Source organism: Brassica napus, chromosome A4 (assembly GCF_020379485.1).
Source record: "Brassica napus cultivar Da-Ae chromosome A4, Da-Ae, whole genome shotgun sequence".
Lineage (NCBI taxonomy): Eukaryota > Viridiplantae > Streptophyta > Magnoliopsida > Brassicales > Brassicaceae > Brassica > Brassica napus.
Window position 1 is genome coordinate 2238652 of NC_063437.1, and position 140602 is coordinate 2379253.

Consider the following 140602-nt stretch of genomic DNA (forward strand, 5'->3'; position numbering starts at 1 on the left):
AAATTATTTCGCATGTTCCATCCATCTCAATGGAATGTACTTTGCAGAGTCATATAGTATTTACCTAATTGAGTAAAAGAAATAATTTTTTTTAACACTGGTTAATTAAGCTATTCAAACTATGAAAAACGCTACAATGTCTATACTACAGCCGACAATTCTACCTGCCTTATAAAAATTTCCGTCTGACTACATCACTCGAGCCATGCTTCGAGATCCATTCCTGACGGTACATTTTGCACCATGCCGAAGATCTCTTGTATACTTTTTCTCTAATATTCTGCATAATACACTTTTTCCGGGAATTGAAACCCAGACCTCCTGGTATAGAAGCATTAAAGAATCTTTGGTCAAACCACTGGACCAAAAGGGCTTTCACGAGTAAAAAAAATCAATAATATGGATATTTAAATAAGTAGTGTGAAATAATGATGCCAGAAGAGAGGAGACATGCGTGACGTCAAAGAGACTCCAAAACGACACACATTTGGAATAATAAATGTATCAATAAAAAACAGATCAGATCGGATCCAGAGACATATATATAATAATAAAAAAGACGTTAAAGAGCAATATAAACCCTGCATCACTCCACCTTAATGCAGTCAACGTGCTCCGACATGGTTACTAAATCTCCCCACGCGCGCTTTATGGCGCGTTAAGTATTCCCTCCTTTCCATGCACTGGATTGAAATCCACGCGCTGATGTGGGCGTAGATGGAGAGCAACGTCCACTCGCTCTTTAAAACCTCCGTCGTCGTTCCTTCAAACGGTACTATAAAGCCATAACCTCTCTCTCTTCTTCTTCTTCCCAAATTAGTAACCTTAAAACCTTAAACATTACAACAATGGCGGAACCTGCTGTAGACAGTTTCTACAATTCTAGCTTCGAGATTGAGAACTCGTTCTCCGATCTCGACGTTGACTTCGAGTTGACTTTCGACGACCTCTACTTCCCTTCTGAGAACGAATCCTTCTTCATCCCTGTTGAGGTGGAGGAGGAAGCTACTACTACGTGTAAGACGTCCATGACGAAGAGGAAGAAGGAGATTGAAGAAGATGATGAGAAGAGGGACGCGAGACTTGTTAGAAACCGTGAAAGCGCTCTGCTTTCGAGGCAGAGGAGGAAGCATTACGTAGAGGAGCTAGAAGACAAAGTCAAGAGCTTGCAATCCGTTATAACGGATTTAAACAGTAAAGTCTCTTACTTTATGTCTGAGAACGCTTCTCTGAGGCTGACGGTGGGTCCCGGAAAGGGCATGTGCTGGCCACCGCTTGTTCCGTGGATGCCGTATCTAGGTTCTCATCAAGTAGTGCCTTTGCTTCCTATTCCTCGGTTGAAACCGCAACGACCCGTGGCTAAGGTGAAGAAGACCAAGAAGGTTGCTAGTGTTAGTGTTCTTGGTCTTTTGTTTTGTTTGTTTTTGTTTGGTGCATTGGTTCCTATTATTGTGAACGTTAGCTACGGAGGAAGAGTTTTAGATGTGTCAGTTAATAGTAGTAGTGGGAGAGGTAACTTATCTGCAACAGAGAACTATGTGCCTCTTGGTAATGGTAGTGAGCTACTAGGTGCATCACTATTTGTTCCGAGGAATGAGAAGCTTGTGAAGCTCGATGGAAACTTGATTATTCATTCTATTTTAGCTAGCGAGGAAGACACAGCTTCTGACTCCACAAGGACTAGGGATATGTCTAAGTACCTAAACACCGAAAAGCGGAAAACTGATGATTCGAAAGAGAAACTCAACTCAACAAGAACCAATGGTGAAGTGCAGCAATGGTTTCGCGAAGGCGTTGCAGGTAATCACATAAATAAGTAGAATTAGTCTTGGTAAATGCAGCTCCTAGAGATTGAGTTAGAGTATACAGTTTTTCTGCTTCAATTATATTACATCTTTAGAAGCTAGACCCTTGAAGAGCAGTCTTTTAGTTAAAATAGTAAGTTGAAGTGTTTGCATTTGCATATCATAACACCCATTTTTTGTTAAATGTATCCATTACTAGGACCAATGTTCAGTTCAGGGATGTGCACCGAAGTGTTTCAGTTTGATGTCTCCTCAACCTCTGGAGCCACCTTTCCTACTTCTCCAGCTACTCAGCAGCACAAGGGAAACAATAACAGAAGAATCCTCCGTGATGGTCATCCTCTATCTAATCTTAACCTAAGCAAAGATCAAAACAGCTCTAACAAAGAGAACTCCAGCACAAACAAGTCATTCCCATCAATGGTTGTATCTGTCCTTATTGATCCCAGAGAAGAAGGCAGTGATGGAGTTTTCATAGTGGTTCTTGTTGATAATGTGAAGTATGTAACCTACTCCTGCGTCCTTCCACGACCAGAAGAAGTCCCTCATCTTGTAACCACTTGACTTTCTCTGTATATTAAAAAACCACAAGAAGAAGTTCTCACACAATGAAGGTTATACCATCAGGTCTGTTCAGTGTCTCATGTTTGAACTATTAGTGTAGAGACAAGAAGATGAAGAAATGGCCTCGTTATATTGTACTACACACAAACAATCACACACAAACCGTTTGCTCTATAGTTTCTTTTAGAGTCATAACAATAACTCTGATTTTACAGTTGAAAAGAATCAAGAATGGCTTGAAGAGTCTTCTGTGAGCTCTGCCATTGCTTCTCAGTAGCACTCACCACAAACAGAACCACAGTGTTCCCTTTCGCTGTCGCTTTTGCAAGGTTATGACTTCCCGTTAGCGCAAACGGCGTCTCCAACACATACTTATAGTACTGTCACAACAACAACAACAACAAGATCAATAAACTTTCCTCAATGATTGATATTATTCAATCATTCATTCATCATTATTTACCGTTTGATCACCGATCTTTTCGATTGATGTATCCACAAGCTCATCAGAATCATAAGAGTTTCCAGTGACAAAGGGGCCAAGAGAAGCAATCACTCTCTCAGGCTCACCAAGATCTTCAATAGTTGCGTTTGGCTTGTTGGTTAAACGAATCAGAGGAGATGCAACTACTTGAACTTTGCCTTGCTTCTCGTTCTCGAACTTCACTTCTATCCATGGCTCTGCGCATTTCGGTTGGCAGTAGTTGCCTGACAAGATGTTGGCTATTCTCAGCTGTTTCCAGTTCGGTGGTAGAACAAACTGATACGGCTGCACGTTCCCTGCAACCAGACTAGATTTCAAAGATCATTAACTCAAAAGCTAACACAAAACCAACTCCATACTCATTACAGAACCAAGACCAGTTTAAAGTATGTCTTAAGTGTCAAACGGTAATATTAAGCATGTGCACATTTATCCGGAATGGAAGAACCGAACCGAAATATACCAAACCAGAACCAATATCACTGAAACCGAAAAATCGAAACCGAACTAAAAAATAAATGTATATCCAAAATTTTGAAAATACAGGCTATATACCTAAAAATCTCAATTATATTTAGATTTTAAATAACCAAATATCCTAAAAGAACTAGTTGTAAAACGAATGATTCAAAGACCAGTTTACCCAAATACTTAATACCAAAAATATTTAAGATTATCCAACATTTTTATCCGAGATATTTAACCTGAAAAATCCAAATTATCTAAAATTTTATCCATATTATCCGAAATTACCCAAAAGATGGAACCCAATTGGATATAAACTAAACGCCCAAGCCTAGGTAATACTTTGAACAGACTAAAACCATTTCTTGATGAATGTCACAAGTTAATGAGCAATGCAAGAACACGAAGGATAAGAGTGGGAATAAGCATCACCTGCGCGGAGAGCAGGAGTATCAGAAGGTTTGGCTTTGAAGAGGACGAAGGAAGGGTCAGACTCAGAAGGTGGTAAGAACGATCCCACTTCCACCTCACGCGCCTCAGAGATAGGAGCTTCCTTCAAGTTCAAAATCGCAGGAATAGCCACCGCTGTTTTCAGCAGTAAGTCTCTCCTTCTTGGTTGTTGTTGATGAGATGATGCAACAATGACGCTAGCTCTTGTTCTAACTGACGGAGAGACATGGAAGATGTTTGATGTCGGGACGAGAGACGCGGTCGCCATTTTTTTTTTGTTATGAGAGGTTGAAAGTTTCAGGGTTTGTGTTAATATCACATTTGGATAAGGCAACTTTTAAGACAAAAGAGTCTTTAGGTCCACACAATCTATCTATTGCATAACTCATTACTTGGATCATATGTTTTGATCAACGTAATAAAAAAAATCAACCAATAAGAAGTCTCCAGCTGTTCTAATCAATTGATCCTCCACGATGAAGTATCCTGCAATCTGAGCTAGAAAAGTTTGGTATGATTCCATTCCATAAGAGATCTGAATCAAGCTGTAGTTGCCGGTTACTGTAGTAATAGTCACGGAAACGTTCAGGAACTCTAAGAATAATGTGGATGTTATATGATGCTCTGTACAGAGGTGTCAGATCAAACTTCAAAACATAATCTTGTTTTTTAAGTCTTCAACATTTAACACAAAGGTTCAGTGATTGAACACAGATCTTTTATTGAAATCAAAGACTCGAACTCAAATCAATGAACTCACAAATAAGAAACTCTCTTATTAATCTCTTGAGGAAACTAACTCAAAACCTCAAGCTCTCAAACTCATAAGTTATGCAACACCATTGCATCTCCTTATATATAACTCAAACTTCCTAAAACTCATTAGGTTTAATCATATTAGAATATTTCCTAAACACAACTCACTTTCCTATTCCATAACTCGGTAAGAAAGTATTAACTTGTTCTCCAAGCTATTTCAAGTTTACTTCAACATTCACCCCCTTAAACTTGAAATCTTCATTTGACACATCTTGAACTCCAATCAGATCTCTCATCTCCTTGAACTTGATTCTCCCAAGTGCTTTAGTTAGTATGTCAGCCTTTTGTTTCACCCCAGCAACATGCTCCACGCTCACAAGACCCTTCTCGACGCACTCTCGAATGAAATGGAACCTTGTATGAATATGCTTACTACGTCCATGAAACACTGGATTCTTGGACAAAGCTATTGCCGACTTATTATCAATACGTATCACCACTTTCTCCCTTGAATGGCCGAATATCTCATTAAGAAGATCTTGCAACCATATTGCTTGCTTAGCTGTTTCTGTTGCAGCCATAAACTCAGCTTCACATGAAGATAATGCGACTATCTCTTGCTTCTGAGAACACCACGTGATTGGATTGCCACCGAGGTAGAAGATATGACCGGTCGTACTCTTGCCATCGTCTGGATCAACATTGTAGCTACTGTCACTGTAACCAACCAAGCCTTCCTGCGGCTTTGATTCAAACTTCAATCCATATGATAGTGTTCCCTGTAGATATCTCAGTACTTGTTTTAACGCGGCTTTATGGGACTCCTTCGGATTATGCATATAACGACTTAGGATACCCACACTACAAGCAAGGTCAGGTCTCGTGTGTATTAAGTAGCGCAAGCAACCAATGTTCTTTCGGTAATCCCTTTCATCCACACTGTTCTCTTCATCGGCTTTGCCCAACTTCAGACCTGCATCCATAGGTATGTGTGTCGGGTTGCATCCTTTCATCCCGGCTTCCTCGATAATCTTCGCAGCATATTTCTCTTGACTTAACACTATGCTTCCCTTTCTCTGTGTAACTTCTATCCCAAGGTAATAACTTAACCTACCAAGATCAGACATATCAAACTTTGATGCCATACCTTTCTTGAAATCGACGATCATATCCAAGCTAGATCCTGTTACGAGCAAATCATCTACATAAACTGCTACTACCAATAGATCTTCTTGTTCTTTCTTTTGATAAAGGGACGGCTCCTTAAGACATCGCACAAACTTTAACTCGTGAAGCACGGCGTTGAGATTTTCGTTCCAAGCCCTCGGGGCTTGACGTAGCCCGTAGAGAGCCTTCTTTAACTTATAGACCTTTGTCTCCTTCCCTTTGATGACGAACCCCTCTGGCTGTGACACAAAAACTTCTTCCTTTAGATCACCGTGAAGAAAAGCGGTCTTTACATCAAGATGATGTAATTCCCAACCGTGTGAGGCTGCCATTCCAATTATTAGACGAACTGTCTCTATTCTCGCAACAGGCGCAAAAACTTCATCAAAGTCCACTCCATGCTTCTGTATATAACCCTTCGCAACCAGCCTTGCCTTGTACTTATTGATACTGCCATCAGAGTTCCTCTTAACTTTGAAGACCCACTTCAAACCAATCGCTTTACAATGAGATGGAAGATCAACCAGAACCCAAGTATCATTCTTTACTATCGATTTTATTTCATCCTCACACGCATCTCTCCAAACTTTTAACTCCTTTGCCTCTTCATAGTTCCATGGTTCTTCATTCACAAGCATCAGGAGATGTTCGCATTCTATCTCACAAAGCATCTCATACATCTCGTCTTCTTCACACAAAAGCTCGTAGTCGTCGAGATAGCTCGGTTTGTTGATCGTACGAGAAGATCGTCGTAATATCACTGGTGATTCTTCTTGACTACTATCTTCTTCTTGACTATTATCCTCTTCCTGAAGCTCGGGAGAAGCTTCATCTTCACTCTTGCCGCTGACTCGTGGTACAACTTCAACTCCAAACTCTCTGTTACCGAAGTTGATTATACCAGAATCATTGTGATCTTCTTTCTCTAACTCTGACCACTTCCAGCTCTGTTCTTCATTAAAGACTACATCTCTGCTAACAATTATTCTTCGACTCGATGGATCAAGCAGCCGATAAGCTTTTGTCCCGGGTTCTGTTCCAAGATGAACCAAAGCTTTTGATCTATCATCCAGTTTTCTTAGATGTGGTGTAGTAACTTTCACATAACCAACACACCCAAAGACTCTTATATGCCCAATATTCGGTTTCCTTCCTCTGAAACTTTCGTATGGAGTCTGCAGTAGCAGAGTTCTCGTCACTATCCGGTTGATGAGATAGGTTGCATGTCTTACCGCTTCCCCCCATAAGAAGTTTGGAACGTCCATGTGTTTTAAAATGCTTCGTGTCATCTCTAGTAGCGTTCTGTTTCTCCTCTCGACAACTCCGTTCTGCTGCGGAGAATATGGAGCTGTAAGATGACGTTTGATACCCGAGATATCACAATACTCTTGGAATTCAAGTGATGTGAACTCTCCTCCTCTGTCAGTTCTAAGCGTTTTGATCCTTGCACTCGTCTCCTGCTCAACTAAGTCCTTAAATATTTTAAACTTAGTGAAAGCCTCGCTCTTCTCCTTCATGAGAATGGTCCACATATATCTTGAATAATCATCGATCAGTACAAAAACATATCTGTTTCCTCCAGCTGTAGGTGGTGTGATCGGACCGCATAAATCTCCGTGTACTAACTCTAGTACTTCTGTCGCACGGTATGAACTTGCTTGAGGAAAAGACTTTCGTATTTGTTTCCCACGCAAACATGCTGTGCATGTCTCTTTCTCAACTCCATAACGAGGCATACCAATCACCATACTTCTATCGACCATTAGCTTTAAATTGCTCAGACCCACATGACCTAAACGCGAGTGCCACTTTGAAGACTCCCTGTGATGAACCATTTGTAAACACTTTTTATTTTCCACCTCCATGATCACTTTGTATAGGCGATTTGGTGCTCGCTTTTCCTTTACAATCAGTCTTCTATCACGATCATACAGAAACAAGAAGTCTTCCTTCATGTTTACTTCACAGCCTGACTCTGTAGCCTGTCCGAGGGATATAATATTACTTCGAAGATCGGGGATATAGTACACATCAGAGAGTATCTTTCTTTCACCACTCTTGGTTATGATAACAATTGAGCCTTTTCCAGTTATATCTATACGAGAGTCATCTCCAAACCTCACTTTCCCAGTTACCCTTCTATCAATTTGTGAAAAATACTCGAGATTTCCTGTCATATGGTTGCTGGCTCCATTATCCAAGTACCATAAGTTCTCTCCAGCTGCAGTAGTATCAAGTTTATTTGGTATAACCTTCCGTTCATTGAGAAACACAATCTCATTCACCATCAATTCATCAGCTTCATGTGTAGTATCCGCTTCGCTTTCAAGTGTTTCTTGGAGTTTAAGCAAGCGATCGGGACAGTTCTGAGCGAAGTGCCCTATCTTATCACATCTAAAGCATACCACTCTGGATGCATCTCTTTCTTGTCGATAATAGCCTCCGTTCTGTTGATAACCATAGCGCCCGCGACCTCTTCCTCGATACCCATAACGACCACCTCTGCCTCTTCCTCTAGATGGGTCGTATCTCTCTTGATAAGATTGTTGTGGTTGTGCTTGTGAATCTGCATTCGTATACATAAGTTTATTTTGCCCTTGATCTTCTTGTTTCTCGTCGTCCTCCTCGGAGATTCTTTCTTCATAAGCCTTTAATCTCCCCACAATGTCTTCAAAGCCCGTATTGTTTAGATCAAGAACTTGTTCTAAGGCAGCTATGATGTGTATATATTTCTTTCTCGGCAAACTTTGGAGAAATTTCTTAACAATCTTTGACTCCTCAATAACCTCTCCCAAGGCTGCTGATTTTGTTGATAGTTCAGCGATCCTCCCGACAAAGCTATCAATAGAGTCGGTATCCTTCATCTTTAGTCTGTTGAAATCGGCTGTTAGGGTCTGCAGACGAGCCTCTCGCACGCGATCAGCACCCATATGTCTCATCTTGATCGCCTCCCAAATCTCCTTTGCGGTATCAAGGTTTCCCACCTGAAGTAGTAGCGATTCCGGTATTGATTGGAATAGTAATGCTCTTGCTACATCATTCTTTTCTCCAATCTTTTCTCCTGGATCAATGGCCTCCCAGACCTTATGAACCTTCAATGCCGCCTGCATCCTTATTGTCCATACTGTGTAGTTAGTATCATTCAGCAACGGACACTTGATGGACGAGGAGCCACTGCTCTTGTTGCTATTCACTGCAACTATATCTCCCATGTTTTCTTTGACTCAATATAATGCTCTGATACCAAATATTGAAATCAAAGACTCGAACTCAAATCAATGAACTCACAAATAAGAAACTCTCTTATTAATCTCTTGAGGAAACTAACTCAAAACCTCAAGCTCTCAAACTCATAAGTTATGCAACACCATTGCATCTCCTTATATATAACTCAAACTTCCTAAAACTCATTAGGTTTAATCATATTAGAATATTTCCTAAACACAACTCACTTTCCTATTCCATAACTCGGTAAGAAAGTATTAACTTGTTCTCCAAGCTATTTCAAGTTTACTTCAACATCTTTGACATTTTAATAGCTTCAGTCACTTGCAAGATCACTCTTTAGCTCTTCAGCATCAACAAGCACACCACGGAGCTCATCAACAGCAACAATGAATTCTTCGTAGTGCATACACCATTCTAACAATCATATCAATCAGGAATTCATCAAACAAATAGCAGTAATGTGAAACCATCTCCAAGAACCTAATGTTTGACATCTAATGTGAAACAATCAATCTGATGATCAAGCGTGAACCTTTACGCATACAAACTGTAACCATCTAAAACACACAAAACAACATGATCTAGAGAAATTGCGAGAAAACAAAACAGGCTGCGAGATTCAACTCTTGAAGTTTCCCAGTGAAGGAGATAGATACTTGAGTTACTATCTAAGAAGTCTCTCCCAGTGAAGGAGATAGGTACTTGAGTTACTACTATCCAAGTCACAGATTTGGACCAAGCCATCTTTTTACCCTCAAAAGAGAAAACATAACTCATTTAATACTTTCGGGCTTCTTTAACGCCCAAGATAAGAGGATTTGTTTGGGTTAAATTCAATATATTCTCCAAACCCAAATTCAATACCATGGCAAAGATGTTCTTAATCAAAATCTGTAATAAAAGATTGGCTTATAATCAGATGGAATGGATTATTGAACTGGTTGGTAATGAGAGGTTTGTAGCTGAGGTTCCTTAGGATTAGAGGAGGTTTGTACAAGAGAGATCTTGAGCTACTTGTAGTAGAAGCAACCTTATGTGTGCTTTTTCTGATGATTATTTAATGAATATGGGCTTATATTGAGTTACTTGTTCTAGTTTCAGATGACAAAGAAAACACAAGGTAGTGACTATCTATTCAAAACTAAATCAGAAAGAGCCCTACTCGGGAGTTCGAATCTCACAAATGTGAAAACAAATAGCTTGCCTGTCATTTTATCTTTTTAATAAAAATATACTAACATAGGCTTCGAATGGAGAACGCAGATCACAAAATGAAGATCAAACCGATAATGCAGATCAAACACAGATCAACATGATTATACATAATAAATGTTTTGAAAACCGGACTGAACATTGATTCAGCATGGTAATTGAGTCAATTCTTGGATGGGTCTAACCGGTTCAACCGGGATCTTTATTTTATTTTTAATTAATTAAAATATAAACTTATAATTATATAATTAATTTTTATACTTTTCACCTGCACTATAATCATAAAATATTATAATTATGTAACTATCGTAAACTAATGTGGATTTATAACAAATTATTGAAATTTTATTTTATTACTTTAATTTCTGAAAAAAAAGTTCAGATTTTGATATTGAACCGGTTCACCGGGTTTTACGAGTTTTACCGGTTTTTACGAGATTTGATGGTGTAATTCAAATTCAGTTTTTAGAGAAACCCGGAACATGAAGATGGATGAGTCACGGTTTGACCGGTCGATCCGGTCGGGTTTTCAAACACTGTACAAAACAATTGTAGCTTTATTTATAAATAAACTTACTAAATTATCATATTTTATTAAATGTTAGAAAATAATAATTTAAATTAAATATTTAAACCAAATATACAAATTCTTATTTATAAATAATGAGATTTAAATTACCAAACATCATAGATGTATTCATTGGAATAAGTTTTACAAAATATTAGAAAATAAAAATTTATAAACAAGTATTAATTATTTTAATTATATTACTTATTAATAAGAATAAAAATAAAATATACTATAATATATATGTTTTCTATCAATGTGAATATTATATATGATTTTTAGTGAGCAAAGAAAATAGATAATACACAAATAATATGTATATCTAGTTGTTGCAAACATAATATATATAAAAATATGAATATGTTGAATATATATACTTTTATGTAAATGTTTTATACAATTATTTATATTCTATAAAATAAATTCGTTTTAAAATAAATTATTTCAAAAACGAAAATATTAAATTTTACTTTAAAAGATGATAAATTCCCTTAGAGAGCCCTTTTTAGTTTATTTTCACAAAATTGACCTCAAAGAGGAAAATAACTAAAATAAGTTTTATTAATGGGTAAATATGCATTTATACCAAATGGTTAACTAATCTAGACTTAAGGTTTAGAGTTAAGAGGTAGAGTTTTGGGGATAGAGTTTCAAATTTTAAAAAATTAAAATTAAAATTTTCAAAACAAAAAGTGTTATTTTGGTCATTTTATTTTAAAGTGATATTTTGTGACAAAAACTTTAAAATGTCTATTTGAAAAAATTGCTCTTTAAAGATTTATCTATTTAGTTTCAAAGTGAATAACATGAATTAATAAAGTAGGCTATCTATTAATAATTAATAGCCAAAATAAGTAAATTTATATGAGCAAATTAGCTCAATATACTGAAAAAGATGGAATACCATAGAATGGGGGAGGGAAATGGTAATGATGGGGGGAAGAAAATTAAAGAGAAATAGGGTATGGAGTGCAAATATGAGAGGTTTGGTGTGTAGAGTTTAAATTCTCTTTATATTATTGGTATGCAAATGTACAGTCTTTTTTTCTCCGTATTTGCAGATCAAAAAATTTATGTGTAATTTAATATGCATGCAGATTTTTTTATTTTTTAATCATTTATTTTTGATCAGCAAAAATGTGCTAAATGGCAAACAAATTGCAATCCAATCTGCATAAAAAATGGTCTGCATTTATTATTCTGTGTTATATTCAAAGCCATAATATCTACTTCAATTATATGAAAGATATGAAAGCTCGACAAGATTGCCCAAATGATTGGACATTTTCTTTTCAATATTATTGGACACTTATGAGAGTCATAGATGTTTATGTTAGTCTTAGATATTTATGTTTTTCCATGGATTCTTTGACCAAACCACCTTTTGTCCTTTTTCCATTGATCATCTGCAGTAGTAAAGAAATTGATGTTACAGCCACGAAATGGACAAACTGGTTTCCATAATACATTTTTGTGAAGGATTGAGATTTTACTTTTTGAGGTGTTTTCTTAACTCACGCATGCATCTTTCTACTCGATAATCTCATAACCTTTACGTTACATGTCAATATCTCAATACATCCATTAGATATTTCTATCAAACTCGTGGATAATTCCAACATGATCAGAACTAAAGTTGACGATCCATATCCCACACCCCGATTGTAAAGAGCTTAATAATGGATCAGAGTTTGAGACTTGATTTCTCTAATTTCTACAAAGGGCGGTCGTTAAATGTACCACTAGACGTTTTTATCTTTTCTCAAAATCTTCTATATGAAAATATTAGGGTACTGGAAACGAGATGATATACTACAACTTGTTATGGGCAAAAACAAATATCAAAGATCTAATATATCTTCGATTCCTTTTCATCTAAAATTAAAGGATAATATTATATTATATTATAAAAGATGGAGAAAAAGCTCGAGAACATACATCTTTTCTATAATTTGGGAAGGTGTTTGCTAGCGAAACGCTACACATAAAATTGCAAAGGTATAAGTTGTTATATGTCTTGTTATCGTTAGAAAAGAGAAAAGGAGCACATACGACGAGAGAAGTAGGGTGCATAGTTGCTTTGATTGAAAAATAAAATTAGAAATGAAAACTTTTGATGATATAAATGTTTATGAATATTATCTATGATTAATCTACGTGCACTGTATTTGTATGTATCAGTCAAACTTCACTATTTGCAAAGCTATTCTTTTTTGAACACTTTTGAAAAAACAATATACTTGTTCCTTTTACCTTTCATTTAATTATATTTATTTAAAGTTATAATCTCGTTTTAGCTTAATCTTTGACCATCAATTCATCAACAGTTTGGGTTATGATATTTTGAACAGTGTCCTAATCTAATTATTTGGTATGTTTAATCATTACCATTTACAAGACTGATAGCTTTTTGTTGGTTTATTTTATACCTGATACCCAACAAAAAATGAACTAAACAAAATCAGATTATAAGTTTAATATACTTTCATTTCCGTTTTAATGTTTAGAAAATGAACTAACAGAATAAAAAAATGGAATATGTCAACGAAACTAATAAGTATTTTTTTTTTCTATTGAAATGATGTTTCTTAGAATGGATAGAAAAGTTGAAGTTGAAGCATACTCAAATAATTATAATATAGACAGCTGAATGTAATAGTTCAGAAAAGAAAACACATGTCCTGTAATTTTTTTTAACGCCGGATAATTATGCTATTACAACTATGAGAAATATTACAGACGATTCTACAGTCGACAATTATACATGTCGTATGAAGATTCACGCCTGATTGCATCACTTGAGCCGCCATATCGGATCCACGCTTGACGATATTCTTTGCGTCATGTTGTAGATCTCTTATAAGTATTTTCTCGTTTAATTCGCATAATTCCGCATTCTCCGAGAATTAAAACCCAGATCTCTTAGTGTAGAAGCATTAATAAATCATTGGTTAAACCATTGGTCAAACCACCCAGATGTCCTGTACTTAGGCATGGGTTTTCGATGTCCTACTCAGGTTCGATCAGATTAATTTGGATTTTTAGATTTTTTTTTTGTATATTATGTTCATAAGTCCCATTTAAATTTTAGTAGTTGGTTGGATTCAGTTCATTTTTCTGAGTTGGTTCAGATCGATTATAACCAATATATGAAACTGCCCAAAAAACTTTTTAAAGACTAAAGAAATTAATCAAAAATATTCAAAATAAATAAATTATTATAAAAATTTATCTGAAAATTAGTTGAATTACCTAAACTAAATTAAAATATCAAAATTATTTCAACATATGTAAATTTAACTAATTTCAGATATTTTTGATTCCTAATTCAAATTTTGGTTCAGTTCCTTAATTTGAAAGTACCTAGTTCTTAGATCTGTTCTTATATTTTTTTTTATAATAGTTCGGATTGGATTTTTATTTTTTTTGGTTTGGGTTTGGTTGGATTTTGGGTTGGGTTAAAAACACCCAAATCTAACAGTGATTCTGTAAATATGTAACGAGCTTGCAAATATGCATTGTGAACTTTTCTTGAATCATTTGTAGTATTGTTAATGTATAATATTGTTAAGATATAATGTTAACTTTCAGCTCAGGAATTGAGACAAAGGAAGGGGAATAACAGCAAAAAATGTAGAAGCAATATAAAGAGGCCATCTCGCTTTTCCAAGTTCCATAATTTTCTTGCGTTTTGTTCATTTACGTAGTCAATTCTTTATTATTTTTGTTTTTTCGCTTTTTTTTCTCTCTTTTAACGTACTCCATGCTTTTGGCCGGTGGAATCAAAACTATATTTTATGTTTTTTTTTTTTAACTTTATTTTTATCTTTAGTTTGTTTTTCCTCTATATTTTTACAAGCCTTTACCTTGTCAATCCACGTGAGAATCGTGTTAACAGAAATGATATATTCTATAAGATAGAGACTCGCACGGGGAAGATAAAAAAAATATAACACAAAGAACAAGGGAAGAGAACAATCTATGTTTCGGTTCAATTTTGGTTTAATTTTCTCCCCTTTTTATATTTAAATTATATTTATATACAAATCAACTTTATTATAGGTTGGTGATCTTTAAAAATCTGCATATATTTATAGTTTAAGAGAGATTTGTATATATAAATTTAGAATTGGAAAATGTGATGTTATTCGTTTGAATATCAAAATATATTGGTATAATTAATATTGGAGTATATATATTCTGACAATGTAAGAGGTTATATTGTATACTTTTAATTTGAAAAATACTATGAATTATGGAATATAATCGGTTGTATATGTGTTAATATGTCTACCACGAAGTCATTAAATAAATTGTCGGTCCAAAATACGAGTGGGAAGAGATAAATTACAATGCTGGAATATGATTAGATGCCCATTTTGATTTGTTTGCCTCTTTGTTTCCATTTCTCTTTGGTACCCAAACGCACCCACATTCTTCATCCCACTTTCATGCTTCTTGTCTATCTGTTATTGTATTTTTTATAATCAAATCTACTATATCAATTTTATATCGAGAATTTAGCATCTATATTGAATACCCATGTTTTATTCTCATCGGTCAGTTTATCTCGTGTGATCATTCCAATATAGAAGTGATTTATGAATCTATGTGAGCCATGAATTTGGAAGCATATCATCCCAATTCTCTGAGCCTAGAATATATTCGATTTTCGAATGATTATAGATATATTATCTAAGCATTTAGAAACAGTGGCACCAGAGCCGTGCCTGAGTACAAGCCCATCAAATATATGTTTCGGTACATGTATAATTAAATATATTTTAGGACCCAATTTGAAAAAAAAACTGATTGGTTCATTTGGCTTTGGACTAATCGTTTGTTCAAATTTGTTGATGTTTGATTCTTTCACCATACCAATTTTACTAAATATTATACTAAAAAGTCAAAAATAATTCTTTGCTTCCAAATTCAAAAAAGTCAGGTACGGTCCGATGTGATGTCGACACGTGCATACACGACAGATCCAGATAATAAATACATTACGATAAATATGAGTTTTTGTTGTCGCTAATGTCTAAATATCATATTCATATGGTACGCTGCATTAACAGAGCTCTAGTTGAGTCAGTCCCAAAGATATTATGTATGCCTCTGATACATATACGACGATCATTAAAGTTGTACAAACACAAAGATTATAAGAATTAGCACTTCTTATTAGATTTAAAAACTCTCTCAAAACTAAATTTTTCAATGTGTTTCTCTTGATGGAACATCTCTCCATGAGAACTCTTTATATAGGACAAAGCTACATATTTTCCTATTAATAATATGGAAACATTCTTAAGCTTGATATGTTTTTCTTTTTCCTTAACCCATCAAACTTCAGTTTAATGAGTTAACTTGCTCCTCAAATTAATTGGAATTATCCAACATTCTCTCCCTTAATTCCAACTTGAATCTTAGGTATGTTGATCTTCTGAACTCCGATGAACTTGCGCATTGCTTCGAACTTGAGGTATGCTTCACTGCTTCTCCATGACTCTCTCTCTTAAGCATCCTATGGTGCTTCGATATGATATTGCATCAATCTCAGATTCCTCCTCTGCCTTCAGAATTTTCAAACTCCTGTGCATTGGAACGTGAGTATAGTTACATGACTTCATCTTCGTCTTGACAAGTATACTTTGCGTGTATCCTCCTTGCTTGATTCGAATGCCATCAGCTCCTTGCGTTACTTCTATACCAAGATAGTATGTAAGCATCCTAAGGTCTGACATCTCAAATCTTCTTGACATATCATCTTTGAATTTCTTGATAACGTTGAGCGAAGTCCCTGTTAAAAACAAATCATCGACGTATATAGCTATGATGAGAAGGTACCCCTTCTCTTTCTTTTGATATACCGCATGTTCATTGGTGCACTTCGTGAACTCCATCTCCTTGAGAACACGGTCGAGTTTGATGTTCCAAGCTCTCAGAGCAACTGGTGCACCAGTCTATTTCACACCGTTCCATCTCCATTCCTCTTGATCTTATAGATCCACTTCAAACCTATCTATTTCACACCTGTCGGCTTCTTGACGATCTTCCAGGTCTTGTATTTGATGATAGATTTGATCTCTGTCATCATTGCATCGATCCATGCTTGTATCGATGCACCTTCGATGTAACTTTCTGGTTCACCATCGATGGTGAGTAAGAGTCTGCCACCTTCAACTTCAGCGAGTAGGATGTAATCATCAAACCGCTTTGGTTTTCTGATGTTGCGGCCATATCTCGATGTTACATGCTGGTCTTGGTTTGCATCGTTGTTCTCTGCTACTTGATCTTGTTCACTTGTGTCTACAACTTCTTCTTCTTCGTTATTGTTTTGCTCTTCGTGGTGTTGGTGATTTTGATGCTCATCACCATCTTCTTCTTCTATAACATCGATATGAGGAAGCTTGAATGATCTTGGTTCTTCGTCCACGTTTGTTGATAGTGTAGACCAATCCTAACTTTTCTTCTCGTCAAAGATTACATCTCTACTAACAACTACCTTCTTCATGACAGGATCATAGACCCTATAAGATTTTGAACCAGGCTGTGTCCCAAGATTGATCACCATCCTTGATCGATCATCGAGCTTTCTGAGATGTGGAGCATTGATTTTTGCGAAAGCTACACACCCAAAGACCCTTAGATGCTCAATGTTTGGTTTCTTAACATATAATATAAGCCTTCGTATGGAGTTTTGTTTTCCAAAGCCTTTGTAGGAATGCGGTTTATGAGATACGTTGAATGACGTCCTGCTTCTCCCCATAGCTAATTAGGAATCTTCATACCTTTCATCAAACTTCTAGTCATCTCCATTAGTGTTCTATTTCTTCTCTCGACCACACCGTTTTGTTGCGGTGTATACGGTGCGGTGAGATGTCTAGTTACACTGTTTTCTTCACAAAAATGAATGAACTCAGAAGATGTGAACTCTCCTCCTCTATCGGTGCGAAAAGTCTTGAGTTTTAGCTTCATTTGATTCTCCACATACTTATTGAACTTTTTGAACCGATCGAACGCTTCACTCTTCTCTCTAAGCAGCATCGTCCACATATATCTTGAGTAATCATCAATTAAGACGAATACATATCTATTATTTGCTGGTGTTGGTGGTGATATCGGACCGCACAAGTCACCATGTACCAACTCTAATGCGTGTGATGCTTGATACTTTGCTTTAGGTGGGAAATACTTCCGAGTTTTCTTTCCAACCAAGTAAGCGCTGCACACATCTTTCTCGTGTATTACCTAAGGCATCGCTACTACCATCTCCTTGTCTACCATATTCTTCATGACTCCAAAGTTCACATGTCCTACCCTTGCTTGCCACGTCCATGTAACACCAGTTTCTTGTATTTGAAGACACTTAGGATATTAACCTCATTGGCGTCTTGTACAATCGGTTTGGTTGCCTTGCGACTTGTACTAATAGCCTTCCACGGGGATCTTTCAGCATCAGTAAGTCTTCTTTCATATTAACCTCACAACCCATCTCGTTGCTTGTCCAAGACTTATTGTTATTGTGTTTTAGATTAGGAATGTAGTAGATGTGTTTAAGTGCTCTTCTCTCCCATGTTTTTCCGATGAACGTGATCGAACCTTTCCTAACAACCTCGACGTTTGATCCATCACCAAATTTGACTTTGCCTTTGATGCCCTCGTCTAGGTTTGATAAGAACTCTCTCTTGCTTGTCATATGGTTACTTGCACCATTGTCAAGGTACCATATACTTTTATTTCCATCGCATTCGTCAAACCTCTTAGGAAACACTCTCTCTTCGTTGACGAATACTGCTTCATGCATATATAATACATCTTCTTCTTGTGTTTCCGTTAGGTTAGCTTCTTCTCTTGGTCGTGTAGGACAATGTGACACGAAATGTCCCATCTTGTCGCATCTCCAACATTTAACTTTAGAGTAGTTCTTCTTGGTCTTGTCTGAAGCTTATCCTCCTTTGTTATGACCATCAGATACATTAGACCTTCCTCGTCCTCTTCCTCTTCCACCATAACCTCTTCCTCTGCCTCTTCCTCGCGAGTTGTTATGGCTTCCACGACATTGCGTATCATTCTTCACAAACATTAGCTTTGATTGATCATCTTGGGTTTCTTCTTTTACGCGTTCTTCGAAAGCTTCCAATCTCCCAACAATGTCTTCGAACCCCGTTGAATTTAGATCTAGCACTTGTTATAATGAAGCTACGATGTGAATGAACTTCGTTCTTGGAAGTCCCTTCAGAAACTTATTTACCATCTTCGATTCTTCCATTATCTCTCCTAACGCGGGTGCTCTCGATGCTAAGCCTGAAATTTTTCCTGCGTAGTCATCCACCGTGTTTATGTCTGCCATCTTCAGTTTGTCAAACTCAGACATCAAAGTTTGTAACTTCGCTTCTCTCACGCGATCAGCACCTAGGTTACGGGATCTGATAGCTTCCCAAATATTCTTCGATGTACCATGTTCTCCTATCTGAAGTATTAGCATTTCCGGGACTGATTGAAATATTAGAGCAATCGCCATATTGTTCTTCTTTGCATCATCGCTCCCTGGATCAATAGTATCCCAAACTTCGTATAAACGAAGCATCACTTTCATTCGCATCGACCATATGGTATATTTAGTTGATGATAGCATCGAACATCATATGTCCTTCTTCATCTCAAGACCTTTATCACGTCCTTGAGAATTGTTATTATCTCCCATGTTTTGATCGAGTTACAACTCCTCTTGTAAATGATCTTTGAAACCTGGAGCTCTGATACCAATTAAAGTTGCACAAACACAAAGATTATAAGAACTAGCACTTCTTATTAGATTTAGAAACTCTCTCAAAACTAAACCTTTCAATGTGTTTCTCTTGATGGAACATCTCTCAATGAGAACTCTTTATATAGGACGAAGCTATATTTTTTCAAACCTGGTTCTGATACCAACTAAAGTTGCACAAACACAAAGATTATAAGAACTAGCACTTCTTATTAGATTTAAAACTCTCTCAAAAATAAACCTTTCAATGTATTTCTCTTGATAAAACATCTCTCAATGAGAACTTTTTATATAGGACGAAGTTACATCTTTTCGTATTAATAATATGAAAACATTCGTAAGTTCGATATGTTTATCTTTTTTCTTAACCCATCAAACTTTACTTTAATGAATTAACTTGTTTGTCAATTTAATTGAAATTATCCAACAGATCATTTAAAGTTATTATTCATTAACCAACATATTTTTTTAACGAAAACAATGTTTGATTTTTGTTTTTTTTAAGAAAGACAATGTTTGATATTAATCTCACGGCACCTCGTCTCCATAATTCTCTAATCTACCAAGTTTTTCACGTTCGGATCCACTAAATTAGAGGATCGAGAACTCTATCATAAAAATCTATGATGTAGTAATTTTTAATACAACTCTAACACTCAGAAGACAATCATGTGGATATTATGTTTGGTTAAGAAAATAATATATACTATCCTTTTTCTCTTTCGCTTTCTTGTAAATATTATTTTCTATATGAATCATGTGGATACTTAATTTCTATATGTTCCAACTTCTTCTGATATATCCACAAATTACATATATAATATGAATGATTCACTCTTTCGCCGAATTGATTTGGAGAGATGAGTTTGGAAAAAATCTTCCCAACTTTGTATAGTATCCAATACTCTCACCTAAAGTGATATTACTAAATTACTAATGCATACTCTGGAGAAGGTAATGGATGATGCCCAACTTGCTTTTTTTATTTTAAATTTTAAAATATTAAATCGCTAGCAACATAAGGAAGCGCCCCGTAGCCCGTTTAAAAAATAAAATAAAACATATATATCACAATAAACAATAAACTGTTGAACAAAAAATTACTGAGATGTGCAGATCTTTTATTCAATATAGCTAACTATCTTTTAAAAAAGAATGTTAACTAATATATTTTATTCTTAAATGTTTTTGTTACAAGATGGTTGACAGAAAGATATTTTTTGTTAATATCTTGTGCTTTTTTGGAGAAAATGTTAATATCTTGTGTTCTACGAACACTTTATGTAACTGATGCGGTCCATGCAGATGAATGCATGCATTCATTAGTTAAATCCACTTTTTGTAAAAATCACATATAAGTTGTGTACCATTCATATGGTCTTGCGTATTAGTATATGTAAAATATATGGGTAGACCCATAATCCCATCAGTTAAATTATCATTTGAAAATTGTGTGTGTTTGTGTTAATTGCATCAGCATTCACGGGGCAACTTCGATGATCACATCTCTATCCCACAAAAAAAAAAAATCCATTCACTTCAAAGCAATTTGCAACATCACAGATATAATTTCATCTACAGAACCCACAAACAACGTAAGCTTGGGTCCTACTCTGTTTCTACTGCCACTTGTAATTCACTCCGTCCACTTGTGTGTTTTGTTTTGCTTTCCCTAAAATCCCAACGTCAGACTAATAATTATAATGTGATATTGGAGGCGATTGTGTGTGTACTACTGGTCATTACGTATGCATTTCTATTTCCGTAATTCATCTATTTATTTCAAGTTTTGATTAAAAAATTTTACTTTTAATTTTTTTTTTGATAATTTTTCTTATTACTTACATGTTAAAAAGATTAATTTCAAATCTTAAATTGTTATATGAATTTTCATTTGTTGTTTAAAAAGACTAATTTAAGATGACTTTTAGTTTATTGATTTATAGTAGCACGATTATTGTGTTACTATCTTAAAATGTTATCTCCATTTCATTTTTCCTTATCTTGAGAATAGTTTTGATGCAATTCCCCTGAATATTTTTATGAAGATAATTATAAGAAAAAGGAATAATAAAATGTGAACGTCACTAAAAAGAAACTGATAAATAGATGAATAAATAATTATAATTAGAAAAGAAACAAAAAGGCATTCGAACTCATCCGAATATGATGCTCTATATATACAAAGAACCTCACACCACTTTGTTCATAGGAAGAGCACAAGCCAACCCCCACAAGTGGTACTTCACCTCTATTCTTATAAAAAAAAAAATTAAAAGAGAGATATGGTGTTAAAGATGTCGGAATTAGCTAAGCCCTACTTTGCAATGGTATGCCTCCAATTCGGATACGCTGGCATGAACCTCGTTACCAAGGTTGTGCTCAACGGCGGCATGAACCATTTCGTCCTTGTGGCTTATCGTAATGCCTTTGCCACGGCCGCTATAGCGCCTTTTGCTCTTCTCTCGGAGAGGTAACATATTAGTTATATATATACTGAAATGTACAAAGATCGATTCCCTGATAGAAGTAATTTTTATTTGGATGCTTTAGGAAAGTGAGGCCAAAGATGACGTTCCCGATATTCATGCAAATATTTCTACTAGCGGTTCTTGGGTTAGTCCTCTTGATTTGTATCATTTTCTCGAAACATTCGCTTGACATGTATATGAATATATTAATATTTATCTTTTTGGTAAATTCCTTACTACAGGCCTGTGATCGATCAGAACATGTATTACGCTGGACTTAGACTCACCTCACCGACTTTTGCCGGCGCCGTTACCAGCATCGTGCCCGCTTTGACATTTATCATTTCCATAATTTTCAGGTATTTACATTTAAAGCATAACTTAAAAATTAGTTATATATAATGGTAGGTAAATACAATTAGTTATATCATACAATATGGTCCGTTGATAATGATGTATGATTTAAATGTTTTGGTGATATAAAAAAAGGATGGAGAAGGTGGAGCTGAGAAAAGTAAGATTCCAAGCAAAAGTGGTGGGGACATTAGTGATAGTGGTTGGAGCCATGTTGATGATTTTATTCAAAAGTCCTCTAATCAACTTTCTCCGGTCTCACCTCATCCGCGAAGCTTCGTCGTCCGCCGGCGAAGACTACCTCAGGGCCACCGTCTTCCTCCTCATCGCTTCGTTTTCTTGGGCTTCCTTCTTCGTTCTTCAGGTATAAATTGTCTAAATATTTTTGTTTAACATAAGATTAAATAAAAATTAAATTTGCAAATTAATTAACATTTAGTTCTGACGAGTTAGGAAAATATATACTTTATTTCTTCAGGCAGCTACGTTGAAGAGATACTCATCTCATCTTTCATTATCGACGATGGTTTGCTTCATGGGAACCTTACAATCCACAGCCCTAGCGTTTGTGATGGAACCAAACCTTTCTGCATGGAACATTGCCTTCGACATGAACCTTCTAGCTTCTGCTTATGCGGTTCGTCCTTATGGTTGCATATATAAATTTGTGTAATATATCGAATTTCAATATTCAATTATTTGATTTGTGAATGCATATTTTATAGGGTATAATGTCGTCGAGCATAGCGTACTACGTGCAAGGGATGATGACGAAGCAAAAGAGCGTTGTCTTTGTCACTGCCTTTAACCCTCTTATTGTCATAATTGTATCCATAATTAACTTCCTTATCCTCGGCCAGAGATTATACCTTGGCGGGTAAGCAACCAATGGATTTTGACTAATTAGGTCACTTGGCACCATCTTCATATTGTATCTAAACTTTTACTAATTTTGTTTTCTAATTATGATATCTTAGGATTCTTGGAATGATGATACTAATGGTGGGAGTCTGTGCGGTTCTGTGGGGAAAGGAAGGTGATGAAGAAGAAGAAGAGAATATTGAGGAGAAATTTGTAGACGTTATAAAATGTTGTAAAGATTGCGGAAACAATAGTCTCTCGATGCCAAGAATTGATGAGGAAGTAGATGTTGAAATGCAATCTACCAAGAAAGATAAGACGGTGGTGGATTTGTTGTAGTTCTCGTGAGTAGAAAAATGTTCACGAGCTTAATAGATGTTTTAAATCTTTTATTTTTGTTACATAGAGGAGCAACTTTCTCTGTTCTATATTCTGCTCCAACCTTTTGGTTTTAGGTTTTGTTTTATAATCTTCTTGTTTATAGTAGAGTAATTATGATTAAATAAATGTTTAAAACTTCTTTCTTTCTTTTTTAAATTTAGACCAATCGCATTATAATTCAAATGTGTACTCATAAGAATAAGGGTTATGAACATACAGTTATATGATGATGAGGTGATGAAAGGAACTATGATGTAGACTTGTAGTGGCGGTGGAGATCATGCCCAACTTGGCACGATGATTAACACTATTTAAGCGGTGGAAATCAACACTAGTTAAGCTAAAAGTATAAGGATCTAGTATCTAGAGATGATGCACAACATACTAATCGATACATTTTTTTTGAAAATATTTTGTGTAACTTCTAGACCTTTGTACAATTACTTTTTCTATTGTTGCAAAAAAAAAAAAACAACATAAACGTTGGCGTTTTGCTAGTAACTGAAATAAAACGCATCACCTTTAGTAAATACAAGTAAACAATAATGACAATGCATAAGAAACATACCTTTCATTAAAACAAAATTCAAACTGTTACAACATTTGCTTCTTACATATACTCTCCGGACTAAAATTCAAAAGACGAAGCAATTGAAGTTTTGAAGAATTCACAATACAAATACATTTTATATCATGGCCTTCAAACCAACTACCGTCATCAAATCCACGGCTGCAGCCATATTCACAATTATAGCAATGGCTGCATTCGCATCTGCATCCACTGGTTTAGTTCAATCTCCTGAACAAGACCGCTACCTCAACCAATGTCTTGGGAAGATATCTTCAAGGTGTGCAATGTATGCCACAGCCGAAATGTATCACCATGGGCCGCTGAAACAAAACGGATGTTGTCTAGAAATTTATCACATGGGACAAATTTGTCTTAACATTGTGACAAGGCATGTGATCGAGGCCCTTGTTCCCAAACTTGAGCCTACTAAGAAACAAGACCTTATTGACAAAGCCACACAAATATGGTATCTTTGTGTCCCGGTTTAATTTTTTATAAATGAATTACCATTTACCATTCGAGTTATACTAGTAGAGAGATGGTGTTCTTTAGCTACTTTTTTTAATTTCTTGATATTGAACATTGTAAACAATAAAAAGTCATTCCGAGTCAAGATTGGCAGCAATGTTATCTCAGTAATAATAATACTAATGGATCATCATCATCTTTTTCCAGTGGAGAATGGCATATGTGAAAAACACAAATTGGATGAAATTTTATATACAAAAACAGATATTATATAGAAGTTTTTTTTTTGTTTCTTTCTCGGATGTTAGGTGCAAAGACACACTTTTGTGTTGCAAACCTCAACAGCTCTTTTACAAAAACTCTCTTCATTTTCCATACATACATTTTTGTTGTTGTTGGCCTTGTGTTCATCTATACAATTACATTGATGTTGGGACCAGAGAAGTTCTGCTTTTGAGAACTGCTGCTTCTTTTTTTACAGCTTGAACGTTAAAAGCAGTTTCTTCCTGGCGCTTTTTTTCTCTTTTTCTTTTACAGACAGATTATTACAACGGCTACTATTACAAGCAGCTTCCATGACACCCATCTGAAGGTTGGACCAATGCTAGCCGAAGCTGTTTATGAACAGAATAAAGATTTGAGATGAATAAACAAATCTATGGATCCAAATGTTGAGAACAGAAGGAAGACTTACATGGAGTGGGAGAAGGTGCGGGTGTTTTTTCACCTGGGGACATTCTTGCTGGAGGTGGGATATGAGCAAATACTACATGGGGAAGTGGGCTAGAAACTGGAATAGCATGATGATGACTTGCCGGGGTATGGTTTGGTGCTGGTGCGTGTTGCTGAGACCGGTGTGGTGCAGGAGTTGGTCCTGCAGTGTGATGGTTCAGAGCATTGTTTCCTTTTGGTCTCCTCCTCTGCTCGTAAGGGCAAGGAGGTGGGCTTCTCCGGTGTAAATGCAAGTGTTTAATTGGCGCAGATGCAGGTGCAAGGCTCTGAGCTGCAGGTGAAGGTTCTGGAGCATGTTCCTGATGGTGGTGATGATGATGGTGGTGGTGTTTGTGGGTTTCAGGTTGAGGAGAAGGAGAAGGCGAAGGGGGTAACGGTTTGACTGGTGAATGTGGTAAGATTGAGGAGAGACGGACTTGCTTAACCTTACCAAACACGGTGTGGTTTAGGCCAAGGTTTTTAGAATGGGAGCTAGTGATAGTTTGAGCAAGCTGCTTCAGCCTTGATGATGTTCCGAACGTGAGAAGAACAGAAGAATGAACTATAGTAGGAGGCGCCAACGTTGAGCCTCTGGAGTTTGACAAGGTTATGTACAGGTTCTGCAATTCAAAACAAAGATACAACTCTGAGCTTCTGAATCATTACCAATAATAGGCTGATCTAGTTGAAATGATTATACCTCATAGGGAGCCAGGTTTATACCCTTCTTCAGCTGGCTACTGAGTTCCTCAAAGTTAGATTGAATTTGGTAAATAGAAAAGTTTAATGTGAAGTTGAAGAGAAGCTGAGCTTTCTGCAAGGGGAATACAGGCTGGGAAGGGATCACAGTGATGCCTCCTGGGAACTTTAACACCTCAAAGAAGAAAGGTTGGCCAAACAAGGATTCAGTTAACCGGAAAGACAACTGATCTGTTACCAAAGATACAAAAGCTGCCTTGATCAGACTCTCAATCTCTGTAGGTATCTTAGAAGTCTTCTTCTTGGGGTCGATTGCAAAGATAACCATTGTTCTGTTTAGATTCCTCCCCCAGTGTTCAAGAGCTAATATCACAACCTGGCTCAGAAAAAGGAAGCATAAGTTAGAGAATGATCAAACATTGTCTACAATAAAAATTTACAGCTTAGTTACTTTGGTCATGGGAAAGCTTATTTCATCAGTGATATCATTCTCAAGCTGCAACAAATTGTCTTCCAAGAACGAAACTGGTTTTTCAACATCAAAACTTGCCACTATTCTGTGATCTGCAATAGAAACAAAACACCAAAAAGGAGACATATCATGACCATATATTATAAAAGAAATTGCAAGGAGAAAGTTACATAATCCAAACTAAAACAGTCCTAAGTGTACCAAAGCAAATGAACTAGGTCTACCTCCTTAATTGATTCCACCAACCAACTAACCAGCTTTGAGAATAGACATAAATAGAAACAAATCATTGATTCTTTCATGAAAGATTTCTGAAACCAGATCAATATTTTAGATCACCAACACTGAGAAAACAGTAAAGTTAATTCTTTTAATCCCAGCCAAGCTTAGAAAAACAACATTCTAAGGAAACATTTATAGATTTAAACTCCACCCTTTTAAGCAGTGTTTGATTACAGTACTAGTTCATAATGTTTAGGACTACTCAACTCTTACATATAAGTTTTAACATAGATAGATTCATAAATAACTAATAAAGAAAAACACCTAAAAATAGCCAATTCTAAGTCCAAAGTCAATGTAAACATATACATTCCCCTACATCATCTCCTCAAAAACTGAAATAAAATCCATTAAAAAAATTCATCAAAGGGTTGTCATGTTACAGAAAAAAAGATTCGAGCTTTATGACTCAATTCACCAAGATGGAGATCGAAAGGTTTGATTTTTATATATATACCTTTAAACCTTGGATCGAGATCTAGATCATCACGATCTGATAAGCCGAGGAATGGAGGCAACCAAAACACGGCGGAGAGAAACACGGCGGCGGAGAAAGCAAGAATCAAAACGCATCTGAGACTAAAGCATCTTGAGATCCGAGCAGAACAGCAGCTAGAGCTAGAGCATCTGCTTCCTTCGTTGTTCTCTGGGAGGTTCTGCTCCTCGTCGCTGTTCTTCCCCATAAGAAACACAAAGATTCATTCACGAGATCCTCCTCTGATTGGTTTTAGAATCTGCCGCCGCACCCATCAAAAGGCCGGCTTGTTCTCTGTGAAGGGGAGATGCTTCAGAAGCGAGGAAGAGAGGGGTTCGTGTCGACGGAGAGGAGAATGTGGTGGGGCTCAGGGGAGACGGAGGAAGGAAGGAGTGAAGTAGCTTTCTCTCTCTCTCTCTCTCTGCAAATGACAATAGGAACCTCTTTGTCTTGTGTTCTGTCTGTAGCTTTATCTTTTAGCTTTCACATTTTAACATTTGTTTTAGTAATTTTTATGTTCCGAGAGCAGTTGTGTAGTACTAGTGGGAACCTCGTGTCAGTTTCAAATTCGAATTTTCATTCTTTATTATTATTATATATTTTTAGGCAAGCTAAATAAAACAATGAAATAAACAAAAGAAAGGTAGAAAATATAACGGCAGAAAGATATATAAATGGCATGAGCATATGCTATTTTATATGTAATTATGATAATGTTACTTAATTAGGACGAATGTTATTAAGGGTATATATCTTGAGTTTATGAATTTTATACTAGCTTTATCTTAAAGATTTAAGAAAAAAGGGTTTATTAATTGTCAGGAAATTGTATAATTATGCTATTTTTCTCTAGAAAAACAATGCACACAAATATATATGTCTATCAACTAATTGAATGTTTTTGTTGTTGTTGTTGTATACAAGTCTTACATACTTATTCACTTGAATTCAGATTAAAACACGATAATGGTACTAGTTTAGATCATTGTTTGAATATTTGAGTAGGTGAAAAGTAAAAACAAATATGAAAAGTAAGAGATAAATATTAAAGAACGATAATTTTTGATGATGGGAAACTGTGTAGAAAACTTGGAAGTAAACTTGTTCAGAAGAAAAAGTAGTTGTGAAACTTCGATCACGGAAGAGACAAACAAAAAGAAGTTTTTTATTTTATTTTTGAAAGCTAACAAAAAGAAGTTAGGTCAAAGACTTTTGTCACTTTCCCTCTACGGCAGAGATCTTGTGGCTTAAAAGCTTCTTCTTCGTCGGTGACAATGAGTTTTAAGATAGAGCTAGTTTTCACGACGTTTGTCAGTTGTCTTAATTTCTAAACCATGTGTGGCTGTAATGCTATTTACTGCTTAGTCAATTGCAAACCGTGTGTGTGATCTGGCTAATACCACTCATTATTCACTGCTTATTCGACCAAAATATCAGCCTTAAGGAAAAAAAAAAGAGAGGCCAAAACTCAAATTTCGATTGCGTCCTATATCCAACTTACATTTCTAAGAAGATATATCTGCCTTATAATTCTGGTGGAACATACATAGCTAGACATTAAAATCAGAAAAATACTTTTTTTTAAAGGAATCGAATCTACCATTGAACTAACCTTGTTTGGTTATCTAAGAACATCTCCAACTCTTCCCTATATTTGCCTCTAAATGCTATACTAGAGTAAAATTAGCTCCAACCCATCCTTATTTCTTCCCCTAAAATAGAGATTGCTATTTTTTCCTCTATATTTAGGGGAAAAAATAGCATTCCTCTATAATAGAGGCAAACTTTTTTATTTACAAAATAGTCCTCAAACATTTTATGATTGTAACTAAAATACTTGTGTATGAAGAAATACAATTCTTACAATATAAAATCACACCTTTTTGTTTACATACTAATTATTAATTTTTATAACTATAGTTATAATTAAAATAAAAAATTATTATTTATTTAAAAGTCAATTATAATTAAAATAAAATAAAAAAGTTATTATTTTATTTAAAAGTCAAAGACTTCTTATTTAAATATTAATCAATACAACATATTAAAACAACTTAATACTCCAAAGAAAAAATATTTGCAGCACAACAAAAAGCATGTAGAAAAGATGTAGAACATGCATTCGGAGTTTTACAATCACGTTTTGCGATTGTGAAAGGCATGTACGTTTTTGGAAAAAAAAGTACAACATGATATAATGACTACATGTATAATTTTACATAATGTGATTATTGAGGACGAGCGTGATCTCGATGCACCGATTGAAATTGGAAGAGAAGCTCCACCTCCGGATGTCCAAATACCAGATAATGAAAATAACCGATTCCAAGAGTTTCTAAGTCGATTCAGAAAAATCAAAGATAAAGAAGCTTATTTCTCACTTCGAAATGCATTAATTGATCATTATGAGAAACATTTAGTAATAATGATTGTTAGATAATGGTACTTTATTTTATTTTTTTTGTCTAATGTCTTTTGTAATAAAATGTTTAATTTAAATAATATTGCAATTTTATGAAAAAAATTCAAAAAATATAATGAATGGGTTAATTTTTAACATTTACAAGTTAGAGGTGTAAAATGTAAAATAAAAAAAAGAATCTTCCAAGAATATTCCTTTTTAGGGGGAAAAATAGAGGAATACATTGGAGAGAAACTCACCTCTATTATAGAGTTCCTCTATTATAGAGAAAAAAATAGAGAAATACATTGGAGATGGTCTAACTATCACTTTCGTCTAAACTGAGACAAAACCTAAAAAAAAATTAATGAGATGGAGAGATTCCAAGAATGGTCAAGCTTTGCTAGCTGCATGAGTCTGATAGAGTTTTACCTGTCACTTTTGGATTCGCTCCCTGGACCAAAGCTTCGCAACTGTTCTAAGCCTTTCTGAATTTCCGTATTGTACATTATATTCTCCGGATCTTCATCGCTTCCAAACCGTAACCACAAAGATTTCTTCAGTGCCTCCCAACTATTTAACAACCACAATGATTGTCTCCACTGGAACCACGATATATCTTCACCTTCCATGAAGCTTTGAGCGAAATTAAGTTTATCATCATCATCCGTGAAATCTTCTCGCACAAAGAACTTCTCCAACCACGAAATCCATGATCGCAAGTCAGCTCCTGTGAAAATTGGAATCCCTACACACTCTGTTGCCATTGATTCCGATCCAGACGCCACTTGATTCTTCGATCCTCTCACCGTCGGATTCAAAACTTCACACGAACGTCGGAATCAGCTAAAGCACCACCGCGATTCACAGGATCCGAACTCGCCGTCACCGAAGCGATCGAACGGCTCACCGCACCAATTGATAGAGTTTTACCTATCGATTCTCTTGTAACAACTCAATCACAACACTCCAAACACTTTATTGAATCAATGAGATAACGAACTACACTTTGGATCTCGAACCGTTGAGATGCGTCGGCTTAACCCGAGCACAATCTCCTCAAGAACACTGGCTTAACCCAGCTGCTCTCACTCAAGTCTCGTGACTCAATTCTAAATCCAAAGCTCCCTCTCCCAAAAGGACGATCATGTGCTTTTATACTTGATTCATGTTCAACTGCAAAGTCTCTGAAGCAGGTAGAGTATCTCCTCATGCCAGCTCAGCAGATGAAGACTTCACCAAGCTTATCAAAGGTCTACCATTAAATGAAAGACAGCAGAATAAGACAAAAGTTTTAAAACAAAATACAAAAGACCAAAATGAGATACAAAGCCTTAACAAAGAGTTAATAGTCAAAAGGCCATCCACTATAACCCATATTGGCTTGTTGTTGCTGATGTTGGTGATGATGCTGATAACGAGTATACTGGCCTTCTTCTGTATTGGCTGTGTTGTTTGTTTCTCTACGGTTTTGTGTAGAGCTTGAGCTAGACGATCGGAACGGCCAGACACTAGAGAAAAGGTTCCTTCTTCTATTGGTACTTCTGTTCTGTTCACTCTGTGCACTTAAAGACGATCCTCTTGACGGTAACTCTTTACGACAAACCGGGCATGTATTATGCTGAACCAGCCACGGGACAATGCAGTCAGAATGATATACATGTTTACACGGCATCTGTTTTGCTTCAGACTTCAACTCAAACTCCTCTTTGCAAACCGGACAGTGAGAGTCTGACGACTTGAGATGCTTCTGTATGATCTTGACCGTTGGTAATGCATCAATAGATGATTTCGCTGCAGGTGGTGGACCTCTATGGTGACTTGTCCCTGAAGAAAGCTGCTCCAATGAGATATAGAGGCTTTTCTTAGTTAATGGCTAGACTGCGGTGAACACTGAGTGAACAAATCGTTGTGGTTCTTTAGCTCTCGATGGTTTTATCGGAGTTAGTTGGATCAATGGCGGATGCAGCATGAATTTTTTGAGGGGGCAAATCACACATAAATATAAAAACTAGACTTAAAAATGTAATTTTTACTAGAATAAAACAGCTAAAATTTGGACATGTCCCAAAGAATTTTAAAATTTCATGGGGGCAAGTGCCACCAACTCAGTGCACCTAGGTTCGCCACTGAGTTGGATCAAGTTTGCTCAGGTTCTATCTTCACAAATTGGTATCAGAGCCAAGTTCTCTGGTCTGAGCTTGGTTAGATCAATAGAAGAAGAAGACGATTCAAGATGGCGACTCACCAGTTCGATGTTCGACGGATCGGGGGATTTCTCGATCTGGAAGAAGAGGATGTACGCAACTCTCAGCGTACCAGGACTCAAAGATGTTCTTTCGGAGACCTCCCAAGATTCCAAAACAATGGAGTCTAAAGAAGAAGACCCGGAAAAAAGAAGAAAGAAAGATGCAGACGATGTAGCAAGATCAGAGGGAGATGAGAAAGCCATGAATCTCATATTCATGAGCGTCAGTGATCAAGTTCTAAGAAAGATTGACAAGTGCACAACAACAGTTTTTATCTTCACATAAGTTTTAATGAAAAGCAGGAAAAACAAAAGAGGACATACATAGATAGTGTTGAAGTTTGCAAATCAAATTTGTCTCGTCTGACCGGTCCCGTCGCAATTCGAGTTATTTTTTTATTCAAAAATTATCAATGCATGGGCTACAACAAGAAATTATTAAATCTGCATCTGTCTTGCTTTAAATTAGCAGATAATTCACGATATTCGTGGATAATATTAATAATTATATATTTTATTAAAATATACCAGAAAAATATTTATAATTAATTTTTTATAAAATTTAGTATATTTATTAAGAAAATGTTTTCTTTTTAAAAAGGATAATTTAATTTTACGTATTGACAAGTATCCGCTATTTAAATTTGCCTAATCCTACATTCAATTCACATTGACGCCTGCAATATAAATATTTCAAATGGGTTAACCCGTATACTTACCCCGTCGTGGGGGAAAACCAAGCGGAGTCTGCAGGTAATAATAATTAAAATTTCTAGCTTTGCACATATGTATGCGAACTTCATTAAAGCTCTCCATTCAACTTTCTATCTTTGCTAAAAGGTGTTCCATCTTTTTTTAATAATATAAAACTGAAAACTATTAGTCCAGAACCAATAGTCAGGCAAAGAGTTTGTGACACTAACACGTTTCAAGTTCGATCAACCTGCTGCACAAAATTAAGTCACATTTAGACATCTACCCGTGTATGGATCTTTGCTTACGGCCTATTTGCAAACCCAGAGATATGATTTATCTATAAAATGCACCTCTTTTAGAAATTAGACGGGATTTTCAATAGGCCCGTCATGCCTCCAGATTAATCAAAAATAAATAAAAATCATTAGCGGTTCAATTTTGTAAAGAAAAATATGAATTTTCACTATGAACAGTAAAAACACTTCATTTAGGGAGTGTTCTACTTCAAATAAAAGAAGTTTCTTTTTTTTTCTTTTTTAATTAATTCAAAATATTACTGTTATAATAGCAATAGTAAACTATAAAACATTTTAAAAATTAACTAAAATTACATGCAAAAATAAAGAAATAAAATCTCAAAATTTATTTAAATGACTAATTATAAAATATAATAGAATTTATTGAAAGCACCCTAAGATAATACTAAAACATATTTTATTCAAAATAAGAGAAAAACTCAAAATGATAATATGTTATTTTCATCATTTTATTTGAAAGTTTTATAACATATATAGTCCTATTGTTTTGTTAATTTGAAAACTAAATAAAGAGATAAGACATAATGCAAGCACTTTACCTCAAACCATTCACATTGTAAAGATAACAATAACTTTTCTTAATATCAACTTGATAAAGTAGATATTTGCATCCAACTTTGAAAAGGTAAAGTAATCTCTATAATATTATTTGAGAAGTTTTTTTTTTATATGTCGTTCTTACGGTGGCTCTTAAAATGGTTAATTACAATAATTACCTTATTAAAATATCATTTTAGATACTTAACATTTTACCAAAAAAATAATAATATCATTTTAGTATCTTTTATGTAAAATTTTGTTAATATTTGTTTCCAAATCACCTTATTATCAAAAAGAGAGTATCTTTGATATAAATTTATAACAGTTTTAAAATTTTAAACGTGTTATTTAATGAAAACTATTTTCCTTTTATATAAATAAAAAGGAGTTAATTTAAAAAGGCAATATATTCATTTTAAATATATATATATATATATATATATTAAATTTTATATTGTAAATATGTAATTCAATAAAAACGAATTTCACATATATAAATCAAAAAGGAAAATAAAATAAAATAAAATATATTTCTTATAACAATAGAAACCTTTTTATATTTAAAAACTAGAGTTTAAGAGAAAGTATTATAATATTAAATAGGAAATATATTTTGAATAAAGATCTATATCAATATCTCTTTTATTTAAAACATATGGTTTTGGTAAGTAATTTATAATAATTAAAGAGGATGATAATTAAGAAAATTTAATTAATAATTATAGAAGAAAATACATATTTTTGGTAAGTAATTATAAAACAGAGACATTGAGTCAACTTAATTCTTTAAAACATTGTCATTTCTTACATTTATAAATATAAAAGACTAATGCCTATCGTTAAACAAATCAGTTAAACAAACTAACAGTAATAAATACAGTTTTTAAAATCATTATAGCAAGAACAAGAAAGATGGATCCTCCGCCTAAAGTAATAGGTAAGGCAAAGGTACATTACTCAACAATAATAGGTAAGGCACAGGTGCAGGAGCAGCAGCAACAAGAACAACAAGATCTTCCTCGTCCTTCTCCATTCGACGAGTTGTCTGCAATTTTTTATCCTCCAAAGCAAGAAACCTCAAGACTTGGTGGTGGTTCCACTGGAGATCCCTCTCTTAAGTCCAGTGTGTTTTCAGGAGGATCAATCAATACCGGTTTAATAGAAGAGATCGTGAAGGAAGGAATGAAAATAAAGAAAAACATTTGATTAACTATGTAATTTGAGTGGAATTTTCGTTTTTACCTTTTCATTATCCCTTATATACTAAATCACAAGTCACACAACCAATCCTATTTTGCCACATGTTTTAAGTTTCATTTATCAAAAAAAGTTAAAAAAAATTGAAACAAAGCAGTTTTTGACATCTATATTTCCAACGAAAAAAAAGAACAAAATTTTTGTATTCCTTGCCACGATCTCCACCTCCTCATCCTACATTAAAATCAGTTATTCAACAAATTTGTTTATTAAATGGTTTCAAACAGTTTAATTTCTTCCATGAGGTAACTGATGCTTTCATCTCTCCCATAATTTTATTTTGATATTGATAACATCCTATCCTCTTTCTTTTTCTTTTCTGGACGAATTTTCAATCTGATGGTGGCTGTATAGTAAATGAATAAGTGATAAAGTATCTTAATTCCAGCAATTAATTATGTTTTGTTGTACAGTTTGCATTCCTTATGTTTTTGTTTTTTATTTCTTTTTTTTTTCAGAGGAATCATCACTTTTCTCATTACTGTTTTCAATGTATAAAATGATTCTCAGCTTAAAACAAATAATTTAAATTGAAGTCGACAACGATTGAAGAAGAATTAAAGGGAAAGGAGATAACTTACGCGAAGACTCTCAACCCACATTCCTGTTCATGTTTTGATCAATAGGTCAGATGCAAAACCTTTTAATTATTCAAAGTAGGCATAGAACAAAACCTTGACCACTAAATTTGTTTCTTTTTAAACAATAGTTAGTGTTGTAAACATTGTATGGCTGACCAATTATTAAATATCGAATTGGTAAAACTCTTAAATGACTAATTTTGGACAGTAATTTATATAATAAATATCATAGGATTAACATATATAAATATATCTAGATATGATTGAGGTGAATTCGTTAAAACAAAAATAAAATATTATAAATAATTATTTAAGTATGCTTACATCTACAATAATATTGGTCAACCAAGTATACTATCTAAAGTATGCAATTTTTTAATATACTTAAATATCATGTTATCATAATTTATTTTCTTCCGATTATTCAAATTTACTTTTACTAAATTAAACTAAAAAAAGGTTTTTGTTATCAATTAAAGATAAGAAAAAAAGAACAATGAATTAAATACCCGAGCTTTGCTCGGATGAAATATACTAGTAAATAAATAAATGAGATGTCATTTGTAATATCATGATCTTTTGATTATCTACCGTAACAATGCTGTTTTTACCTTTTCATTATAACAAATTAAGATGATGTTTTTAATATCATGAGCTTTTGATTATCTATTTTAAAATTCCATCTTGAAACAATATTTAATCTAGTTTCGTTGATTAATTAATTAACATAGTTGAGAACCTCGTATATTTTTCCATGGAGGTTGGAATTCCGTTATGAAGGTTAAACAGCCACGTCGAGATCCTCAATTAGTAAGTAGTTTATCAACAACAAAGACAATGAGTCAACTTCATTATTAATACATTGCCATTTCTTACATTAATTAATACAACAGACTAAACCCTATCACTAACCAAATTGTTAAACAAACCAGCAGTAATGAATAAAAGTCTTTAAAATCATTATAGCAAAAAAACACAAGAACGATGAATACTTAGCCAAAGCAAACAACATGTTAAGGCGCAAGCCGCACCAGCAGCAGCACAAAACAACAAGATCTTCCTCGTCCCTCTCCATTTGATGAGTTGTCTGCAATTTTTCATCCTCCAAAGCAAGAATCATCAGGAGTTGGTGGTTGTTCCACTGGAGATCACTCTCTCATGTCCAATGTGTTCTCAGGAGGATCGAGCAATACGGTTTATTAGAAGATATCGTGAAGAAAGGGAAGAAAGAGAAGAAAAACATTTGATTATATATGTAATTTGGGTGGAATAATTTGTTTTTCCATTCATCATAAAGAAATAAGAAGACATTTGTAATATATCATGAGCTTTTGATTATCATTTTTTTAACTAAGCGATTTTGATTATCTATTATAAAAATGGTGTTAAAACAATATTTGATTCAGTTAATTAATTAACCTAGTTGAGAATCTTGTATATTTTGTCATCGAGGTTGGAATTCCATTAGAAGAGTTTTAAAAACTACGTTGAGATCCTCGATTATTATAAACGTTATTTATGCATTTTCACTTTTTGAGATATCTTTGCTTGAAATTAAAAGAGAGTTTTACAATAGTCTAAGAAGAAAAAATGCCAACGGAATAAGAAAATATCTTGAGAAACAAAGCCAGCATAAAATGTTTTTTTTGTACAACTAATTAATTTTCCCCAAAAGCAAAACCCTTTAAAAAATAAGTAGAGTCATAACCAAAATAGAACTAATTCAATATAACATAAAATGAAAGAATACCATATGGAATGCAATTTTTCGACACTTCCAGATCTTAGGAATGAGATTTTATTGTCTTCGCCTAAAAAGCCTCAAAAACAACATGGTTAAGCACATGTGCAGACAGTGCAGTGCAGGAGCAGCCGCAAAAACAACAGGATAAGGCACATGAGGGTTAAAATGCCACGTCGAGATCCTCGATTATTAAGTAGTTTAGCAAACAAAGACAATGCGTCAACTTAATTATTTAATACATTGCCATTTCTTACATTAATAAGTGCAAGACTAAGCCTATATATCATGAACCAAATTGTTCAACAAACCTGCAACAGTAATTAATAAAAGTTGAAGTAATCAGAATATCAAAGAACAAGAAAGATGAATCCTCAGCACAAACAAAACATGGTAAGGCGTACGAGCAGCAGAAAAGCAAGAACAAGATCTTCCTCGTCCTTCCCCATTCAATGAGTTGTGTAAAAATTTTCATTTTCATTCTCCAAGGGACGGAGTACGCGATCTTTTTTTTTTTGAAAAAAAAAGAACCTCAAGACTTGATGGTGGTTCCACTGGAGATCACTTTCTCAAGTCCAATGTATTCTCAGGAGGGTCGAGCAATACCGCTTTATTATAAGAGATCATGAAGGAAGGGAAGAAAAAAAAAAGAAAAACATTTGATTCTCTATGTAATTTGGGTTGGATTATTATTATTATTATTATTATTATTATTATTATTATTATTATTATTATTATTATTATTATTATTATTATTATTATTTTTGATAACTTTGGTGTGATCCCAAAGACTTTCTGATTTGAATTATTAATTTTACCTTTTCATTCTAAGTAAATAAGATGACATTTGTAACATAAATCATGAGATTTGATTATCTATTATCAAAATTGAGTTTTGAAACAAAATTTAATTCACTTTCAGTTAATTAATTAACCTAGTTGAGAAATTCGTATGTTTTGTCATCGTGGTTGGAATTTTGTTATAAGAGTAAAAAAAAGCTACATCGAAATCGTCGATTATTCTAAATGTTATTTATGCGTGTTTTTATGAGTTTTCACTTTTCTTGGACGTTTTTGATTGAGAATTTAAAGAGTTTTACAATAGTCTAAAAAGACAAGACCAACTGAATAATAAAAAAAATCTTTGGAAACAAAGCCGGTGTAAAAGTTTTTTTTTATATAACTGAATTTTCTCCAAAAACAAAACCCTTCAAAAAAATAGAGTCTCAACCTAAAACTGAATTAATACGAGATAACTTAAAATGAAAGAATACCATACTAAAATGCATTTTTCTACACTTCCGGATCATAAGAATGAGATTTATTGTTGTCACCTAAAACAAAGTGTTTTCATTTGTGCGGATTTTTTTTAATTTATCATATTTTCAATATATAAAATATTTTAAGTTTAGAAAGTATCCTTTTTACAAATTTCTAGTTTATATTCTTTTTTCTCAACAAAAATTTCGAGTTTATATATGCCAAAACCTAAAGGAATAATTTTGTTTTTTTTTTTCTGGTAGTTAGAACATGTATATGAATTTCCAGAAATAGACTATCTACAATGATTTTCTCGATTTTTAGAGTATTTTCACAAACCGAGTATAGTTTATTTCTAATGGTTTATTCTATAGTTTATGCTATTAATATTTTAAATATATTCTGTTTCTCGTTTATGACTAATATTTTTATTTATAAAATTTACAATCTAATCCCATATATTGTATTTTTGCAACATTTTCGCAAAATATGATAATTATACTAAAAAATTCAATATAATAAAATTACATTACATTATATATCAAATAAATTTTACTTAAACATCACCATTCGTGAAAACTTAAAAGTGATTGTTTATGTTATATATTATTATCATATTCATTTTAAACAAGAAAAAATTATATCACATTGCAAAATGTAATATGACATTAATTAAGTCATGTGCAATTTCCTTTATGAATATTTATATTGTTGGTAATATTTTTTAGTTAAGGTAACAACTAATAAATTAAATCCTATATCGCGAAGTAAATTTTCTTTATAAATTTTGTTTTTTGGCAAGAAATTTGAAATAGAGTATTGACTAATAATTTATGTATCGCATTTAAATTAATATATATTTATATACATATCACATTAATAAAAAATAAACTAAATATAATTACAATATAAAAATTTCTACATTAAGTTATATATCAAATTTTGGTGTATATATATAAGAAAAATGAATTATAATTAAGTGTGTCTTAATAATTACAAAACCAAAGTAATATTAGCCAAGTCAAAATTTTGTTGATTGTTAAATGATTGAAATTTTATAGAAGTGGTTTTATTATGTGTCATCAGCATATTCACTCAACATGGAAAATATGACATGACTGGTTAAATGTGACATGTCATCATTTAATTGTGGTACAATATAACATCTTTAAATTAATAATCTATAAATTAATATACACTAAAATTTTCTATAAAATAATATAATTTTATAGTCGCAAATTGAGTTTTTGGTTCAGTTAGTATATCGATAAATTAATATTTTTATAATTTAAAAAAAAAATATAGTTTTGGTGTAATCCCAACATTATTAATTTATAGAGGTTTCACTGTATATACAATTCTTAATAAATATTAATATTTGTGGAAGCTCCTTCAGTCCAGTGATTTGACTAAAGATTCATAAATGCTTTTACACGAGGAGGACTGGAGTTCAAACCCCAGAAAACGCAATTAATGCAGCTTATGGGAAAAAAAGTTACAAGAGATCTTCACCATGGTGCATGGCGTATCATCGAACATGAATTTCATAGGGCGGCTCGGAGTGATACAGTCAGATGTGCATTCTCATATGATGGTAGAATTGTCGGATATATATTTGTCTATGTAATATTTTTTATCGTTGTAATAGCATAATTAATCAGACATAAAAAAATATTCATATTTTGATAAGGCTTTTAAAATATGGCAATAACTAATAGCTATTACATTCCTATTAAAGTAAATAATATATATCTTATTAAAAATAAACTAAATATAATTACAAATCACGCTCCTCGGATTGTTGTTAGGTTGTAGTTATCAAGGTCTGTTCAAAGAAAGAGCTGAGCATTTTCAGATGATGAGTTCACATTTTTACCTAAGCGGCTAAGCCCCAACGTTAAGGGATGCATGGTGGATCTGTATGGACGAGCAGGTCAGCTTGATAAGGCTCTTGAGATAATACATGTGTCTTCCTGCCATGAAGATCCTGTATTGTGGAGAACCCTTCTTGGCTCTTGCAAAATCATCCGCAGGAATTTGGAACTAGAAGAAGTAGCTATATATGAAGAAACTGATGCAGCTCAAGGCTTTCAATGCAGGGGATCACGTGCGTATGACGTCAATATATTCTGCAGCGAATGATGCTCAAGGTGTTTGCTAGAATGTGAAAGCTAATAAGAAGCCATGATTTACGGACAGTTCCAGGCTGGAGTTGGATTGAGATTGATGATCAAGTTCACAAGTTTGTTGTATGACAAAATGCATCCGGAGTGAGCGCTAATTTAGGTCCTGTTTGTTTGTATATCTTCTGTGCATCCACATGGTCTATCTAGTTGTCTTATCCAGATGCTCCATTTGGGTATTGTTCGTTTATTTATTTCGTCCATGCATCCAGATGAATCATCTGAATGCAATTATCTTCGTTTGCTTTTCATTTTTTTAACTTGCATTTAGGTGGACTTGTTAATAAAATTACTAAAATATATTTTTTACGTTTCGGCGGAAAAATAACATTTTTACGGTTTTGGCGGAAAATATTTTTGCGGTTTTTGAGGAAAATTGTGTTTTTGAGGAAAAAATGCATTTTTGTGATTTTGGCGGAAAATACGTTTTTATGGGTTTGGCAAAAAATATGTTTTTGCGGTTTTGGCGGAAAAGCGCATTTTGCAGTTTTGGCGGAAAATGTATTTTTGGCGAAATAGTGCTTTTTTGCAGGTTTTGGCGGAAAAAGTTTTTTTTTTTTTTTGTCATCAACAAACAGACTCATATAGACTCTGCGAACCAAACTGGTAACTCCGCATCCATGTGAACGACGAAAGACAATTGTTTTCTGGCACATCGTGCTAGACTATCCGCCTTTTGATTTTCCGTCCGGGGTACATGAATGATCGTTGAGCTAGTAAAACATGTCTTCAGTAGCTTTATGTCGTGCAGGTAACTCTCAAACGCCGGTCATTCCTCTGGTTCCGAAACCATCTTCACCAATTGAGAACAATCCGTAGCAAAAGTAACCTGAAACTGATGTAAATTCCTCATGCATTCCATTACCCATATCAAAGTTTCCATCTCTGCATGAAGAAGTGAAAGACATGCCCTAGTATTCCTTGCACCCATCAATCCCTGAAAGCTCTCGAGTATGCTATACCATCCTTGACCTGAATAAGGTTCTTTATCTTTCCAGGAACCATCTATAAAACACCAACGACCAACTCTCAGCTGCCGATTCAAAACCTCATTCTGTGGTGGAGCCTGCTTAGTCTTAATCACCTAGGCCTCAGTCCAAAGTGTTGATTCAGTTTCTGCAAGCGTAAGTGTATCATTCTATGGCGGAAAAAGTTTTTTTCGCGATTTTGGCGGAAAATGGATTTTTGCGGTTTTGGTGGAAAATGTACATTTTTTTGCGTTTTCTTACGGAAAAAGTGCATTTTGCTTTTTTGGCGGTTTCGACAGGAAAATATGTTTTCCGGTTTTGGCGAAAAAATACGTTTTTCCAGTTTTGGCGGGAAAATGCGTTTTACAGTTTTGGCGAAAAATGTAGTTTCCGGTTTTGGTGGGAAATTGTGTGTTTTTGGGTTTTGGCTAGAAAATGCTTTTTGGAGTTTTGGCGGGAATATGCAATTTTGTTGGCGGGAAAATGCTTTTTCGATTTTAGCGGGAAAATGAATTTTCCCGGTTTTAGCCGAAAAGTGTGGTTTTACTGGCTTTGCCGAAAAGTGTGGTTTTATGGAAATGTGTGTTTTATGTTTTTGCGGAAAGACGTATTTTGCGGTTTTGGCAGAAAGTGTTTTTCAATTTTTGCGGGAAAATGCATTTTTTTTTTGGTTCTGGCAGAAATATGTATATGAAAAAAAAAAAGAATTTACGGTTTGAAAATTATATTTTGATTTCAAAATGTCATTTTTAGAGATGGGTTTTTAAAAATTCAAATAGGTGATCCATGCGGATGTAATATTATAATGCACAAAACGAATATCGATTTGTATCTTCACCTAGATGGATCACCTAGGTGAGCAAACGAACAGCACCTTCCACGGAACTAGAGGAAGTAACCCGTCACGCCATTCTAGCTGGTTACAAGGCGGAGGACTAAAAAATAACTGGTTGAGCTCTCTCTGAACTGTCAGTTGCTTACAAAATATGTGTCAAAAGAATTCAATCGGGAGATGATTTTTTTTTATTATTGTTAAAGATAGAGTTAGGTTTCATCACTTAAACGAGTGAGAGTGCTCTTTATCAGGTGTGATAAATAGTTTCAGGTTCCAAATTGTACATGGTTTGCTCTCTCTCTCTCTCTCTCTCTCTCTCTCTCTCTCTCTCTCTCTCTCTCTCTCTCTCTCTCTCTCTGACTGAAATATATAAGAGAACTGTTAAGGAAATTTTCCTTTCTTTTTACAACCGTCTCAAGAATATTATTTGCAAAAAAAATTATTTAGATGATAATGCACCAAAAACAATATAATTTCAATTTTAACAAAGAAAATCATATCCATAATCCATTCACACGTATTTAGCATCCATATAAATAACAAACTCACTAACCATTGAGATTAATCAAAGCTTTCGTTGATAAAAGTGAAAAAGTGAAGTTGCTACTCTAGACCACTCTCCGTGAAGATGACTCCTCAGAGAAGCAAGCGCAGTGAAACGCCACAACCCTCTCCACAACACGAACCCAACATGCAGTCTTCTTCTTCTTCTTCGGCCTCTTCGTCTTTAGCTTATCCACCGGGCTATAGGTTTGTACCAACCGACGCAGAAATCATCTATTATTACTTGAAACCCTTCTCACCAGACAACAAAAAATCATGGCCAAATCTTCCCATTCATCACGCAAACATCTACGAGTCGAATCCACAACAACTTACAGGTATGCCTCAATTAGTGGTGGTACACTTCTTTTAGATGCCCTAAAATATATTTTTTCTATATAATTTTACACAATATCATACTATAACTGGATAAAAGTAAACCCGTCAGTACTTGGCTTGACTCTTGTGAAGAACTTAATGACTACTGTCTAGACGAACATAAAAAGTTCATAATTATTATTTGAGAATATAGTTAGTCAATATATTCTTTGATAAAAGTGCATAAACAATTTTAGCAAAAAAAAAAAGTGCATAAACAATCATAAAAACTCTACAAAATAACTATTATAAATTATCGTTACGATATAAATAAATATTTATATGAAAAATTTAATGGAAAAAGACTATTTGTATTTAATGTTCTAATCCATAGTTGAATTATCTCTTTATTTACAAATTATAGTTGCTTTTGTTTCTTTGTATATGTGTGTGAATCAATCTTTCTTTTGATTTGAAACAGCGGAATACAAGAAGGGTAATCTTACGGAATGGTTCTTTATATCTGAGAGGACAAAGATTAAAACAAACGGCCAGAAACAAAAACGTGTTGATCACAATGGAGGATACTGGCATTCAAAAGCAGTTACCAAGAAGATTAAAGTTAAAAAAGATGTAGTTGGCTACAAAACCACACTAAATTATTTCGTTGGCAAACAACCAAACGGAGAAAGAACAAACTGGTTAATGCAAGAATACTGGCTTGAGTCTTCTGGCCATAACAATACGGTATGTATTGTGTCTTGTTTTCCAAGTTATTCAGATTGTGATAGTTTTGTATTATGTTAACCTTTTTTTGTTTGGTTTGTGTATGAAGGTGGATTATGCTTTGTGTAAGATTTATCTGAGTCCAACGGCACAAAAGAACATGAAAGAAGAAGACGTTGAAGAAGTAGAAGAGGAGGCTATGCAGCCACGTACTGTTGAAATTCAGCAACCGCAACCACCGCAGTTTTATCCAACCCCGTTGGTTTCACACCAACCGCAGCCGCTGCCGCAGTTTTGGCCTACCGAACTGGATTCATATCAACCGCAACGTCAAGATAATGAGTATCAAGAACCGCTCCAAGCACAGCCTCTTAATACTATCTATCAACATCAATCGCAATGTCCTAATAATGAGTCTGAGTATCAAGAACCGCACCAACCACAGCCTCTTAATACTATCTATCAACATCAATCGCAACGTCATAATACCGAGTCTCAGTATCAAGAACCGCACCAACCACAGCCTCTTGATACTATAGATCATCATCAACCACAATGTCATGATAGTGCCTATCAAAATCCGCCCCAACCACAGCCTCTTGATACTATCCATTATCATCAATCACAACTTCATGATATTGAGTATCAAGAACCGCACCAACCACAGCCTCTTGATTCTATAGATCATCATCAACCACAATGTCATGATAGTGCCTATCAAAATCCACCCCAACCACAGCCTCTTGATACTATCCATTATCATCAATCACAACTTCATGATATTGAGTATCAAGAACCGCACCAGTCACAGCCTTTTGATGATATCATTCATCATCAATCGCATCAGGTGCAGTTTTGGCAAGCAACATCTGGGTCACATCAAAGGCAGCTTCAGGATCAGCTCCCACAGTCTTGGGCAGCCCCTTTGGATTCATACCCACCGCATTGTCACAATATTCAGTACCCACAACCGCAGCCTCTTGATGCTATTGAGTATCAATACCTATATCAATCAGGTCCATTAACAACGTATAAAAACGTGATTGAGTCTTGTACTCAAGACAAGTCAAATGGTGATATCAAAAAGGTATGTATGTTTAAATAGGGTTTGCAAAGTTGTTAAGATTGTAGAGTCCTGTATTTAACTTCTTGTGTTTCTGTGTAATAGGTGGATCATGCTCTCAAGATTCATTTGACGCCACGGGGAATAAAGAGAGAAGTAGAGGAAGAAGAGGATGAGAAGAGGAAGAGGAAGAAGAAAGAAGGAGCCGTTGAAGCACCAAAACAAGAGCTTGAGCAGCTGATCAACTCTCATCAGAACTCAAGCGATAATGATTCTTTTTTCACTGGCTTCGTTGATACACACCTACTACATATAGACATAGAGTCGTCCATCAGTAACTGTTGTTTGAAGAAATCTCCAGACGAGAATTGAAGAACATTACACACTCATCTCATCTGTCTATGGAGATCTGCTCAGTTCTTTCTTTCTGTTTCTGTTAGCTCTCTATCAAGCTTTTTGGATAACAATGGTTTATTTATGGCTTTTGTTATCAGTTAATCTTTGTTTCCTTCATTACACATTCTCTAAATCCAAGAGATGTGTACTCTTCCCATCTCTGTTGCCTTTCTAAACTTGATATTACACTAACTACACTAGTCATGACACGTGATAAAATATTAGCTTTCACTGTCATTAATTCGGCAGCAAAATATATAAAATCGCATTTTACATTATCAAGTTGGCAAAAATATGTATTTTAAATCTTCGAGTTTAACATATAACACTTTAAACAATGAAAGTAGTTGTAATAACATACAATACAAACTATATAAATTAATACTCGATAAATTAATAAATACTATGAGTTAATAAATTTCCCGGTGCCCGAGTTGGAGCCAATTCAAAATATGATAGAAATCGATAAAATAAAAAGATAATACTCTCTGTTTCATTTTAAGTGTTGTTTTGAGTTTGTGCACACAGATTAAGGAAACAATTAATTTTGTATATTTTCTATATACCTATATACCTAACAATATTTCAACCAATACAAAAATTAATTTCTGAATAAAATTAATAAATTTTTCATTGAAAGTTGAAAACGACACTTATTTTGTAATAAATAAAAATTTCTACAACGACACTTAATATTAAACGGATGGAGAAATATTTTAGTGAACCCTATATAAATATATGGTCCCATTAAAATCATAAATTAATAATGTTTGAATATACATTTTACAGAAGTACAAACAAACAATTATATCATTTTTTATTTCACAATAGAATTACCTTTATATTTTCTTAACACTTCAATATACTTTACTAGTATATAGTACAATAATATCTAAACCTCATTTAAATTTTATAAAACATATGTTATATACACAATATAGTATAATAAAAATAACGTGAAATTTGAGTTTCAGAATTTAATTCATTTATATACGATAAAACAATTATTTGCATATTTTATAAAAATTAAAAAAAATTAAAAAAAATCCAGAGAAGAATTTTTTTTTCTAAATTAATAACTTTGTATATTAATAAAATATCTCAGTTCCAACATTACTAATTTAGAGAAGTTTTACTATATTAAACACTAATATGTGTTCGTCTAATCATGAGTTACTGTTCATTATACGGTAATAATGGATGACACTGGATTTACAATTTTTTGAAAATTGTTACTTTAACTAACTAAATATTAAAATAAAATAATTAGATAAAAACAAATATAAGTAACAGAAAATAAATAAAAAATCATTTAACATTTTACAAATTCCAAATTCAATTATTATTTATTTAAAAATTAAAAATATTATTTTAGAAAAGAAATTATAAATTTTTAAAAAGAAATCAAAATATTATTTAAAACAAAACTTTTATAAAATTTTCATATGCTTCAATTTTCTTATAATCTTTTTAAGTTTGTAGATTTCTTAAAAAAAATTATATGAATCTAATTTTACAAAAACTTCCAAAAATAAAATTTTGGACAATTTATATAGGAAAATTAAAGCATACAACAAATTTGTTTTTCTAATAGTTAATGAAAATTTCAATATTTTACTATTTAAAACTATATTTTTAAAGTTTTGAATAAAAATAGTTTCAATTTAAAAAAAAATAGATTTTTATTTTGAATTTTGAAAACATTTCATATAGTTTTAAATTGTAGATAATTTTACTTATTTTTATAACTTATATTACTTTATAAATTTTTATGTAATTATTATTACTTTTATTGTTATTGTTAATTAAAATAATAAAAGTTTTTTAAAAATCAAGTTTTTACCGGCCAATGCATATAGCTAGTTATAATTTCGACGTGGAAAACAAGTAAGTTAATTTTAATTACAATTTAATATTATACTGAAATGATTTGGAGAAATTGCTTGAAATATCATATTGGATACCACATTTCAAATATACACTCAATCAAAAATATTCTAACATTTGGTTTATGGTTTATTGATTATTGGTTAGGATTCAGTATTTATAAGGCGAGATTGAGTTTAAATTTTCTATAAATAAAATTTTAGACATTTATAAATAGTTACAATAATTTAGTCTTTTAAAAAGGTATGTATGTTTAAATAGGGTTTGCAAAGTTGTTAAGATTGTAGAGTAATGTATTTAACTTCTTGTTTTTATTCTTGTTTTTATGTGTAATAGGTGGTTCATGCTCTCAAGATTCTTTTGACGCCAAGGGGAATACAGAGAGAAGTACGGAAGAAGAGGATGATAAGACGAAGAGGAAGAAGAAAGAAGGAGACGTACGTTGAAGCATCAAAAGAAGAGCTTGAACAGCTGATCAACTCTCATCAGAACTCAGATGATGATGATTCGTTTTTTACTGGCTTCATTGATACACACCTACTACATATAGACATAGAGTCGTCCATCAATAACTGTTGTCCATCTCCCTTTTATTGATGGACGACTCTATGTCTATATGTAGTAGGTGTGTATCAATGAAGCCAGTAAAAAACGAATCATCATTATCTGAGTTCTGATGAGAGTTGATCAGCTCTTCAAGCTCTTTTGATGCTTCAACGTACGTCTCCTTCTTTCTTCTTCCTCTTCCTCTTCTCATCCTCTTCTTGGGGAAGCAATTTTGTGACGTTGAGTCGCAAAGAGACATTAAGGTTAATCATGATTAGTGATCAAGATAATCTAACAAACACAAAGAAAATAGATTCAAGATTCAATCTTTCACCCAAAATATCAATATGTTTTAAGAGAAAACAAGATATATCCAAATTAAGGTCTAAAAAATATTTATAGAAGGCTAAAACTCGAGTTGGGTCAATCCAACAAGCATGGATTGACCAATAAAAAGTTCGGTCTTTTCGTTTGTAGTGACCTGATAAAGTCGCTATGGTCGTAGCGACTTATCTTGGTCGCTACAATGGTGGTGCTGCAACACTTGGAAAGTTTCATAAATCTTGATTCTATAGCAACCACTCAATGTCGCTATGGGTGGCCGCTATAGAAGGTGCTCCAAAATTAGCGACTCATGAAGGCCGCTACGTAAAGCCGCTATGTTATTTGGCTTCCGTCTCTCTCCTTCGTAGTGACCACCACAGGCCGCTACGCTTGACCGCTAGGATCCTTCAATGACTCATCTACACTCTTAGGACACCAAAACACTCTTTTGGCCACAAAGTTCATCATGAAGCTCTCTCCAACACCTGATAAGGACTAATCCATGACAATGCAACCTAAATATGTGTAAATGCTATTCTAAAGGATCAAAATGTACAATAATGGATGGTTAAAACAATGTAAATATGCAAGATATCAACTCCCCCAAACTAAAATTTTACTTGTCCACAAGTAAACTTTCAAGATTAAGAAGGAGATGAAGTTTGAAGGAGGGAGCATATAACCAAAAGAAACCCTTCAAAGCCATCAATGTGTTATCCTTACATAATCATACTAAATAGCAAGAGCAAAACATCCTATTAAACTCTAACTTTTTTTGACCTATCTCAACTCCTTGATCTTTACAAACAAGCCAATCAACCAACTCTCACATTCATTAGACAATAATCATAAGTGCATTCTTGCAAATGGGCAATTGGTCCTAATCGTTTGGCTTGGTGAGAAAAAAGGCTTGAAGTTATAGTGAAGTAAGAGGGTTATCAAGTTCTTTTCATGGTGGTTTACTCTCAAGAACAAGTAGCTTGACATTATGCATGATATACCTAAGAAAGATAACAACTTATACATACAATGTTCAATCCTCATTGTTATACCCATTTCCTATTCAAAAGCAATTTCTACCATTGAAGTGGTATACACATGCATTTTACACCTTCAACTTATTTGACTAACACTTTTAACGTTCAAAGTGACACATAGCATTTTTATGATGACATGTCATTTTTCTAAAAAAAATATTTAATAAATATATAATAAAATACATAATATTATGAAAAAAAAATCTAAAAATCTAAAAATTCAAAAAATAAAAATTATAAATTTAAATCTCAAACTTAAAAAATTTTAAAATTAATACAATATAAAATGGATAAAAATATATTACAAAATAAAAAAATTCATTTTGAAATTTAAAAAAACTAAAGTTATTTTTATTTTTTTAAATTCAAAATTAAATCTAAAAATTAAATTCTTACACTTTTAAAAATAAAAATTCAAAAGTAATAAAATATATTTTTAAACCTAAAATACAAGATATAACAAAATTTATAAAATTAATTTTAAATTTTATAAAATATTTAAAAAGAATTACCACATATATTACCAATGATGATGAAAGTTTCCGTCATATCATCGATGGCGGTTTATAACATATCGTCTTTAATAATATTAATGTGTGTTGATGTGTTCTGATAAATCGTTTCTGACGGTAACAATTTTTGACGTTGTAACAAATTTTAATATTCAATTTTAAAAATTGACACCGCCAGAAATGATTTATCCATAAGCAAATATTATCATTATTAAAGGCGATAATAAACCGTCATCGATGATATGTCGGAAACTATCATCATCATTGGAAATATGTCGCTAATTCTTTTTAAGATTTAAAGCTAACTTTAAAAAAAAATTGTATCTTTTAATTTTATGATTTTTTTAAATATTTTATTAATTGTTAATTTTATAAAAAACGTAAAACTAATTTTTTTTTAAATTCAAAATGATTTTTTGAATTTTGTAATATCTACTTATTATTTTAATATTTTATTAATTTGAAAATAGTTTTAAGTTTGAAATTTAAAGTTTTTAGAGGTTTTTTTTGAGATTTAGTTATTTTTTCAAAATGTTTATGTATTTAATTATATATTTTTTAATATTTTTAATAAAAAATAAAAACCCGACATGTCATCATTTCAACCTACAAAATGAATAGTACCGATCACTTATTTGACTTGAAGAACAAGTAAACCTCGTTGGAGGGTTTTAAAAGTGCTAGTCAAATAAGTTCAAGGTTTAAAGTGTTTGTGAGTGCCACTTTGAATGTCTTTTATGCGATTTTCCAAATTTTTATTATATGCTTTGTGAATGTTTAATTTATTTAATTAGTATAAAATCCACTAAGATTGTAGAGGATACACATTTTTTTATCAAATCTTTGTTATTTAAAATCGTTAGTTGTCATATATATTTTGATCACTTTAGTTAATTTTGAAGATTTTATTTAAGAAAATAGGGAATAATCTTTTTGGTATATTACTAATTAATTTTATGATTACTTTAAAAATATAATATATGTTTAGATGGACCAACAAGTTTTTCTAAAGATTCTAAAAGTTAGTCTTGTGATGACACGTGACTTCTCAATTTATATATAAGAGTTAGAAGAGAATGCATATGATTTTGGTAAGGAATTATGAAACAAAGACATTGAGTCGATTTAATTCTTTAAAACATTGCCAATTCTTACATTTATAAATACAACATACTATATTGCTAAATAAATCAGTTAAACAAATTATCAGTAATACATAAATTCTTTAAATTCATTATAGCATCATACGAAACCTCAATTTCCCTAATTCATCAGTAATACAACCTCAATTTCCTTAATTCATAACCAATCACAATTATCTATTGCCACCATGTACAGAAACCTCAACTATGGCTAAGTTCGGCAAGATACGAAACTATCGATTTTTAAAACATTCTCGATAAACATTTGTTTATAAAATGTGTGTCAAAAGCATTTAATCTGGAGATTAGTGTCATCATTTCAACCTACAAAATGAATAGTACCGATCACTTATTTGACTTGAAGAACAAGTAAACCTCGTTGGAGGGTTTTAAAAGTGCTAGTCAAATAAGTTCAAGGTTTAAAGTGTTTGTGAGTGCCACTTTGAATGTCTTTTATGCGATTTTCCAAATTTTTATTATATGCTTTGTGAATGTTTAATTTATTTAATTAGTATAAAATCCACTAAGATTGTAGAGGATACACATTTTTTTATCAAATCTTTGTTATTTAAAATCGTTAGTTGTCATATATATTTTGATCACTTTAGTTAATTTTGAAGATTTTATTTAAGAAAATAGGGAATAATCTTTTTGGTATATTACTAATTAATTTTATGATTACTTTAAAAATATAATATATGTTTAGATGGACCAACAAGTTTTTCTAAAGATTCTAAAAGTTAGTCTTGTGATGACACGTGACTTCTCAATTTATATATAAGAGTTAGAAGAGAATGCATATGATTTTGGTAAGGAATTATGAAACAAAGACATTGAGTCGATTTAATTCTTTAAAACATTGCCAATTCTTACATTTATAAATACAACATACTATATTGCTAAATAAATCAGTTAAACAAATTATCAGTAATACATAAATTCTTTAAATTCATTATAGCATCATACGAAACCTCAATTTCCCTAATTCATCAGTAATACAACCTCAATTTCCTTAATTCATAACCAATCACAATTATCTATTGCCACCATGTACAGAAACCTCAACTATGGCTAAGTTCGGCAAGATACGAAACTATCGATTTTTAAAACATTCTCGATAAACATTTGTTTATAAAATGTGTGTCAAAAGCATTTAATCAGGAGATTAGTGTTACACATGGTTTGCTCTCTCTCTCTCTCTCTCTCTCTCTCTCTCTCTCTCTCTCTCTCTCTCTCTCTCTCTCTCTCTCTCTCTCTCTCTCTCTCTCTCTCTCTCTCTCTCTCTCTCTCTCTCTCTCTCTCTCTCTCTCTCTCTCTCTCTCTCTCTCTCTCTCTCTCTCTCTCTCTCTCTCTCTCTCTCTCTGACTAAATTATATATTTTGAGCTTCAATTTAGATAATAAGAGAACTGTTAAGAAAAATTTCCTTTCTTTCTTTTTACAACCGTCTCAAGAATATTATTTGCAAAAAACATTATTCAGATGATAATGCACTAAAACAATATAATTTCAATTTTTGACAAAGAAAATCATATCCATAATCCAATCACACGTATTTAGCATCCATATAAATAACAAACTCACTAACCATTGAGATTAATCTAAGCTTTCGTTGATAAAATTGAAATTTTTTTTTTATTTTAAATAACAAACAATATTTAAAATAAAAACACATATAAATAACACAAAATAAGTAAAATCATATAAAATCATATAAAGTTCAAAAATTCCAAAGTAATTTATTTTGTGTTTTAAAAATTGAAAAATATTAGTTTAGTAGTAAAAGTTAAAAAAATTATAATTTCAAAAAAGTCAAAATATTATTAAAACAAAATTTTTATAAATTTTTCATATGCTTCAATTTTTTATAATCTTTAGATTTGTAAATTTCTTTAAATGTGTATATATATAGTATTAACAACTTTGCAGGTGTCCAACTTTACAAAAATGAGGTAAAAGCATAATTTTCCCTAATTGTTATTGATTTTATATTATTTTATCTAATTGTATTTACTTTAATTGTTTTTGTTAATTACAATAATAAAAAATTGAAAAGGTGTAATTGCCATGTCATCAGTTTTGACCGGCTAATCTACTCTATACTAAAAGGAACATATAGAGTGTTTTAAGCCTATCCACGTAGGCAAATATATTCCTCCAATCAAAACATTTGATTAAAACACGTAGGATACCGGATGCGTTTGTTTTGGTTTACTGGGTTCGTCTTTTTCGGTTTGATATTGAAAACCCATACGCGAGACGTATTTTCCGTTTTGGGCTTAGATTTTGTTTTTCTTCGATTTGGTTTAGGATAGATATATATTAAAAAAGACGGATATTGCGATTTGGGCTACGATATGGTTTTCTAAATGATTTTTTATGGGCTTCGATTTGGTTTTCTAAATGATTTTCCATGGGCTTCGATTTGGTTTAGGAAAGATAGATATTAAAAAAAAAACAAAACGCGACGGAGTCCCCGATGCTTTGCGCCTCCATCTCTTCGTCTTCTCCCTTTGCTCTTCATCGTAACAGCTCTCGATCAACATCTCTACAATCAATACCCCACGACATCTCGATCCATCAATTCTTCTTGATGAGTTCCTTTCCGTTTGCTCTTCTCCTCCTCCTTTATATAATGTTATTCTCTTTCGAATGGAAACCAAACCTCGAACTTCTCTCCTTAATCTATGGCGATGAAACCACATGGAAAATCCCCTGTTACCTCCGATCACGTTGAAAAAATCATGCTTTTCCGCGATGTCACACCGGGTCCCCACGAAACCCAGCTGCGTTTCCGCTTGATTCATTTTTGGGAGGCTTGGAACCCTCTAAAGAAGACGCTTATTGGCCTTGAGATGCTTCTAATAGACGAGCAGGTATTTGATTTCACCCAACATAGTTTTTAGCTTCGTGATTATAGAGGTTTTATTTAGATCGTGATTTAAGTTTTTTCGTTCTTTGTTATTTAGATCGTGCTTAGAAGTTGTTATTTAGATATTTAGATTTGAAGGAAATAACATATAAAAAAGATTTGAAGGAAATAACATATTTAGATCGTGCTTAGAAGTCTTGATTTATATCGTTAATTTTGACACTAACGTTAATTTTTACAAAATTAAAACAAAGATTTGATTGGTTTGTATTTTCTCGCGTTTCTTCGTTCTTCCATATTAGATCAATTAAAGTTTTAATTTAGATATTTAGATCTTGATTTATATCGTTAGTTTTTAGTAAAAACTTTTTACACTAAAGTTAATTTTTACAAAATTAAAACAAAGATTTGATTGGGTTTGTATTTTCTCGCAGGGATCTGTTATCCAAGGATTCATTCCGCCAAGCCGTATTGAGAGACATTTGCCTAAAATGAAGCCTGGATCGCTTTACAAGCTCAACAATTTTTATGGATCAAGCAACAAAACCGTGTATCGGGTTTCTGATCATGCTGTAACGGTGTCGTTCTCATGGAACTCGGAGCTCTCTGTTCTTGAAGACAGTCCCACCCCTTTTGATGAAGACAGGTTCCGTATTCATTCCTTTGAGGATTTTCAAGCTAGCTGTGATCGCAAAGGAGACCTCTACGGTAATCTCTGTTATCACCCACACCATCTCTGAGTTGCAATGCTTGATGTGGTATTTGTCTTCGTTGCTGGTCAGATATAAATCTAGAATTTTGCTTACAATGTGCTTAAAATTAGATTTTTTAAATGGTTGTATTGTAGTGTAGTATTGTTAGGATCTGTTAGCTGCTTCAGTACTATGCGTGTTTGGTTTTGTTTTGGTCATAAGAAAGTAGATTACTTATTGCACACTCTTCTTACTTTCACGGTTGATTTGAAATTTGGTTAAAATGTATTGTAGGTTTGTGATAAGCATTCTGTGTAATCGTTGTCTTTATCAGTCTCTGCGATCACTTTTTCAGAACAGAACATGACAAATGAGATTCACTAATTGTGTTTATATTCTTAGGAAGGATTTTTTTACAACACTCGGGTTTTGTTTTTTTTTTTTTTTTTTGAGGGTTCTATTGTAGTATAGTTTGATTAAGATGCTTGAGTTCTAGGTGTGTTTCAGTTTTGTCTGGTCATGATATAGTAGAATGCTATTGTGTAGCCTTCTTACTTACACGCTTGATAAACAATGGTATAGATGTTGTTGGGCACATGAAGGTGGTTAATGGACAGTGTCTCATTGGGACCCCAGTTCTTGATGAAGTGGAGATAGCTAGGGCGAGGCATGTGTTGGTTCATGTGCAGTCCTACGAGTAAGTTTTTATTATTTCTTAAACACTTATCTGTCTACTTATATTAACCATTCAGTGACGATTTTTTTCAGTGGACCTGTGATGAAGCTTTACCTTTGGGACCAGGCTGCAAGAGACTTTTGCAAAAAATTCAAATCATACGCTGGCACCCCCACCGTGTTATTGGTCACTACCGTTAACACTAAGAGTCTCGGAGGTTCAATTTCTATCTTTAGAAAACTTTCTTACATTTAGATATCTACTCTTTTTGGTCTTTAAATGGGTGTTGCTTAATACAACAGGTACCCTTGCACTGACTTCAATGTCCTCCTCACGTGTCTTTATGGATTACGATGTCCAACCTACTATCGACTACTTTAGCTGGTAAATCTATATATATTTTCACTTTGATATTTAATCTTTCGCTGCCTCAACCCATATTAATGATTTAATGGATCAAAATGCTACTACTCTGTCTCAGGTTGGGCTCTAACCCACAGAGTGCTGAGCTGGTTAATGCTGAAGTGGTTACTAAAAGGGAGACACTGACCATAGGAGAAATATTCTCCTACATCAAGCAGGGATCTAATAAGGTACGACTTGGTTTTAATTATTTTTTAGTCATTTATCAAAAACTTTGCGTCTTATATAGCTTTGCTGTCTAGGAGGCTTTTTTTGAGTGCACGGCAACCATTGATGATATGGTCCATGGTTCAACCTGGTATTACATATCATGCAGTGGTTGCCATACTAAGGCCACGAAAGGCCCAACTTCTTTGATGTGTTCAAAATGTGGGAAAGTCAACATATCAGGCGTACCACAGTATTTACTCTATACTCACTTCTCAATTCTCAGTAGCAATTTGAATGGTATTAGCTTCTAATTTCTTCATGGCAGGTACCGTGCACAGATATCTGTCTATGACAACAGTGAGCAAGCTGTTTTTGTACTGCTTGGTGATGCTGGTTTTGAGTTAGCTGGGAAACAAGCAGCCGAGTTAGTCAGCAGCTATTTTGAGGTAAGTTTCATCAGTCGGAACTGTTAGCATTGGTACTCTCAATATTGGTCTTCAAGTTGCTATTGAATATTGGTAATCTTGAATGTCAGGCTAATGGAGACAAAGGAGTTACCCAAGAGGTGCCTTTCCCGGAAGCTTTAATCAGCACTATCGGTCAGAAACATAACTTTTGTGTGAAAGTTACAAAGCACAACTTTCAAGGGAAGTCTCGATCTTTAACTGTGACCAAGATTCTCCCTCTGGACACTCCACCAGTCACAGCATCTTCGGGAGAAAACTACAATCCGGCAACTTCGGAGGGGACATTTGAGACTGGGGCGAACGTGTGTGAAGCTTCCAAAACCAGTGTGGATCCGGCAGAGGGAACTAAGAGAAATGATGACATTGATGAGATGGGCAAGGCAAAACGCCTGAAGCGTGGGGCGTAGATCATTCGTGTGTCGTCTTATGTCTTGCAGGGGATTACATTTAAAGTTTTTTTTTTCCAGTCTATTATTGACTCATGATTTCTTTCAGTTTTCTAAGGTTTTTTATCAACTCTGAATGCTTATGTTTTGATAAACATTATTCTACTTCTTAAGGCTTATAATTCTGTTTTTTTTGGTGTTTTGAAATCTAGGTTTGTGACAAACAGGTCAAACATTTCTGTATTAGAAAATCGTTCTTCACGAACTGTGAATGTTCTTTGAAAAATGCCTGTAATGAAAGCAACAACATTTAACGGAAAAAGGAGGTTTTCAAGTCCATACTTTATTTTTTTTAAAAAGGTGTTTTCAATAACCCATAATTACTCCACTTTCCTTAAAAGTGTTCAACGGCATAAATTTTGTACCGTAATATGAAAAAAAAAATCAATCAAGTAATTGATATTTATTTCCAATAACGTAAGAGAATATTTGCATATCTTATGCATTAGCTGCAATGCCTAAAAAATTGTTTTTTATTGCGTAACTCTCAGCAAAATAAGAAAATAGAAGTACGAAGCATCCCCTTAAGCTGTTCACCAAGAACCAAGCTTTCTATTTCCATTTTGAAAAAAAAAATACTGAAATCACCATTGGAAGTCTCTATGAAGCTTTAATCAACGATAGACTCCAACCAACTGCGAAAGGGTAAGAATTTTTTTAATCATCCAAGAACATACAAATCTTAGTTCATCAGTATAACTGGTAATCGGTTTCATTATAATGATAGAAATATAAAAGTAATGGAGCACCCACCTCCTCCACCTCCTCCACCTCCTTCGCAAACTGCAGGTAAACAAATCTTTGCCCCTTTTTTTTAGTTAAAACTTATGTATTATCCCATACAAATATTTAATAACCGATCACATAATGTTTATATTATATTGGCCTTTACATATATTCAGAGTGGTGACTCTTATACAATCTTACTATCTATGATTGTTGGTTTGAGTTATTCTTTATGTCGTATCAATATATTTAGTTATACAGTAGGCAATCCACCTAAGAAAGCACTATCAATATTTAGCTTTCAACAGAAAGTATTATATACTCACTTAGAATTTAATCCAAGTAAAAACCTAGGGATAATATAAAAAGGTTGAATCTTGGTGTGATTGGGTGTAGTGCTGGCCTTATAGCCATGGATGTCGCTAGATGTATTATGTGATTATTGTGTTATAGATTACTTTTTTTGTCTTCTTGTTATACCATAAAACTATTACTGTTATTAATTAAATATGTTTACTGATTATTTAAATAGTAAAATAAAAGTTTATTATTTAGAAACAAATATCGATTATTTAGAACCAATATCTAATCTTATAAAGTTTTATTCACAAAAAAAGTTACAAGTTAAATATTTACGGTTTTTTGGTATAAAATCGAGTAAACCGAAAATCGACGGTATATGAACCGAATCAAACCAAATTAAATATGGTTTTAATATGGTAGCTAATTTTATAAACCGAAAAAAACAAATCGAAACAAAACCGATATCCGGATTGAACACCTCTAATGTATATTTATTATTTTTGTAATTACTCCGTTTTATTAAAACTATAAGAATAATTTTAGTTTAGTGGGAAATATATGTAGTTTAATACAATTAATAGTTTCTTATAAAAGCTTCCTTAAAAAGCCACCTCAAGTTCGTAATGAAAAATGTATTTTGATGTGTATATATATTATCAGTTAATTTAGACATAGGTTAATTATTAAAAGTTATCTTATAAATCTCTGATAATATTTAACTTTAAATTAAAATAACATCATCATCACTATAAATACCATTACACATAAAAACAATATGAAATTAATAATCGTGTTCTGTATGCCCAAAATTTAAGTTTCAAAATATATCTATGTGTGTAATAATTAAAAATATAGAAATAATATTTATACATTATTGAAATTGAATTTTTACAGTAACATCTTACATGGAACAAATTCCACAAAAAATCCACCAACTAAGAGAAGGGATTTCAGTGCGTCCCATCACGGTTTGTATAAGAAATGTCTGGAACATCAGAAAGCACCAAACCGATAGTACTCAAATTTGCATCGGCTTCCTGTGCTACGACCACAATGTAAGCCATAACAAAAATTGATTTAAACTACTCACTATTTACTAAATCGGTTTGTCACAACAAAATTTGTTCACACTCAGGGACAACTATTAGAAGGTCGGCTAACCGGAAACATTCAGCCGAGTGATCCAAAATACATAGTTGAAGGAGATATATATGGGTTTTCCGGTTTTTCCGTCATAAATAATCCACGAAATCGGAAACTCACCCAACTGCCGTATTACATTCGAATCGACCAAACGACAATAGCATTGAACGTCACACTCGACGGTCCGGTATATCCAGTTCACACTTTAGTTCCTCAGAATTACAGAAATCTATTGCGGTTAGCAACTACACCCACATACTTACCAGGTAAATAAGTCATTCTATTATTAATTAAATAAGCATAGTTTTTTATTCTAAAATCAATGTGCAGATGTCGTCGGGCAGATAGTCATAATACAAAAAATAAAACCTTGCCACCCAGAACTCAATATTGATGCCACGATTGGTCTACGGCTGAACAAGTAAGTCTAACACAATAGTATAAAACGAAATAATAATCATCTTCATATATACACCACTATCTCAGGTCGACAATTGTGAAACTCATACTGTGCGACAACCAAGCAGCAGATTTCAGCATCCTACAAAGCAAGAAGGATAGAAAATTTAAAGTTGTCATTATCACAAGCATAATTCCTAAACTTTACCAAGGTAAATACTTTCACAGACATATTCAAAATAATAAAGATCTATTTTTTTTTAATCAACATAACAATGATATCCAATATGTTCCAGGCAAACTACTACTTCGTTCATCACCAGCAACAAATTTCTACTTCAACAAATCAATTGATTACATTAAGCATTTCAAAAGGAAAATAAGAGATCATGCAAAACCATGCAGCACAGAGTGATTCTAATTCATGCATCATTCGGATTGTTATTCTCTTTCTCACAAGACTATATACGTTGATCCATTTACATTTTAATTTTTTTTATCATTGTTGCCTTTAGATTTCTACACATAAATTAAATCTCAAACTCAACTTCTTTCTTTCATTCTTTGCTAATCAATTTTAAAATATAGAGAATAAATTAAAAGACATAAGTTATGTCTACTTATGTCTACATGTTAGTCACCAAGAAAGAATGATTAGAGTGAATAAGAAGTCTACCATAAAGATGAGTTTTATTGGGAGGAAAAATTGTGTAGAGTTTGTGAATTTAAAAAGTTACTTCAATAATAAAATAAATATACACTACTTAAAAAGTTAGCTCACACTTTTATAAATGGCTACTTTACGAATATTTTCCAAATTATTCTGAATTAGTTTCATTATATTTCGCAAATTGAACCTACTTTTATTTAAAATTTGAAAATAATTTCGATTTTTATTAACAATTAACTTGAAACATTTATAAAACTTAAAACATAGTAATCGAATAGTAAGTAGCATAGAGTTCTCCGACCAAACACAGTTGGTGACACCATTTTTCCAAAAACAGTGGATTTGGTTCAAAATTTTCTTAAAAAATAACCCGGGCGTAGCCCGGGGACTGACCTAGTGAATATAACTACTTATAATTTTGACGTGGCAAACAAGTAAGTTAATATAACTGTTTAATATGTTTCTCAAATTATTTGGAGGAATTGTTTGAAATACCATTAGTTGAATACCACTTTTCAAATATACATTCAATCAAAAATATTTTAATCATTTGGATTTAGGGTTTAATGATTATTGTTTAGATTTTAGTATTTAGAAAGTGAAGTCGAGTTTAAAATTTTTGATAAATAATTCTTCAACATTTATAAATAATTTAAAATGGTTAATTTAATTTTTTTTTAAAGACTAAGTTAGTTTGGTCTTTTTCATCACTAATGTATTTATGAAAATATTTATCTTTTAAATGTAAATTTAAAAAAATAGTATCAAACTACACTAGTCGAGTATATAAACTTTCTTATAAGTGGTTTTGTATCTTTTACCTTACATCAATAAAAAAATGAATTTTATTGCTTAAGCAACAAATCCATTAACCAACAACTCCGATCAAAAGAATTTATTAGTTTATCAAATAATAATTTATGAAGTTTTTACTGTAATTAACCAAATACCGAAGTCTAAATGTACCGGTTTGCACCTTCTTAATACCGGATAGCAATTAGTCGGAATCATATCGATTACGATTTACAAGAACCGGGTATTTGAAAAGAAAGGAGACATTTCTTCTTTAGCAAAGCCCTAAACAAATCGATCAAAGTCACAGAGGAAGAACGTGGTAACGGTCACTACCTCCTCCGTCCTTCTTTCACTAACCTTCCTGATCTCCTTCCAAGACTAAGACAAAGGAGAGACTTTGGTTAAGATTCGTCTTGTCTCGTCATGCTTACTTATACCTCGAGTCTCTTGAAACCTCTGATGTGGTTCAAATCTACTGTTTTCTTTTATTTTTTGTAATTAGTTTCTGCAGCTTCTGAAGACGATGCAGAGTGAGGAGTCTAACATCTAGTGACCGTATCAATCTCTTGACTATGTGTTTTGAATTTCCTGATTGCATTCATTAATTGGTTTCTATTCAGATCCTGAAGCACAAGTGCACCGCAAGAAAGCTGGTGGATTTCGTGGCCAACTGTTTTCTAAAGGATATGTTCAAAGCTTGTTCTTTATATTGTTTACAATATCTTTCTTATGTTCATTAACTGTAGGTGGGTGGAGCTTGATAAGAAAAGCATAGCTAAAAGAGTTGCGGATATGCTAAATGGAGAACAAATAGGTATTCCTAGTGACGTTATTCATAGTCAGTAGGTGAAATCTAAGCGGCTTGAAATGATTAGTGTTATTTGCTGTTTTATCTTTTCTCAGGAGGGAAAAAGAAGTCAGCTATATACTCTGATATTTAGGACATCAAGTACTTGACCAAATTTAAATGGGATGATCTTACCGATGAAATCGGGACTGTTTAACTGCACAACTTATCTGCTTGACATAACATTCTTAGCTATTTAGGTTGATATGATCTCTAATCTATAAAGGTCTGCTTATTTTGTTTACTGGTGCTGCTTCAGCAGTGCTACCCAATTCTTCGTATAGTATTTAATATTTATGGTTTGGTATATCTGTTATCCTCATTCAGGTATTTGGCGGTTCTTAAAAAGATTAAGAAGAGGCATGTGAATATACTACGGTTTGATTTTAGCTTGATGATATATGTATGAATGGGCTGCATCAACCATTAGTTTCTGCATGTCAACAGAGAAAACCTTCACATACACTACTACCATTTTGTACTAAGAAGATAACAAAACAAACTTTCAAACTTTTGTTTTCTGTCTCTTAACAATCTTGTTCTACTTATCTTATTAATTGATCAAAACCAAATCAGCCAAGCAAAAAAAACAGCAGCATTAACATACACATACAGACACGAACGCATGAGTTACACCATATTGGGTTTTGTGAATAACAAAAAAATGTAACAATCTTCAATCAGACCATACTGATATTCATTATGTGAACAACACAAAAGACTAGTAGTCACTGAGACGACTAGAAGGAAGCAATGGCTTTGGGAGATGAAGTGGCGTAGTAGCTGCACCTTGGCTTGTGGCCGATGTACGGTGAAGCCTGCAGCGGAAGGACCCTTCGTGCTTTGTTGGAGCACAGATGCATGTCTTCCCCAACGTGTTGCTGTTACCGAGCAGACCAAGCGAGTCCGTGGACCACGACTTTCTCATTGACAATCCTGTTTTGCTTTTGATGCCGTCTTCTTCATTCAGCACACGGCTAAACGGATTCTTGGTCTTTAATGACTCTCTGCTGCTACTGCTTGTCAAGCTCTTCCTCGGTTTCGCCTCCTCCATGAATCAGATCGTTAACTTGGAACAGGAACCTAAGATGAGATGGTTGTTTTAGATGAATTGATCAGATGGAAATAAACAATTTTTTTTTACATATAAAAAGAACAAAGACGTGACTACCAAGTTCTTATATAATAATTATTATGTGTAGATGCTCATGAACGCGTAGGGAAATGTTTACAAGGTCAATTCAATGCGTGTTTGGTATTCCTTAAAGATGGCTCTCTGGTTTTCTAATACTAGTATTCACAATTTACACAAGGCACATAATAGATACAAACACAAATGAAAATTTCTAGGATCAAAAGTATATTAGTATTATATAATATTTAAAAGAAGGCAAGTATTTATATAAAAGAGGGGAAACTTTATTTTATTAAGAGCACTCAGGAAATTTTACCAAAAATTTGAGAGAAAGTTCTTAGACTTGAAATCACTAGACTTGGTTTACAGTTTTCACCAAGCTTATGTATTTATAGTACAAAGACCTAGAGAATATTCTTTATGTTTCACAAAAATATCATTTTGCAACTTTTGTCTTGTAATACTTATTTTAGTTATAATATTAACTACAAATTGCTTTGATTCATAAACTATTTTATTTATTAGTTCAGTGTAATTAATAAGAAAATAGCTACATTTCAATTATTTTCTTAATATGTGTTAGAAGTATCAAAGACTATTTATGAAATAGAGGGAATATTACAAAGTATATTCCTTAGTTATTTTCCTAAAGATGATTATTACACTAAAAATCTTACACAGAAAACTCTCTAACATTCACTCATTTATTTGACGCTTTTTTACCATTGAAATGTTTTACCAAGTCAACAATAAAAAAGAGGGTTCCAGAAAAGAGAACAGTCAAATATTCTCTTCAAACCATAGACCAAGGTTTCGCATAACAATCATAAAAAGTTATGTCACACTCTTTTTATTCAGAAAGAAGAAGACAATAGCAAACTCAGGGTAGGGTTCCTCTTATAACCAGGACAACAATCACTAGTAGATGATCAAACCCTTTTAGCCAGGAGGCCAGTTCATTTGGCGTCCTCCAATGAGATGAACATGAATGTGATACACCGACTGACCTGTAAAGCCGCACAAGAAGGTGAATAGCACCATTAAACATATGTCTCTTTATTTTATTTACCAATGTAACAAGCTATATATTAATACATACAGCCTTGAGGACCATCGTTGATCACAATTCTGAAACCTTCATCTAGGCCTTCTTGTTTGGCTACAAGCTTGGCAGTGTAGAGAAGGCGGCCCAAGATGTCGATGTGCCTCTCCTCAGCCTACAGTAGCATAACAATACATTATTAGCATTGTGTTTTTTTGTTTGAGGGTTCAATTTGGAGAGGTGTAAGTGAATAAGGTACCTTAGAGAGGCCAGTTAAACCATCCCTCACTTTTGGAATGAGGAGGATGTGAACAGGACCCTGTGGAGTTATGTCCCTAAAGGCCAAGACCTGCATAATCATACAAAATGATTTAAGAAAACATTCCAGGGACAGTGATAATGAAGTATGTACTGAACTATAGAATTTTTGACAGTGGTGAAATCTATTCAGGAACAGTGACAAACAAACTTAAAATCCAAAGACTAGACAGTAAATACAAACCATATAACAGTCAAGAAGACACCACATTTTACTTGACATGCATAGGCATAGAAATACTTATTTCACATTTACACATTGGCTAGCTTATAGTATAAACAGATGTAGACATTCTATATGCAATAGAAGAAAAAGAGTTGCAGAATATTAAAAGGTACCTTGTCATCCTCAAAAACAACTGTGGATGGAATTTCTTTACTGATGATCTTGTCAAATCTGCTTGTTCCGACATAAACAAACAAAAATAAATGTTAACTTCACAACTACACTACAGAGTACAGCCAAAACTTTACACACTGAAGATTATTACTTTCGTTTCAATCCAAGATCTACGACTCAGTCTAGAATCAAACAGATCGAAGGAATGAAAAGAAAAAAAGGGGCTTTACATGGTGGGAGAATCGGAAGGAGTGGCGGCTAAAGCAGCCTCTTTCTCTGAAGCCATGACGGGAGATAAATGAGAAGAGAGGATCGATACACGGTGGCTCATCAACCCTAGATTTTATTTCTTTATACCATATCCGTCGTCGACTGTGCTACCACTTCATCCCGACAATCTGTTTCTTTCAACCAATCATACTCTGCCACGTCATACACACTTTTGTCTGTATCTCATTTTTCATTATGCTGTGCATAGTAGTAGGCTCTATAAGCCCACAAAACATGGATAATTGGATAATTGTTTAAAAGAAATTAGATAATCATCAAAGTATAAATAAATACCATAATGCTTAATTCTTAGAACTAGTTATATTGATAGATGATAATAACACATCCTTAAGGCATAAAATACAATCACTATTCAAAGTAAGAAATAGTACTACTTTAAAGCTTAGGAATACTAATTTATAAACTAAAACTAATAAATCCCTATATCTAAATAACGTCATATAACTTCTTCATTAGCCTGTTTTTTTGATAAACGCTGCATTTAGCGTCAGCGTTTCCAAATATTTCTTTGTCAAAAAGACACGGACAGTGACGACGAGAAAAAAAAAGTCGACGTAACAGTAAAAGGAGTCGCCGTGGTGAGTCGTGATTGACGCTAGAATTTCAAGAGATCAAATATCTTAGGAAATTTGACGCTGCGTCTCGTTTATTTAACACCGGCTTCGGTGGTCTCTGCAATCATGCTTTTAAAGCAACAAAAATTACAGGGCTTTTGGAGACGTTGACACTAGACGCAGCGTTTATCAAAAAAATAGGGCTTATGTTATCTTCAGTTATACATTTTGGCTTGGTTCTCTACGTGCAAAACATCATTGGGTTAGCTAAACATCTAACCTTAGTCTATTTGAAACTCAGAACTTAGTGTTATTAGATTCAAGATATGAAATTCTCAATGCACCAGTAAAAATAGGATTAAAAAAACCAGATCAAGTAGAAAATATAGAATTTCTAAATGAAAATTGTTGGCCGGGTCTCGACAAGTACAAATACGAATCTTACATGTTGAGATTTATTCATGCACACAATCAATAAACAACCATACAATGGATATTTTCAATCAAATTTTGGTATCTACAAGTCTTTTTTTTTTCTTCGAATTTATTTTGCAGATTTTCTCAACAAAAATTTGCGGATTTTCTCAATAGAGAGAATAATTTTTTTTTAACCTGCATAAGCACAACATTAGGAATGTTTTTCCCGCACTCCTCCATCGAATCTTTCTCAAGAGGAGCAACCCCTCGGCCCCCGATGCTCGATTGACGCCTCATGGCATCAAGACGCCGTTCTCTTTGGCGGAGGTATGGTCCTGACGGACGAGGATGGGGTAACGGCTTTCGGTTCATTTACTAGTAACCAAAGCTTAACCCCCCCACCCCACATGTCGAGCTTTATACTCTGCTGTGGGCCATGAAATCTTCACTCCAACTGGACCATCTAGATATGACATTTGAGACGGACTGTCAACAATAGGTCAAGATTATAAAAGACGAAAAAGAAGACGACTGGCCATCTTTATCGGTCGAATTTGAAGAGTTTTACCACCTTCACTCTATGTTTAACTTTTGCTTTATATGTTTTATCCTCCGTTCTTGTAACGTCCGAGCCGACAGCCTTGCAAAAGGTGTTCGCTCTTGCGGTTTAATCTTTTCCATGTAAACTCTAGATTTTCTAACTGGATGGATCATACCAACTACAGAGAAACCTCTTAATAAAATATGGAGCTTTTGATGTAAAAGAAAGTTATATTCATAAATGGTAATAACATATCATTAGGCAAATAATACAATCATTATTCAAAGTAAGAGATAGTACTACTTTAAAGTTTAAAAATATTAATTTATAAACTAAAACTGATAGATCCCTAAGTCTAAATAACGTCATTTACCTTCTTCATTATATACTACACAAACAGAAAGTAAAAAGTGTAATGATACCTGAACCGTCTCATTCACGTTAACGTGACCTGAATATCGCATGTTCTGCTTAGCCTTTTTGACAGTTAGTGAAAACAGAATATTATTATTTATCTTGGAATTTAATTTAAGGAAATTCCTTAATATAACATTTTTGATTGATTCTACTATTCTAGAGATAGCCCCACGTTCTACTGTTCTTAATGCTATCGTCCAGTTGTTTTATCTTTGTTTTTTATTGGTTGGCATATCCTGGTTTATGATTATGGTTTTGGTTTTGTTTCCTCTAGCGAACCAATGAATATATTGAACCATGTAACAAACTTTATTTTTAAATACAAATTTGACTCTTCAAGAAGTTTCTAATTCATTTCATTCAGTAACTATCATCTCTACGTTGTCTTTGGCCGATTTCTATATTACAAAATTAGTAATCAGTTATTATTATGGTTCAAAATCACATGCATCGTGAAGAAGATATAGTTTTCCAACGAAGAACACAAAACAAAACAAAAAACGTCTTAATCCCACCTTATCTGGACTCTTCTTGTTTTTTTCTTTCAATTTTCCTCAGAAAATTGTGACCCTTCAATCTCTTGCCTTGAGGGTGAAGATATTCTGAATCCTAGGACACAAGTCATACCTAGGTTCGATCAAGGGCACAAATTGTCGTGACAATTGAAGAAACAAAGCTTTTCATTTTGGTTAATGTTGAGCCAATGAGAAGCAAACCTGGATTTGATTGCGTAAAGAGTTGATGGGAAATCGTTGTGCTAGAACTCCTTGTTGTACAAAGGTAATGCATAAAACTAGGGCATGTCGTGAGATTTTTGGAGCTATAAACATTTTTTTGAAAGAATTTTAAGTTTTCGAACAATTTTGGAGGCCTATCTTTTGTACATACCTCGTATGTGGATCATATCTCAATGTCTATATACGCATGACGGCTCTTTATAAAGCTTATTTTTTCTTTCTTTTTCTGCTAATATTGGCGCTAAAAAGGAAATTTTTGAATATGCTCAACATCTTGTAGCTGAATCTTGTAGATCCTATGTTTCATCAGACATAGCTTTAGAGATAAGATGAAGAATCTATGTTAAGAAACCGGTAACATGAAACACCATATGTTTACAGTTGTGGTCATGTATATGCTGCTGCTGCAGCAGCAACAACAAGGCTCGAGCAAGAAGCCAACACGGGTCTAAAGAGAATGTCTATTCAATAAGCAGAATCGAGAAATGGGAAGAAAAGATCACAGAAGCTAACAACAATGGCAAGATTGTAAGGTTTCTTGTTCAACAAGTTTCCTCTTTTTCTATCTGAGTATCTAACTTAACCGTTCAATCAATCAAGCAGCTTGTGGTGTATTTCAGCGCGCCGTGGTGTGTACCTTGTAAAAAGATAGAACCAGTATTCAGAGAACTTGCTTCTAGATACCCTTCAATGATTTTTGTAACCATTGATGTGGAAGAACTCGCTGTAAGTAAACTGCAACTCTGTGTGTTTTTGAGAAGAATTATTGATATGTCATGATGAAGTTTTAGGATTTGAGGTTAGCTTTTGTGAAATCAAAAACAGGAATTTAGTGATGAATGGAATGTGGAAGCTACACCAACTATAGTGTTTCTTAAAGATGGGAGACAAATGGATAAGCTTGTTGGTGCTGAAACATCAGAGCTTCAGAAGAAAACAGCTGCAGCTGCTGAACTCTTAATCAGAAAACCATAAACAGCAGAAGAGAAACAGAGCTATGCTTCAGAAATTAGTCAATCATTACCGAAGTTACTTGTGGATGAAGTAAGTGTCATGAGTTGTTAATTGGGATGCTTTATCCTTCCAGATTTAGTTTGGTAATATTTATGAAATTTTCTACTGTTGTCTCAGCAGATTAACATGGAGATGGAGAAGGGTTTGGATGAAGGTTATATAGCAGCCAAGGCTCCTCTAATTATTCTTCAGAACTCTGTGTGCAGATGTATATGCTCCTCTCTTATTATGTAAACATGTTTCTTCTTGTGCATTATTTATTTGAAGTCTTTTTTTTTTTACTTCTACACATAATTTTCTCTTCTTTTATTGGTTACTTATTGAATAAAACGCCAAGAGTCTCCTTTAACTAAAAACGATCCAAATATAACTCTAATCTCATGCATCCTACAAGAGTATAAGTGGAAAGTTCAGTCACTTAGCAATTCGCTCAAACATTAATCCAAAAGAACAAGGAAGCAAATATCATATGATCGTCTAAACACGCATAATTAACCCAATTACTCATTCTTGAGTTAGACATTGACACGTTACATCCTCACGGGTGATTTAAATGAGTATATAGGGTTGCATCAAACAAAGATTAAAAGCCATTGTGTTTCCCACTTCTGTACAAGTCTGATATATCTCGAATCAATTCAATACTCCCTGTATTGTGATATTTTATAACCTTAATTATGGACGTAACTGAGACTGAATTATGTAGTTTCCTTTCGGTTTCACAGGAAACTTACTAATGCATTTCGTTTTTGTTTTATGCGATGAAGTTACTGACTTTTGTATATAACTACATTTTTAAAAATGCAAACGAATTTTAGTGATTGATATAACTAATATATATATATATATATATATATATATATTTGAAAAAAAAACAGAGTAGATAGAAAATTCGTTATGTCATGTTTCTGCAGAAAAGGAAAAAAAATACACATTTATCAAAAGATTTTTTCAGCTTTAAAGACAGTTAGACCACATATTATATATATATATATATATTGAAGTAGGATAATAAATGTTATGAACTCGAATTTAAGGATTTGGAAGAAAATAGAATCCAAAGAGATTGTGACCGTCTTTGACGAACAGATAGAGTCATGGAAAACGCATCAGTTTCTTTACTTAAAAGTTGTGACTTCAACGTTGTGAATTTCTTAAGCATTTCTTAGCTTTAACAAGTAATCGATTTTTTTTTCTAAAATAACACTAGATTTTTTTTTATTATAAATATAGAGACCAAGAGTCAATATGACCGAAATATTTCATTAAAAAAAGACATTTAAAATCCTTACGATTAACTAATATAAACTTAGAGTTTAAATTTGAAGAGTGTGGCTTTTGGGTGGAATGGAGTTTGGGATTTTTTTTTTAAATAGTTTTAAAATTTTAAAATAATAATTTTTAAAATAGTTTCAAAAAGAATTTTCGGATTTAAAAAAAAAATAGAATTTTTTAAAAAGAATTAAAAAAATTTGGATTGAAAAACATATTTTCAAGTATACAAAAAGTTCTTTTATAATTTATTTATATAATTATTTGTATCTATAAAGTAAATATATAATAATCTTTTACCTTTTTAATTAAACTTTTTGGTCATTTTTTTCTTGGTATGCTCTTTTGAAAAAAACTTGTTATTGGTGTTTTTAGAAAAAATTGCCATTTTTGAGTAGTTTTCACTAAATTTTCTTTTCAGCTTTTTTTATCACTTATTTATCATGTTCCCCCAACCATTTTTTTTCCAATGACAAATTTCTCCTTGTAGATATGATATATATGAAGCTTCTCCCGAATTATTGTTAACTAGGTGGTTGTCCGCGACTTCACTGATATAACTATTCTGTGAAAATATATATATTATGTATGTAATGTCATAAATTTTGAATAATAATTAGAAAAATAAAAATATATTTTAACTTCAGATAATTTGAAAATCAGTCGTAAAGTTTCCATAAATTTGATGTAAAAATAACTGATGAATATTTAATAACTAGGTTAAGACCCGCGCCTTGCACGGGATGAACATTATATATAAAAATAATTTTATATATTATATGTTATTGCATATTCTGAAATAATAAATAAATATTGAATAATTAAAAGTCATTAACTATTACATATATAATTAAATCATGGATCACAAAATTTGAATGTGAGATTTTTAACAGTTTTAGTAATTTATACTCATTTTTAAAAAATTCAAAATATAACATATACAAAAAATCTAATTTTTTATTATATGATTTTTTATACAATTATTTGTCTCAGCATATGATACGATAGTTTCCAACTTAAATCTTATAGGATCTTTGAGACTTTCTCATTCTGTTTGAAGGCAGTGTAAACGTTAACCTATTTCGATAGAGCGCTTCCGGTCATCTCCATCATGAAATGGCTTTTTCCTTTTTCTTTTATTTTCACTTTACTTTTCACTTGTTTCTGTTTTTCTATGCGGCAGTTTTGAAATTCATAGTTCTTAGACGTAGTTCTTAGGTGCCGGTAGATTTGCGATGTGATTTGGAGGGCATGCGGTGGCTCTGGCTTCATGATATGGATCTGGAGTGTATCCCTGAGGCCCTAGCTTACATTCTCCTTTCTAGATCCATGGTGGCAAAGTGGTTTCCGGCAAAATGACATGGTGTGACGGTTATCTTTCGGTGGAACGAAACTCGTACTTTCACATTTGGACCTTTTGGAGACTTTCTAACTTGTTTCAATAGCTGCTTGAGGACAGTAGTTTATAGCTAAGAAGAGATCTTTGGAGAAGGTGGAGGCAAGTGGGTGGTGGGGAGCGGCTTAAGCTAATCCACATGCCTATTCTGAACCGGCCAAGTCTCTCGGACATGCTTGTTCTCTCATCAATTTTACGCTTCTTTTTGTTTCTTTTCAGATTTGTTCATCTTAGAGATCAGCTCATCTGTCGCGTTTGGGTGGTGTCTCATCTTCGTTTCTTGGACTCCTTTTCTGGTGGAAGTTGCAATCCTCTCCAGTTGGTGTTTCTATGGATGGTTCGGCTTAGGTGATGGGCTGCAGTCGATGTGGCATCTCAGGGGGAGAGAGAGATTCCGGCGAGTATCGTTCAGCGGCGGCCATCGCCACTTTTACTCTCTTTGTTTGCTTTTAATTAGGATTTTGATGGTTTTCGGTTCTATATAAATCAATTTAGATATTATTATTTTTCTGCATATTTTTATTGCATTCCAGCTGGTTTAATTAAAAAAACTCCTAAAATTTCAGTGCAAAGATCTTTTAAAAAAACATATGATATATGTCCACTTTCCCCTTCTATTATAATATAATTATATTTTAGTAAGATGTAATATCTGATATAAATTGTCATATTCATTCATCAAAATTCATATTAGATATTCAAACAAAATCATTCATTTATTTATATTTATTTTACTATTCTTTAAAATATATAGTGTATATCAGATGATAATGTGATGCAGGAGCATCCATGAGATTGGCGGCAACTTAGAAGTGTTTTCCTATTTCGGTTTTATTTCCTTTTCCTATCTAGTTTGGATTTTCCTTTATTATCATTATCTAGAAAGTTTACTTATTTAGTTTATCCTACTCCAATGACGGTTTGTGTCTTTGGAGATCTATATAAACCAAAGCATATGGTTTCTTGTAGGACACGTTTGATTTTAATAAGAAGAGCTTTGCTTTTATCCCTTGTTTAGATTTGATTAAATTCATCAAAACAGGAAGTTGGTCTCAAAGAGCTATCGAAAGAAACCTTTGATCGATCCAAGAACAGGTCTCGAAGAACCCTAAATTCTTAGATCGACCGTTCACCCATTCGTACGCTGCGCCAGGTTGGTATCAGAGCTTTGCTACGCTCCGGTATCACTAACCACTTACGATGGTTCGAAAAACCCGTTCTCAACAATACGCCGAGGACGATACACCAGCTACACAACAATCCGTGAATGACCTGCAAGCTCAAGTCGCGGCTCTTGTGGACGCGGTAGCTGCATTATCTACACAAAACATTACACCAGCTCTCGCACATGGACGGAACACACGCGCAAACAACGTCACTGCTTCCGACGAAGAAGACGACAATCCCTTTGCTCCGCTCCGTCGACAACAACAACATAACAACCGCACTACCAACAACAATTCAGACTCTGATGAAGAAGAAGAAGGTGAATCTTCGTGGAAATCGTGTTTCAAACTCGATATACCCGAATTTAAAGGCTCCACAGTAGCAGAAGAATTACTTGATTGGTTTGTAACCGTGGAGGAAATCTTGGAATTTAAAGAAATCCCACTTGATCGTTGTGTTTCTTTAATTGCCATTCGCTTCCGAGATCGAGCTGCAGCATGGTGGTCACAGACTAAAACAACACGAGCTCGCCTAGGCAAGTCAAAAATCTTATCATGGGGTAAACTGAAAAAGGAGATGCAAAAAAATTTTTTGCCTTACAATTATGACCAGTTGATGTTCCAAAAGTTCCAAAACCTACGACAAGGAAATCGTTCCGTTGATGAATATGCGACGGAATTCTTCAAGATGATAACCCGTGTTGAGATTCGTGATACAGAGCAACAACTTGTCATGCGTTTTGTGGGAGGATTGCGCCAGCAAATTCAGTTTACATTAAACCTATTTCGACCAGAATCACTCTCGGAGGCTCATCAACAAGCCTTAACCATCGAAGCTCAAAACCGCAACAACTCTCAACCGTGGAATACTGCTCGACAACCTCGCCAGAATCAAACACAAACATCAGTCAGTTCATCCACCACCTCAACAGCACAACCAGAAACGGCTATTGTCCCTACTGATCCCGCAAAACAACAGCGACCAGGAGGGTTACGTTGTTTCTCTTGTGGGGAACTTGGTCATCGTCAATCAGCTTGCCCGTCCCGCAATCGTCGTGGCTTGCTTCTTGACCCAACAGGTCGCGATGTGGAGGTTGTTTTTGATGAGAGTCCGGAGGAGCTTGAAGATTCAACGGAGGAGCTAGAAGCAGATGAAGGAACACTTCTCATGGTACGTCGTACTTGTCTTACACCAAAAGTCGCCGACGAGTCCCCACAACGCAAAAACTTGTTCTCTTCACGATGTACGATCAACGGGAAGGTCTGTACGTTTATAATTGACTCGGGCAGCAGCGAGAATGTCATCGCCGAATCAGCAGTTCCGAAACTTAATCTTGAGGTCGAGCCACATCCATCACCCTACAAACTTGGATGGTTGCATCAGGGGAACGAACTGATAGTCACACGACGAACCATGGTACACTTTTCAGTTGGTGGCGCTTACAAAGATCAGTTGTACTGTGATCTCGTACCAATGGACGCATGTCATCTCTTGTTAGGACGTCCGTGGGAGTTCGATCGTCGAGTAATCCATGATGGATTCCTCAACACCTATACCTTTCGTTTCAATGATCGTACTTTCACGCTGAAACCTTCCGCGCCTGCTATGATTACTAGTTCACCAGCGACACCACCAAGCCCGGTTTTGTTACTTAAACAAACGGAGATCAAAGAAGCATTACGTGATACTGATCAAATCATTCTTCTTCTGACCGTACCTGCTTCCCCATTCAACAGTCACGATATACCACCTACGTACATGCCACTACTAACGGAATTCGCAGACGTGTTTCCGGTAGACTTACCATCCCAGCTACCTCCCCTTCGTGATATTCAACATCGCATTGACCTTATGCCGGATGCGTCTCTTCCTAATCGTTCACATTATCGAATGAGTACAGCGGAACATGAAGAATTACGTCGTCAGGTAGAAGAACTTGTGGCTAAAGGTTTTTTGCGCGAGAGTCTCAGTCCATGCGCCGTCCCCGCTTTGCTTATCCCAAAGAAAGATGGGTCGTGGCGTATGTGTGTCGACAGCCGTGCTATTAATAAAATCACAGTACGGTATCGTTTTCCCATTCCTCGCCTCGACGATTTGTTAGACCAAATCGGTACCGCAACGGTCTTCTCGAAACTAGACCTTAAAAGCGGTTATCATCAAATCCGTATACAACCCGGTGATGAGTGGAAGACGGCATTTAAAACCAGAGAAGGTCTTTTTGAGTGGCTTGTTATGCCGTTCGGGTTATCCAACGCTCCTAGTACCTTTATGCGGGTCATGAATCAGGCTTTGCGACCTTTTATAGGAAAGTTTGTGGTTGTCTATTTTGACGATATCCTAATTTTTAGCAAGACAGCATCAGAACACATTGGGCACCTTCGTGAAGTCCTCTTGGTTCTGCGCCGTGACCAGCTTTATGCAACGCTAAAGAAGTGTGAATTTGGCTCTCAACAGATTCACTTTCTTGGATATATCGTCTCCGACAAAGGCCTTGCTGTCGATCCATCCAAGGTTTCTGCAATCCAAACATGGTCGCAACCAACTACAATTTCAGAGATACGAAGTTTTCACGGCCTTGCTTCTTTCTATCGACGTTTTGTGCCTCAGTTCTCGAGTTTAATGGTGCCTATCACTGATTGTATCCGCACCGCCGTCTTCTCTTGGACAGCGGCGGCGTCATCAGCCTTTGCCATCATCAAGGACAAGTTGAGCTCAGCGCCAATCCTCGCTCTTCCAGACTTTTCCGCGGTCTTTGAACTTCATTCTGACGCTTCTAAGACAGGCATTGGAGCAGTCTTGAGTCAAAACTCTCGCCCTATTGCATTCTTTAGTGAAAAATTGGCAGGTTCACGTTCTCGATACAGCACTTATGACATTGAGTTTTATGCTGTGGTACAAGCAATAAAACATTGGCACCACTACTTGTTTCATAAGGAGTTCGTGTTGTATACTGATCACGATGCGTTGAAACATCTTCATAGTCAAGCCAAGGTTTCATCTCGCCATGCTGCATGGATTTCATACCTCCAACAGTTCACTTTTGTGATCAAACACACTGCTGGGACGTCTAACCGGGTTGCGGATGCCCTGAGTCGACGTCAACTTCTTCTTGCGGTTTTACATACTGAAGTCTTGGGGTTCTCATCATTACTCGGCCAGTATGAGGATGATCCTTTTTTTGGGAAGATTTTTCAAGATGCCAAGAATGGAATTTCGTCTGACTACACGCTGCAAGATGGCTTTCTCTTTCACGGCAATCAGCTCTGTATTCCTGAAGGAAGCCTCCGTCTACAGCTAATCACCGAGTTACACAATGAGGGACATGTCGGACGCGATCGCACTATCCAGTTGGTGGCAGCTTCGTATTTTTGGCCATCTTTGCGGAGGGATGTTTCTCGCTTCGTTGAGCGCTGTGTCACTTGTCAAAAGGCCAAAGGATCGGCTTCTAATGCGGGCTTATATCTTCCTCTGCCTATTCCAACGCAACCTTGGACTGATATAAGTATGGATTTCGTCCTTGGTCTTCCCCGCACTCAACGTGGTTTTGATTCTATTTTTGTGGTCGTTGATCGATTTTCAAAAATGGTTCATTTTATACCATGTAAGAAGACTACAGATGCGGTTCAAGTGGCGATTTTATTTTTTCGAGAGGTATATCGCCTCCATGGTTTGCCATCGTCCATCGTCTCTGATCGGGATTCGCGTTTTCTCAGTCACTTCTGGCGTTCTTTGTGGAAACTACTCAACACCAGTTTAGATATGAGCTCTGCTTATCATCCTCAGACGGATGGTCAGACAGAGGTTGTTAATCGTTCGCTCGGGAATCTTTTACAATGTCTTGTTGGTGATGCTATAAAAACTTGGGATCAGCGACTTCCACAGGCTGAATTTGCCCATAATCACGCTATCAATCGCAGCACGGGTCTCAGTCCCTTTGTCATCAACTATGGCATTGTCCCGCGTGCTCCCACAGACCTTTCTTCCCTTCCCGACAATACTCGTGTCCATGGGGATGCATTGACATTTGTGGACGCCATTACTGATGTTCATGCTCAGACCGTGGCCAACTTAACTGCTTCCACATCCCGCTATAAAGCTGCTGCGGATGTTCGCCGTCGTCGTCTTGTGTTTAATGCAGGGGATTTGGTTTGGGCCGTCCTTACCCGTGATCGGATGCCTGCTCATCAATACAACAAGCTTCGTGCTAAGAAGATTGGACCTCTGAAGATTGTGGAACGGATCAATGATAATGCTTACCGCGTTTCTTTACCTCCAGACATCAACACATCTGATGTTTTTAACGTCAAATACCTATCTCCCTTTCTTGCCGCTGATACTGTGACAGATTCGGGGTCGAATCCTTCTAACGTCGGGGGACCTGATGCAGGAGCATCCATGAGATTGGCGGCAACTTAGAAGTGTTTTCCTATTTCGGTTTTATTTCCTTTTCCTATCTAGTTTGGATTTTCCTTTATTATCATTATCTAGAAAGTTTACGTATTTAGTTTATCCTACTCCAATGACGGTTTGTGTCTTTGGAGATCTATATAAACCAAAGCATATGGTTTCTTGTAGGACACGTTTGATTTTAATAAGAAGAGCTTTGCTTTTATCCCTTGTTTAGATTTGATTAAATTCATCAAAACAGGAAGTTGGTCTCAAAGAGCTATCGAAAGAAACCTTTGATCGATCCAAGAACAGGTCTCGAAGAACCCTAAATTCTTAGATCGACCGTTCACCCATTCGTACGCTGCGCCATAATGACAGTCATGTCAAAACCCTAATATGTTTATTGATAGTACCTTAACAAAATTATATTGCCAATTAAAATGAGACAAGTAGAAAATATGAGGAAGAAAATAATGAATTTGAGAGATACACATCTCATGCGAAAAAACTCAAGAAAAATAGAAAGATTTCTTCAACATGTGTCATTTTAATTGATCCAATTTATATTTTAAATTTAACTAAGATATTATTTGAGAGACTATGGAGAATCAGCCTTTTACTTTGCTCTAAATCAAGTAACACACGTTATATGAAATAGTTATGACATTATTACTTGTAAGTATACAGTGCAAGGTCCAACATGCAGAAACAGGCCTGGACATTTGGATAACCGGTTCGGATTCGGATTGGTTTTTTCGGATTTCGGATATTTCGGAACTAGAGAAATTGGTACCGTTCGGATAATTTAAAATTACGGTTCGGATACGGTTCGGTACCTGTCGGATCCGGTTACATCCGTAGTAACCAAAATATTAACGGATTCGGTCCGGTTCTTTGAATATACCAAACTATTTAATCCGATAGAACCGAATTTAATCCAAAAAAACCAAAAATATTCTAAATATCCGAAAAAAACATAAACAAGATAACTAAAATTACAATACAATAAAATAACATAACCATTTTAATATAACCAAAGCAAAGTTTAATCTCTAAAATGAAAACAAGCATAATAGATTACTAGGGTTATCTTAATTAAGGTTTAATTCGGATCTTTCGGATATCCGTACGAATCCCGGATAATACCCGTATCCGATCCGGTACCCGACCAGATTTTAAACCTTATCCGACCGGGTATTTTCCTATATCCGAATCCAATCCAAAATCTGATTTTTTAGGTAATTACCGGTTCTGATCTTCGGATCCGGAAAATATGCCCAGGCCTAGTCTCATTAGCTGGTGGCGTTGTCTTGTAGTAATTAATCCATCGATGTAGCTATCCGTGTATAGCCCCCTCATTAATTTCTTTTGGGTACATATATTACAGACACAATAGTAGTCTACACACAACTTGATGACTATTATATTTCAAAAGAATTTAAGAACCAATCCTAAAATTATAGTACTTTGTTGACAATTAAAAGGTGGGACATTCTCAAAACTGTCAGTGTTAAGTTGACGTTGGTCGTGGCTAAAATCAGTGTCCATTAGCTAAAAAACTTAAAAATCTGTGTATGTCTCAAAATGGTTTAAGAAAATGTTTCTAAGAGGATAAACATGCATTGGAAAAAGTGGACATAATTTTTCAGTGAGAAATGAGAGCATTTCCAATTTTACTTTACTATTCATTTTTATTCAACTTACAGTAAAAATCTATCTCGGCTTTGTTCTTAAATAGAATAAAATTAATCTCTTGTATTAAAACAAAAACATTCATTTCGACTTAACCTTTAATGATATATTGTAATATATTAAATGTCATTAGTAATTAAAAAAATATGAGATCTTCATTAAAAATAATTATGGAAAACAAAATTATATTACTAAATATGTTTTCAATCAACACAATACTTACTGTCTTACCTTTTTAACAATGTTAATTAATATTTTTAAAATTATTTAATAAATCAAACAATTGAATAAAACAAATAATATATAAATTTTTTTAAATAGTTATAACTATTTTTAGCAGGTTTAGATACTACAAAATAATTTTATTAATACAAAATAAATTATATTGATGGATTATTTTTATTTAGCAAAAATTATTAAAAATTCATAACGAAACTAGTTGAAATAACTAAACACAAAATTAAATAATATATTATATAATTTCATATTTAATATAACTAGATATATATATATATATATATATATATATATATATATATATATAGTTTTCAATTACATTAAAATAAAATTGTTAAAACATATTTATTTTTAAATTATATTTTATTACAAAAATTATTTCCGCGCTTTAAAAATACAAGTTACAATCTAGTTTACTTTAAAATAGAAGGATAACATTAAAAAAAATTCTATATATTTTTATTCATTATTCTGTTTTAAATTTAAAATGAAATAATGAAACAAAACTTTTTTTTTGATAAATATAATGAAACAAAACAGTTCAGTTGTTCTAAATGTTTATAAACATTTCTTCTCTTATTGACTTTTTCCCATCATCACCCATTTGAAGAATTGTATATTATTTTTTAATAATTTTAGAACTCCAATTATGTATATTTTTGACCGCTGGAACGAAACAAATATTATATATTATAATTTTGAGTTTAGGAAGATTACGGATTCACCTTCGAATCTCCTAATATTGAAATATATATATATATATATATATATATATATATATATATATATATATATTGTTATCGAACAGATTACTACTCTTTATTGGATCATTTAACAATTCAATGCATTATGAGAAATATTTTCAAAATAGAAAAATGCCGGTCAAATAAATTAAATAATGATGTAGACATATTACATCAACATAAAATATGTAGTTTAAATTACGAATTTCCCAACTGCTTTATGTTACACTGAACTTTGGCTTGACAACCAAATTTTGAATTATTGAAAAAAAGTTGAGACACAACAACTACACTTTAAGAGCATTTATAATGAATCTAATTTTACGAATCTGCCCACCAATCTGGACAGGAGTTATTGGCTTTTGGAGGGGTCCTGTATGGCAGCTATCCCTCAGTATTATTTCCTAAATTTGTCATTTTATACAATAAATTGTTGTATTTTCTACAATAATTTGTTGATCAGTGATCAAACGTTTGTAGTTCAATTAGTGTAACTAAAATACTTCACAATAAAAGAATCTAAAAATCCTAAAGTTAATTTTTGGCGGTAATTAATATAACAATTTTTCTTTAAAAAATTGACAATGATCATATGCTAATATACTCTGAAACTAGGGGTGTTCAATCCGGATATCGGTTCGGTTTCGGTTCGGTCTTTTTCGGTTTTTGGTATTTCGGTTAGTAAAATATAACTACCATTCTAAATCCATATTTATTTCGGTTCGGTTCGGTTTATATACCATTGGTTTTCGGTTTATTCGGTTTTATACCAAAAACATAATTATTTTGTTTGAGATCATATTATATGAATTTTAGAGTCATATTGTCAACACCGTCATTTATTAAAAATATATTACATGTTCAAATAAATGAACCAAAAAGTAAAAATGCTTCTACCATCAAATAAAATAATCAAATCTATAACTAAAATCAAAGCTTGAAATTTTGAAAATAAAAATATGAAACAAAACAAAAACATGAAAGAAAAGTTTTTCCACTCTTCCATATTTAATGTTCATTAAAGTCATGCTTTATCAATTGAAAATTTTCCATTAATTATTGTCCATCAAATTTATAATATTCATATTAATTTAGTGAAGACTAAAAAAAGCAAAAAGATAAAAAAAAGACTTAGAAAATAAGATGTTTGAATTGCGACGTATTGTTATTTAGTTATAGTTCAAATGTTTTACAAATTAAGGTTTTTTATTACTATAAAATTATAGTAATAGTTATTAACACAAATTTAACTTATGTAACAAATATATTTTCATGTATTGTTATAAAATAGATATATATTTACATGTTTCTATTTTTAATCGGTTTTGTTTGGTTTAATCGGTTATATACCAAACCATATCCAAATCCTACGATTTTTATAAAATTATATCCATTCGGTTTATATGGTATATACCAAAACCAAACCATATTGTCTATTTCGGTTTGGTTCGGTTCGGTACGGTTCGGTTTTACCATATTGAACAGCCCTATCTGAAACCAATATAAAACTTATCAAATGACGAAAACATGAGGACATTTTTACCAAAAAAAACAAAACATATAGCACACAAGAACTAGAAACTAAATCATCAATAATAAAAAAATATATTATTGTAACGGAAAAAAATTCTTAGAAAAATTATTTTTGGCTACAAATATATATATTTATAGTGGCAGATTGATAAAGAAACAAAATATCTGAAAACCAAACAACTCCTTTTGGACTTTTAATATTAAATTTGCATAGCAACTTGTTGTCGAGTGGCTAAACTATTTTGTGGATTTCTAAAAAAACACTAGAATTAGTAATGAAATATTCTCTACCGATATTACGGTGTAAATAAGAAAAATAAAATATCATGTTTACATAACTATAATATAAAATCTCAGTTTTAAGAGACTATATATATTTCTACAAAAATCTAGTAAATATACCTACACTAGTGGAAAGTGGTATTTATCTCAATTTCAATTTTCCTTAAAAAAATCACTGTGTTAACTCATCCGAATTTACAACACAACTAGGCATAACAAATGTGCATGCATAACCGTAAAATTGATAAACGTCTACAAAGTATAAACTTATTTTACTATTTTGTTATCATAACTACCAATCAACTTAATCAAGTACCACCAATTCTTAATTAAAACGTGGTTAAAGGACAGCGAGGGGCCACTGGAGCAACTAGGCATCACGAAGCGAAGAGAACCTGTAAGATGATGCATTGAGATAGTGAAGGGCAGTCACCGGTGAGTCTACCACGTACACCTTTTAAATATACTTATGATATTACGACAAAATGTATAAAAAAATCATGCTAAATAGTAATGCGTTTTCACGAAATCAGCAGATGTTATATTTTACGTAATCAGTCTAATTAATTTCGATAAGCTGTGCCGACAAAAATAAGCTGTGCCGACAAACAAACGCTTTTAAATATATGAAAAATACAAAATTCAGTTATGTTATGTCAGAGCAATTTTCATATTTGAATAATTTGATCGTAAACTTTTGTCCATAAATCTATCTGAACTAGCTAGATAGAATTATCTCGGATACGATTTGAGTAATAGCAAACAGACTACGAGTAATTGTTACACATAAAAGTACTATTCAAAATGTGACAAAAAGGAAGGTACTATACAAAATATATTCAAGTAATGTAATCACTTACTATATCATATAAGAGCTGGATCATTTGGAAATGATATGCAATCCGTGACTAATACGAATTTTGATCTAAGGCTTATGGAAATAACTTTTTTTTTATCAACTGGCTTATGGAAATAACTAAGTAAGTAAAACTCTTTATTCCGTTCTCACCAAGGGAAGAGTGATGTCATCGCCCCGGCGTCACTCGATCAAACGTCACGATGCTCCCCTAAGCAAATGAGTGGATAAGTTCATCCCACTCTCTTGCCTTTGGCCATCTCTCTCATTTCCTCACATCTTCTTCCTCTAAAAATCAAAAGAAAATCCAAGAAAAGAAAAATATTAATTATTACAAGTTTCTTCTCTCCATTATATTTACACACGCACTTCTCTTCCCTTTAGTCATATAACCCACACCAAAAGAGGAAAAAATAAAACCCATCAAACACTACAACCAAAATGGATATTGTTAGTAATAACAAAGCAATAATGCTAAAAGTTATGGACCAACTCGTTCAAGGCCATGAGTTGGCCACTAAGCTTCAACAGCTCCTCTCTCAACACGGGTCGGGTCGTGGTGCAGCAGGGGATCTCGTGGCTAAAATCTCGGCATCTTTTAGTGACACAATCTCTGATCTTGATTCCTTTGAACCCATCCCCTCCTCTCTCTTCACCGCCGTTGAAGGCTCTCAAAATGCTTCCTGCAACAACGACGGCAAGCTTGAGGATTCCGTTGATAGTCGGAAAAGATTGGGACCCGTCAAGGGTAAAAGAGGATGCTACAAGAGAAAGTAAGTTTTAACTTCTCTCGCTTACTTTTTTTTGTGACTTTAAAATTCACAAACGCAAGAGCTTGAATCCTAGCTAATTATGACACGGTGTGGTATTAGTAAAACCCAAAGTTATCAGCTCATGTCTCATTTTTTTCCTTCTAATATACCATAGCGATAGTCTATAGATAGATTATATAACCTTTTTTTATTGTCTTTTGTTTATTTTGATCATACAGTAATTACATCAAACGTCAAATATTTTTATTTATAAATTTTACAACATTGTGAACAGAAAGAGAGCTGACACGTGGACTGTAGAGTCAACTCTACTTGAGGACGCATTTTCTTGGAGGAAATATGGAAAAAAGGAGATTCTTAATGCCAAATTCCCAAGGTTATTTTTAGGGATTTTTAGCCATATATATGAATATTTATGTGTATGTATAAATATTCATATGTGACATGTCCTGGGGCATTATGATATGTGGAGGCATTTATATCTACCATATATGTTGTCTGGTTAGTTGTTACATATATAGACATTTGATCTAAATTTTTCTTTGTCTCATTAATATTTTGCAGAAGTTACTTTAGGTGCACACATAAATACACTCAAGGGTGCAAGGCAACAAAGCAAGTACAGAAGCTAGAGCTCGAACCCAGGATGTTCAGTATCACATACATTGGAAACCACACGTGCGACACGGACGAAGTAACACCAAATATCAATCCTTGTGTTCATCATGATGACGGCATCATGGATTCTGAAGAGTTCAAGTGTCCTAGTTTGAGGACCTCGATGAATGAAGAGGAAGATAACCATCATCATGGTTCGTCCACGGAGAGTGACTTGCAATTGGTGTGGCAAGAAATGTTGGTGTTTGGAGAGGAACATAATCATCATCATCATGAGGCTATTTATGGTTGCGGTGAAACTAGTGCATCTATTTATGGTTTGGATACCACGGATCTTTGGAGTTGGCAGCGATTTCCGGTTCAACGATAATGAGCAGCTCTCTTACTTCGAACCATGTTTGAATCTAGCTTAATTTTACATTATTATAGTCTACCGAATGTAATATCTATATTTTCATTATATAGCTCTCTTTTTGTATTCTCATTTCTTAACTAATTTATCATTTTTCGCTGAACATCATTATCATTCATGTTATTCAAATATGCCCGAGTACAGAGAATTTATTCGGTACCACTCTACCAATGTTACTGTCTAACTAGTGCATGCAGCAATAGAAGTATTTGATTATTATGATAAATACATATATGCGAGTATATATATATATATATATATATGTAAACAATTATGGAGACATATTCAAATATTTATAATAATAATATTATTATTATTAATGGAACTTTACTAACATAGATGTACTATGTGTAGAGCTTTACTGCTTGAGCTGGGATGTTTGATTGCTAAAAAGAATCATGAAACAAGAGAAATGCATATATATATATATATAAATACAACTATGTCTAAGTACAGTCATGTTTATAAAAATGAAATTGTAGTACAAATAAAAAGAAAATGAATAGCTAATTTGGGATTCAAACCAGTTTTAGTTAAATAAAACATTTAATAGATACAAAATCTAAACAAGCGACACTATAAAGAGAAAACATCTTTTTAGCATTTTTAGATTTATAAAAGAAACTATAAAGAGAAAATATCTTAATACAAATTAGTATGGTACTACTTTGTTTTTCCCCTTAATATTAATAAAATTAAGAATCTCATTTTTGAAAAAGAAAGATCATGCTTGTGACAAAAAAAAAAAGAAAAAGAAAGATCATGCAATCAATACCAAACTTAAACCCAAAATAACTCCTCTTTTTTATTCCTCTTAGTCATACAATTGCATCTCCAATCATGACGGGTATGGATATGTAAACATAGTTGAATCTATATATGCATTTCTTTTGTTTCTTGGTTCTCTTTAGCAATTAAACATCATAATTCAATCAGTCAAGCTATATCTATATACATAAAGATCCATGATTATCTACATATATACTACTTGTATATATGTACTTATGATCATAACAAGCAACTATTTTTGTTGATGCATTAAATAGGGGGTCACATTGTTGGTAGAATTGAGGAAAAAACAACATTCATTAGAGACAAAACTATAATGAACTATATTAGGAAAAGTTTTTTTTGTCTTTTTCTTGGTTTTTAACATTTTGATCAAGTTGCAAACTGAATTTGAAACCTGAAATTAGTGGGTAATTAATTTTTAACTACATATATTTAGTATGAAATTTATAGTGGGACATCAAACATATATATTCTTCATAGCGAATATATACATTTTATGAGTTAAAAACTGTCAATATTTTTCTTTAATTAGAAATTTTGTTTATGTAAGGATTTCGTGTTTCATCTTTCTATGAACATAAATGGCTTTAAAACCAGTTAAATATTTATTTTTACAGATATAGTTTTGTTTCTCATCTAACTTTATTATTAATCAATTTGACAGGTATAAATTATCAAAACCAATCTGTTAACAAAAACGGTAAACAACTCAAATTCATATAATATATTTGTTGAAAAAAAGTCATTATATATATATATATACTCACATAAAACTCAAATTCAAGTTTTAATATAGATAAAGAATTTGTTACTTTCAGCCATAGAACTCATTTTGAAACTCAATATTATTATCTTTTAACACAAACTCAATATTATTAAGATAGAGAATCTTCAACTACGAAACACATGTTGTCAGTACTGTAAATATTTCTATCCTAAAAACTATAGAAGTCGAAATTCTTAACTCCACGATTTAGAAGAACGGTGGAGTTTGAAGAGTCATTAGCTAATCTTACTAAAGAATATTATAGATCATTTGCCAGTCACCAATGGAAGTAACCGGCAACAACAATCAAATATTCTTAATGATGTTTATATTGTTGTACAACTTATCATTTTGATAATTGTTATATGTTGTTGAGCGGTTTTGTTATCGGATGCAAATAACATATCACTCGGTAGCGTAAAACCTAATAATTATGAGTGCAAGGCATCTATCTATGCATGTCAAGGGGAGACATAAATTTAGCAATGGTCCTTTTTGGTCCAATCCCTTACCCTTAAATTAAGGTTTTTGAATTTAAGTGGTTGATTACGCTATCGATCGTTCTCTGTTTCTTTTTCTTACTAATAAAAAAACTAGCATGCGCAAGGCCGCAAGGGAAACTAATGCAACGAGCAGTGTGCGGCTATTTTAGTCTTTTGTCCACAGTTTACATTAGTGATGTAACCTTAATACAAAAGAAAATGAAGACTTTAAACAATCACTCACTACCATGCGTAGGTAGTTTTAGTTTCTTTTTTATTGGCCCTCCCTCGTATGCTTAATATGGGCTTAACTAGTCATTTCATCAAGTTGATAATATCGTAAAGCCTATGGAGAAAACCACAAATATCTTGCCTTAACAGTGAGTTCCGAGATTTTTTTTTGATAAATTGACAAATTGATGAGAGTAAAGAACACAAAAGTGTTTATGGAAGAATTATATTAAACTCTCATGAAAATAATGTTACAAGATGCATAGTTTATATAGAGAATAAATCAAACTAATTTCCTAAACTAATATGGAATAGTATATAATAGATAATGATAAACTTTCTATTCTAATATATTGATGTATATCCTAATATTGACTATTGGATTGGATCGATCTTCTAGATCTCCCAATACCCTCCCTCAAGCTCATACGTGGTAACACGTATGAGATTGAACAATCTTCAAATTAGGTGGTAGAAGTAGCTCATGCACTAATCGTTGCGGAAGCTTGATGAATGTCCCATAGCTTGCGATTTTGCAAGCCGAGATAGATGATCTGAGTTTTGGTTGAATGTTTGTTTTATCCATCCTACAATGAGATGATTGTTTGCTCTCCAATCTTCACGGTAGGGTGAATCGGCTGCCGGTAGACTGCCGTCAAGAAATCTGAATCTTCGTGAGCTAATAGCCATACGAAAGTTGATGAATGAATGTGAATTGTTGAATGAATTTTCCTTGCTTCAAATCGAGAAACAAAGGAATAGAGAATAAGTTTGATGATTTGCGATTTTGCAAAGACACCAAGACTATGATTGAATAAAAATCTTCTTCTTCAAGTCGTGAATAAAGAAGTTTTTGAATGAGAAGTGATTGTTCTGCGATTTTGCAAGACAACACGAGAATAAGGATGTTTTTAGTTTTGTTCAGGCTCTGATACCATGACAAATTGATGAGAGTAAAGAACACAAAAGTGTTTATGGAAGAATTATATTAAACTCTCATGAAAATAATGTTACAAGATGCATAGTTTATATAGAGAATAAATCAAACTAATTTCCTAAACTAATATGGAATAGTATATAATAGATAATGATAAACTTTCTATTCTAATATATTGATGTATATCCTAATATTGACTATTGGATTGGATCGATCTTCTAGATCTCCCAATATAAATCCTATTGGCTATACAGTGAGCTCACATTTAGTGATATAAAATGGATTAGCCCGAAAACGTATTACACTGTTTCACCTGAGTTTGAATACTTTCCGACTATTATCAGGGAGTAAACCGATCATGTGTTACGATAAACCATGTAAACCACTTTGGACGAAGCCCAAACCCAGACTAACAAAATAGTGATAATTTAGTTTTCTGAGGAAATCGAACCCATAATTGACGTGGCACCAAATCCCAAAAAAATTATCACTAAATTACTACCACTTGGTTAGCTCCATGATAATTGTCACTTTTTTCTGTTTTCCTTTTGTCTAAAAGATCCATGAGTAGTGTGGTCTCTTAACAAGTGGAAATTGACATGAGCATGTATTACTTGTTCATGATAAATGTCATTTACAAAGCACATTAAACCTCGCCGGAATATATTTTGCTCATTTTTGATTAAAATGAAGTTATCGGGAAAAACTGGAGAAAAATAGTCTCGGATGATGGTGTTGGCACGGCGGCAAGCCTTCGTCAGAATGAAGTCGTCGGGAAAAAGCTGGAGAAATATAGTCTCACGTGACGGCACGACAGTATCGGCGCGTCGACGTACTTCGCCGGAGGCCATGGTCGTTGGACGAAGTACTCTTAGAATTCTTTCTAAAAAATTTCTCTGTTTTTCTCCTGTTGTATTCTCAAAAAGGAGAAAGTGAATCCAATCTGCTTTCTCAAAAGGTGAGTTCATGTTCATAAGCAAAGTAGTGAAACTATTCTCTATAGACCAGACTTCTTTTTTTTTAATAGGCCAATGGTTATTTAGGAAGAGGTAAAGTGGAGATTGTATATCCACCACCAAGAATAGCCTAGGCTCTAGTCTAGGGACAAAAAGGAGGTTGATTTAACCATGTTGCGGTTCAGAAAGACAATAACTCATATTGCGGTTCAGAAAGACAATAACTCATATTGCGGTTTTGTTACAGGATGCGAATAACATATCACTCGGTTGCTAATTTATACAATGCATAAGCCTAACTCGATAGATATAATTTTTTTTTTTAAAAGGAATTTTGAACCCTCTAAAAATTTAAATTAATTATTTGAACACAATGCACATGCCTAACTCGTAAAAACTTGTATATCACGTATCCCCATCGCCGCCTCTTCCGTGAAAGAGGCTACGGTAGTTAAAGTAGGGTTCACCAAAAGGAACAACCGAGTCTAAGTTGCCGAACAAAGCTTCGGCCATCTTAACTACGGTGGAACCGTAATGACCGTCTGTTGTAGTGGTGTCGGTTGTTGATGAAATAGGGGAAGTGGTGAAGAAGTGACACGTGTGTGAACTACGGTAAGTGACGCAGAACGTGTAAGGATCCTCGTCAAGCCGTTGCACTTGTTTCTTCGCCGGACACTTGTATACTTTCTCGTGGGTGCACCGATAGTACGCCCTAAATTTTGGTTCTATATTGGTTAAAGATATTTATAAAATTAAAGAAAAAACGAATAAAACTAAGCAACTAAACGAAGTGTATGCCCACGTCTTAAGAAAATGTGAATTTTCTTTCTTTAGTTAACTAACCAGTAACCAAAAGTTCTGATGTTCAAGTGTCCCTCCATGTTTGATTAGATGAATTCAAAAGTATACTAACAAAAACATTTTTAAAAGATAAAAATAAACGAACGTACTGTTACTCTATTACGTAAATAACGAATCATTTTGTAATTAGTAAATATAATTACCGAGGAAACTTAGAACCAAGAATTTCCTTCTGGCCATATTTACGCCAAGTGTGATTGTCGTCCGGCGGAGTGTCCATGTTCCCCATCCTCGCCGCCGCCACAAACACCGTTTCTTCTTCTTCATCCTTCTTCCTATATATACATTCACATTGCATAACATATATATGATATATATCTCAATATTCACACGTCCGTAATTTATAGAAAACATTATCCGGGGAAATGATGAAAACTAGCCTAATAATATGCAAACAGGGGCATAACTAAAATTTTAAAGAAATTACACTGAATTAGAAAATGTTTTAAGGGGCAACTGCCCCTCCTTTACTTAACGTGGCTTCGCCCTGTATATACTTATATACTACGTAGACTTATTCATTTTAACGTTTGCACCCCAAAAAAACATATATACTTATTCTACATGTTTATTACTTCAGCATTACGAAGCATATCAAACAAAAAAAAAACTCGTATAAATTTTATATGTTCTTTTCTACTCTGTTGCGCACCAAGTAATCAATCGAAGTCTTCGAATGTTTTGTATGTGTTTCTTCCATTACAACGTAAAAGATCGGATGCTTAATCTTTTACGTACCTTCTTCGAGGCCTTGGAGTCGAGAATCCGCAACTCGGACCTGAGTCTATATTCTTCACGCCTTGCATCACTCCTTCCCTTAAACTGTAGTCCTGCATCAGATCATATTCAATCTGCTGCATCATCATCTGGTCCAAACCGGACATTGGAACTGGTTTTGGTTCAGGCAGAGTCAGTACGTAAGCGTTCCTCCTCGCAAGTAGGATTTTTAACCGCTCGTTGGCGCCTCCGAACAGAGTGGAGACTGAACCGAGAGAAGTCGAGAGAGATTCTGGCGACTCTTGTGCTGTTAAGCTGAACTCGAGCTCCTTAACAAGATTGATTCCGCTGAAGATCATTGACATTATCTCCTCCATCGTTGATTATAAAATTTGTACTTCGACCCTTTTATATATGTGTAATACTTGTTTCTTGTTTACCTAAATTAGGTTTTTGCTTCTCCTCGTGATCTCTGATCGATATGTTTGTGTGACATCCACATATATAGACACTAGGGACACACATACACAGCAAAAGTAGATTATATGTTAATTCCAATATCTTCGTTGAAAAAATCAAAGATTATAAAATATTTTTGAATGCGACGTACGTAAGACAATCTCCAATTACAAAACGTAAGCTCGTTTCAGTTTTCTGTATGTTGACATATTGGCCAAATCATGGATTAAACTAAACCTTTCTCCATGACAAACACGTTTCTAGATAGTTGATCATTGTGATAAGAATATAATAAAACTATAAGAACATGTTAAATGATGGTGCACTCAGAGTATGTTTCTTATTGTCCGACAATTTACTAAACCTTTTTCGAGGGTAAGTTTTTTGATTAACGCGGTTACGCGGAAGAAGAAGAAGCAGTCACATTGACTAAGTCACGGTCTTCTTTTGAATTTCCACAGACTTACTGTATAAGTGTACACTTTTCAACGTTAAAAAGGCATTCTTGGAAGTCTAGGAATAGATTTGGGATTTAAATGTTGAAATAATTGCGTGATCAACATTACTGTAGAAACCGGGCTATTTATATAATAAATATTTTCTTATTTTCTAAATATCTCACAAGGTTTCATGAAATTATAGATATTAGTATAGTTTTGCTCAAATGTTAAGAACCATTAAAAGCCTAATATACTCTTGTTCTTTAATTAAATCATTACTATTTCATTTATGTTATCACAAACTTATAGACAAATTAGAAAACGTAATACAATATTTTACCGGCCCGAGGCCGAATGCCCCACTGCTGAATTCAAGTGCCTTGTTCTTGCAACTGGAGGGGATTCTCATGACCCACTATTTTTTCAACTGCAGCTACAAATACGTGTTCTAAAAGCAGTTTTTTGATCGCTCAACACATCAGTGGCTTTTACATAATATAGGTCAATGCTGTATATCCTATATAAATATACTAGCTAGGTTTCACTACCTAACAGACGAAATTTGTTACTAAATTGTGCCAAAGTTAGTTGGACTCACTTACATTCCAATGGACCAGGTAGGTGGCCTCGCTCGCTCCGCTCACTAGAGTGTTGTAAACTGTTGCGCATTCATTATAGAACTATTATAGTAGATAAATTATCTCCAAAAAAAGCAACTTTATATTTAAGGTTGAAAGAATTTCAAATTTGAATTTAATGATGCAGGTTTTATTCAATGATAAAACCTAAAATCTAACCTTAAAATAATCTATATTTTCATTTTAATCCTCCATATTAATCAAACTGATTAAAGTTATCAAAAATATTATATAATAAAATCTTATATATTAAAACAGAAGTCACAACTTTGATTCATGTGTGATTTTTTTTTTAAAAATAAACTTAATAGATCTATTCCTAGAAAGTCATGTTACATTTAATCTCTAATTTTATCATTTAAATTTTGGGCCTACCAAAATTTTTTATTGGGTTATCAATAATTAGATTTAAAGAATAGACGATCCATTCGATTTATAAATAGTATAAATTAAATAGATATAATTTAATGTTGTAATACTATACCTCGATATGTTAAATATTTAAATATTTGTCGATGTAACTTTTAAAATTATAAAGATTTTTTTTAAAAATAAAAAAAATCATATTATCTAACAATGATTAATCTTTACTACCTTAAACCAATGAAAACAAATTTTAAACTATATAGTTTATTTTAAAAATTAAACAAAAACTAAATGTTTAATTATTGACTCGATAATATAAATCTATGAAGCGAAAAGTTTAATTTAAAAAAAAACTTCTAAATTTGGGAAATGTTACAATATCTTCGAATATGACAATAAAACAATATTTTACTAATCTGTATATATATAGTTACGATTTTAATAATGAAATAATAATCCAAAAATATATATATAGAAAAAGATACAAATACATGTGAAAGTTTGAAACAATCTATTCAATGAAAAACATATAACGTAAATTTATTATGTTTTAAAAATTGGTTGACACATAGTATAATATAAACTAATTTAGAATTGAAAACAAAACATTTATATAAAAATAAATAAAAACAAAAACCCGAGCGGTTGCGCGGATTGAGATCTAGTATATATTAAAGTAATAGTAGTGGCAATATTGACTAATAAAACACTATGTTATAATAAATAATAACTCAAAAACTTATATTAAATCATAAATTACAAATAAAATATCAAATTACTCAATATAACTATTTTGTAATGCTTTTATATATGATCAGTTAATAAATTTAAAATAATATATTAATCTATTTAATAGTTATATATCAGTTATGAATTAAATCGGTATTTACATCTGAAATATTTATGAAATATAAAAGTTATAAGGACTAAAATGATAGATATTAAAGTTTTAAATTCCAAATATAAGGTTTTGAAGAGTGAAACCTCAAATATAAAGTTTTGAACAATGAAATCTCAAATATAATATTTTACAATTCAAAAGTTTAAGATTTGAGATTTTAGGGTTGCTTTTAAAATACATAAAGCTTTATATTTGAAGTTTTAAAGTAGTTGTTGGAGATGCTATATGTAAAAATAATAAGAAGCTATCCTTTTTTGTTTTTCTTTTCTCAAATGATTTTTTTTTGTTTCTTGGTAAAAAGTGGGTTCGATGGTTAGTTGGCCTGGCCAAAAGGTATTTCCTTACATAAAATGTCGGAGTGCTAGATCTTGTAGAATATGAGTGGATTTTGCGGGGAGAAAAACTGATAAAGTCAAACATACGAAAAGAACGTTTGATGTAAAATGGGTATGACTGGTTTTTCCGCTACCACTCGCAAATGCAGCTTTTGTGGTTGGTAGCAGTTGTTGGCTTTTTGCAACAATCACTCAAACCGCTTTAAACCGCTTCAAATATTTCTAAACTTCTTAAATTCAAAAGCTGGTTCCAGGTAGCATTTGTGCTTGCGGGCGGTTGCATGAGGATAATATTATTTTATTTTCTTTCTAAACAATATAAATAAAAAATAAAAATATTTAATAAAACTTTTAAATTGGAATTATAAAAATACTAAAATATATCAATTATATTTTAATTAGTATTACAAAATTTAAAATAAAAATATTTTTCTATAATTTTAAAAAATTTAAAACTATAACTTTCTAAATATAAATTTTATATTTATTATAGTATTATGATTTTTGATATTTTTATAATTATATAAAATGTAAATATTGTTAATTTATTATTTAACCGCTGCTGCATTTGGTAGTTAACTAGTCATAAGTATCCTGGAAACGTACCAATTTCTAACCGCTGAACCATTCGTACAAATCTCCTAAAACCGTTAAAAACTACAACCACCCGCATCCGCAAACTCCCGCAACCGCTGCGTTTGAACCAGTCAAGCCTTAAGTCAATGCTAGATTTTGACTGCATATTCAAAGCATGTGATAATTTTTAATGAAAACTTTATATAATCGCTTTTTTTATTTAAAGTAGACATAGTCATAAAATTCGTAACCCGAAGTCTGAACCAAATCTAAACCAAAAACCCGATCCGTACCATCCAAAGTGTAAGAAATACCAGTATGAGTCTTGTAGTGTGTACAAAATATATCTGAACCCGAAGTGTTATTAGCCGAACCCGAATGGGTAACCTAAAAAACCTCAAACCCCGAAAATTCAAAAAAAAAACATCTGAATTCCAAATTAATCACAAATATAAATATTTGAAACATAAATCTGTACTTAAAATATTCAATTATATATTTATTTTGAAATTATATCTAAAATTAAATATTTAAATTTTAAATAAATATCTTAAATTCCCAATTCTATATAAAAAAAGTATTTATTTTTTATGTTTTGCTTTTAAATTTTGGATTTAACTTTAGATATATCCAAACCAAACCAATATATCCCGAATACGAACGATATATGGTTACTTTATGGTTTTAGGATGTGATACAAATTAGAACCAAAACGAATGTGTTATATCTGAACATGATATGTACTTACAAATTTACCATAATGAGATTTAGGATGTGATATAAATTAGAACCAAAATTCAAAATATCCAACCCATATCCCAACAAGTACCTAAAAGGCCAAGCCTAAGGGCATGACTGGTTCAAACGCTGCGGTTGCGGTTGCGGGAGTTTGTAGATGCAGGCGGTTGCGGTTTCTAGCGGTTTTAAGAGATTTGCACGACTGGTACTGCGTTTAAAAATTGGTGCGTTTGCGGGTGACTTATGACTGGTTAACTACCAAATGCGATAACAGTTAAATAATAAATTAACAATATTTACATTTAATATAATTATAAAAATATCAAAAATCATAAAATTATAATAAATATAAAATTTATATTTAGAAAGTTATAATTTTAATTTTTGAAAATTTATTGAAATTGTTTTTATTATAAAATTTTATAATATTAATTAAAATATAATAGATATATTTTAATATTTTCATAATTTCAATTTTAAAATTTTTATTAAATTTTTTTACTTTTGTATATATATTGTTTCAAAAAAAAGAAATTTTTTTTACCCTCCCGCAACTGCCCGCAACCGCAAACGCTAGCTGAAGCCAGCTTTTGAATTTATGAGATTTGGAGCGGTATGAAGCGGTTTAGAGCGATTTGAGTGATTGTTGCAAACCGCCGACAACCGCTACCAACCGCAAAAGCTGCGTTTGCTGGTGGTAGCGGAAAAACCAGTCGCCCCCTAACTTAAAGTGTGTTTTATCTTTTGCTCAATTAGTTTTATATTTCATAAATATTTTACATGTTTGTTGATATAACCTGTAAAACTATACTCATACAAATATCAATAATAACATTTTCCATCATATATATATATATTATATATCTAATTGTAATACTTTATCTATAAGAATTATATTATTTTATATACGACGAGGGTTTTCAAGAATTTGTTTCTTGTATCTGGATTAAAGTACATTTGTATATATATACTAATTAGTAGGCATATACAATTTTTATATTAATAAATAAACTATAATTTATTATTTACTTAAATTTAGTGATAATATAAATTGAATTCATTATTTAAAAAACAATAGATTAGTTATCTAGTTTCTTAACTTTAAGATAGGATATATATTTTATAATAAATAATAGGAATCCAAAAAAATATGGTCCGACATATATTATTTGTAAGTAGATAAAAATTGTTTCTATGTTGATAGTAACAGAGTGGATTATCTATTATGGAGATAGCTAACCAGGTCCATTAGAATAATTTGTATATATGTTAAAAAAAATTGATGAGTTAGATTTTGGTTAGACGGCCTATCAGACAAGTGAAAAAAAAATTATAAGTAAGACTTTGGAGGCCAATCATTCATTGTTTTGTTTATGAAACCCTTCGTTTATTCATTTGCTTTTCTCTTTAAAGATTTTGGGCATGCAAGTTAACGAGAGCAAAGGTCTAGTCTTGATACGTGACGAGACTAAAGTCAGAGACATATACAAACAGGGGCGAATGTACAGCCAACAAGGATGGGGCTTCTGCCCCTATGGATTTTAGAAAAAAATGGATTTTGATTACTGTTTATAATATTTTTTTGGAGAGATTGGTTAAGTTTGCCCCCATAAAATCTCAATATAGAGTTAAATGTCCATATTATTTAAGGTTTGAAATTTTTGCCCCCCACGATAATATTTTCTAAATCATCCATTGTATACAAAGGATTAATTAATGTCTGGTGAGAGATTATGACTAGTACTGACGGAGACAGAACTCACAAGCTCACTTTCCATAGACGTGGATTGGAGATTGTAACCGGATCTTATATCATGTGATGGAAGAAGGGAAAAAATCGAGGCCAAGAACAAGAAAATGAGGCTATTCACCAATAACCCTAGTTTAAACTGGGATTCTGACAAAATCGGGATTCTGTACAAAAAAAACAAGAAAAGCAAGAATTAGAATGGACCACTAGGGACTGGCATTTAGAATTAGAAAAGAGTATTACAAGAAGACTGGGAAAGCTTGGAAAAGGGCCTACCTATTGAATGGACCACTAGGGACTGGTAAATCCACCATGACTGCGGCTATGGTCAATCGTTTGAACTATAGTATCTAAGATCTCAAACTCGCGGCTATGGTCAATCGCGGCTATGCAGAACAACTTGGAGTTGAGGAAACCTCTCACTGCAACATCAAGCAAGTTCAGTATTGTGATTAAAGACATTGATTATTCTGTAGACCTAACGTGTAAGAGAAGGAAGACAAAAACAGGCTTGTTCAGCAAGAAAGATGGAAAGAAAGGCCAAGAAGATCTAAATCAGAGTAGGGTCACACTCTCTGGGATTTTGAACTTCATAGATGGGATATGATCGACTTGTGTCGGGGCGTTCGAGGTTCTAGCCAAGAACTACTTGGATCTTGATTCTCATCCTCTGTTTCTTGAAATCGAGTCTTTGTTGAGGGAAACAAAGATCGCTCCAGCTGATGTCGCAGGGAAATTAATGGCCAAGAATCATAAAAAAGATGTCGATGGATCCCTAAAGGACTTGGTTCAGAGTTTGGTGACGAGGAAGACATATCACACAAGTCACAGTGATGATCACAATAAGAAACCTAGCGGCAAGAAACGTAAGAGTATTTCATGGATTGTTCTAGGCTGTCTTATTTATCTATCTTTAAATCTTTTAATTTTATACTGTTCTAATGTAGTCTGATGGATTCTATTACGGACATAAAACCTAATTAAAAATTCACATCCAAATGTAGTAATAATTATTATGTTCCAACTTGTTTACTTGGTTAACTTCTGATCTTGAATTCAGACTCTATCTATTGTTTCTTCGTTGAATTCTTGATGTTTCTTGTGGTCTAAGATTCCTCACAATCTGACAACATTTATAATTCATAAAACTAATTAACTCATAGAGATCCTTATTGTTTCGTTTTTATTTGTTTTTTTCACAAATATAAAAAAAAAACAGCAAGTGTTTTGAGATAGCCAAGACGGTCTTTGTCATTGTTTAGGAACACAATCTTTAAATAAACTCATTTATTCTAAAAAAGAAAAATCAACAAGAATTCTACGAGCTTTTGAGATTAGGCAGATCTTCAGCTCCTGCAGTTTAAGACATGACCCTTGAGTTTCTCTACATCCGATAATTTCAATGGCTTCTGCATAAACATCTGAGCCCCGCTGGCTAAACACCTGCAAATATCACCAAGAAAATAATAGAATCTCAATTCACCACCGACTCAATAAAGAGAGCAATGTCTCATCATGAGAGATAATAAGTTTACTTATTGATGCGAGTAGGAATGTTCTCTGATGACAAAATCACAACAGGTACTTCCTTAAGATTCGAAGATTCCTGCTGTCAATAACATAAACAAAAAAAACATAGAAACCAGCAAAAAAATGTTAATCTCTGAATTTTCTCAAAAAGACTCATGATTCCTAATAAGAAAATTTTAAACACCTTTACTATCTTGAGAAGCTCAAAACCTGTCATCCCTGGCATACAATAATCAGTGATGATAAGATTCACCTTCATAACCTGTAAAAAATGTAACAAAACTCATAGGATTTACACATAAGTCTGGGTATTAAATAACTAGAAGGTTAAGCTTACACTGTTGGTAGTTAATGACTCAGTCTGTTGTGGATCTCCCAAGCCTAAGTACTCCAATGCTCTAAGCCCATTTTCTGCTGTTGTCACTGCAAAAAAGAATCAATTATTACATTTCAGAGGTAATCTTGGTTCTAATTTTAAAAGGTAACAAAAAATGATATAACTTGCCTTTGCAGGAAGAGATCTTGAGAATTCTCTCTACGAGTTTACGGTCAATGAGATTGTCATCTACTGCTAAAACATGAAGCTCTTCGTCCATTGATGCTTTGTGCAGCGAAGTAACTGAGAAACCTAAAGAAGGCAGAGACAAACGTACAGATGAAGAAGAAAGGGACAATTGACAAATCGAGAAGACATAAATATGAATGTATGAAGAATATATAATATTAAGTTTTTAATTTATATATGGATATATAAGATAACGAAATATCAAGAGCTGATTTGATGTGATTTTATTTTGCTTATATTTTAAGAAACAAGTTGTGTGTGAGTGGTTTGGTCCTGGTGTTGATTCTCTGGAAACTGGTAAGAAACTTGGTGTTTTATGTCAGTGACAGTGCTTTCGGGATCTTGTACGATGATAACGAAAATCTAAATATTAATTTTTATTTTCCATTTGTATAGTTTTTCTAATCGTGAAAATAATGAAGATGCAAATTTCTAATCATTTTTTTTTATTTTCACAATCGATCACAAATCTGAATCCGAATCTTGGATACGACGTCCCCACGATTCTTATTTTTTTTGAATTTTAAAATATGGGATTGTTCGATGTATATAACTTTAATTCACGATCTTTGCCCGATATGTTACTTGCGTAGCCCTTCGAAGTTGTGAGCTGCATTTCTAAGTCCTTTTTTGGACAACAGCTGCATTAGTCTAACTTTTTGGTTTGTCTTTGTTGATTGAAATAATGATATCACTATAAGCATGAACTTAAGTTATATACCAGTCATGATGAATTTTTTTTTTCGTTTATGAACTATATAACAACTAATTTTATCATACATAGGTTAGTTAGATTCTACAAAATATCATAATATATGCAGCATACATTGTGATATTTGGGTAAACCGATTGCTCTTATTTTCTCTTTTCTCAAACATTATGTTAAAATGTTAAATATACTACATACAAAAGACAGACATATGAAACAAAGTGATCATAACCAAGACATTATTTCACAAATCTATTGAGATACATGATATAAAATCTCTTATATATTAAAAGAAAAGTATTACAACATCTGATGCATAACAAATGTCGTCAGACAAATGATTATTAGAGTTCTTAGAAAAAATATTATTAGAGTTTCTAGAAAAATAAGTTTTTTCATCTAAATATAAACTATAGTTTCCATTAAACTAACCATGATATTAATTATTAATGTGATAAAATTATTATCCATTCTTTTTTTAAATAAAGCTACGAAATTACCTAATATAATTAAAACATATATGGCAATTACCTAATTTTGAATAATAAAGATTTGCTAACAATTTATATAACATCTATAATTTTTGTTTGATTCTTTATTATTAAAATAAATTACACAATTACATTAATCATATAATAAAAATTTAGATTTTTTCGTACATGTTATATTTTGAATTTTTTAAAATGAGTATAAATTACTAAAATTGTTAAAATTCTCATATAAGCTTTTGTGATCAATGACTAATTTTTTTGCTATAATAAGATACAAATGATTATTAAACTATATGAGTAAGAAGTCTTATTTAATAGGTGTTTATATCAATGTATATGTATATATGTATATATATATATATATATTATATTGTTTAAATTAAACAATATACTATATAAAATACATACTTATATTTTTTATTTGCATAGAATAAATTTTGAGAGATTAATATTTTAATTTTACAATTTGAATTGAATTTTTAAAAATAATATAAATTATTAAAACTATTAAACATCTCATATTTTTAAAAAAGATCAATGGTTTTAAATTTTATTATAGAAAGATGCAAATAATCATAAAACATATGAGTATGATATCATTTAATAAATAGTCATATTAAAAATATATTATATATCTATGATATTTGAATCAAAAATTCTATTTTTTTACTTAAAAATTGAAAAAACCATATATGTTAAGAGGATTTTATTCAAATTAATATATTTTGTTCAGAAGATTTTATTTAAACTTAATATATAATATTTACACCGTTAAATATGAAATACTGAAGAATACATCTTCAAAAGTTATAAAGAGGGGGACCCCGTATATAATGTGGATGAATCAGAGCAAATTTTAAAGTTCATATAGTTCTCATGGTCCAAGATTTTTTTTATGCAGGTAATTTTAATCTGTCCACTGTACGTCGGGTGTTTAAATTACGCTAGATACATTTTTTCCTAAAATGGTATAAAATACAATGCACTTCATAATAATGTACCCTATCAAGAATGCCTTCCAAACGCTCTGCAATTATAGCATTTATTCCCGCACCCTGAACATTCCAAAAATCGATTATACATTGTCAATTAGCATTACTTGTGTGCAAATGAATGATCTTCATTTTTTTTGAAACACAAGGAATGATCTTCATAATATTCAAAATTAGGAATGATGACACAGATTCCTGTTTTAAACATACTCATTAATATAATTGATTTTGGTAATAGAAAATTAATGTCGAATTAGGAATGTTTTGAGCTAAATATAACACTAATTCCTATTTTAAGCGTACTCATTAATATTATACGCTTTTTAATGGGAAATTACAGTCGAAACCGAATCATACATGCGTTTATTCATCGACATTGATTGAGTTTTAATTTATTTACGTTGACCAATATATGTAATTGTTTTTATAATAGACTAATAGTCCATCGAATCCGACGTGAATTTGAATTATGAACATGGCAAGTGATGGACAATCAATATTAATGTTCAATACGCAAATAAAGATGGAGATTAGTTATCATTATTTACCCTAGCGCCACACCTTTTTGTATATATATATACAAGGCTTTTTATTTACATTTCCTCACCATATTCTCCTTCTCAATACATCCTTACGACAAACATTCTTGCAAGCAAACACTCATGGCGGACCTTCTCAATACATCCTCACCATATTAGTTTCTTATATTTTGTTTCTTTCATATTTTATTACTCTATTGCTTATCCTATGTTTTATTTTATATTCATAATTTATTTATGAAAACAATAATTCTATTGCCAATGTTTTGTTTAACTTTACTTCATAATTTATTTTATATAAGTTTTTTTACTCCTAGAAATTTACTTCCAGGACCTATACTTCAAAGTATAGAAACAAATACACAAGTTTAAAAAATAAATCGAAGCTTAATTTATATAAACATACACAATTTCGTGGAATCCTTTATCATATAAGATGTAATATTTCTTTCTATGATTTTGATTTTTCTAATACCTATATATTTAAAGTGATAAACTATAAATCTCTTAACTCCGCGCAAGGTGCGGGTTATCACCTAGTTAATCTGTAAAGGGAAAACATATTCAATAAATACAGAGCGTAAACAAATTTTTCACAGAATTTTTTTTTTTTTTGAAAAAGAGACCAAAGAAGCTTAAAGAGGATCATTACGCTACTGGACCGTGTTATCACTTTTTCACAAAATGTTAAGAAATTCAAACCCTAACTGATATATCTCTCATCTCTATATCCCGAAATGGAATAATTTTGATGTACAATTTGGTAAGCTTAATTTCTATCAGATTAAGTTGGTAGACTAAAAATTACCCATTTCTACAAATCTATTATAGAAATTTTATCATAAATTCATGATGAAAATAACATAACGGGTTGTATATTTTAATATAAAACTAGATTTTGACCCGCGCTTAAGAAGCGCGGGTTTGAAATTTTAAATTTTTTTAAATCTAGTATAATTTTTTTGTTTCACATTATAATTATTGATTTTTAATGTTTTTATTATTTATTATTTTTTATAGTATGAGATTTGTTTGAAAAAGATTTAAAGATGATATGTATGTTTTTAGTAGTAAAGATATTCATTATTAAAAATATATATTTTAATTATTGAACTGTATTAACTAATGTTTTGAAAATCTGATCGAACCGTACGATCAAACCAGTCAGATCATGACTCGTTCTTCTAACTGGTTCCGAGTTGTGCTAAAAACCGAATTTGAGTTAAATCGGACCTAGTTCAATATTAAAACCCAGTTTTCGCAAATTAAAGTTAAAAAATAAAAAAATTTGCAAATTTTAATAAGATTTCATCAAAATTTAATATTGTTTCTACTACATATATAAATAAATTAGTTTTAGTTTTTGAATTTTGAATTTTATTTTTCATATCATTTTTAAAATATAACATTGATATAAACTTATATCAAAATTAATTTATAGTTATACTTACATATATATAGTTACTTAATTTAAAACAAAATTAAAATTAAGCGGTTAAACCGATTAAACTGGTCCGGCCATTGACCCAGGTGCAATGTTGAATCAGTGTCCCGTTTGGTTTTCAAAACATTGTCATTAACACACAAGCTATCAATTTTAAAAATGAATTTTCCTCGCATATATTTATATCATAGTTACAACTATCAATTTACATTATTATAAAACCAATTATTTTTAGTATTGATATAGTTTTCAATTTCAGATATTAAATTTGTGATAACATTTCATAAAAAGAGTCAAGAAATACATGAGTGACATATCACTTAAAAAGTGCAATGAATATTGTTAAGTTTTTAATACAAAGGTACGCATCATATGTTCGATAATCTGTATGTAGGGTCCAAAAATATGTACATTAATATTAATCCGGTTGTTAGTTACAATATCTCTTTTTGTACATTCAGGAAATTATGAGTTGATGTATGGAATATTACTTTGGCTTAAAAATAGGCTGAATTATATGGTGTTAGTCTAACTAATAGGTCCAAACAACCTTGCATAAGAATGCTTCCCTTTTAATAGTATAGATTATTTAATATCTTATATATATACATATATATATATATATATCATAGCTATTATAAATAGTTATATAAAATATAAAATTTTGTAATATATACGAAACACACAAATTTCAAAAAAAAAAACTTAAATCGTACATATATATATTGTATAAAATAAGATACATGAAACAAAAGTAAAATTTGTAAAACGGATTGCAAAGTTGAAAAAGTGATGTATTAGATCAGTTATGTTTACTATAAGTAAAAAACAAATACAAATGATATATTATAAATATAATTTTCATATTTGTATGATTCTAACAAACTAAACATGTTATATTTTAAAAATAATGGACATGTATCATGTTTATCACAAAGAAGGTAGAATAAATTGAACTACAAATATAATAAAAACTTAAAGATAAAAAAAATATATATATATATATGTAAAAATAAATTTATAAGTTAATCTGTATTTTTGAAGGGCGGGTCAAAAGTCTGAGAAATGTCTTGACGCAGGCCTAATCTCACACGAGAGAAGAGTCAGATAGCAATAAAATAATTCCAAGTCACAACTTACGGATGATATTGTGTTTTTTTTTAACACTAAAGATCATTTTATATTAGCTTCAACACCATTGTTACAAACTAGGCCGGCGATTACAAGTAATCCCGGAATAACAGGCCGGCGGAGTAGACAAACATCCCCAGAATCATAAGCCCACAAGAGGGAGACAATATAAAAACGTAAAACTAACCGAAAGAGAGATACAATACAAGCTTACAACTAGAACATCATGAACAGTTAAAACAGATCCAGAATGGAGATAGAACAAATTGCATGTGGACTTAGAATGAGAACCTTGGAGAGACGATGGAGATAAGCTTTGATCAAACCACCGATAGAGAAACCTCCTATAGTGAATGGCCCAAACAATTGATAGTCCAAAGCAACAAGAACCGGGAGAACAAAGGAAAAATTTAATTTCCTGTCTACAAACCGGATACGGCGGAGTCGAAGGGATGACGACTTGAAACGCCTACTTGAAGCTTGCAAAAGATACAGATCTCGATCAGATCTTAAGGTTAATGACAAGGAGCGAATGCCTTCAACACCAGATTCTGACGCATGCACAGAGACAGGAGACAGAAGACCGAACCAGTGAAGAAACCAAGATACCTCACTCGTAATCATTCCGGTACAGATCGAAACTAGATCTGGATCTAGAAAAATCTACCGCTGAGAAAGGAGTGAAATCAGAATATTTTTATCAAAAGAGAGAATCTAAATCCGACTCCGGCTCTATGAGAGCAGCCGGAGCCGGTGAACGGAAGGAGATGTCGGAGCTTTTTAGTGAGAGGTTGGAGGAAATTCGTAGAGAGAAGGTGTGAACTAAGTCTATAACGATATTGTGTTTTTATACCACTGCTTTTCTATTATTTGTTTCTTTTACTGTTTTATTTTCTGCCAATAATTGTTTAATTAAGTCTTTGTTATTCGACCACATGTCTATCTGTAAAAAATTCATATAATGGATGGTTCCTTGCGCAAGCAATCTAAGACCATGTTTATTGCAATCCCTTAGAGAAGTATCTTACTATAATTAAGAATTAAAAAAAAACAGCTTTTAGCTAAGAGATGGCAAGAAATGTCCCTTAACTAAGGCACATAAGAGAATCAGTATAGGTGGGATTTGTTTTAGGGCCCTTAACTATTTTTTATTATTATTTTTGGCTTAAGGACTAACTTAAGGAATTTGGCTAAATTAGTTGATTATTGGTGGGACATATGTTGTCCCTTAGTTAATTCAATTTATTATTTTAATTAATAATTAATGACATATATAAAAAAGAATTTTTAAATAAAACATATAAAAGAAAAATGTAATATTAAAATTGAAAACATAAGAAAATTACATTTTTGAAAGACTATTCACATGCAAAATACAAAACCCTAAAATTTTTAATTTCAGATGGGAGTTGAAGAAAATACCTTGGTAGCGGCTGTGGATTGAGCTCGGGTCGAGATTCAGAGGATTTGGGGAAGATGAGACCGTTCGTACAAGACCGGAAGCGAACGGAAGTCGATGGAGCTCGGGATCTCGATCTGGGGATCAAACGCCAACGGAAGCTGCGACCTCTCGTTTTGGTGACTTGGGCTTTCGATTGAGGAGACACGCAGACTGAAAACTCCGGTGAAAGAGAGATCGATCTTCCGATCTGAGGAGATCAACTTTTCGCCATCGTGATTTCGTATTTCGATTTCTCTTGCAGAATGAGATTGACGCGAAGACACCGACAAAGACGACGATTTGATCTTCCAATCTCGAGCTGACACGTTGCCTCACGGGACGAGCCCGTAATCCCTTATTTTAGGCCCGTTCCACTCAATTTCTTTTCTTTTTGATTGGTTTATTTGACCGAGAGGGCCAAGAAAATAAAAAACATTTTCGACCCAAACTTCTTAAGGGACGGGCCTTAAGGGACCGCGATGTTGATGCCCTAAGGAACATCTCTTAGTGCTTTTACACTATTTTACTTAATTTTATTAATTAAATATTTATTTATAATCTACTAGGGTCTTCCTCAATAATCATGCCCTAAGAGTGTTCAAAGAAGGAAAAAATCCTAGTGAAGACAAATCCTTATCTGAGCACTGGCGGCCCTGGGCCTAAGCAAGCATCTGCTTCCGGTCGGTTTAATTTTACATAAATATAATTTTCAGCCATTTTGTAATCTTTGTAAGTAATTCAGATGGTTAAACTTACTAGAATTATAGTTATAGGTGGCAGGTTTGAATCCAGAAGGCAGCCTTTATTTTTGTTTTGCTTCCAACCCATATTTGCTTTGGGTTTTTCAGGCCGGGGCACATGTCTACTCAAATCGAATTTGTCTTCACCGGGTTCCATGTTTCAGAACTCTTCTGATGGAATCTTAAGAAGGAAAAAAGCTTTGTAGTCTTTCATTTCTAGTGTTTCAAAAAAAAAAGTCTTTCATCTCTAATTTCATGAACCTTCTATTACCAGTCAGATAAAGCGGAGACTTCTTGTGAGACAAGCAACAGCCTAGGGTTATAAAGAAAACGTAAAGACCAAAAAAATGTGGCTAGGCTTGGTGTGGTGATAAGTTAGTACTTCCTCCGTTTTATATTAAGTGTCGTTGTAGAGAAAAATTTTCGTTGCAAAATAAATGTTGTTTTAGCATTTCGATGCAGAATTTATTAACTTTATTTTCCAGCTTATTTTTCTATTGGTTGAAATAGGAGTAGGTGTATGGGTAATAACATTTTTATATGAAAAATATGTAAAATTAAATGATTTCTTAATTTGTGTGCAAAAGTCTCAAATGACACTTATAATGAAACAGATGGGATAATAAAGAAGCTGCATTTGATGTCACCATGTGCACGGAACTATGCGAAAACGCTTCAATTTAATGAGTCTAGTCTTTGTTGGATTATAAATCGAGGAAACATCTCAAGAAATGCTATAGTAATAGTAATAAAATAGTACTCCACACTATTTAATTTGGCTTTTCAGAGTGATCACATTATAACAGAAGAACACTAGTTTCAATGGCCAAGACAAAAAGGAACCAGACCGCGCCTTTTCTATCTCGGACTTGGGAAAGAAGAAAGTCATGAAATCGAAGTAGTATAAATATATCATCTGTACAAAAGAAGAGAAGGCACCGATGATATCTAACGTTTCTGATTTTCTAAGTCAATATCTAACATTCTTTTATTGAAAATGATACATGAAAGAAAAGCTAAAATATACAGCAAAAAAAACTCTATAAATTAATAATATTATAACAATGATATTTTATTAATTTATAGAGCTATTAATTTACAAGAAGAAAAAAATTTAGATTTTTTTTCTATTTTTAGCTATTAAATAAAATATAATTGATTTTACCGTATATACTTTAATTAAATTTCAGAAATTAGACTTTTGTATTGTTTTACTATATTATTTGGTGCATATTTTTATGTTTCGTAGATTTCAAATATGGTTTTTGATATAATTTTATTAAATATTATTAAAATATACTAAAATTTTAAGAAAAATAGAGATGAATTCATTGTGAATATACAATCAACAATATAATACTTAGTTTGTACTTATATAAAATGTATATATAAAAATATTATTAATTTATGATTTTAATGAGACAATATATTTACTAGGACATTCGAAAAAAAATTATTTTATTATTTTATCGATTTGAGTCATATTTTTAAACACCTCAATTTGAGACCGGAAAAAATTAATAATTTATAGTGTGTATTAATTTACAATTATGATATTTTTTTTTCCATTTTTTTGTTCTTATATACAAATAGTTTTACGTATCCGATCAAATTTGTTTTACTTAATATAGTATACCATTTTTTTTGGGTGGGGGGGGACAATTCAAGTATTCAACTACTAAGACACGTATACAGTTTCGAGAAATATTTTTCTCATGTTTTTTGCTGTGTAGTTATTTGATTGAAAAAGAAAACTTAGCGATAAAATGTATCAATGAGAACAAAATGTTTACATGAAACATAGAAATATTGAGGTTTGTAGTCTTAACATATTTTATACAATCAGGTAGTGTATGACTTGTAGATAGGAATCGTAGAGGGGGTATCAATTAAGAAGAGACTCACTTATCAGTATCACTCATAACAGTATAACACTAGTCAATAATATTAGCCCAAACAAAAGATCAAATATTTACCCAAACATATGAAGGGACGATCTATAGTATACATGAGCCTATTAGTATAATTCCATTATCCAAATATCCACGTTTAAGTACGGGCCCAACACTTTCGCAAGTCTTTTACTTGGCGAGAGCAGAAGCATAGCTCATCATGATCACTATATTCCACTTTATAAAAAGTATCTAATTCTCCTTACTCACATCTATGCGGAAACGATCGAGTGACTAACTGACTACATCAGCATCACCTTTGGCTACTAAAGGAGTATTAAATTGTTCTTGACCAAGACACCATAATCTATAACCTTAGAGCATGATTAATGGGGTTCTTAGAATGGAATAAAAAGTTAAGAACTGGAACCATGCTCTTAGAAGTTAACATTTACACAAATCCAATAAGGGTTTCATAATTCAAACCCAAAGAGAATTAAATAATTTACAGATCACAATGGCCTTTGACCACCATAATAAAATCACCATCACACACACTTATTTCATTGACCAGTCTGCACCAACCACGAGTTATTCAACTGCGACACAGCCGTCTCCCTAAAACTCTTCACCTTCACCAAACTAAAATGTGTACAAACCGTCCCCACACCCGACCCGACCCGGGTCGTTTTCAACAAGTAACAAACCGGTCCACTATCCGTCCCTCTTCCCTGCGCGACTATCCCCCACGCGCTCGTTGCACCTTCCCCACACGCGCCTCCATCGTAATCATCTCTCTCCGCCACTTCATCGTCAGCTAACTTCTCCACCAACACAACTCCCTCCGGCGTCCTCTCTTCTCCTCTCCCCCACCTCCCTTCCATCGCCTCCCAATCCTCCGCCGCCGGATTCGTCGCCGTCGCCGTCGTCGTCAAACCTCCGTTCCCTTCCGCGTATAAGTTCACCATCAACGACGATTCTCTCAGATTCCTCACGATCTCAACAACCGAATCTCTCAGCCACTCGTCAAGCTTCTCCCGCGACACGACGGATCCGCCGCGTTTCCGCTCGGGCTTCACCGGTGCAAAATCCGCCATCGTCATCGAGACTTTCCCGTTCTCGGTCCGATTCCGTCGATTAGTCACCGGAACCGCCACACACGAAGCTCGAGGTGTAACCGTTCGCCGATCGCAACGAACGGCACTCGCGCTTCCTCCTCCTCCTCCGCAGCATATACTCGCCATCTCCTCCAATGCAGAGAGAATCAATCGGAGAAAGAGAAAAGATCAACGACGGAGATTCGCTTCACGCTTTTGGTTTCTTGATTCTTTTATAGAATCATTCACCAATGGTTTGCTTGCTTCTCTCTTATACGTTACAGAGACTCAGCCACACGCAACCCAATGGCAACGATGGGCTAATTATTATTATAACTAATTCTTTCTCCACTTGGCTGATCCAACGGTTGTAATTCAATACATCGTACTTCCCTGGATTCTCTTCACGAAAGAGACCCAATACAGATCGATTAATAACCGTTGATTAAATTTAAACGGCTGTGATTAAAAGATGTCAATAATGGGGAAGGAGAACGTGGCGACGCGGTTAAGCTGTGTGCATGGCTTGCGCGGGCACGCGCTAGTACGGCGTTTTTATTGCGGTGAACACGTGTCATCCACGTCAGCTATTAATCTCGGCCTTTGGATGATACACGTCAGATTCCTCGCTGGACTGGGCCTTTACCAATTTAAGGCCCAAATATTTTTGTAAACCCATCATAATAAACCCTAAAGCGGCTTTCATATATTAAGATTGATTTACGGTTTTTAAATTCTGTTCGCCGCAAATAAGAGAAGCAAAACAGGCTTGAGAAGCTCTTTGCTGCAAACATGGCAAGTCTTCTTGTCTTTGATAGATTAATCGTTTAAAGCTTGTGTATTGAATTTTGTTTTATGTAGACTTTCAAGCGCAGGAACGGTGGTAGGAACAAGCACAACCGTGGTCATGTGAACCCAATCAGGTGTTCCAACTGCGGGAAATGCTGCCCCAAGGTTTGGTTCGATCTCCTCTTTTGGTCGGATGCTAAATTTGTATTGAAAGTTTGGTCTGATTCTTGTTTTCTCCTGTGTTGTGTAGGATAAGGCGATAAAGAGATTCCTCGTCAGGAACATCGTCGAGCAAGCTGCCATCAGAGATGTGCAAGAAGCTAGTGTCTACGATGGTATGTTGTTGAATGATTCTCATTTAGAGATGAGTGTGTTTTATAGATTGTTGTTGATATGTTTTTTTTTGGTGATCCGTAGGTTACACTCTACCAAAGTTGTACGCGAAGATGCAGTACTGTGTTTCATGTGCTATCCACTCTCACGTTGTGAGAGTTCGATCCAGCACTAACCGTAGAGTTCGTACCCCACCGCCTCGTTTTGCCAGACGCACAGTATTCACTGGATACTGTGTTTAGATACAAATGGGTCATTTTTAGCTCTTGATTATGGCTAGAAAGTAGAATTCTTGATAAGTTGATTAGAATGTGAAGCTCTGCACTATCTTACTGCTATAGTTGCTTCAATTTTTTCTTGAGCTTGTTTCAAAAGGTTTACATTTGTATATGCATGTATTGTTGAAGCCTCTTCTATGATAATTTTTTTTTCTTTAATTGAATGGTTTTGGAAATGATAAATTTTTCAGGAGGATGCGCCCAAGCCTGGACATCCTGGTCAGGCCCCTCGACCTGCTGGTGGTGCTCCAGCTGCTCCTCGTGCCTAAAGACTGCAACAAGCTGGCTATCCCAAACTATTTATATTCTAGTAGTCTCAGTCTTGTCTGGAGTTTGTGAAAATATTTTTGGCATTTGGTTTTGAATCTTTGAAACTCTTTATAAGTTTATTTTTGACGTTTACATTTCCTCTCAATTTGACATGTTTTATTCGATATTTGCACTGATCACCTTTGGAAATATTTTCGCACTAGTATTGATCTTATGCTATGCATGGAAATATTTTTGTTTATTTTTATAATTGCATGTGATTCATATATGTCTCTGTTCATTTTAACTCTGCTAGTATATGTCTCTGTTCATTCAAAAAAAATGTATTTGTTAATTTTCTCTTAGAATTTAATTAACGTTCCCAAGTCATTTTTGCCTTCTCCAAGACTTCATGTTCCTGCCCCTACTACCAAACTTAATCCAATTGGAAATTTCTTTGTTTATTGAACCTGAGGAACTTTATAGTATGGAAAAGAAATGAAAAGGATTGTGGACAAAGAAAGAATCTTAGGTCGTGTGCTGCTTTAAAAAGAAAAACGTTCTACGGTTTCTGTTTAGCATTTTACTAGATTTTGATCCGCGCTTTTAAAGCGTGGATTTATTTTTTATTTTTTTCTATTGACAAATATTTAGTAAATGTCATATTTTTATATATTTATGTTTTATTTTATAAAAGACTTAAACTTTTATCTTTACTTATCGTATGTCATTTTAAATGACTATTTATGCTTAAAAAATTAAACTTTATTTCTTTAATGAATTAAGTTGGTATAATTATGCTAAATTAATTTTATTTTGTGGTTAATACTTTAATAAAAAAATTATATACTTTTACTAAAGATTTATACTTTTCAATGAAAAATTTAACTTTTTATGAATGCTTAAATTATATTAAGAAAAGAAAAAAATAATAATTAAGAATAGTTAAAAAAAATTATTTGAACTTGGACACAATGGCCCAAAAGAAAAAAATGTGAGAATTGGATCTGATTTCTTAATCGGCCCAAATGGCCCAAGAGAGATCTGATGTGGGCTGGATCCGAAAAAATAGCCCAATGTAAATGTGTTGTTAATATTACTTGATTGCCCTTAATGAAACATGCAATGTTAGTAAAGAAAAGGGCAGACTAAGGTAATTTTTAAAATAGGATCCTGCTTTAATAGTATAGATTTCTTAATTCATTTTTCTTAATTTTGTAAATATGAATTGTGGCAAATTTTGATTGGTAAGATGACTTATGCGTTATTAACTTACTAGCATGCATGTTTTTTCCGTATACGCGCGGGTGTTCTTTCATTGTTTTTAATAAATTTAAAATGTTATTCTTAATCTTCATAGATAACAAAAACGTCTTCTTTTTTTAGTTCAACTTAAAAGTGTTGTAACCAGAAAAAATATTTATTTTACATATATATAAATCTGAATAATTATAAGAAAGTAATTGATGATACATGACATTTTAGTATATTTATTAGTGAAATATAGTAAAAGAAATATTGCAGTTTAGATAGTATGCTAATAATTTTTATATGTGAATATATTTAGCTGTCGACAATAAAGTAAATATATTTAGCTTAAAGTCGATCAAAGACACAAAACTTATAAAACGGTTTCTTTGTTTTATTTCTTTCTTTGCTTTCTTCTTATAATCTTGTAGAGATCATCTTACATTAGGTCTCTTTATATATAGGACTTCTTTAACTTTATCCTATTACAAGTATATCTAGGAATCTTATCTTTATCCTAAACATATAAGTTATTCTACTTATCTTTAATGAATAACTTGCTTCCTAAGTAATCTTTCTTTTGAAGCTTATCCAACATTCTCCCTTCTAAGCTTCACATCACTTTCACTTAGTTTCTGAACTCTGATCAGCTCCCTCATCTCCTTGAATTTGATCCTTGCTAGTGCCTTTGTTAATATGTCTGCACGTTGCTCTGCTCCTGGTACATGTTCCACATCAATGAGTTCTCTTTCAACACATTCTCTAATGAAATGGAACCGCTTGTGAATGTGCTTGCTACGCCTGTGGAAAACTGGATTCTTGGCTAGTGCTATAGCTGACTTGTTGTCCACGCGTATCATTGTTCTTTGAACTCTTCTTCCTGTGATCTCGCTCATTAGCTCCTGTAGCCAGATGGCCTGTTTAGCGGCTTCTGTCGCTGCCATGTATTCGGCTTCACAGGAGGATAGAGCTACCACGTCTTGTTTCTGTGAGCACCACGATATTGGTGTGTCACCGAGACAGAACAGATGCCCAGTTGTGCTTCTTCCATCGTCTGGATCAGTGTTGTGGCTGCTGTCGCTGTATCCTACAACTTCTTGAGGTCCTCCATACTTGTACTTCAGACCGAGATCGCACGAGCCTTTCAGATACCTTAGAACTTGCTTCAACGCTTTCCCATGAGACTCTCTTGGTGACTGCATAAACCTGCTTAGTATGCCGACACTAAAAGCCATGTCTGGTCTTGTATGCATCAAGTATCTTAAGCATCCTATCTTTCTTCTGTATTCGCTTGCATTAACCTCAGGTTCTTCCATTGCTTTTGAGAGATGCACGCCAAACTCCATTGGAATGTGCGTTGAGTTGCAGGCGTTCATGTCAGCTTCTTCCAGTATACGTCTTGCGTAGGCTTCTTGCTTGATCGTGATGCCTTGTGTGCTTTGCTTTACTTCTATCCCAAGGTAATAAGTTAATAACCCCAAGTCCGACATCTCAAACTTCTGAGACATTGCAGTCTTGAATTCTTTTATCTTTTGAGATGAGTTTCCTGTGACAAACAGATCATCAACATATATAGCTACTATAAGTAACTTGTCTCCTTCTCCTTTGCGATACACAGAGCTCTCTTTAGTACACTTATCAAACTTTAAGCTCTTCAGGATCTGATCCAGCTTTGTGTTCCATGCTCTAGGGGCTTGTCGTAGCCCATACAATGCTTTCTTAAGCTTGAACACTTTGTGTTCTTCTCCTTTCTTCTCAAATCCCTCAGGTTGGTTTACGTATACTTCTTCAACTAGCTCACCATGTAAAAAGGCTGTCTTAACATCTAGATGGTGGATCTCCCATCTACACGCAGCAGCCAATCCAATCAACAATCTTATTGTCTCTATCCGAGCTACTGGTGCAAAGACTTCCTCGAAGTCAATCCCTTGTTCTTGAACGTAGCCCTTTGCCACAAGTCTTGATTTGAACTTGTTGATGCTGCCGTCTGCGTTGCGCTTGATCTTAAAGATCCACTTGAGACCAATTACTTTTACTCCTTGTGGTTTCTCAACTAAAATCCAAGTCTCATTCTTAACTATAGACTCGATCTCATCCAGACATGCTACTTTCCACTTCTTGTTCTTAAGAGCTTCCTGTATACTTCCCGGTTCATCATTTAACGCAAGTAGTAGAACCTCACATTCAGCTTCAGCCAGTAGAATATAGTCTTCAAGGTAACCTGGTTTCTTGACTTGTCGAGATGAGCGTCTTACTTCTTGTATAGGTTCATGTTCATCTGCTCCAGCTTCGATGACTACGTCCTCTGTTTCCTCTGTTCCACTAGGTTGAGTTACTGCGTCTGTCACCTCCTCTTCGTTGCTTGCTCCGACGACAAAAGGGCCACTTCCATTGTCTTCTGTGCTTCCCCATGTCATATGGAACATACCAGGCTCAGTTTGGACTTGCTTACTTCCTCCCTTCCAATTCCAACGAGCCTTTTCATCAAAGACAACATCTCTACTTACAATGATTCTTTTTGAAGTAGGATTGTATAGTCTATAGGCCTTTGAACCTGGTTCAATGCCTAAATGAACCGCAGCCTCTGATCTGTCGTCAAGCTTTCTAAGCTTGCCTGAGTCTATCTTTGCATATGCAACACACCCGAATACTCTTATGTGTGATAGACTTGGCTTCTTCCCTCTTATACTTTCATAGGGAGTTTGATTCTTTAGAGCTCTGGTGGGAACTCTATTGATCAAATACGTTGCGTGACGAACAGCTTCTCCCCACAGATAGTTCGGTACACTCATTGCTTTTAGTATACTTCGAGTCATCTCCATTAATGTGCGGTTTCTTCGCTCAACCACACCATTCTGTTGAGGTGTATAAGGCGCTGTCAAATGTCTTCTTATTCCATTGTTGTTGCAGTAGCTTTGAAACTCTTGTGATGTGAATTCTCCACCTCTGTCTGTGCGTAATGTCACTATCTCTTTGTTGAAGTCCTTCTCAACTAGCTTCTTAAACATCTTAAATTTATCATATGCATCACTCTTATCTTTCAATAATATAGACCACATGTACCTTGTGCAGTCGTCAATGATGACAAAGATGTATTTGTTGAGAGATAGAGTTGATGGAGAGATTGGACCGCAAAGGTCTGCGTGTAGTAGCTCCAGTGCTTGCTTTGCTCTAAACGCCGTTGCTTTTGGGAATGATTGTCGTGTTTGCTTTCCAACCAAACAAGAGTCGCAAAGTCTTCTTTCTTCATTTATCTCTGGCAGGCCAAGAACCATTCCGTGAGTTGTCATAGCTTTCATTGTCTTGAAGCTAATGTGGCCGAGTCTTGCGTGCCATCTCCATGGTTCCTCATCTATCTTAGCGTGTAGACATGTAGCTCTGCCGACTTGCAACTTAATCTTGTATAGCCTGTTTGCGGATCTAAGCACCTTGACAATCAACCTTCCTTCAGGGTCTCTTAGTGTTAAGAAGTTGTCTCTCATACGCACATCACACCCTTGTTCTGTTGCTTGTCCTAAGCTTAGTATATTGCTCTTCAGCTCAGGAATGAAATAGATATCCGTTAGTAGCTTTTGTTCTCCTGTCTTAGCTTCAAAGAGAATTGAACCTTTTCCACTTATATCAACGAATGATCCATCTCCAAATTTTACTTTGCCTTTGATGTTCTCGTTTATCTCAGAGAAATAGGACCGTTCTCCAGTCATGTGATTAGAGGCGCCGTTATCTAGATACCAAACACCATCTTCTTTCTTGTTGGTTTCTAGTTTCTTAGGCATCACCTTCTCTTCATTGAGAAACACCAACTCATGCATATACAAAGCTGCTTCTGCAGTTTCTGTTTCAGTTTTGTTGAGTTCTTCATCATCTTTCTTTTCGGTACACACTGATGCAAAGTGTCCCTTCTTCTTGCAGTTGAAGCAAACGATCTGTGAGTAATCCCTTTTCTCCTTGCTTTTCTCATCATTGTTGCTCCTGCCACGGCCTCTTCCTCTGTTACTTCTGCCACGGCCTCTGTATTGTCCTCTTCCTCTTCCTGAATTATCTGATCCTCTTTGATCATAAGACTTATCAGTGTTTGAGTATAGAAGACTTCCTTGTTGCTCAATAGGTTCAAAACCTTTTATTCGTTCTTCATAAGCTTTGAGCCTTCCAATTATGTCTTCAAAGCTTGTTGTATCCAAATCTAACAACTGTTCCAACGAGGCTGTCATATGGATGAACTTTGATGGTAGACTATTAAGAAACTTCTTCACAACTTTAGGTCCCTCAATACTCTGTCCTAATGAGGTTGCTTTTGACGCAAGCTCCGATATCTTTCCTGAGAACGTATCGATCGAATCTGAGTCATCCATCTTCAAACGATCAAATTCATTCATCAACGTCTGAAGACGAGCTGACTTAACACGCTCTGCTCCTAGGTTTCTTGATCGTATAGCTTCCCAAATTTCTTTAGGGGAACCCAAGTCACCAACTTGTAAGATCAAGGATTCAGGTATGGACTGAAACAAGAGAGCTGTAGACAAGTCATTCTTCTCTTCTTCATCTGTTCCAGGATCTATCGTCTCCCATACCTTGTGCACACGCAGAAGCACCTTCATCCTCATTGCCCACACCGTGTAGTTCGACGTCGTCAACATCGGACATACCACAGCACCAGGTACGCCATCTTTAAACTTTACCAAAGCTTTTGAATCTGCCATTGTTTTGTATCTTTAGAACCAGTGATCTCTTTTCTAACCACAAGCTCTGATACCAAATAAAGTCGATCAAAGACACAAAACTTATAAAACGGTTTCTTTGTTTTATTTCTTTCTTTGCTTTCTTCTTATAATCTTGTAGAGATCATCTTACATTAGGTCTCTTTATATATAGGACTTCTTTAACTTTATCCTATTACAAGTATATCTAGGAATCTTATCTTTATCCTAAACATATAAGTTATTCTACTTATCTTTAATGAATAACTTGCTTCCTAAGTAATCTTTCTTTTGAAGCTTATCCAACATAGCTGATTACTTATTTTATTTTACCGAATTCAAAATGGCCTCAAGCCTATCCAGACATGCTTATATATGTTACGAGAATGATATTTATTACATAAAATACTGTTTAGAATAGTCACTTAAATATTGTACAAATTTAATATTTAAGAATTTTCAAGCATAAAATGTTTTTTAAGATTTATTGATGTTTAAAGAGAGAAAAAGAATTTATTTGTAAAGTTTTGTTTAATGCTCTTTTGAATGGTTAAAAGGTTTTGCATCTGACCTATTTGTCAAAAGGTGAGCGGTATATATGCATGTATTGTTGAAGCCTCTTTTATGATAATTTTTTTTTCTTTAATTGAATGGTTTTGGAAATGATACATTTTTCAGGAGGATGCGCCCAAGCCTTGACAACCTGGTCAAGCCCCTCGCCCTGCTGGTGGTGCTCCAGCTGCTCCTCGTGCCTAAAGACTGCAACAAGCTGGCTATCCCAACTATTTATATTCTAGTAGTCTCAGTCTTGTCTGGAGTTTGTGAAAATATTTTTGGCATTTGGGTTTGAATCTTTGAAACTCTTTATAAGTTTATTTTTGGCGTTTACATTTCCTCTCAATTTGACATGTTTTATTCGATATTTGCACTGATCACCTTTGGAAATATTTTCGCACTAGTATTGATCTTATGCTATGATATGGAAATATTTTTGTTTGACAATTTTGATTTCCTCAGTGATGCATAGAGCTAAAAGTAATTTATTTTTATAATTGCATGTGATTCAAATATGTCTCTGTTCATTTTTAACTTTGCTAGTATACAGGGGCGGATCCAGAACGATTTTTTACCGGGGGCACAATATCATTTATAACTAAATTCATTTAAATAAAATTCTTCAAAAAATCACCTTACAAATTAATCCTACGCGATTCCATTTTCTGGAATCTTTTTATCACAGCATCGTTTGTTACTTTCTCAAATAGTTCTTTCTCAACAAAACAAATAAAACAATCATTTAAAAACTGATCACTTATCCGATTCCTCAAGCTAGTCTTCACAATCTTCATCGCAGAAAAACATCTTTCAACTGTAGCAGTGGCGACAGGCAAAGTCAAAACTAGCTTTAAAATCCAATAAACCAAAGGATGTGAAAGGTGTTTCTTTGTCTCTACCATCATACATGCAAGATCTCCAAGATTCTTCAAATTAGCAAATCTTTCATCTTCGCGAATGTTATCAATATAGAGACCAAGTTGATGTTCAAGAGTCATCCGCTCCATATGACTAAAATCCTCAGGATAAAACTCAGACAACCTCATAACTTTCAAGTGATCAAACTCACGAAATGAATCACTAGGGCTCAAAGAAGCAATGCAACCAAGTAATTCAGTGTTTACCTCATCAAAGCGGTCATTAAACTCCTGAATTTGCATATCCAATACAGTGTAAAAGCATTCTACCTTGTAATGATGCAAGTTGGTTATATTGCTTCTTTTTCTTGAACTCTTGGAGTTAAACTCATCATCCATAACCATCAACTCAGTCTTGTAAGTTTTACAGAAGGAAAAAACTTTGTTGATCAGAGATTCCCATCCATTTTCCCTGAGCTTATTCAATTGTTGCTTGGTGGATTTCACAAGCGACATAGCATTCAGAATATCCAAGTCTTTCCTTTGAAGAGCCTTTGATAAACTATTTGTGATCCCAAGAATAAGCAACATTAACTGCAAGTAGAACACAAATTCAAAGGTGTAGAAGTAATTGAGAAGACCATTAGCTTGTCGTCTTTTGATAGCATCACTCCCATCTTTTTCGACATACTCAAGTACTGTAATGATAGAAGAAAACAAATCAACCAACCGCAGTAATGTTTTGTAATGAGAACCCCAACGAGTTTTACCGGGTCTTTGAAATGAAACCTCTTGGTTTAATCCCTTTCCTGTCTTCATTTCACCTTTCTTAGTTCTTTCCTCTATTCTTTTCAGATGATCTTCTCGCACCATATCTTTTCTCTTACAAAAAGCCCCAACAACATTTAACAAGACAGCAAGCTTATCAAAGAAATCCACAACCCCAAAATGCTTTTGAGCAACTACCACGACAACTAACTGGAGTTGATGAGCAAAACAATGGACATAATACGCAGAACTACATTCTCTCATAATTAAAGATCTCAAACCGTTGAATTCACCCTTCATATTACTCGCTCCATCATAACCTTGTCCTCTTAGCTTTTTCATACTCAGTCCATGTTTAGCAAACAATGAATCAACAGCACACTTTAGAGATAAAGAAGATGTCTCTTTCACATGAACTAGACCAATGAACCTTTCTTTAACTATCCCATGATTATCAACAAAGCGAAAAACCACTGCCATTTGTTCTTTGTCAGAAACATCTGCAGACTCATCCACCAACAAGCAAAATATATCATGACCAACTTCTTGAATGACAGATTCAATAACTTCTTCTGCAAAACAATGAACTATATCTGTCTGAATTTTGTGGGACACCATCTGATTGTTTTTTGGAGCATTCTCTAAAACAACTTTACTCATAAGTTCATTTTGCTCTGCTGTGTATTTCAAAAGCGCCAAAAAGTTTCCCTTGTTGACTGAATCTACTGACTCATCATGACCTCGAAATGGTAGTCCTTGTTGTAACAAAAACCTACAAGCACCAATTGAAGCATTCAATCTGATCATGTATTCATTTTTAGCCGCATCATCTTGCTTATAAAAAGCATGAACAATTGACTGCCCTGGTCTCATAAAATAATCAGCCCTTTTCAATGCACTATTGTGAAAACTGTTCACTGCTCCAACATGATCTTGTAATCTCTCAGTCTTGTTCCAGTCATCAAAGCCAGTAATCACAAATGCATCACTTCCACCTTTATTTTCAGTGTAATCTCTAAACAAGTAGCAGAACAAACAATATGCTTTGTCTTTCTTCACACTATATTCCAACCAATCACCATAGAGATCAAACCAAGATGGATTGAATCGTCTCAATTTGTTTGTAAACAATGTTTTAGGAAATTCATGACCACATGGTTGACAAGGACCTCTAATAAGATATTTGCGTATTACCTCATCTCTTTGATTTGGAGGATATTTTGATATTCTTTTCCTTTCTCCGGGATCATAAGGTAATTTCTCCAATTCATCTTCAGACATAGCTAAAGACTCAAACTTTCTTTTGGGTTTGAAATATTTTTCCATTGAAAACTTAACTGCAAAAGAAAAAAAACATTCCTCAAACAACAATTCTATAATTCCTAAATTTTCATGATTTTTTATTAACCAAGTACTCACGTTTGCTAACACAAAATTCCACAAAAAATATAATTTGTTTCTTACTTTTTATTTCCCATCCATTCTCACGTTCTAACAATAATCTTCACGTTCTAACAATAATCCTATAGTTATCAAGTCTTTATCAATTTGGAAGAAAAAAAGCCTAGCATATAATCAAATAGTTAAATCGCAAGTTCGTAACTATTGCAAATTCGTAATTTAAAATTAGACAAAAAGTAATAGTTCTTATTTAAGAAGCAACAATAATTTAATATAGAAGCTTTTTACCTGCGTTACTTTTTTGTTCGTCTGATTTAGAGTTTTTTGTGACTGGAAGCAGAAAACTTTAATTGAAAAAAATAAAAGGAAGAGAACAAAACGAAAGATAAAAGACGTATTGAACTAGGTCAACTTTTCACCATCCACTTCTTTCATTAATTTTCTTTGATTTTGAATGGGTTATGGGTTTCTTAAATTGGGCTTTATATTTTAATTTTGGGCTACAATTATGTGTTTTTGAGTAATGATTTCACGAGAAGAATCTGTAGGAATACGTTACCTTATGTGTTCACTAATAATTATACATAACTAACTATACATAATTTTTTTTTTTGAAAAAGTAGACGGGGGCACGTGACCCCATAGACTACCACATACGTCCGCCCCTGCTAGTATATGTCTCTGTTCATTCAAAAAAAATGTATTTGTTAATTTTCTCTTAGAATTTAATTAACGTTCCCAAGTCAGCACTGTGTTTGCCTTCTCCAAGACTTCATGTTCCTGCCCCTACTACCAAACTTAATCCAATTGGAAATTTCTTTGTTTATTGAACCTGAGGAACTTTAGAGTATGGAAAAGAAATGAAAAGGATTGTGGACAAAGAAAGTATCTTAGGTCGTGTGCTGCTTTAAAAATAAAAACGTTCTACGGTTTCTGTTTAGCATTTTACTTTTTAATTCATTTTTCTTAATTTTGTAAATATGAATTGTGGCAAATTTTGATTGGTAAGATGACTTATGCGTTATTAACTTACTAGCATGTTTCTTCCGTATACGCGCGGGTGTTCTTTCATTGTTTTTAATAAATTTAAAATGTTATTCTTAATCTTCATAGATAACAAAACATCTTCTTTTTTTAGTTCAACTTAAAAGTGTTGTAACTAGAAAAAATATTTATTTTACATATATATAAATCTGAATAATTATAAGAAGTAATTGATGATACATGACATTTTAGTATATTTATTAGTGAAATATAGTAAAAGAAATATTGCAGTTTAGATAGTATGCTAATAATTTTTATATGTGAATATATTTAGCTGTCGACAAAAAAGTAAATATATTTAGCTGATTACTTATTTTATTTTACCGAATTCAAAATGGCCTCAAACCTATCCAGACATGCTTATATATGTTACGAGAATGATATTTATTACATAAAATACTGTTTAGAATAGTCATTTAAAGATTGTACAAATTTAATATTTAAGAATTTTCAAGCATAAAATGTTTTTTAAGATTTATTGATGTTTAAAGAGAGAAAAAGAATTTATTGGCAAAGTTTTGTTTAATGCTCCTTTGAATGGTTAAAAGGTTTTGCATCTGACCTATTTATCAAAAGGTGAGCGGTATGTGGGTTGAGAGTCTCCCTTCTTTTCCATTCTTCTTTTGTTGTGTCGACTTTAAACTAGAATATCTCGTTTTGTTTCTTCAACATAAGCAGCGAATCTCCTTGTAATTAAGTTTGATTTTTCTGACAATCGTACCTCTTCATCTCACTTTTAATTAGTCTGCGTATTGACTTTCGATTTTAGTCGAGAGCTTTGGTTAGAGGAAGAAATTCATGGTCGCATGAAGATGTGGTAACATCGTGTAATAACCATCTTTAAAGAATAAAACGAAGACAAGGAAAAATCTTGTAACAGCCGAAAAAATTACTCAAGTAAGTGGAAGTTGGATTGATCTTTTCCCTTCTTGCGCCCATTGACTCTAAACACAAAGTCTAAAAAGCCGATGGCGAGAGGCAGTCCTCGATGATCGATAATGATCTAACCACTCGTAAAGCCGACAGCGAGAGGCAGTCCTTCTTGCGCCCATTGACTCTAAACACAAAGTCCACTTACTTGAGTAGGTTCTATTTGGGATCGGAGGAGCACAAAGCTGTTGGTGTAGATTTGCTACCTTTTGCAAACATGAACGTTTTGTAATATGTAAGATATGGTTTTGGAACATCGGCCGAGCATGTATAAATTTTGATGTGGTTGAACTTAAAGTATATATGAATAAAAAAAAAAGTTTGTGAAATGCTTGGATTCCATATGATACTAGTCCTAGTCCGGGACGAACTAACTAACGGTTTCAAACTCGGGTTGCAAAGCCTTAACTTGGATTTGCTAGGAAACATGTTCTTGGACATATGATCTTAGGATTTCGGATCTGATCTGGGAACCTCGGATCAAATGTTTGGGCCCGTGGTAGTAGTATCTTCGATCTGGTTAGAGTTCTTAGTTCGTCATGTATGTTCTTGTTTGATTGGTGCATGACAAACTAATTAACTTTTATTTATTCCTGATCGGGAGTGTTACACATCGGTTCTTCTGCAAAACAAAATTAAAAAGAATTCAAAACTGCAAAACATCAAATAATTAAATGCTGAGACATAACTTTAATGCTAAATCATTTGCTAAATAACTATAATACGAACTCGTATGCACCACCTACCAATGTATACCGGTGAATTTCTGTAAGTTTTGCTTAATCTTTTGCAAAAATTATTTTGTACACATTTTTGATCGTTTCCCTAACTTCAAAAACTATTAGATTGAAGGATAGTCTTTATCAATAGAAGAAAAATGAAAAGAATATATGATGTTGTGGCTTCCAAATCAAAAGGATAGGAGAGATGAAAACATATGTTACTTCGTGGAAGAAGTAAACAGTTTCAGTAATTTTATAAGTAATTTTTTTGTAGAAGTTATTCATTTAAAGTTGATGTAATGGAAGAGGTAGTGGGATGGCTGTGCCTGTATGTAACGGTTGAGGCTGATACAATAAGTTTGCTTTTTCTTTTTTTTTTCTGTAGTGAGGGAAGAAAAAAAAAGTATTTTGTTTCGTTTGTTTTTTTTCAGTATTTTTTTTTGAAAAATATAATATTTCGTACAGATAAAAAATTATTATCAAACATTTATATTATAATATAATATATTATACTCTAAATATATTTTACAAAACATAAAAATATAAATGGATATTTTATAAAATGAATGGTTTATAAATTTACATTGAACGCAAATTAAATCCGACGTCCGTGCGGGTCAAGATCTAGTGTGAATTATGGTTGAGAAACTTCCATTTTCGTCTCTGAGATTGCAAATGCACATGATCCCACTCATTTTATTTTAAATTTCTTTATTATTTTATGGTTTTAAAGTTTATAAATCAAGGGTTCAATTTTAAAATCATCTACTAATTTCAGATGAAATTAATAAGGAACATGGGCCACCTTTTTTCATAGCCGGGCCTGGTCCTGACGCTACTAGTGTGGAAGAAGCCTTTGTATCATATTAACAAAAAGTGTTAAGCCACGTCATCAAATTAACCTCGTACCAGCACCCACGTCATCACGCTTATGATTTGTAGGTCCCACTTTTAAACGCGTATGATCGTCTACAGCCTATACCACCTAAGAATACGATACGCATTTTTTCTTCCCTTCCATGGAAATTGTGTTTCTGTATCTTGACTCTGGAAAAAATAGGGGGTTTGCTTAATCACAGAGGTTTTCTCTGGAGTCTCGTTCAACGATGATGAAGAAGGTAATAAAATCAAATCTTCCTCTTTTTGTAGGAGGTGGTGAAGTTTAATTCTTTTTGCAATGATACAAAAATGGTAGATTGATTTAGGTCTCACACTTTTCTGAAACTTCCATATTTTCTTCTATATAATTCACCCAATTCTTATCCTCCAAACTTCTATATTTTTAATTACCGTTTCGGTTTCTCTTGATACAAAAAAAAAATTGCTATCAGTTTTATATCATTCATCGCTGCTTTGGTCTTATCGGAATATTATTTTTTCCATGTAAGGTTTTTGTGGGTTTGAATAAAGTTGGTGAAACCGTGTGTGTTTGTATTATATATATCCATAAGATCTAAAAACTCAAACGCTCGAAATTTTTGTCTCGAGGTGAATTAATATTTGCTTAATCTTAAGCATTTCCATTGGTTAGAATCATAGTTTGCCTCGAAATTGTCTTTCGCAATAGAATCGGTTTGTTTCTGAAGATTTGTGTTGTTGATTCTCGTTTTTTGTTTATTTGTGTGGGGTCTTGACTTTTGTCTTAAGCTATCTTCGTTGTCCTTTTGTTAAAGCTTAAAGATTGTACCAAAACGAAAATTTGAGATTTTCCCCCAAATTGTTTTCATGTCAAATGTCATGTAGATTACTTATAATCATAAACCCTGTTCCAAAATTTTGATTTTTAATAGTTAAAAAACATGAATTTTATATATTTGTTGCAGGTATTAAAGCATATTGAATATTCGCAGATTAGCCCCAAGAATCTCAAGACACATGGACTAAATCCGCAGCAGGTACTCTTTCGATACTTAAACCTCGATTTATATTAAAAAAGGTTTTCTGCTTTTACCGATGTGCACGAACAAAAACATGTTTGACTTTGGAAGATACGACTGAGAACTCTGAGCTCATTTTTGCCGTATAGTTAGTTAATCATCACGCAACTGACGTATCATGGTTTTCCCATTCTCTTTTTCAATTAATAGATTATTCCAGTGTTCTATTTGGATTTGAAAAGCTATATTGTCATGCTTTGTTTCGACTTTTATTCTCTTTCCTTAGCATGTATATCACTCACTCTCTTTTTGGTATTATTCACTAATTTGATCTTCTTCTTCTCGTCTAATATGTTGGGACCTAATCTCGAAGCTTAAATAATTAGACAACCATCTTCATTTCTTTTGCTTTAGTATACATTTCTTTATATAATGTGATTCTAGTAAAGTCATTTTTTTTTCTTTTGAAACTTCTTTGTAGATATCGCAGTTATACTCTAATGGGTGATAATCAAAAAAGATTGTCAGTTTCATCATCTTCGTCTCATTTATCATGCTCACCGTCGCTGACAACAGCCCAAGCTGAAGGGGGTTCACCCATGATAGCTGAGGAGTCTTGGATGATTGCAGAAGAGAGAGCTCATGAGATACTAAGCATTATCCAACCTTTCTATGTTTCAGATAGAAATAGGAATGAAATCATTGATTACGTACGAGCTCTAATCAAGAGTCATGATGGAATCGAGGTTATTGAAACCCCAATTAAATCTAACACTCTTGATTGTTTTTATGTTCTTTAATTTTCAAAGTGCAATTTGTATCTACAGGTATTTTCATTTGGTTCAGTGCCACTGAAAACATATCTCCCAGATGGAGATATTGATATGACGGTCATAACTAAGCAAGATATGGAGGATAAATTCTTTGAAAAAATGTATAATACACTTAAGAGTGAAGAAGGAAAACCTGAATTCGATGTAACTGATGTTAAGTTTATCCCTGCACAGGTTTGTTTCCTTTTGGTTTCAGCTTTGCTTTGTAACTAAGAATGCTCCAGAAAACATTATTATCGTGAACTTTTGCCCTTATGGATTGTAGGTCAAGGTCATAAAGTGCAACATCAGGAACATTGCTGTTGATATCTCCTTTAATCAAATGGCGGGTCTCTGTGCTTTATGTTTTCTGGAACAGGTACCATCACCTGTTCAAGAATAGCCTCTAGAAGTCTAGTAAACATATTTGTAGTCACTTGAGTTTCTAATATTTATTCTGATGTATTTTCAGGTTGACCAACTCTTTGGAAGAGATCATCTTTTTAAGCGTAGCATCATCTTAATTAAAGCTTGGTGCTATTATGAGAGCAGAATTCTTGGTGCCAACATGGGATTGTTCTCAACATATGCATTGTCAATACTAGTCTTGTACATCATCAACCTATTTCACTCATCATTATCTGGCCCTTTATCGGTAATTACTCTAATTTCTCTGGAGCTTTAGCATCGTCTACAATCGATATATGCAAAATATGAGATTAAAGTCATATTCGTCAACAGGTTCTCTACAAGTTCTTGGATTACTATGGTTCATTCGATTGGAGCAACTACTGTATCAGTCTCAGTGGTCCTGTGCCAATATCTCGTCTTCCAGAACTTATGGGTAAGGATGATGTTAAAAACCGCAAACACTTCTTATTTGATGTTTTGGGTTTGATTCTCTCTCTCTCTATCCCTTTTACAGCGGCTTCTCCAGAAAATAGGCAGGAGTTATTGCTTGACCAGAAGTTTGTAAGAGATTGTGTAAAGTTATATCCTGCTCCAACGAAATCTGTTGAAACAAATGGTCTTGAGTTTCCTATCAAACAGCTCAACATAGTTGATCCTCTTAAATACAGCAACAACCTCGGAAAAAGTGTTACAATAGGTACGTTATTGATAAAGTTCTATAACCATTTGTACCAGTATAAAAATGTTTATTTAAAAAAAAACATTTTGTTAGGAAATGTCAAACGAGTAAAACATGCTTTTACACTGGGAGCTCGAAAGCTCAGAGATGTTCTTTCACTACCTTGTGAAACCATTGGATGGAGACTGGAGAAGTACTTTGGCAATGCTTTGGAGAGGAATGGTAAGGGACAAAGGCAAGATGTGAAAGATCCTGTTACTGCGTTTGGTACTGGAAGGTCAGAACTATCTGATCTCAGTGGAGACTTTGAAGGTTACTATGGAAGGCTTGTGAGTTACCAAAACAACGAGTTTTATCGAAGAGCCATGAATGCTTCAACCTCAATGCAGCCTAATGGCTTTCAAAACATGGGAAAGAGGAGAGGAACAGGAACTTATATTCCTGATATGGTATGTGATTTCTAGCTTCTGAATTATTGGCTTAGAATTTTAACTTGTTGCTGCAATCTTCTAAAATTCTTGCTCACTGGTTGTTGCAGAGTCAACAGTTATACCATGCCAGGTTCAGAGGTTCGGGTGCTGGAAACTCAGCAGCTCATCATATAGGAGCCAGTAGTAGCTGCAATCTTTCTGGTGAAGTGTCTACTTCTTCTGCCAGTATCAAAGGAGAAGAATGTGTGAATTCAGAGCCTTGTCAGTCTTCACCACCAGAAAACATAGGAGATTCTATATCTTCAAGAACACTGGAAATGGAGAATGGCAAAGAAGAAGAGAGCAAAACCTCCCAAAAGTTGAAGAGTTCTTGACTTTAGTGTTGTGACAGAATCTTTGGTTGGTCTCTTGGTATACCTTCAGGATAACTATGTTGTATCTTTAATTGCATGGAAAACTCTTTTTAGGATTTAAAAGATTCATCAGGAACTTGATTACTTTCTGTTGATCAATGTTTCTTGAGAGATATCTTCTTCATTGTTGGTAAGACAGTGCATACACTAGTGGTATGTATAGATTAAAAGTTACTGAAAAATTTGATTTGCCATTTGTCTTTTGCTTGGAGTTTACTTTCTTTTGATTCTTGATCAATTTTTATACAAGATCTCTTGCCATTCTTAGACTTTTCAGAAACAAATGATCTAAACGCAGTTATATATTTAGTTAAAAAATTAACACACATGTTCTAAGTATTGTATAACCAGACCTATGAAAGTTGTAAGGGTAAAAACAGCTTTCATTGCAAAATACACAACAAGCTGTTCACAATCACACAGGGGAAATCTTTGGATTTGAATGCCTCACAAGAAGAGACTGTAGATCAGTGTGTGATATTTCCTGGGAGTGAGCTTGTAACAGTCATGCGCGTCTACTTGAGCTTCAAAAGGAGACGGACGCAATGTGGGTTACATCTTTGTGCTGCCACAAATCTCGAACCAAGACGCTAATGGTAGATTCAAGACCAACCATATCTGATGATGATGTAATGGTTGCATGATTATAATAACGTTTCCAGGGAGAAGCTACCAGTTGGTCACTAACCACACTTGTGGCACCTAAGTCAAACCGGTTGATAATCATCCTTTCCATTAGCTTGAATTTTCCTTCCTTGAACACCAAGTGGCTATGCAACCAGAAGTATTCTCAGATTCTACAATGGATATGCCGAAAATCATGTAAGCAGTTAAGCTAACAAGTATAAAAAAGATGGATGTTCACCTTGGGTTACAGCAATGACATCCTTATTGCTCAAAATCTGAAAAGTTTAAGCGGTCATGTTTCTTACATCACAACCAATCAAATGTGGATTGATGCCTGCAGGAGAACCAGGAGGTAGAGCTTAAATCAAGGATGTAAAAGAAGATCAAGACCACAATATCCAGATCTAATGCAATGTAAACGACTGTGATCAGTACTTCAACTGTAACAGGTCCAGCATATGTAGCTCAATTCTTATGCAAACCAGTAATTGTAGTCATACTTCGTAAACAACAAAAGAGAGAGAGAGAGAATAAAGCAATAAGATTATGATTTAAATAAAAACAATCCATTTCCAAGCAACTCAATGTTCATAAACTACTCAAATCTTATATTAAAGAGCAAATGAAACGCCAAGTGCCAAGAGATTTTCACCTTGTCTATGTATCGTTGATATCATCAGGTGTGCGCCGAGCCGCCAACTGCTTCCAACACCCATACAAACAGGAAAAACGTATATGAATGTTACTAGATATACTACCTTTTATACAAGATCTCTTCAATTTTAGCTTCTACGGAAACAAAATGGCCTTAAAAGCATTTCTTTATTTTGTACAAGATCTCGTTGTTCAAAAAAAAAGATACAAGATCTCTTCAATTTTAACACATGTTGTAGGTTTTGTACAACCAGGGTGAATAACAGCAGCTTTCATGTGTTATAAAATACAAAAAGTTGTACACAATCACAGTTGAAATCTTTTGATCTGAATGCGCTACAAGGGACTACACATCAGAACTTGATACTGCATGGGGAATGAGAACGTACATGTGACCGTCGTGGTAAATAAGTATAAGTCAAAAACAGAATAAATAAGAGTTTGAGCAATAAGGAGAAACTTCTCACCATAATGATTGAAGAGAGCCATCCAAGACAGCTTCCCAGGTACACCAAAACTAGGTTAAGATCCGCGCCCGTTATATATCAACTTAATTTTATGTATTATGTATTTTTACATGTTATGAAATAATAAATATATATTGAATATTTTTTTCTATTTGATAAGATATATAAATAAATTTAAATAATATTAATATACATAGTATATTTTTAATATTAATGTCTATTAAATAATATTTTCTACTCATATGTTTTTTTGATCATTTGTATCTTTTAAAGAAAAAATTTTAAATTATTGATAACAAAATTTTTATTGTGGGGTTAATAGTTTTAGTAATTTATATAAAAAAGTTTAAATTAAGTTGTCAATGTTCGTTCAAAGTTTTTATCAAAAAATTGTTCAAAGTATATATATATATATATATATATTATAATATTAATAATTAATCAAATTAGACTTTTTACTTATATAATTTTGTAATCATTTGTATTTTATCATAACAAAAATTTTAAACCATGGATCACAAAATTTGAATGTGAGACTTTTAACAATTTAGTAATTTATAATTGCTTTTAAAAATTCAAAATATAACATATACATAAAAATTAAAATTTTATTATATGATTATTGTGGTGGTTTAATTTATTTAAATAGTTTAAAATTAAACAAATATGATAGAAGATACACTAATTTTTTTTATCAAATCTTTATTATTCAAAATTATTAATTGTCGTATATACTTTAGCCACATTACGCAATTCCGTAACTTTTATTTAAGGAAATAATAAAAAAACTTTAATAATGAATTTATGATTAGTTTAATAAAAAAAACTTATTATATAATTAGATGGTCAGCCTATTTCTCTAATGATTTTAATAATCATCTTATTGATGACACGTGACTACAAAAATAAGTAGTAATGTTTCTCAATTAATATATAGATGATCGGTATACACCCAGAAAAATGACTTGCCTTTTGACACACCTATAGAGAACTACGGCCGCATTTCTAATACGGGATGAACGAGATATAGATGGAGAATATTCAAATACGCTTGATGCTTGTGCTTTATACTACTAACCCCAGCTATATATTGAGTATGAGCTTAATATATGTATATTCCACCTCTAGCCTGAAATGATATTTACCTGCATTCAGGGGCGGACGCAGGATTGTTTTTGGTGTGGGGCACTAACCAAATTCTGATAACTAATGTTGAGTTTAAGTGAGTACTTAGATAAAGCTTATTACTAATTATCATGGGAGAAAAATAATTTAGTGTGGGGCACATGCCACACCTCCTTCAGCCCTAAGTCCGCCCCTGCCTGCATTTATAGTTTGTTTATATATATATATATACATACACATAACTTTATCATATATAAGCTCCATGCTATAAGAAGAAATTAAAGAACGAGATCAGAATGATCGCATAAAAGTAGTACTATAGTTTAGAATGAGTCGAACTGTCAAAACAGAAGCATGGCGGCCCAGCCGCACATGGACGACGAATCTTTCTAAAGATACCATAATAAGTTTCTTGTGTTTCCAATTTAAAATCAATTGGCGGTAAATGGAATAACTCAAGTCCTTTATATATTATTCAAAGATCCTTTATATATTTCAAATGTGGAATTTTCTCTCCAACACGGCTGATTAATATACTATTGAGTTAAGGAGATCTTCGTTTTTTTCCTTTCTCATGAGCTTGATCTTCATCTATATGAACATTCTTTTATTTTTATAAGCACAGCAGAAGGTACTATAGCGTTTTACAAGATGATAGCATTTAAAAATAAACTAACAAATACGAGAAAGACGTTTTCTTTTGGATTATTGACACCAAACGAGCAGAGCAAACCTAATTTTAACTACGAACTAGAGTTTAACCCGTATGTTCGTGCGAATATATTTTTATTTTATATATGTATACATTTAAAATTATCGTAAATATTTTAAATATGTGATTTACATTTTATTGTAATATATTGTGTAACTTTATAATTTTATTGTTAGTTTTTTATTCAGTATTATTAATATATAATCATTTGTTTTATAGTTTTTACTTTGTTTTAGACACTATTGTTGAATGATAAAAAAACGCGCAATAAACCATACTTTGTAATGAAAAACATAGAGATATCAGTAGGTGTCACAACATAAAATATTTAAAATACCACTCTCAATAAATTTGTAGTTAAAATAGATTTTTCATTAATATCTTTTGAATTATTATTTTCCTGATATCCTATTTTGTAAATAACACATAAACTAAAAGTTAGCTATGACTATAATATTTTGTATATAATCATTTTAGATAATATTTTGTTGTGAGTTTCAAATTAATTAAACAATATATAGTTGTAGAAATAAAATTTTAACATATGCTAATATTTTTTGTATAAAATATACATACTTTATGAATTTTACTCTTTTTTAACAATAAATGATAGTTTTTTATTTATTTAAATGAAAGCAATGATAGTTTATTTTATTTATTTTTTTGAAAGCAATTTTTTTTGACATCTAAATATTATGTATTATGTCTGAATTGACGAATATTTCTTTATATAATAGGTTAATTTACCAATTTTGTATAGTTTTGTTTTATTTAATTCATATAGTACTTCTATTTTATATAATATATTATAAAATTTATAAAAATAGCAAAGAATTTTTATTTATTTGTTATAATAAAAATTCAATCAATATTAATGTATAATCATATTATATTAATAATTACGAAATTAATTATTGCATGGTTTTTAAAAACACACTTAAAACTTTTAATAAGATTTGGGTAGATATTTTCTCAACAAATTTTGTTATAATTAAAAATAAAATTTAAATCTATATTTTCTCAACAGATTTGTTAGACTAAGAATAATCTTTATGTCATATTAAGTAATTAATCAAATGGTCTTACTAACACTTTTAAATAGTAGATAAAAAATAGGATCATAAATTAAAAGATTACATGTACCGCCGGATAGTCGACATGGCAAAAAGCTAGACCACGTGTTTGGCGTTAAAACAATTTTAGTATGAGAAAGGCTTGGGTGTTCGGATCCGGGTCTGGTTTTTTGGGTTTTCGGGTTTACGTTCCTAGGTCCCATATGAAAATTTTATTAGTACGGATCGGATTTGGATAATAATACTTCGGGTTCGGATAAATTTGTATTGCATCCTACAACCTGTAAATTAATTATATATGATTTCGTTTCTTTTTTTTTGTTTGGTTTTGGGTTACACTGAATTAAAATACAAAATTTTTTTAGGGCTTATATGTTTGTTTTTCGATATATACATTTAGTTTTAAAGAAATACTAGATTTTGACCCACGCTTAAGAAGCGCGGATATTTTTTTGGTAACCGTAAACTCAAACATTAAATGAATTTATATTTATTATTAGATATCTAAAATATTTAAAAGCTGTTCTATTATTATTATTTCAGTCCGGTAAAATGTTTTCATATCCGAATCAGACTTGTGGTCGAGCCGTAAGATCTAGTAACTCATATATAGCAGGATAGAATATAATAAAATGAATATAGTAAAAGTATCTGAAAATCAAAAAGACCGTTATTAACCCACTGAGAAATATATAATTTGTTTTTTTTTTGTTTTATAAATTTTTGATATATTAATGTACATTTGACTTGTATAAGAAATTTCTTTTAACAAATATTGTTAAGTTTATTTATAAATATATTAATTATCAATCTACCAAAATAGTGAAGCAAGTATTGTTTTTTTTTCCTTTTTTAATTTTCTATCAAACTATTATCAATTTTTTTTATAAAAAAAAAATCAGTTTGTGACAGATATTTTATTATTAGAAATCCATACAATTTAAATAATGTTACATTTATATGTATTTATGTATAAAATGGTCTTCATAATTTGGGATTTTGTAAAAAATGGGTCTAAAGTTAATTTGGTTAATTTTTTTTTCTGTAACAAAAGTTAATTGGATTTATAATTTTCTTTTCTGAATGGGTTGTATCAGTTAAATTATTATTTTTAAGTTAAACGCCCAAAGCCCAATTAATAATATTTATTTTGCTGATAACAAAGTGAGATTAAATAGGGATAACATATAATCTATAAGGAAGACAAAAAAATAGAAAAAAAAATCAAACAACCTTTTATAAGTAGATTTTTAAAGACTGCTTCCCTTTTAATAGTATAGATCAGAAGAATAAATTGGCGTATTGGTTTGGTTTGGACTCCTGTCGGCTATTCTCTTCTTGACCATTTTCATCGTTTTACTTTGTTTTTCATGTTATATTTACACAAAATCTTGATTTGTTTGTGATTTAATAATGAAAGTTTTCAAATTAAGATTTTTTGCAGATTTAGTCAATTCGAAACTATGTATATGTGTATATATGTTCTGTTTACTTAGGGTTGCAGTTCGGTTATCGGTTTAAACCTAAGCGAACCCAGGGTCCCAAGTATCGTGAATCGATTTTTTTGAAAGATCCATAACCGATCTGATATCCTTATTTCAGGGTGGGTTGGGTTACGGTTTTTATGCTCATGCTTAGTATGAGACAATGATTTTGCTAACTCACCCCCGCTCTTCTTGTTCCACTTTTGGATTTCGTTTTCAGTGTCTCCTCGGTCACCACACTCTAGCCAATACGAAGAGAACTCGAGGATACCTATGTTGTAAACACTAGACAGTGACGTTTTGTTTAATACTCCCTCCGTTTTTTAATATAAGTCGTTGTAGAGAAAATTTTTTGTTCCAAATTATAGGTCGTTTTCGGTTTTCTATGTAAAATTTATTAGTAATTAATGTTGTATGACCAATGGTAATATATCTTTTATTTTTCTATTGGTTGAATTGTGGTTAAGTAAATAATTAATGATGTTTTTGTTTAGAAAATATAAGAAATTAATGGTTTTCTTAATCTATGTGCATAACTGCAAAACGACTTATATAAAAAAACGGAGGGAGTAATGATGTTAAGATTGTCTTAAATGATTTGGCCACTTCATCATTATGAACCTGATATCGCGACGTCATCTCCAAACTTGTATAGAGAGAATGTTTTTGTGTCCGCAGTACAATCTGGTGAATCTTTTCAGTTTCCTATTTTGAGTATCAGCTAGCTTCAGAAAAACTTTTACATACGTAGACAAAAATTAATGTATATAAAACAAAACAAAAAATGAACTTTACATATAGCCGCATTAGACCATCTCCAACCAACCTATATTTCTATCTCTATATTTTCTTATAAAATAAAGAAACTCTATTATAAAAGTGAAAATACTCCAATGTATATCTATAATAGAGTTTCCCTTTTTTTTTTTTTTGATAATTCAGGTATCCGGACCTCTCACTTAGTCCGACTATCCCACCGCGTTCAACCGGAACTGGCGAGGAAGGTCCTGGAGGCCAAACGGAAACCATGTTAAATCCGCTGTGGCCAAAGCTCGAACTCATGATGGCGGGCACCCAGCCGAGGTTCCTTTACCACCAGACTACGAGGCCTGGTTAAGTTTCCCTTTTTATAGGAGAAAATATAGAGATATGCTATTTTCACCTATAAATATAGAGATAAAAAGTAATTTTACTCTATATTTTCTTTTAAAATAGAGAAACTCTATTATAGAGGCATACATTGGAGCATTTTTATCTTTATAATAGAGATCTTTATTTTAGAGGAAATTATAGAAGTGTACATTGGAAATGCTAGAGTCGACGATGAAGGAGATCAACAAGAACCTGAGACGCGTACGTGGAAAAGAGCGGTGGTTGCTTTAGTGACGGTGAGCAAAATTGTGGCTGGACTCTTCGGATTTGTTCCCGTTGAGGCAATGACGAAGTTCGCGGTTCGAAATGGAAGAAGTCAGCAACTCTGAAACGGGAAAAGACGGCGGTGACGTTGATGGAGTGAGCGACAATGGTGGCTCTCAAGGAAGTGGAGAGGATCAGTAGACTGGTGAGTAGGTTGGTGGCGATGGAGAGGTCTATTAGAGTGACGGCGGAATTTGCCATTGAGAAACGGTCGTCAGTGGCTGTAGCTATGGGAGGGATGGAGAGGGAAAAGAAGAGGTTGAAGTCAACGCTCGTTGACCTGGTAGAGAGACGGGAAGGTGTGATGGGTTTGTGGAGTTTGGACATACATTGGCTAATGACAAGATCATAAAGTTTGTCTTGTGGCAGGAAAAGCTCCAACTCCAAGCAGTGGCGGATCTTGAATACATTTTTATCCGAGGCAAAGATGAAATCTATTAGCAAAAAATAATATGTGAGCAAGGGGCGTAACAAAATTTTTGAAAAAACTTCACTGAATTTGAAAATTTCATAAGGAGCAACTGCCCCTCCCTTACTTCATGTGGCTCCGCCACTGACTCCAAGTAGTTTGAATTTTTTTTCTTGCAGTATTAGATTATTCATTACAAGAAAACATGGCACATTCTAATGGAAATTCTGATGGAAAAAATATCGTAAGAAAATTCTGAGATTTGTCGGTATTTTGTGAGAAATTTTCGATGAAATATCAAATAATATTTATGTCCGTTAACTGACCATTGTAGTTGAATCAAAATCACCAAAATTTCTTCAGAAATTTCTGACGAAAGCACCTATATTCTGACGCAACTCCGACAAATATTTGATTTCGATATGAATAATCAATATAATGTAAAACCGGATACTGACATGGTCACACAAACATATATTAAGTGTCTAATACTTAGTGAGTTAACAATCGTTCAATTTTTTTTCAATTTATAAAATTCTCTACGAATATATCAACGGATACGTATTATCTCGCATAAACAATTATATACTTAAACAAACATATATGTCGATAATCCAACTTAAAATAACAATTTTGTGTAATAGCATCTATTATAAACATTTATAAACTAAAACTTGCAGATAACCACATCTAAATCATCAAAAAAAATCAAACCTTATTGTGGGTCAAAGTTTTCATGTTTTGAAACCCTAAATCAAATTTCGTCGAAATTTCGACGGAATTTTGTCAGAATATTCCGACAAATATTATTTTTAACCCACTGAAAACATGCAGAAAATATGCTATTTTCATCGGTATATTACGATGAATATTCCGATGAAATACTGACAGAATGTATATGGTCGTCGGAATTTTGTCGGAATTTGATATATCCCGGAAAAATGAACAGCCAAAATTTTCATGAACCACCAATATCCAAAAGATTCTGACGGAATTCCAATGAACCTATTCTGTCTAATTTTTTAGTCTAAAAAAGTCGGCCCCTTGTTCTTCCTCATTTCTCCTCTCTCCCTCTCTCTAAAATCTCAACAATTCTCTCCGACTCTCTCTCTTTCTAATCCGACGACCTCAACCCCCCCCCCCCCCCCCACAAATCATGTAAGTCATCTCTCTTTTTTCTTAATTAAGTTATGGTATTTTAGTATATTACATTTTTGAATTTGAGGGTTGGAATGTTAGATTTTTGTCAGGTTGAAGAGTTTTATGAATTAGATGTTCAATTTTGTTGTTAGGTTCTGGTTTAGATATGTTTTGATTGTCATTTTGTAGGTTGTTTGTTTAATTTATCATTTTGTTAAATTTATTATTTTATAAAACGTTTTTCAATTTTAAAAAAATTTTGGAATTTTTATAATTTAAAATTTTTGGAATTTTTATAATTTAAATTTTATTTTTAATATATATATATATATATAAACGTTTTTCAATCTTTTATTATTTTTGTTTTTTAAAAACTTTTTAATGATTTTGTAAAACAAAGTATGTTTTAGATTTTTTTATAAAAACGTTTTTTTCACTTCTGTAAAAACGTTTTCAATTTATAAAATGTTGAAAGTTGTTTTCTAAAATTTTATTAACATTTTAAACGAACTATATACAGTAGAACCTCTATAAATTAATAATGACTTATTCTTAGGTCCACCCCCTAGGGTGAACCTCTAGGTTCACCAACCAATAAGATTGTCTTATTTTATATTCGATATCTTTTAAAAAAGGAAACAAAATATTGTCAAATTATATTATGTTTTTAAAATTAAAAGATAAAAAAATAATAATAATTACAAAAAAATATATTTTACGTCGTCAGCATAACATTAAACCCTAAACCCTAAATTCTAATCTCTAAACCCTTAATCCTAAACCCTAAACTCTTGGATAAACCCTAAACTCTAGGATAAATCCTAAACTCTAGGATAAATCCTTAACTCTAAATCAAAATCACTATACACTAAAACATTCAAGCGTTTAGGGTTTAGGGTTTTAGTCGTTTTTTATTTAGAGTTTAGGATTTATCCAAGGGTTTAGGGTTTACCCAAGGGTTTAGGGTTTACCCAGGGGTTTAGGGTTTAGGATTTAGGGTTTAGGGATTTGGATTTAGGGTTTAGTGTTTTGTTGACAACATTAAAAATATATTTTTTTTTTAATTCTTTTTTCTGTAACTATTATATTTTTTTACTTTTTTATTTTAAAAACATAATATAATTTGAGAATATTTTGTTTCCTTTTTTAAAAGATATCGAATTTGAAATAATGAAATTTTATTGGTTGGTGAACCTAGAGGTTGTGAACCCAAGAATGACTCATTAATAATGTTGGAACTTTAAAATTTTATTAATTTATAGAGATATTAATTTATAAAATTTCCTTATTTAGATTCCCTATTTTAAGATATATTTATTCTAAGGTAAGAAGATTATTTGATTCTAGTGTATATACATTAATTGTTATTTTATGAAATTTTACATTTATATTAATTTTATTATATTATTTGGTGTATATAATATATATTGCATATAACTTAAATTTGGTTTTAGATATAATATTACTAAATCTCATTAAATATATTAAGTGTTAAGAAAAGATAAAGATAATTCCATTGAGAATAAAAAAAAAAAATAATATGTTCTTACTTATATAAAATACGTATATATATAAATTATTAATTTATGATTTTAATGGGACTATATATTTACATAAAATTTTCTAAAAAAACTATTATCTTATTATTTTATCGATTTGTGTCAAATTTTGAACTGGTCCAAGTTGGGACCGGTAAAATTTATTAATGTATTGAGATTATTAAATTATCGAATATTAATTTATAGAGGTTCTACTGTAATAACAACGTTTTTCAAATTTTAATTTTATTATATGTTATATATATATAAAGAATTAAAATTAGTTCTTATAAAAGACTGGAGGCATGGGTTTGACATGTGAGCTGCAAAACAAAAGACGATGATACTAGTAGAAGAATTTGGTTCATTAGAGGTCTTTGCATTTTTCTGGCTCCCTTTACCTTTTGCTCTACGGAGAAGGAAACAAGGAGAAGACAAAATCAGGGTTTATCGAAAGGGAAACATCTAAAACCAATCTCTAAAGCGAATATTAAATTGAAATATTAATCATTCCTAATCAGCTCTATCAATTTAAGCGTCCATCACGCAAATCTTTGCCTAAGTTTTTTTTTTTTTTTTTTTTTGGTAAAATGTTAAATGAATCTTTGCCTAAGTTGAACAAAGTGTAGGAAACATACTAAATATATGACAAGTAGGATTTGGAACATCCAAACTGTGCCAAAGGTAAAGGACTTTATGTGGAAACTTGTGAAAAAAGCTATTCCGCTCAGTGAAAATCTAGCTACTAGAGGTGTTACCCCTTTTCCCTGCAAGGCTTGTGGTGACAGAGAAGATGATTTTCATGTTTTCCCACTGTCCAGTTGCGGCCTTTGTATGGGAGTTAGCTCCTCTCTCACGAGCTCCAACGATTCAGGATCGATCAATGTTCTTACTGATGCTTGCGTGTTTCGACTTGGTTAATCTACCCCCAGCGGGGGTTTATGTCCACTCTGGCCTTGGCTCTTATGGAACTTGTGGAAAGCACGTAATAAACTATGCTTTGAGGATCGTATCTTCTCCGGGATGGAGATTGTTACTAAGTCTATAGTGGATGCTAGGAACTGGCAAGAGGCACAAATGCCCCCTAAGGACCGAAGAGTAACTCACAAGTCTGCTCCTAAAGTAGCAAACAACCCTGTTCCTGCGGGAACGGTTGTGTGCAACGTTGATGCTGCGTGGAATGCCTCTTCTGGCAATTGTGGGCTTGGAGTGCTCTACTCAGGCGATAAGCCAACTACCCTTGTCTCGCGCACATGCGAACCTCATCCCTTTGTCTCTTCAGCAATGATGGCAGAAGCCCTCGCTACGTTTGGCGGTTATGACCGCGTCCTTCTCAAACATCAAGTCCCTGATAATTCTGTCGGATTCGCTCACCCTGATCAAAATATTGAAAGGAAGAGAATCTAGACCAGCCTTGTTTGGTATTTTGTTTGATATCTATCAGTTTAGTTCTTATTTTTTGATGCAATATCTTTCTCATTTATCCCTCGTTTGAACAATAGAGAAGCCGACTCTGTGGCTAAGTCCGCTCTCTCTGTCTGTAATGCCTCCTCTGTTGGAGTGTAAACCCTTGTAGTTTTAATGAAAATGTGTGTTGGCCCAAAAAAAAATATGACAAGTAGGAAACACAAACACCTGACTCTGATTTCAGAAGCAATAATGTCGTGGAGGTGTTCGGTAGGAGATCCTCAGATCCATTCATGTTCATTATAGGCGTATAGAAAGTGACAGGAACTATACTGCAAAAGCTCTATCTAGGAAAATGTAACCACATCAACCTTTATATCTAGATCAAGTGATTTTGAAGCTAGTTCTTCCAGCAACAGGACTATCTGAAGGCATAGCTGAGCAGTATGGTCGTTTACAACATACAAACATGCCTTCAAATGAGATGTTGACAGGGACTGCGGACAATAAACAAAGTGAAATAAGTCTACTCGTTAAGTGTATTAAATAGGAAATGGTTCAATTTGGAAAGATGCAAAGACGTATCATGGATTAAAAATATATATAGGTAACAAAGACGTATCATGGATTAAAACCCTCTATAGGTAAAACCGTAAACATGAACATTACATGACACAAAGAGCTTTTAACAGACATCAGTTATCAAAATAAACAGAGTGCCTACCAAGCAAAAGCTGATCCTTGTGTCTCGTAAGTCTTATATCTGATCCATACATGTAGATATAACCGAAAAGGCTATGTAGCCTCGAACAAGAAAAAAAAATTAAACTTAACGTTGGATGGTTCACCTCTCAGAGCTAGAAACTATGTGAATAACAAGTTTCTTCAGCCGAGTAGAGCGAAACACATTAACGGAAAGCCATCATCAGGGTCGTGCCTCGATACAAGCTGACATGCGAAGCTGTATGGAACACTCGTATCAGAGCGAAGACTAAAGAAGGTTGAGACTTTACTAAATTTGAGTTCAAAGATCAATGACCCAATGGAAACACAAAAGCAGATAAAAAAAACCGTCTGACTTCCACCATTGCAGGCCGCAACTCTCTTTTCCGGTTGAGATCAAGAACACTTGAACAGATGTAGTCAGTGATGAATGGTGGAGAGACTATTTCATTTTGAGCTTTGTATCCCACATGTCATTCACTCATTCGATGATGTGGTAAAAAGCTGTAGATTGTTTTTTTTGTTTCGCTAGTTGTTCCACGTTGGATTGTGTAATTGAGGGAAAACAAAATATCCACAGACTTCTTCGAAAAAATAAAATAAATTGCTGTAGCTTTTAATTTTATTTTGTCAACATTACTAACAAGGAAGGAAATATTATCCTAGTTGACCTTATAAAATCTAGGGATATACTATTAGCAAAATCTGACGCCTGATAAATCAGCAGATCACTAAACTCCCACGTAACCACATTAACACACATCCAAAATTATTCATTTGTGGCCCTGTATCCATTTCAACCCCAACACATACACACCACATGAATTTTTACTATCTAATGCACCACAATATTCAATTTCCTTTATTTGGAATCAGAGGAAAACCCAAAATATGGTTCTAAGAGCACTTCCCTCTTCAACACAACGGTGGGTTCGTCTCCACGTACGACCAAAGTCCCCATCTCAAGAACTTCATCGAAAGTAAACCGGGAACCCTAGATTTTTCGTCGTGTGGAGAAGCAATAGAAATATGAGGAGAAGAAGGAAAAGGAGACTTCGTTGTTCACTAGACAAACAGGTGTCTTAAACTTTTCACAGGCTCGGTCGGAGAAAGACTCCGAACTTCTCTACTAGGCCCCTGAAGCCACCAAATGAGTTTGTATTTTTTTTTTTTGTAAGTGAACTAAATGAGTTTATATTAATAAGACACATAAGAAACAAAATGCTTTTAACCAAAAAAAAAAAGAAAAGAAACAAAATGCAAATTAAACGACAATAACTTTTTTTTATATTTTTA

General features: G+C 33.2%; 21 protein-coding genes across 26 annotated transcripts in view; 10 read left to right on the forward strand and 11 right to left on the reverse strand.

Annotated features, from left to right (window-relative positions):
- The first annotated feature begins 595 nt into the window (after nt 1–595).
- Nucleotides 596–2369, forward strand: LOC111214993 (bZIP transcription factor 49-like). Its single transcript, XM_022717930.2, has 2 exons — nt 596–1800; nt 2005–2369. The coding sequence occupies exons 1-2, from the start codon at nt 849–851 to the stop codon at nt 2367–2369; spliced, it is 1317 nt and encodes a 438-aa protein (XP_022573651.1). The 5' UTR covers nt 596–848.
- A 111-nt stretch (nt 2370–2480) lies between these two features.
- Nucleotides 2481–4479, reverse strand: LOC111214994 (psbP domain-containing protein 6, chloroplastic). Its single transcript, XM_022717931.2, has 3 exons — nt 3751–4479; nt 2833–3149; nt 2481–2749 (listed from the first exon to the last, which is right to left on the reverse strand). Exons 1-3 carry the CDS (start codon nt 4034–4036, stop codon nt 2579–2581), a joined length of 774 nt encoding a protein of 257 aa, XP_022573652.1. The 5' UTR covers nt 4037–4479; the 3' UTR covers nt 2481–2578.
- Nucleotides 4480–21670: 17191 nt separating this feature from the next.
- Nucleotides 21671–23677, forward strand: LOC106445227 (WAT1-related protein At3g56620). Its single transcript, XM_013886744.3, has 7 exons — nt 21671–21945; nt 22026–22088; nt 22186–22302; nt 22433–22661; nt 22776–22934; nt 23023–23174; nt 23275–23677. Exons 1-7 carry the CDS (start codon nt 21758–21760, stop codon nt 23495–23497), a joined length of 1131 nt encoding a protein of 376 aa, XP_013742198.2. The 5' UTR covers nt 21671–21757; the 3' UTR covers nt 23498–23677.
- A 90-nt stretch (nt 23678–23767) lies between these two features.
- LOC125608083 lies at nt 23768–24635 on the forward strand. The gene has a single exon (XM_048777940.1). It carries the CDS (start codon nt 24233–24235, stop codon nt 24596–24598), a length of 366 nt encoding a protein of 121 aa, XP_048633897.1. The 5' UTR covers nt 23768–24232; the 3' UTR covers nt 24599–24635.
- A 171-nt stretch (nt 24636–24806) lies between these two features.
- On the reverse strand, nt 24807–27747 carry LOC125608082. Its single transcript, XM_048777939.1, has 5 exons — nt 27200–27747; nt 26440–26552; nt 25990–26364; nt 25273–25909; nt 24807–25192 (listed from the first exon to the last, which is right to left on the reverse strand). The coding sequence occupies exons 1-5, from the start codon at nt 27423–27425 to the stop codon at nt 25110–25112; spliced, it is 1434 nt and encodes a 477-aa protein (XP_048633896.1). The 5' UTR covers nt 27426–27747; the 3' UTR covers nt 24807–25109.
- A 2170-nt stretch (nt 27748–29917) lies between these two features.
- On the reverse strand, nt 29918–32085 carry LOC111213797 (E3 ubiquitin-protein ligase RZF1-like). Its single transcript, XM_022715636.2, has 2 exons — nt 31867–32085; nt 29918–31458 (listed from the first exon to the last, which is right to left on the reverse strand). Exons 1-2 carry the CDS (start codon nt 32083–32085, stop codon nt 30964–30966), a joined length of 714 nt encoding a protein of 237 aa, XP_022571357.1. The 3' UTR covers nt 29918–30963.
- A 10787-nt stretch (nt 32086–42872) lies between these two features.
- LOC106447874 (NAC domain-containing protein 41) lies at nt 42873–43912 on the forward strand. The gene is made up of 2 exons (XM_048778896.1): nt 42873–43125; nt 43587–43912. Exons 1-2 carry the CDS (start codon nt 42873–42875, stop codon nt 43910–43912), a joined length of 579 nt encoding a protein of 192 aa, XP_048634853.1.
- LOC125608084 (G-box-binding factor-like) lies at nt 43522–49331 on the forward strand. The gene is made up of 2 exons (XM_048777941.1): nt 43522–44918; nt 45000–49331. The coding sequence occupies exons 1-2, from the start codon at nt 43935–43937 to the stop codon at nt 45264–45266; spliced, it is 1251 nt and encodes a 416-aa protein (XP_048633898.1). The 5' UTR covers nt 43522–43934; the 3' UTR covers nt 45267–49331.
- Nucleotides 49332–53202: 3871 nt separating this feature from the next.
- Nucleotides 53203–56593, forward strand: LOC111215324. The gene is made up of 9 exons (XM_022718785.2): nt 53203–53612; nt 54043–54316; nt 54883–54997; nt 55069–55193; nt 55279–55360; nt 55458–55569; nt 55642–55799; nt 55875–55995; nt 56085–56593. The coding sequence occupies exons 1-9, from the start codon at nt 53424–53426 to the stop codon at nt 56421–56423; spliced, it is 1515 nt and encodes a 504-aa protein (XP_022574506.1). The 5' UTR covers nt 53203–53423; the 3' UTR covers nt 56424–56593.
- Nucleotides 56594–61917: 5324 nt separating this feature from the next.
- Nucleotides 61918–62935, reverse strand: LOC111214996. The gene has a single exon (XM_022717933.2). The coding sequence runs from the start codon at nt 62397–62399 to the stop codon at nt 62067–62069; it is 333 nt and encodes a 110-aa protein (XP_022573654.1). The 5' UTR covers nt 62400–62935; the 3' UTR covers nt 61918–62066.
- A 231-nt stretch (nt 62936–63166) lies between these two features.
- LOC111214995 (adenylylsulfatase HINT1-like) lies at nt 63167–64666 on the reverse strand. Its single transcript, XM_022717932.2, has 5 exons — nt 64411–64666; nt 64180–64237; nt 63782–63871; nt 63580–63697; nt 63167–63487 (listed from the first exon to the last, which is right to left on the reverse strand). Exons 1-5 carry the CDS (start codon nt 64509–64511, stop codon nt 63420–63422), a joined length of 435 nt encoding a protein of 144 aa, XP_022573653.1. The 5' UTR covers nt 64512–64666; the 3' UTR covers nt 63167–63419.
- Nucleotides 64667–66420: 1754 nt separating this feature from the next.
- LOC111215325 (putative thioredoxin H10) lies at nt 66421–68497 on the forward strand. Of its 2 annotated transcripts, XR_007339156.1 has the most exons (5): nt 66422–67180; nt 67519–67665; nt 67741–67863; nt 67963–68181; nt 68272–68497. XR_007339156.1 is itself a non-coding variant. In XM_048777942.1 (4 exons), the coding sequence occupies exons 1-4, from the start codon at nt 67142–67144 to the stop codon at nt 68110–68112; spliced, it is 459 nt and encodes a 152-aa protein (XP_048633899.1). In that variant the 5' UTR covers nt 66421–67141; the 3' UTR covers nt 68113–68442. The 2 variants fall into 2 exon arrangements, 1 of the variants encoding a protein (XP_048633899.1); XM_048777942.1 differs by having other exon boundaries at nt 66421–67180; nt 67963–68442.
- A 13474-nt stretch (nt 68498–81971) lies between these two features.
- LOC106445333 (probable WRKY transcription factor 70) lies at nt 81972–83624 on the forward strand. 2 transcript variants are annotated; one of them, XM_022717934.2, is made up of 3 exons: nt 81972–82491; nt 82766–82867; nt 83056–83624. In XM_022717934.2, the coding sequence occupies exons 1-3, from the start codon at nt 82160–82162 to the stop codon at nt 83477–83479; spliced, it is 858 nt and encodes a 285-aa protein (XP_022573655.1). In that variant the 5' UTR covers nt 81972–82159; the 3' UTR covers nt 83480–83624. The 2 variants fall into 2 exon arrangements, with proteins under 2 accessions (XP_022573655.1, XP_048633900.1); XM_048777943.1 differs by having other exon boundaries at nt 82092–82495.
- A 4466-nt stretch (nt 83625–88090) lies between these two features.
- Nucleotides 88091–88844, reverse strand: LOC106449205 (WRKY transcription factor 55). Its single transcript, XM_013891005.3, has 2 exons — nt 88690–88844; nt 88091–88397 (listed from the first exon to the last, which is right to left on the reverse strand). The coding sequence occupies exons 1-2, from the start codon at nt 88842–88844 to the stop codon at nt 88091–88093; spliced, it is 462 nt and encodes a 153-aa protein (XP_013746459.2).
- A 219-nt stretch (nt 88845–89063) lies between these two features.
- LOC125608085 lies at nt 89064–89724 on the reverse strand. The gene has a single exon (XM_048777944.1). It carries the CDS (start codon nt 89638–89640, stop codon nt 89269–89271), a length of 372 nt encoding a protein of 123 aa, XP_048633901.1. The 5' UTR covers nt 89641–89724; the 3' UTR covers nt 89064–89268.
- Nucleotides 89725–94240: 4516 nt separating this feature from the next.
- Nucleotides 94241–97592, reverse strand: LOC106449204 (two-component response regulator ARR17-like). The gene is made up of 5 exons (XM_013891004.3): nt 97502–97592; nt 97334–97419; nt 97181–97258; nt 97002–97075; nt 94241–96909 (listed from the first exon to the last, which is right to left on the reverse strand). Exons 1-5 carry the CDS (start codon nt 97590–97592, stop codon nt 96813–96815), a joined length of 426 nt encoding a protein of 141 aa, XP_013746458.2. The 3' UTR covers nt 94241–96812.
- Nucleotides 97593–107356: 9764 nt separating this feature from the next.
- LOC106445332 lies at nt 107357–108340 on the reverse strand. The gene has a single exon (XM_013886860.3). The coding sequence runs from the start codon at nt 108182–108184 to the stop codon at nt 107504–107506; it is 681 nt and encodes a 226-aa protein (XP_013742314.2). The 5' UTR covers nt 108185–108340; the 3' UTR covers nt 107357–107503.
- A 361-nt stretch (nt 108341–108701) lies between these two features.
- LOC106449203 (40S ribosomal protein S26-2) lies at nt 108702–116519 on the forward strand. Of its 4 annotated transcripts, none has more exons than XM_022717935.2 (5): nt 108702–108832; nt 108899–108991; nt 109077–109161; nt 109244–109375; nt 116308–116519. In XM_022717935.2, exons 1-5 carry the CDS (start codon nt 108830–108832, stop codon nt 116328–116330), a joined length of 336 nt encoding a protein of 111 aa, XP_022573656.1. In that variant the 5' UTR covers nt 108702–108829; the 3' UTR covers nt 116331–116519. The 4 variants fall into 4 exon arrangements, with proteins under 4 accessions (XP_022573656.1, XP_013746457.1, XP_048633902.1 ...); XM_013891003.3 differs by lacking the exon at nt 116308–116519 and adding an exon at nt 109629–109873 and having other exon boundaries at nt 109244–109411; XM_048777945.1 differs by lacking the exon at nt 116308–116519 and adding an exon at nt 109629–109873 and having other exon boundaries at nt 109244–109377.
- A 181-nt stretch (nt 116520–116700) lies between these two features.
- On the reverse strand, nt 116701–122336 carry LOC106447920. Its single transcript, XM_013889869.2, has 3 exons — nt 117833–122336; nt 117446–117595; nt 116701–117334 (listed from the first exon to the last, which is right to left on the reverse strand). The coding sequence occupies exons 1-3, from the start codon at nt 119135–119137 to the stop codon at nt 116822–116824; spliced, it is 1968 nt and encodes a 655-aa protein (XP_013745323.2). The 5' UTR covers nt 119138–122336; the 3' UTR covers nt 116701–116821.
- Nucleotides 122337–122495: 159 nt separating this feature from the next.
- On the forward strand, nt 122496–126792 carry LOC106449202 (protein HESO1-like). Its single transcript, XM_013890998.3, has 10 exons — nt 122496–123026; nt 123732–123803; nt 124267–124531; nt 124613–124792; nt 124884–124976; nt 125070–125252; nt 125339–125441; nt 125523–125705; nt 125781–126136; nt 126226–126792. Exons 3-10 carry the CDS (start codon nt 124286–124288, stop codon nt 126490–126492), a joined length of 1611 nt encoding a protein of 536 aa, XP_013746452.2. The 5' UTR covers nt 122496–123026; nt 123732–123803; nt 124267–124285; the 3' UTR covers nt 126493–126792.
- Nucleotides 126793–139125: 12333 nt separating this feature from the next.
- Nucleotides 139126–140602, reverse strand: part of LOC106447918 (mitogen-activated protein kinase kinase kinase 17-like) — a 5007-nt gene continuing 3530 nt past the window's right edge. Inside the window, exon 1 of the mRNA XM_048777946.1 lies at nt 139126–140602. This exon is cut by the window's right edge and continues 3530 nt beyond it. The gene's annotated coding sequence lies outside the window, so the exon portion shown is untranslated.

What these genes read in the sequence shown, in the direction of transcription:
- LOC111214993 (XM_022717930.2), top strand. Translation starts at nt 849, where the DNA reads ATGGCGGAACCTGCTGTAGACAGTTTCTACAATTCTAGCTTCGAGATT. An exon ending in GTTTCGCGAAGGCGTTGCAG is followed by an intron (nt 1,801 to 2,004) that starts GTAATCACATAA and finishes ATCCATTACTAG; the next exon opens with GACCAATGTTCAGTTCAGGG.
- LOC111214994 (XM_022717931.2), bottom strand. Translation starts at nt 4,036, where the DNA reads ATGGCGACCGCGTCTCTCGTCCCGACATCAAACATCTTCCATGTCTCT. An exon ending in TACTCCTGCTCTCCGCGCAG is followed by an intron (nt 3,150 to 3,750) that starts GTGATGCTTATT and finishes GTCTGGTTGCAG; the next exon opens with GGAACGTGCAGCCGTATCAG. An exon ending in AAAAGATCGGTGATCAAACG is followed by an intron (nt 2,750 to 2,832) that starts GTAAATAATGAT and finishes TTGTTGTGACAG; the next exon opens with TACTATAAGTATGTGTTGGA.
- LOC106445227 (XM_013886744.3), top strand. Translation starts at nt 21,758, where the DNA reads ATGGTGTTAAAGATGTCGGAATTAGCTAAGCCCTACTTTGCAATGGTA. An exon ending in ATCATTTCCATAATTTTCAG is followed by an intron (nt 22,303 to 22,432) that starts GTATTTACATTT and finishes ATATAAAAAAAG; the next exon opens with GATGGAGAAGGTGGAGCTGA. An exon ending in CTTCCTTCTTCGTTCTTCAG is followed by an intron (nt 22,662 to 22,775) that starts GTATAAATTGTC and finishes TTATTTCTTCAG; the next exon opens with GCAGCTACGTTGAAGAGATA.
- LOC125608083 (XM_048777940.1), top strand. Translation starts at nt 24,233, where the DNA reads ATGGCCTTCAAACCAACTACCGTCATCAAATCCACGGCTGCAGCCATA.
- LOC125608082 (XM_048777939.1), bottom strand. Translation starts at nt 27,425, where the DNA reads ATGGGGAAGAACAGCGACGAGGAGCAGAACCTCCCAGAGAACAACGAA. An exon ending in TCTCGATCCAAGGTTTAAAG is followed by an intron (nt 26,553 to 27,199) that starts GTATATATATAA and finishes TTTCTATTGCAG; the next exon opens with ATCACAGAATAGTGGCAAGT. An exon ending in TAAACCTGGCTCCCTATGAG is followed by an intron (nt 25,910 to 25,989) that starts GTATAATCATTT and finishes TTTGAATTGCAG; the next exon opens with AACCTGTACATAACCTTGTC.
- LOC111213797 (XM_022715636.2), bottom strand. Translation starts at nt 32,085, where the DNA reads ATGAATATGAGATTCATGGCTTTCTCATCTCCCTCTGATCTTGCTACA. An exon ending in ATCCGTCGAACATCGAACTG is followed by an intron (nt 31,459 to 31,866) that starts GTGAGTCGCCAT and finishes ATCTCATTGGAG; the next exon opens with CAGCTTTCTTCAGGGACAAG.
- LOC106447874 (XM_048778896.1), top strand. Translation starts at nt 42,873, where the DNA reads ATGACTCCTCAGAGAAGCAAGCGCAGTGAAACGCCACAACCCTCTCCA. An exon ending in GAATCCACAACAACTTACAG is followed by an intron (nt 43,126 to 43,586) that starts GTATGCCTCAAT and finishes GATTTGAAACAG; the next exon opens with CGGAATACAAGAAGGGTAAT.
- LOC125608084 (XM_048777941.1), top strand. Translation starts at nt 43,935, where the DNA reads ATGAAGGTGGATTATGCTTTGTGTAAGATTTATCTGAGTCCAACGGCA. An exon ending in CAAATGGTGATATCAAAAAG is followed by an intron (nt 44,919 to 44,999) that starts GTATGTATGTTT and finishes TCTGTGTAATAG; the next exon opens with GTGGATCATGCTCTCAAGAT.
- LOC111215324 (XM_022718785.2), top strand. Translation starts at nt 53,424, where the DNA reads ATGGCGATGAAACCACATGGAAAATCCCCTGTTACCTCCGATCACGTT. An exon ending in GTTCATGTGCAGTCCTACGA is followed by an intron (nt 54,998 to 55,068) that starts GTAAGTTTTTAT and finishes GATTTTTTTCAG; the next exon opens with TGGACCTGTGATGAAGCTTT. An exon ending in TAGTCAGCAGCTATTTTGAG is followed by an intron (nt 55,996 to 56,084) that starts GTAAGTTTCATC and finishes CTTGAATGTCAG; the next exon opens with GCTAATGGAGACAAAGGAGT.
- LOC111214996 (XM_022717933.2), bottom strand. Translation starts at nt 62,399, where the DNA reads ATGGAGGAGGCGAAACCGAGGAAGAGCTTGACAAGCAGTAGCAGCAGA.
- LOC111214995 (XM_022717932.2), bottom strand. Translation starts at nt 64,511, where the DNA reads ATGAGCCACCGTGTATCGATCCTCTCTTCTCATTTATCTCCCGTCATG. An exon ending in CCTTCCGATTCTCCCACCAT is followed by an intron (nt 64,238 to 64,410) that starts GTAAAGCCCCTT and finishes CGGAACAAGCAG; the next exon opens with ATTTGACAAGATCATCAGTA. An exon ending in TTGTTTTTGAGGATGACAAG is followed by an intron (nt 63,872 to 64,179) that starts GTACCTTTTAAT and finishes ATGATTATGCAG; the next exon opens with GTCTTGGCCTTTAGGGACAT.
- LOC111215325 (XM_048777942.1), top strand. Translation starts at nt 67,142, where the DNA reads ATGGGAAATCGTTGTGCTAGAACTCCTTGTTGTACAAAG. An exon ending in GAACTCCTTGTTGTACAAAG is followed by an intron (nt 67,181 to 67,518) that starts GTAATGCATAAA and finishes ATATGTTTACAG; the next exon opens with TTGTGGTCATGTATATGCTG. An exon ending in CTAACAACAATGGCAAGATT is followed by an intron (nt 67,666 to 67,740) that starts GTAAGGTTTCTT and finishes TCAATCAAGCAG; the next exon opens with CTTGTGGTGTATTTCAGCGC.
- LOC106445333 (XM_022717934.2), top strand. Translation starts at nt 82,160, where the DNA reads ATGGATATTGTTAGTAATAACAAAGCAATAATGCTAAAAGTTATGGAC. An exon ending in AGAGGATGCTACAAGAGAAA is followed by an intron (nt 82,492 to 82,765) that starts GTAAGTTTTAAC and finishes CATTGTGAACAG; the next exon opens with AAAGAGAGCTGACACGTGGA. An exon ending in CTTAATGCCAAATTCCCAAG is followed by an intron (nt 82,868 to 83,055) that starts GTTATTTTTAGG and finishes AATATTTTGCAG; the next exon opens with AAGTTACTTTAGGTGCACAC.
- LOC106449205 (XM_013891005.3), bottom strand. Translation starts at nt 88,844, where the DNA reads ATGCAATGTGAATGTATATATAGGAAGAAGGATGAAGAAGAAGAAACG. An exon ending in CTTGGTTCTAAGTTTCCTCG is followed by an intron (nt 88,398 to 88,689) that starts GTAATTATATTT and finishes ACCAAAATTTAG; the next exon opens with GGCGTACTATCGGTGCACCC.
- LOC125608085 (XM_048777944.1), bottom strand. Translation starts at nt 89,640, where the DNA reads ATGGAGGAGATAATGTCAATGATCTTCAGCGGAATCAATCTTGTTAAG.
- LOC106449204 (XM_013891004.3), bottom strand. Translation starts at nt 97,592, where the DNA reads ATGGACGAAGAGCTTCATGTTTTAGCAGTAGATGACAATCTCATTGAC. An exon ending in AGCTTCTCAAGATAGTAAAG is followed by an intron (nt 97,076 to 97,180) that starts GTGTTTAAAATT and finishes TGTTATTGACAG; the next exon opens with CAGGAATCTTCGAATCTTAA. An exon ending in ATTCCTACTCGCATCAATAA is followed by an intron (nt 96,910 to 97,001) that starts GTAAACTTATTA and finishes TGATATTTGCAG; the next exon opens with GTGTTTAGCCAGCGGGGCTC.
- LOC106445332 (XM_013886860.3), bottom strand. Translation starts at nt 108,184, where the DNA reads ATGGCGAGTATATGCTGCGGAGGAGGAGGAGGAAGCGCGAGTGCCGTT.
- LOC106449203 (XM_048777945.1), top strand. An exon ending in AGAAGCTAGTGTCTACGATG is followed by an intron (nt 109,162 to 109,243) that starts GTATGTTGTTGA and finishes GGTGATCCGTAG; the next exon opens with GTTACACTCTACCAAAGTTG. An exon ending in CTCGTTTTGCCAGACGCACA is followed by an intron (nt 109,378 to 109,628) that starts GTATTCACTGGA and finishes TAAATTTTTCAG; the next exon opens with GAGGATGCGCCCAAGCCTGG.
- LOC106447920 (XM_013889869.2), bottom strand. Translation starts at nt 119,137, where the DNA reads ATGGAAAAATATTTCAAACCCAAAAGAAAGTTTGAGTCTTTAGCTATG. An exon ending in GAAAGGGATTAAACCAAGAG is followed by an intron (nt 117,596 to 117,832) that starts GTTTCATTTCAA and finishes AGTTTATCAAAG; the next exon opens with GCTCTTCAAAGGAAAGACTT. An exon ending in CTTACAAGACTGAGTTGATG is followed by an intron (nt 117,335 to 117,445) that starts GTTATGGATGAT and finishes ATGCAAATTCAG; the next exon opens with GAGTTTAATGACCGCTTTGA.
- LOC106449202 (XM_013890998.3), top strand. Translation starts at nt 124,286, where the DNA reads ATGGGTGATAATCAAAAAAGATTGTCAGTTTCATCATCTTCGTCTCAT. An exon ending in AGAGTCATGATGGAATCGAG is followed by an intron (nt 124,532 to 124,612) that starts GTTATTGAAACC and finishes TTGTATCTACAG; the next exon opens with GTATTTTCATTTGGTTCAGT. An exon ending in TCGTCTTCCAGAACTTATGG is followed by an intron (nt 125,442 to 125,522) that starts GTAAGGATGATG and finishes TCCCTTTTACAG; the next exon opens with CGGCTTCTCCAGAAAATAGG.